We start from the raw sequence: 143169 nt of genomic DNA, 5'->3' as shown, positions 1-143169 counted from the left end.
TGGTGTTGGGGAAGTGGGGGGCCACTGAGAGGATTGTCAGGGAGGACTCATTGACAAAAAGACTAGGAGCCGCGTCCTAGATTGGGCGGAAGGAGCAAGTCCTGTGGTTATTTAGATAAAATGTTGCAGGCAGAGGCAGCAGCAAGTGCAAAGGCCCTGAGGTAGGAGCCAGCATGGCCATTTTGCTGTCCCACTGGCAATGTATATGAGTGCCAATTTCATAGCAGCCTGAGTCATGAGACGTGGACTCTTGCCAACCTACTAGGTGAAAATAGTATTGCTGTTAAAATTCACGTGTGTTTCTTTATGAAAGACGTTTCTGGGTGTTTGAGAGACTTTTATTTATCTTCCCAGATAACTTTTAATGCACATGCAGGCCACTACAGATAATCTTTCTTTTCTCCACATTTAGACACAGGACAGCTGGCTGTGGTTGATTCATACCGTAGGCTCCTTATTTCACGCTTCTTCATGCCTTACTGCCTGTAACTCAGCTCAACGCTCAATTTAAGCTCAATACGCCTGCTTTTAAAGAACATGGCTAACTTATAATTCCAGTTCCTGGACTTATAAATGCAAGTGTACGTATTTAACACCCACAAGAAGAGATCATCCTCTCAACGAGGTTTCCTTTTTTTTAAAAAAAATTTTTAATTAACATATAATGTATTATTAGCCCCAGGGGTATAGGTCTGAATACACACTTCACATCAACGAGGTTTCTGGCAGAGCAAAGTCTAATTTCATCTTTTAAAAAATGGGTTATTTTAAAGAGTTGTTTACCATGCCCAAGTTTAAAAATTTTACGTATTCGGGACTCCTGGGTGGCTCAGTGGGTTAAGGTTAAGCTTCTGCCTTCAGCTCCAGTCATGATCCCAGGGTCCTGGGATTGAGCCCCACGTCAGGCTCCTTGCTTGGTGGAGTCTGCTTCTCCCTCTGCCTGCTGCTCCCCCTCTAATTTTTGTATAAGGTATGAAGTTTAGGGGGATGCTTTCTTTTTTTTTTTCTTTACCTATAGATATTCAGTTGCTCCAGCACCATTTCTGAAGATAGTTCTTCCTCTACTGAATTGCTGTTGTATTATTTTCTTCTTTTTTTAAAGTAAGCTCTATACCCAACATGGGGCCCCAACTCAGGACCCCAGGATTAAGAGTTGCATTTTCTGCCAGCTGAGCTAGCCAGGCGCTCCTTCCTTTTGTATTCTGTAAAAATTCAGTGTGGAACTATTTCTGGGTTTTCTATTTTGTTCCATTGATCTATGTGTTTTATTATTTCCCCAATGTCAATATCCCCAATATTGATTCCTGTAGCTATATAAGTATTGTAATTCAGTAGGTAATTACTCTCATTTTACTTTTTTTTCATAATTGTTTTAGCTATTCTAGTTTATTTGCCCTTCCATACGAATTTTAGAATAATCTTATTTACAATATTGCTGGGTTTGGGGACACCTGGCTGGCTCAGGTGGTAGAGCAGATGTCTTTTTTTAATTGAGGTATAATTGACATATAACATCAGTTTTGAATGTACAACATAATGATTCAATATTTGTATATATTATGAAATTATCACCACAATAAGTCTAGTTAAACATCTGTCATCAAACACAAAATTTTTTTCTTATGATGACAACTTTTTTTAAGAAAGATTTTATTTACTTATTTGACACAGAGAGAGACAGCAAGAGAGGTAACACAAGCAGGAGGAATGGAGAAGGGGAGAAGCAGGCTTCCCACTGAGCAGGGAGCCTGATGCTGGACTCGATCCCAAAACCCTGGGATTGTGACCAGAGCTGAAGGCAGAAGCTTAACTGACTGAGCCACCCTGGTGTCCCAATAATAGCGTGTTTTGCTGTAACGAATACTGAAATGTACTTTAAAATCATGGTAAGTGGGCCAGAAGAGTGTGGTAGGCAGAATAAGTGCCCCGCACCGACGGTGTTCTCAATCCTAATCCCTGGAACCAGTGATTATGTTGTTACATGGGGAGGGAATGAAAGTTGCAGGTGGACTTAAGTTGCTATACCTTAAAATAGCTTCTCCTGGGTTATCTGGGTAGGTCCAATGTAATCACAACCCCTTGTAAGTGGAAAGGGGTATGAGAAAGAGATGTGAGAATGGGAGCAGGGTCAGAGAGATGTTATGTGTCTGCTTTGAGGGTGGAAGAAAGGGGACCCTAACCAAGGAATGTGGGCGGCTTCTAGAGACCAACAGGCGAGGAAATCATTTTCTCTTGAGCCTCCAGGAAGGAACACGACTTGCAAACACCTTGATTTTAATCCAGTGAGATGAGTTTTGGATTTCTGACCTACAGAACTGTAAGATAATGAATTTGTGGGTTTTAAAAAATTTTTGTAATTTATTGAAGTAACGTCTGTACTGAACGTGGGGCTTGAACTCATGACCCCAGGATCAAGAGTAATGTGTTCTTCCAACAGAGCCAGTCAGGTGCCCCCAAATCTGTGTTGTTTTAAGCCACCAAGAATGTGGTAATTTGTTATAAGAGTGATAGAAAACGAATACACCCAGAAACAGATTAGTGAAACAAAATAGAAGGATGAGAAACATACCTATCTATACACATTCGTTTCCAAGTGGGCAAAAGATGAATTATCTACCAAATGATGATTTGACAAGTGTCTATCCACTTGGAAAAAATAAAGATTAAATTCTTACCTTATACTATGTAAGATAATAAAGTCAAGAAAAATTAGAGGTTTAAACGTAAAAACGTAAATTCATAAAGCACTAGAAGAAATTTTAGGAAATATGATGAATCTTGAGGTGGCAGAGACATTTCTTTGCATTACACCAAGGTTGTGAGCAATAAATCTGCTATATTTAAAGATATAAAACTGAAAAACTCCTCTGAGTCAAAAACCATCATAAACAACAATCTGAAAGGGTAAATTTGAGGGAAAAAAATGTTGAAACACTGTAAGGGAGAAAAAAATATTTTCCTTCTACCCTTCTGGGGTTTTGGCTGGGGCTTTGTAACAAAAGACATATTAATAGGAGAAAAACAAATAGAAGGCTATTAACACAGTGTCTCTGAATCGATGGTAGAGACTCTGGGATGAGTAACTCAAAGAGATGGCTAGAGCTTTGGGTTTATATAGCAATTTGGACTCTAACCGGAGAAAGGGAGTTTGGGCTTCTGGGTTTGGGAGTCAAGTTATGGGAAAGTGACCTGGGAGGTGTGGTAAACAAGGATAAGGTTTGTTATGCAGATTTAAGTCATTGCTTTCTCTATTGATCAGTGTTTCTTGTGATTTAGACTCCTCCTCTGGGGGGGGCAGACACCCTTACAAATGGAAATTTCCTTTATAAATGTAAATTTCTCTTAGATATGGTAGATATGATAACATCTACTGTTTCTAGAGCTTCTGCCTGCTATTTCTCAAAACAATGAGCTCAAAGTCATGGTTATGCCAAAGAGGCATATTTTGGGGTGGCATATTCTGGTCCCCTACAATATGCAATAAATTAAAAGTAACTATCGCTAATATATAATGAAGCTTTTGTAGATCAATAAGAGAAACTGGAGTAACTCAATGAAAAAAGTCAGGCAATGGCATTACTTCGCATTATGGTACGAAGGATTAAGAAGTAGGTAGTATGAAAGAAATCAAGGAAATGAAGGATGGATCACAGAAGTTTCAACATTCATTTAGTAGGAGTTCCAAACAGAGAATAGAAAAGTGGAGAGGGGACGCCTGGGTGGCTCAGTCAGTTAAGCATCTGCCTTCTGCTCAGGTCATGCATTCCAGGGTCCTGGGATCAAGCCCCACGTCGATGGGCTCCTTGCTCAGTGGGAAGCCTGCTTCTCCCTCTCCCACTCCCCCTGCTTCTGTTCCCTCTCTCCCTATATCTCTCTCTGTTAAATAAATAAATGAAAGAATAAATAGTGGAGAGAAGACAATATTTGAAAAAAATAATGTTCTAGAATTTTCTGAGCTGGAAAAAAGACATGAATCTTCAAACTGAAAAGAGCCACTAAATTCTAAGCATGATTAACACACACACACAGACACACAGACACACACACACACACACACACAGTGCCCCCCACTCCGCCACAACTAAAAATAAAATTTCTAGGTTAAAGATAAAATCCTTAAGGATAAAAAGAAAATCCTGAACGGTCTTAGAAGAAAAGAGAGAAGAGAGAATATAGTAGAGAAGTTCTTCAAAAAGCTGATGAGAAACAACTTTGAACCTCTATTTGTATATTGAGCCAAGGTAATCCAGGTGAAAGGAAAAATATTTCAGAAAATTCATCACACACCTACCCCTTCTGAAAAGATTATTAGGATATATGATCCAGCAGAAGAAAAAAAATGGATTAAGGAGAAACAAGTGGGTTCTAGTAAGCAATGGCGAGGGGAAAAATAGTAACATTCATCGAAAAGTCTAAATAAGTTTTGATTGTAAATTTAAAAAATCACAATCTTTTTTAAAAAGATTATTTATTTATTTGACAGACAGAGATCACAAGTAGGCAGAGAGGCAGGCGGGGAGGGAGGGCGGGGTGGGGAAGCAGGCTCCCCGCTGAGCAGAGAGCGGGATGCGGGGCTCCATCCCAGGACCCTGAGATCATGACCTGAGCCAAGGCAGAGGCTTTAAGCCACTGAGCTACCCAGGTGCCCCTGAAAATCACAGTCTTGAACTAAAATTCCAGGTAATATAAACATGGGAGGTGAGGGGAGAGGCAAGAAGAAAAGAGAGGTTCTTGTTTAAGGGACGAATGTAGATGCTAATTAATGACCGAACTCTAGAACAGCTAAGAGTACTTGCTTTTCAGAGTGCAAACTCTGGAGCCATACTGCATGGGTTCAAATTCCGGCTCCTCAATTTACTAGTTGTGTGATCTTGTGTAAGTCACATGATCTTTCTGTGCCTCAGTCTACTTAAGAGTAAACTGAGGATAGTTATTGAACTCATTGGGTGGCTGTGATGATCAAATGAATTAATATATGTAAAGCACTTAGAAGAGCACCTGTCATGTGGTAAAGTGTAATTGTTGTTGCTGCTATAAGTAATGACTTAAATTGTCTGTTAAAATGTAAGGGCAGGGCCTCCCACTGCTTATGATCCCTCTCTCGCTGTGTTGCTCTCTGTCAAATAAATAAATAAAATCTTAAAAACAAAAATAAATAAAGAGTGCATACATATTTATGAAGGGGCTTGCCCAACGGGGAATACAGCACAGAACTGGGGCAAAAGTCATCTTAAGGTGACTGAGCCCAGGTCAAACCATGGGGACCCACAAGGGCTAGCATCATTGCTTCTCTGGCTCCAGATGGTCCAGTATCTGAGTGCTTAAAGGGGTTTAGATCCTGCAAAGATACCTCAGTGTGCATCGGGTTGATATAGAGAACAAAAGCAAAAGAAATCTAGAAAAAAGACTTCTTTACAACTTACAGCCCATTGACAAGTACTTGGACAGGCAGAGTGAACTTCCTCAAGGAGCTCAGCTGCTTCATTAATACATGGCTAGAGGCAAAAGGCACCCTTAGCTTGACTTTAGCCAGACTCCCAGGATCCTGTAAGTCTTCTTTAACATATAAACATACCTTTGGGGCACCTGGGTGGCTCAGTGGGTTAAAGTCTCTGCCTTTGGCTCAGGTCATGATCCTGGGGTCCTGGGATCCAGCCCCAGCCCCTCGTTGGGCTCTCTGCTCAGCGAGGAGCCTGCTTCCCATCCCCCCACCGCCTGCCTCTCGGCCTACTTGTGATCTCTGTCCGTCAGATAAATAAATAAAATCTTTTAAACATCCCTTTGGAAAGTTCCTTGATCTCTACCCTTCTTGGGCCCTTCCTGCCCAAGATACATGTAAGCAGTCATCCTCCAAGCATAGGCTTGCTGATATCCATCTGAAGGGTCTCATGACTAAGGTTGAACTAGACAGTAGTAAATGAATGACCTTATCTTCAACAGCAGCCCCTCAAGGTCCTGGAAACCTTGCTTCCAAATTCCTCAGCGACTTCCGCTGTGGCTAACTCCCTCCCAACTTGAAAGTATATAATTTGTCACTCCTCACAACCCCAGCACAACTCTTTTTGCCCATGGGTCCTTTCCCTGTGCTCTAATAAAACTACTTTTTTTTTTTTGCACCAAAGACATCTCAAGAATTCTTTCTTGACCATTCGCTCATTCGCTCCGGGATCCCAGCATTTCTCATCAAGGTCAGTCTTCACTTTTGAGTATGATTAAGTTATCTCCTAGCCTGATAGTGATTGTTTGTTCTTACATTCTTTTTTTTAAAAAGATTTTATTTATTTATTTGTCAGAGAGAGAGAGAGAGAGCTAGGACAGGCAGGCAGAGTGGCAGGCAGAGGCGGAGGGAGAAGCAGGCTCCCTGCTGTGCAAGGATCCAGATGTGGGACTTGATTCCAGGACGCCAGGATCGTGACTGAGCCAAAGGCGGATGCTTACCAACTGAGCCACCCAGGCATCCCTGTTATTACATTGTTTTACAAAATGGCTGGGGGCCTAAAATAGATTTTCTTACGTCAAGAAAGTTATGTCTGTCTTTCTTTTACTGGGGACCCCGGCTCTTTATGCTTACAGAACTGTTGGCAATACTGGATATTGATTGTTCAGATAAATAATTCTCTGGGATAGGTTGGATATTAAAACAGATGCATTCGAAAAGGCAAGAAAAGTGATCAGGAACGGATAAATGGATAGAGATGGAGTAAGTGAAAGACAAGCCAATGAATAGGGAGGATAGAAATATAAATGTCAAAGCCCATCTATTAGCAGCCCAGTAAAGAGGGAATGCTTAAAAAAAATGAGTGAGAAGATCTCAGATTTAGACAACTTCAGATTTTAAGGGATCACAGTGTGCTGAACAGAAGAGATAAGACACGCACATATATACACTCCCCTCGACACAGTGAAATGTCAGATTATGAAAGACGACAAGGGAGCCTGATGTGGGGCTTGATCCCAGAACCCTGGGATCATGACCTGAGTGGAAGGCTGATGCTTAACCGACTGAACCACCCAGGCGTCCCTATTTTATTTTGTTTTAAAGATTTTTCTTTGTAAGGAATCTCTACACCCAACGTGGGGTTTGAACTTACAGCCCCAAGATCCAGCGTTACACATTCCACCGACTGACCCAGCCAGGCACCCCTGAAAAATTATTTTTAAAACACCTAGAGAGAAATAGCAGTTTCCTTACAAAGGAAAATAATTTAACTGACACCAGATTTCTCAAACACCACACTGGAGGCAAGCCGACAAGGGTGTAATAATTCCAAAGTGTTGAAAGAAAGGAATCTTATATCAGGTGGAATAAGAACAGTTTCTGGCATACAGGGTCTCAGAAGGTCTAAGACAGAGAGAAAGCATGAGCAAGAAAGGCAACAAGACAGCAGGGAAATTAATGTGTGAGGAAGGAGAATTTTTGCACACTGCTCAGCAGGAAGTAAGACATAAAGGCTTTTCTTCCACCACCAAAGGTGAGTATTCTCTTGAACTTTTAGATTCATTCTATTGTAATTCTGATGACTGCTTTCCTTTGCATCTTACTGTGGATTTACAGAATATTTAGGCAGCGACAAACTCCCAGAGTAAGGCAGAAATGGCAGTGGAGAGAATGTTTTTAAATTATTTTTATTAACATATAATGTATTATTTGCTCCCGGGGTACAATTCCGTGAATCATCAGACTTACACATTTCACAGCATTCACCATAGCACATACCCTCCCCAATGGAGATAATTTTTTAAAAAAGATTTTTATTTATTTATTTGACAGAGAGATCACAAGTAGACAGAGACAGGCAGGGAGAGAGGGGGAAGCAGACTCCTTGCTGAGCACAGAGCCCGATGCAGGGCTGGATCCCAGGACCCTGGGATCATGACCTGAGCGGAAGGCAGAGGCTTTAACCCACTGAGCCACCCAGGCACCCCTGGAGATCATTTTTTAAAAAGATGTAGCTATTTTAGAGAGAGCACGCACGTGCCCACAAGTGGGTGGGGGGAGGGGCAGAGGGAGATAATCTTCAAGTGGACTCCCCTCCCCGCTGAACACAGAGCCTGACTTGGGGCTCCGTCCCACAACCCAGGAGACCTTGACCTGAGCCAACACCAAGAGCCGGTGGCTCAACTGACTGAGCCACTCAGGCGTCCCAGCAGTGGAGATCATTCAAAAAATGGTAGTTTCACTATAAAAGAGTAACCAAAGAAGAATGCTGTTAGGGTAAATAAACACAAAAGTGAATTTTCCCCCGTTGCCCAAAAGGAAATAGACTTCCCCTCCTGCAGTTTTCTTCAAGCATTTGAGAAACATTGAGAAACAAGCATTTGAGAAACCTAGGATTTGTACATATGATGTGGGGCTCGATCCCAGGACCCTGGGATCATGACCTGAGCCGAAGGCAGACACTCAAGGACTGAGCCACCCAGGCGTCCCTAGGTCCATCTTTTTAAGACCTAAAGAAGCCTGTTGCCAGCCTATAACCCAGGAATGCCTTTCTTCAGAGTGTTGTAGTCATCTCTTTGAAATGTGGATCTCAAGGAAGATAAGCACAGGGTTTCCCTGTCACCTGCGAGTTTAGCCTAGGCACCTGGCTCCAAGGTAAAAGCACCCGCTTATCATGGAGATAGGAGTTTAATCTTTCCTCCGGATAAAGGCAATTAGCCAGCACAGATGGCTGTTAACAACTGGTGAACTTAGGACTTGCCTGGGAGTGCTCAGCTCTGACCCTTGGATGCCACTGGAAAGCCGGGCAAATGAGCGGTGTCGTTCCTGGCCTTTTTGGCTCTTCCCATCACTTCTGGAAACTGCACCTGAGAGTGTGTACGTAATCTGGCTTCCCAAACAGCTGCCAAAGGGGTCAAGGGATGCAATCAAGAAATGTGGGGAGTTAATGCCTGTGGGGTACATTTTGACCAAGAAAAAAAACAAAACAAAACCAGCAAACCTGGGAGTGAGCCAGACAAGTCAATTCTCTCCTCCCTCCCTCTCCTCATGCACTGTTCTGAGCTGAATTTCTCTGTATAATCTGTCTGGAGACGTCCTATATGCCCCACAGTCTGTTTCTTTGGGGATCTGGTCTTGAACAGCGGTCATTCGAACTCGTGAAGCCAATGTTAAGTGTTGATTCTGGAGAACCCAAGTCAGAGTGGAGTAAAACTGTCCCAAGGGGGGGAAAAAGGGCAAATAATAGGACTGGGAGTAGATAGAAGTGATGCAGGTTGGCTGGGTTCACGGACCTAGAGGGGGGTCCCTCGGGAGCAGCCAGGAGGGTCCTTGACTTCCCACAGGAATAGAAATGAAGAACTGAAGAGGAAACGAGGGCAGAATTTATTGAACAGTGTAAGTGATGGAGTACGGCAGGCGAAGTGTCTGGGAAACTAGAAAGGAAAGGAGAGAGGGACTTCATCTTTGCTTGGGGTCTGAAGTTTTTCTTCTTCTTTTAAAGTAAATTCTACCCCCAGTGTGGGGCTCAAACTCACGATCTTGAGGGCAAGACTTGCAAGCCACACCAGCTGAGCCAGCCAGGCTCCCCTAGGGTCTGAGGTTTTTATTGAGGATGTGGTCTGGCATTCATGTCCTCACGGGCACCCAAGATCTGGTCAAAACAAGGACGAATGTTCCTGTGTCCGCTGTAAGTCACTTTGGCCCTGGAGCCAGGGGTCTTAGCATCAAGGGGTCTGAAGTCAGGGGTCTGGAAGACACACGTGATAACTTGCCCAGTCACTTCTGTGATGTTATCTACTGTGCGGGAAGACTCCAAAGAAATCATTAACTCCATGACCTTTACAAGGAGAACACACACTATCTGTTCTGTGAGGCGTGTGTAAGGTGGGGGTGTAGGTCCTAGCAAGAATAGAGGCCGCAGGGATGCCTGGGTGGCTCAGTCAGCTGGGCTCAGTCTCCCTTCTGCTCAGATCATGATCCCAGAGTCCTGGGATTGAGTCCCGCATCTGGGTCCCTGCTCCTTGGGGAGCCTGCTTCTCCCTCTGCCTGTTGCTCCCCCTGCTTGTGCTCACTCTCCCTCTGTCAAATAAATAAAATCTTAAAAAAAAAAAAAAGAACAGAGTCTGCAATAAAGCAGTCCTTCCTGGGGGTCCCTTCAGTTTCTCTGTCTTAGAAGGAACAGAAAAACTGAAAGAGGACTTCAGCTGCGTCTACTTTGACCTCAAACTTTCCAGTTTTCGTTCTTTCTTTCCAGTTTGTCTCTTGGCTCAGGTGGGAGACTTGAGGGCTAAGCATCCCCAGACACGCACCCTGTCAAGCAAGAAGGACTGCCCTGAGCCAGCAAGACCCTCACGCATGACTGACCTCAAGATGATCCGTTTGCCCCTAACTGCCTCCCTGTGCTTACCCACCCAACTTCACCCCACATTTTCCTTATATAAACCCGGAAGTGTTCTCGGGCACTTTGGAGGCAGTTGTTTGAGACACTAGTCCACGGTCTTCCTGGTGCAATAAATTCCTTTATTTCACCACCACTCAGTTGTCTGCCTTTGGATTGTCAGTGGATTGTCTCAGTTGTCAGTGGCGAGTAGCCAAACCCCGTCTGTTTGGGGAACCCCCCCCCCAGAGCCAGGTGCTCTTGCTCCCCTCCACCCTGGCTATAGAACCAGTAGTCAAACACCTTAAGGGTGATATTTTTGGGGGGAAGAGGTGATTTAGGTGATTTTTACAATGAATGGCTCAGCTCTCTAAGATACACACCTCCCTCCCTCCAACCAGTCTTCTCTCTGACATCTGCAATACACTGCCCGTTTAGAACACAGGGAAAGGAATTTTCTTTTCGGAGAATAAAGCAGATTGAGTCCTGCGGTAGTGTTGGTGCGAGAAGCCTACAGAGAGAGCCTGGGGCAGGAGTGGGTCTCAGATGGCCTCAGCCTGTCATGGGAAGAAGAAGCCCAGGCTGGCCTGTTTGAGGGTTAGACCACGGGAAGCAAAGACACACGCTAGCGAACGCCCCTCCCAGCCAGCTAGCCGACTGCGACTGATCACCGGCAAGACCAGCAAAAGATCTGCCTGGTCCAACCCCAAGAGCTGACCCGTAAAATCAGGAGCAAATAAAATGTTTGTTGTTATAAGCCGAACAAACCAAACCAAACCCCCAAAAACTGCACTCCCAAAGGGGCCTGCACGTAGCTGGGTTACAGAATACAATATACAATGATTTATTTCTCATATTTTTTTAGTAGGCTCCATGCCCAGCATGGGGCTTGAACTCAACAACCCTGAGATTGAGAGTTGCGCACTCTACCCACTGAGCCAGCCAGGTGCCCCTTATATACAACAGCTGATGGGTTTCCGTATACCAAGAAGAACCATTTAGAGAATAAAGTGGAGGAAAATCACATTCATGTAGTGATAAAAATACATAAAGTATCTAAAAACAGATGATTGGAGGAGGATGGCAGATAGAGCCTGAACTTCTATGTCCCATCCCACCCAACTTTCTAGTGATTTGGGAAGAAAAGTGTTTTTAAGGATAAATGCTTTAAAAATTTTTTAAAATTATTTTTTATTATATTTTAATCTTTAAAAAAATATTTTATTTACTTATTTGTCAGAGAGAGAGAGAGAGAGAGAGAGAGACAGCAGGAGCAGGGGGGAGCAGATTTGGGACTCGATCCCGACTCTGGGATCGTGACCTGAGCCAAAGGCAGACGTTTAACTGACTGAGCCACACAGATACCCCTGTTTTGTTTTTTAGATTCCATGTATGAGTGAAATCATATGCTATTTGTGTTTCTCTTACTTCAGTTAACATTATACCCTCAAGGCTATCCAAGTTGTCCTCTACTCTGAGACTTGGGACAGAACTTGAAGCATATTCAAGTTCACACTCCAGTACACACCTGTCCTCCTTAATGTCTCTGAAGTCGCAGTGAGTTCCAAACCCATTCCTTCCCACACACGCAAGGTGCAGGAACTCTGGCAGTAAGTCTGACATCTGTCTGTGTCTCTGTTTCATCTATAATCTCTCTCTCTCTCTCTCTCTATCTATATCTATCATCATCTATAACATCTATGAAACACAAGATGAATATTAATCGCACTTTCTGGGGTTATTACAGAAGGTGGACTGTGAACACCCCATAAACCAGACCTCCCTCATTCCTGTCGATGGTGTTGCTGGACTGGGGTGCAGAGTCTTAGATTTGGGACCTGTCCCATCCAGAGGCGGGACCTCAAGCGACAACATAATATTCTCAGAGAAGCAGGTAAATAAGGATCCTCTTGCTACACATTCCCCAGGAGCTGACTCTGCTGTAGAAGGCTGTGCCGTGGGGTACATGCTGGTCAGAGAGAGTTCATGTGTGTGTCCACATCTGTCTACAGCCCTGGCAGTGCCTTATTCCTCATCATGGCCCACACCAACTCCCAGATCTAGAGCTCCAAACAATGGTGATTCTTTGCAGTCTTTCTCAGTCTCCCAGGGCAAAGTTCTCTGGGTCCACCAACCCCCAGGGCTTTAGGAGACCCGGTCCCAGGGCTGATGTGAGGAGAGCAAGCCTGCAACCCTGCAGCTGTCACGGGGTGCCCATGGAAGAGAGCAGACTCAGTTCTGGCCCAGGAGATGTGGCCTCAACCTGGAGTCATGATGACCCATCAGAGCCCGAGGAGAGCCTCGATTCCTGTCCTTCTCCTCCAGGACCCAGTCATCTGTGGGTTTATGGTTTCTCCCTGCCTTTGATCCAAATCTACTGGGACAAGGGGGCGGGTCTGGAAGTGGAACAGAGGCAGAGGTAGGGGAGATGGAGGCTTCAACAGGAGAGCGGAGACCTGCCAAGACTGGGTGGTTGCTGGGAGGCTGAGGTGATGGGCAGCATCAACCGTTTCCAGCTGGGGCTGGTATTTGACAGTCCTGTACAAGCCACCTTGGTGACCTTTGTTGACAGCCTTAATGTCTCCCAGCACACACAATGGTTTGTTCCCAAACAGACCCCCCTCTTTCCTTTCCAAGAGTTGATGCTGTGGTCTGCAATGGTGTGAACAGAAGACTATTCCATTTGTGAGTCTTCATCCCCACCCCAGCCCCCAAACCTTTGGTCATGAGACCCTTGAGGGGAAATTTCATACCTCTGTCCCGTGCATTTTTCCATCTGCTGCTTTCCTTCCTCATGACTAGTGGACACTTCCATTCCTGCCCACGATATGGTCCCCAGTGGGCCACTCCTTCTGTATCCTTCCACATTCCCTAGCAGATGGTTTTAGCTCTGTCTCCTTTCACAGACTTATATATTTTTTTAAGATTTTATTTATTTATTTGACAAGGAGAGAGAGCAGGAGAGCACAAGCAGGGAGAGCAGCAGAGGGAGAGGGAGAAGTAGGTTCCCCACCGAGCGGGGAGCCTGATGCAAGACTCAATCCCAGGACCCTGGGCTCATGACCTGAGCTGAAGGCAGATACTTAACCCACTGAGACACCCAGGCGCCCCAGCTCACGGACTTCCAAATGGACCATCCCAGCCCCTGACCCTGGAGATTTCACAGACATCAAAGGCCATGGTGTCCAACCAGCACCCGCCCTGGATCTGGGGTGTATGATGTCCATCAAAATGAAAACTGAAAAATCCGTTAGAATACCAGCTCCACATGGGCTGGGACATTTGTCTGTCTTGTTCCCTGATGTTTTTCCAGCACCTAGAACAGTGCTCGGTACACAGGACGTGCTCAGTAGGTGTTTGTTGAATGAATGAACCCGCTGACACGACAGTTCCGCTTCTGAGGCCGTGTGCTAAAGAAACACTCACGCATACGTACAGGGCTCTGTGCCCAAGAACAAGATGAGCAAACAACCAAGAGAAACTTGTAAATTTTTATTAATTATCAACAACTGAGGCAACACAAATGAAGAAAGGGGGTTTTGCAGCATGGGGCACCTGCTGGACAGCAACAAAATGAGGGGTGCTTGTCCAGGACTTGTCCCAACACTGCCAGTGGGAAAAAGCAGGTGGGAGATACTTAGAGTGGTACCGCACGTGCGTGTAAATGCAGAGAAAAACACGTGGAACCAAACACCCAGAGCTGCCCTCCAGCAATCACATCAGGGGAGGAGGGTTGTGTTGTTCTGGGCAGACAATACCCCAATACTTTGTTTTCTAAAGTAAGTGCATGGATACACAGAAAGAAATATGCATTGAGTAGATGTCTTGCTTATTAACAGAGCTCTATTATCAAACAGAATATCTGGCACATAGTAAGAAAAATCGTGCTTAACTTTTCACTATTGTGAACTCTTTTACTTGCTATACACCTGATGGCTAGGAGTTCACAGCCGTGCCCATGTTCGTGAAAGGCCACCAGGTTCTGCTCCTTATCATGGGCACTTGTCACATCCCTGAGGTTGAGGCAAGGAAAGAGAAGGAACGTGAGTGGCAGTGAGCTCCGATCGCCTGATAGATCCATACCAAACTCTTCCTCCGGGCCTGCAGGACCCCGAGCACTCAGATTCTGTCCTGTCTCATGGTCTACAAGCACCTCCCACTGCTTCTCCAACAGAACCTTGTGCTCAGGCCACAGTGACTCCTTTACCTGTCCTCGGAGTTTCTAGGCTAGAGGAAGGCGTGGCTGATACATCATGGGTTTGGGAGCCCATAGCATTCTAGGTAGGGAGGATCCCTAGATACACAGAGCAGGGAGCACAGAGAGCCTGGGGGAACCTCATCACTTAGCCTCAAAGCAGCACCTCAAGGGACTAGGAGAAAGGAATGTTTTGGGGAAACAGGTGACGAGATGGGGTACCAATACTGTTAACAAGAAAGTACATTTTGCAGAGGGGTGCGAGTGTGGACTGAAGGGTCACTTACAGACTTAGTCATCTTCCTCGGGATCGCTGATTTCTTCATACACTATCAGGGTCTTTCTTTCCCGCAGTCTATAGGCCCAAACACTACTCATCAATTTCCTGGGTCCTATGGTGGAGAAGAGTTGGTAAATGGGGGGCCAGATGGGCTGGGGAGTGTTAGTCTCTGTTTTCCCAGATAAGGAGATGCCTGCTCCTTCCCGAGGGCACACAGGCATTCGACATAGCCTGTTTTCCCCATGTTCTGGCTTAGAGAGGCTGAGATCTTAGACCCGCGCTGATACACACCAAATGCCAGTTGGAATTTTTGCTTCTGGCTCCTCCCATTGTCTGGTTTGGATTGCCACCCTCTTTACTTACCAGAACATTCATTCAGACCTTCTTTCATTCAGCCTATGTTTGTTAAGGGCATATTGTGCGTCAGGCATTGAGCTGAGGGCTGGGGATACAACTGTGAGTGAGATATGTTCCTGGGTTATCACAGATGGAATGACCTGACAACCTTTCGTGTTGTAAGGCTTTCTAGGTTTAAGGCCTTGAACAATTTGTGAACCACGATTCTTTATTTCCATTTTATGGACAAGGAATCTGGAGTTCAGAGAATTTGGAAGACTTGCCTAGAATCACCCGCTGTTACATCAATGACAATTCAAACCTGTGACTCTGGAAGTCACTCACATTCTAACATCTCTGCTGGAACTGGGTGAGCTCCTCCATCAGGTCTGGCCCCAGGCCCGTCCAGGATCCATCCCCCATGCCTAGACCACATACTTGAACACAGGCAGGAAAGGCAGAGGGGTTGCTCCCACATGGCTACCTCTTACCTGGTATCTTCTTCTTCTTCTTTTTTAAATTGTATTTATTTGTCAGAGAGAAAGAAAGCGAGAGAGCACATGCACAAGTAGGGGGGATGGGCAGGCAGAGGGAGAAGCAGGCTCCCCGCTGAGCAAGAAGCCAGATGCCGGACTCAATCCCAGGACTCTGGGATCACGACCTGAGCAGAAGGCAGATGCTTAACTGACGGAGCCACCGAGGCATCCCTTACCTGGTATGTTCTCACTCTGTTGACCAGAGGTACTCGCTTTTTCTGGGGGGCACAGCTCTTTCTGAGCCTGCTCAGGGCCAGGTGTTATTGGTATTGGTTCCGAATCGCTTTCTTCCTTTATGGTTTTCTCGAGCATCACCTTTTTAACGTGAAGGTCACATACAAAGAGTATCAGTGGCATTTCTCTAGTGGTTTAGAGCTTACGAAGTGTCTTCACATCCATACCTTGATTAATGTCCTCAACAACTCTGGGAGATCATTATATAACCTGGACCTAAATTATGAGGAAGGTTAGAACAAAAAGGAATGGCCTAAATGAAGGGTGTTTCCAGGTCTAGAACGTTCGTCTTCACCTCCCTTTCAGATATTCTTGCAAACAGCAAAAATACTCCATGGAAGTGGTATGTGGTATACCGAAGATTCGGGGAAGAGTAGCATTCTAAGATTCCACGTGGTCTCTGGAAGAAAGGAGGGGCTTCTATAAAATATAAGGGAATCACGCATAAGCTGATAGAGAACTGCTGGGAGAGTAAAGGTAAAAATTCAGAGGGGACAGAACACTGCTGGAAAACAGTAGAAGGGAGAGGAGCACAGGGGAGAGGAAAGGAATGGTGCACAGCAATTAATATAGACAGCGAAGAAAGCCGCGCCAGATGTGACCTTCTGTCCTGCCCTGGCAAGAACGGTTAATGGGGACGTAGGCAAGATGGCTGCTGTACCAGTGCTGTTTGCATCAGCGTGTGCGTCACTGACCAACAATCTTAAACTACCTTTCCTTCAGCTCCCTCATTTCTCAAACAGGGAAGAAGAAAAGTAGAAGAAGCTAAGGGAAAGTCCTTTCCAAGCTTGCAAACACTTTTCAATGTGGTGATAATGAAAATGAATACTTTCTCTTCTGATCCTTCTTTGTGCTGTCTCCAAGGTCTCCACACTGGCAATCCAACTTCCAGGGGCCTTTTCCCTCTAAAGTAGAGCTTAATCTAAAACTGCGGAATCACTTACTCAAGGAACAATTTGGGGCACCTCAGAGGGTCCTCCCTCCCTGGCCCCAGGGCCCGGACGGAGGCTTCAGAGATGCCTCAGGTGCAGACAAGTACCCATAGGAGCTCACAGTAGGGAGAGGCTGACAGCCAAGGTCAGCCTCAAGCCAGGAGAGACTGGCCCTACCGCAGAGCAGAGGGGAGCTGGTATTTCCTCTTTCGAGAGTGGGTGTCTCAACCGAAGCCTTAGCAGCTTCTGTGGGGTAGAACCCTTGGTGTGTGTGTGTGTGGGGGGAAACCCCTGAACTTAGACACATGAAAGGGCTCATGAGCTGGGGTATCAGTTGGGGCTTAATTGTCCTGTGATTCGTTAACAGTGTTCAGCAAGAACAATAAGGGCTTTTAAAAAAAGAAATGTTTCAAATGTACAGATTACTATCATTGCCACGTGGTCTCAGAAAAATTACTTAGAATCTCTGTGCTACAATAGCCTCAACTTTATGATTCGTTATTATTATTAATATCTTCATTATTAACTGGGAATAATACTAAGAAAATGTCATCGAGGTTTTTCTGAAGGATTAAAGAAATGAAAGTTGGTGAATTATCTGACATCACTGTGAAAATAAAAGAAGTATCGACTATCACAATCCCTCATTATTAAGCAACTGATGCATCAGGAATTGTCAGGAGAGATCAGGAAAGGGAGGCAGTGACAGTCCGGCTATATTCAGTATCCTCCCACTCTTACTGATGTTCTCATCTGTCGGGGGAGAGAATCTTTGGTTCTTTAGATTTGGGAGATACTCACCTTCATTTTCTCTCTCTCTTGAGCATCAGAAGCTTCCTGAGAAGATTCACCTAAAAGAAAGTGATAAATAGGAATTTTTCTTTGGTGGCAAATATTCCCAAACTCCTGAGACCCTTGTGGCATCAGGGGGTTCTGCAGGAAAGGGTTATGAGTCCACTTATTGTCAAGGAGTTATTTTGAGACCGGTTTTTGAACTGTCTTTAAATCATGGTTTATACATTTATTTGTGGCACCAATTCATAATTTTCCTTCTGATGATCTCTTTTTTTTAAGATTTTATTTATTTGTCAGAGAGTGAGAGAGAGAGAGAGAGAGAGAGAGAGAGAGAGAGAGCATGCAAGCAGGCAGAGGCGGAGAGAAGCAGGCTCCCTGCTGAGCAAGGAGTCTGATGCGGGACTCAATCCCAGGACCCTGGGATCATGACCCGAGCCTAAGGCAGAGGCCTAACCGACTGAGCCATCCAGGTGTCCCCTTCTGATGATTTGTAAACCTTGAACCAAACTCCATCACTGCCTCATCCTGTGCTACTACATATTTCTTACCTTTCCCCTACCCAAAGAATTAAACTGATTGAATGAATTAAATTGATTGCATTGACTTAAAAGGATGTGGCAGTTAAAATCACTGTCCACTCAGACCAGGTGAATTTTATAGTATGCCAATTACATTTCAACAAAGCCATTAGGTGTATGAGGAATCGTGGGTGATTTGGCCCAGTGGTTCTGGAATATTACCAGTATAAAGATACTCCTTCAGGGACACCTGGGTGGCTCAGTCGGTCCCTGCTCAGCAGGGAACTTGCTTCTCCCTCTCCCACTCCCCGTTTGTGTTCCTTTTCTTGCTGTGTCTCTCTCTGTCAAATAAATAAAATCTTTTTTTTAATATTTTTTTTAAGATTTTATTTATTTATTTGTCAGAGAGAGAGAGCAAGAGAGCTAGCACAGGCAGACAGAGTGGCAGGCAGAGGCAGAGGGAGAAGCAGGGTCCCTGCCAAGCAAGGAGCCCGATGTGGGACTTGATCCCAGGACGCTGGGATCATGACCTGAGCCGAAGGCAGCCGCTTAACCAACTGAGCCACCCAGGCGTCCCAAATAAATAAAATCTTTAAAAAAAAGGTACTTCTGTAGTGTCAAAAACTGTAGACTCTCAAGCACTGGATTTTCAGCCCTCTCAGCAATTTTGGGTGCTTGCAGAATCTGGCCCGTTTTCCCAGAGAGTCATAGGTCTGTTGGAGACAGTTTGAAAATTCTGACTCTGTCTGCATACAGCTGTGCTGTCAGAGCAGAAAAGCAAGTGAATACATTTCATCCCCTTTATGGTGAGTACACACACTGATCAAATACACAAAGATTTCTAGAATCTGCTACCCTTTTCACCATATGTTACCTCTGCTCACTGATAAGGAGAAAAGCTAATGTGTGAAGGATCACTTTCTCAAACATCTCCCAAGCTCAACACATAGAATCAGGTTTGATGGGGAGCAAGAAGACTATTTGGTTTAGGTAAAACTTGGGGATATAGCCGTATGTCATTTCCTAATGCATTCACCACTCTCTCTTAAGATATTTATCTGATACTTATGCCCTATTATGACATTGACTCTGGAAGTTTTTTGTGGATTTACATTTTTTTTAATTTAAATTTTATTTTTAAAAAGATTTTATTTATTTGAGAGCGAGACAGCGCACACGTGTGCACAGGCAAGCCCAAGCTGGGGGAGGGAAAGAGATAAGCAGACTCTGAGCTGAGCGTGGAGCCCAATGTGGGGCTCTATCCCACCACCCGAGACTTGACCCGAACTGAAATCAAGAGCTGGATACCCAACTGACTGAGACACCCAGGCGTCCCTGCACTTTAAAAAAAAGTAATCTCTATGCCCAACATCGGACTTGAACTCATGACTCCTAGATCAAGGGTCTTATGCTCTACCAACAGCTGGCCAGATGCTCCACATGGATCTACACTATAATTAAATTTTTCTTTTTTTTTTAAAAGAGTTTATTTATTTATTTGACAGAAAGAGAGATCACAAGTAGGCAGAGAGGCAGACAGAGAGAGGGGGAAGCAGACTCCCTGCTGAGCAGAGAGCCAGATGCGGGGCTCGATCCCAGGACCCTGAGACCATGACCTGAGCCGAAGGCAGAGGCTTTAACCCACTGGGCCACCCAGGTGCCCCTATAATTAAATTTTTCTTAATTGTCTTGTGATTCATTAACAGTGTTTAGCAAGAACCATAACTCCTTTTTAAAAAATGAAATGTTTCAAATGTAGAAAAACTTAGGGAGAATAATTTTGGAAACATATGCACATCTACCACTGAGTCTTGTCAGAACTTCCCATTATCCCGCAACTGCTTCAGACTGTTCTGAGATCTTTATTCAAAATATAACAAAACACTATAAACAAGTCACAGCTGAAGCCATCTGTGCAGTTCTCCCTGATTCCCGACATCCCTCCCTTTGCACTCCTGAATTTGATGGGTTTTATTCTCATTCAGGTTTTATGCACTTACCATTTACTTATTATCCATAAAAATACACACTCTTGCTTTGCATGTTTTAAGATTTTATATGAATGGCCTCTGACTCTACTCAACCTTCTACATCCAACTTTTCTCACTCAGCCATGATGCTTTTGAGGAAACAAACTCCAGAGAACCCTTCCTAAGCAGCTGGACCCCAAAGCAATTAGGCTACAGGATGCTCTCTCGAAACCTCTCCTTTGACTCACCCTGATTCTTGTTCTGATCATCATCAGAATCATGCCCATTGGATTTCTTGGCTCGTTTTCTAGGACACATGAAAGCTGGGAGAGTGGCCCTGAGACCTAGAAAGAAGCAAAATATTTGTTTCTTAAGAGACAACCTGAGAGGAGGAATGTGGGGTAGAATCCTGGGAGGCAGCAGGGATGGTCAAGCTCATCAGCTGGGAATTCCAAACCAGGGTGAGCAGAAGAGAAATGGGCAAGACCCAGGTCTGAGCCTCTTTGTGGCCACTCCAGGTCCTCAGCCCTGCACAGAATATTAAAAAGAGGAGAGTGCCTCAAAGCTTCCCTGGGATTTCTCCCTGCAAAAAAGGAAGATCTGGGACACTTAAGCAGTCTAGGAAGAAGGCATGGCATGTAAAGGGACTGAAGGATGGTCATGTGTTCCCAGGTTTGTTTGCACCCAGAACTTTCTGTTACCTAGACCAGTCATGGTGTCATAGTTTCTCTTCATGTACACATAGGTGATTTTATCTGAGTATGCAAGCTTTGCCCACTCTTCCTTAGAGAAGTATTTGGAAATATCCTTGAAGGCCTAGGAAAGAAAAATAAGCACGTCAGAGCAGCAACTCAGCTAAACATGTCTGATCTTCAGTGGGAGTCTCTTCCTCTGCTACAGGACCTCCATGTTGGGATCTGTGAACTGGGGAGAATAATCCCTCCTGGTTAATGTCAAAGCTAACCGAGAGAACATGGGTAACATTCCCTACCCTCTTCCCCAGCTTTGGTAGATGCGTAATGCTGATGGCATGCTCTTTCACCTTCCAGAATGGACTGAGAGTCACCAAATGCAGTGCAAGGTCACAGACTGGTTGTCTCCAGAGAAGCTAGGTGAGAACAGAGTGAAGGTGGGAAGCTCCAGAAGCTATGGATCTCCCCCCGACACTCTGCTCCTTCTCCCTAGTGCCTCTGAACTCACCTCCTCAAAATCTAGTCCCCCTACGGTATCCCCTGGGTCATTCCTCGACCCCCTCCAGAACACTTCACCTTGCATTTCTTCTCTGATTTCTGGGTATCCTCCTTGGAGTTCTTTGCAAAGGAGCTGCCTTTATTCATGGCGCCAGGAATAATTTGATCTCTGAAGGATGTAGCCTAATCTCTCCAGCTACAAGGCCAAAGGTCCTGAGGAAGAGAGACAGCATTGAGGGTAGGTTATATTCAGTTAATCATCTGGAATCAAGGTTCTACTTTTCTCCATCCTGGGCTTATCTGTCCCTGAGAAAGGACAAGGAGGGGGTGTCAAACAAACACGGGGCAGGATGCCTGGGTGGCTCAGTTGGTTAAGCATCTGCCTTTGGCTTGGGTCATGATCCTAGGGTACTGGGATTGAGTCCCACATTGGGCTCCTTGTTCAGGAGGGAGTCTACTTCTCCCTCTGCCTGCCATTCCCCCTACTTGCGCACATGCGTGCTCTCTCTCTCTGACAAATAAATAAATAAAATCTTAAAAAAAAAAGAAACAGGGAAGCTGGGTGGCTCAGTCGGTTAAGCGTCTGCCTTCATCATGATCCTGGGGTCCTGGGCTCCCTGTTCAGTAGGGAACCTGCTTCTCCCTTTCCCTCTGCCCCTCCCCCCACTTGGACACTATCTCTCTTTCTGGCAAATAAAGAAATAAAATCTTTATTAAAAAAAGAAAATATTTAAATAAAACCTTTAAGAAAAAAAGGGGCGCCTGGGTGGCTCAGTGGGTTAAGCCTCTGCCTTCAGCTCAGGTCATGATATCAGGGTCCTGAGATCGAGCCCACATGGGGCTCTCTGCTCTGCAGGGAGCCTGCTTCCCCCTTCTCTCTGCCTGCCTCTCTGCCTACTTGTCATCTCTCTCTCTGTCAAATAAATAAATAAAATCTTAAAAAAAAGAGGAAAATGCTTAGTGTGAAGAGAACTGGAATCTCCAAGACTACAGGATCAACCTTCACTTAGGCTGAGAATATGGAGAGCTTTATTTTTCTATTTTTTAAAAGATTTTATTTATTTTTGTGAGAGAGACAGAAACAGAGACAGAGAATGAATGAGCACGAGCAGGGGAAGGGGCAGAGGGAGAAACAGACTCCTCACCGAGCAGGAAGCCCAATGCGGGGCTCCATCCCCGGACCCTGGAATCCCGACCGGAGCCAAAGGCTGATGCTTAATGGGCTGAGCCACCCAGGCGCCCCAGAATGTGGAGAGTTCTAATGTAGTGATCTGGTGTTCCCCAACTGATGGCCCTTGGAAACTCTTAAGGAGAGGAAATTTAGGGACCTCCGAGGCCAAGAAAGTTTCTGCTTAATCCTGGAGGAGGCAATAAAGGAGTCACTTAGGCAGTGGCTTTTATCTCCAGGTAAAGAAATCTAGCGGCATCTAGCTGATTTGGGGGTTTCTCGGGCTAAGGGGAGTTCTTTTTCCTTCAGGAAGAAAATTAGAAAGTCTCACAGACCAAAAATAGTTTTAGTTATATCTTTGCCTGACCGGGATTGCCCCAAAAAGCTTTAAGTCATTTTTCAGTCCTAAGGATCTTGAGGTACAGCAAGAACTAAACTATTTGAGTGATCTACAGAGGTTCCTCACTTTTTTATTAGCCTATCTTTAATCTGTCCAAGATGGTCCAAAGAGAGCGCTTACCTCAGGGTTGAAGCGGTGGCGGCTAAGAATCGCTCCACGAGATGAAGTCCCAGAATTCCACTGCCCAAGAGTAGTCAACCAATCAGAACAGTTAATGAACTTGAACTGGCCAATCAAGGCCTAGGAGAGTAGGCGGGGCAAATGAATCAGGAACGGGGTCTAAAAGTCCAGCTCCAGGGATAGGACCGTCTTTTCGAAGTGGGTTGATTTTCCCGCTTGAAGCAGGATTGCGCTCTGCCAGAATTGGCCACTCCAGATTCCATAAGCTCATTCCTTGCGCATGCTCAGATGTTCCCTTTCTCTTCAGCGTACAACTCGCTACTCTCTGCTCTGCCTTTATTGTTTCATTTTAATAAATAGTAAGTACGAGGCCACCACCTCAAATCCTTGCTATCAGTTTGCAACTTCTTCAGTTGCAAGTTCCTCAGGGGTTCTTTTCTAGGATCTCTCTAGTGACTTAAGAATTTTAAACTTCTTTTTTAGATTGAATTACATCAAAATACTAAGACAAAGACTTCATATAGTTGTCCCATTAAAGATAGCACTTACAGGTATAAAGTTACGGAGATGTCCACAGTCTTCGTATGTTCACTTGAAAAAATCCAATAGCAGTCTGATATTGGGTTTTCTGCTCTAGATGAAGATTAACAAATCATCTGTAATCAAACTGGTGTCTTTGATTAGATGACTAACAAAATTTCTAGTAATTTAGCTAGAAGCTCCCTAGCGAAGAGACACACAAATAGGGCACATTACAGGAATGATCTGAAATGGGAACTATCTGGTCATTGTTACAGCGATTTCATAAATGCTGTCAGGTAAAATTTGATCCTTGATGAAAGGGACACTTTAAAGTGGGATGCCCAGAAAAACCTGTATTTTCTTGACAAGTTTCTGTGTCCTCAGAGGTGAGTGTTTCACTCCTATTACTGTTTCCTACTGAATCTTGAGAGATCTGAGTTTGGAATGGGAGAGGAAACACCATGTTCATCTTGATACTTATTTTTTAAAAAATGTATTCATTCTTTTGACAAGGACAGAGAGATCACAAGCAAGAGGAACAAAAGGCAGAGGGAAAGGGAGAAGCAGGCTTCCTGCTGGGCAGGGAGCCCAAGGTGGGATTTGATTCCAGGACCTTGGGATCACAACATGATCTGAAGGGAGACCCTTAACTGACTGAGCCACCCAGGCATCCCTTTTTTAAAATTACAAAAAATTTAAAGATTTTATTCATTCATTTGACAGAGAGAGCGAGAGAGAGAGAGTGAGCGCGAGAGAGTGCACAAGCATGGGAAGCAGCAGGCAGAGGGAGAGGGTGCAGCAGCCTCCCTGCTGAGCAAGGACATCTTGATACTTCTTAACAAAATTTGTAATGATGTCTCAAGTAATAGAATTTGATTTGTTTTGCGCAGCATCTGCAGCTATCAGCAAACCTCATGATAGTTTCAAGGTCTTAGGCTTGTTTAGGACAGTCACTCTCTCTTCTAGTCACATTTCCGTAACAGAGGGGATAATGTATTCTGCTTTCTCTTGCTGTAGTCAGAAAACATTTTCTACAGAAGACGTGCTGATAAACCAGGGCCTCATGGCAGTTTTTAGCACCTGTAACAGATGGGACAGTAGAAATAATCTTTGGTGTAGGATGAGGCTGCAGAGAGCTCCTCGGCCATGGTGAGACAGATGGAGGATCAAAGCAATGGTGGTGACGGATGGAGGATCAAAGCGATGGTGGTGGCAGTAGCAGTTCAGCCGCCAAGGTGGCAGTGGCGGCCTGCCTGATTCCCCATGCAAACCAAGTTGGGGAGGGGAATCATCTTAAACTTCATTTTTTTCCTCCATTTTTGATATGTGCTTTAAAAAAAAGATTTATTTATTTATTTATTTGACAGAAACACGGTGAAGGGAACACATGCAGGGGGAGTGGGAGAGGGAGAAGCAGGCTTCCTGCCGAGCAGGGAGCCCAATGCAGGGCTTGATCCCAGGACCCTGGGACCATGACATGAGCTGAAGGCAGGTGCCCAAAGACGGAGTCACCCAGGTGCCCCTTGATAGGTGCTTTTTAAAAATGCACTTTTCTTAGAATACCCAATAGCTAGGAACAAAGTTTATTCCTTAAGAGTAATACTTACAATAGTATTAAAAAGTATCCATGTAATTACAGTTCGCTGTGTCCCTCAGGGGATTCAGAAGTTACTTTCTCTTGGCATTCTTTTCTCCCCCTCCCCACCACCAGTGTCCCCAATGGGTCCCCAATATTCCCTGTGCTTTCTAATATATATATATATATATATATACACATATATATGTATATATATTCTAATTATATATATATGTATATATAATATATATATATTAAGATTTTATTTCTTTATTTGAAGAAGTAGGCTGCAGAGAGGCAGGCGGGTGGGGGGAGCAGGCTCCCCACTGAGCAGTGAGCCTGATGCAGGGCTTGATCCCAGGACCCTGGGATCATGACCTGAGCTGAAGGCAGAGGCTTTAACCCACTGAGCCACCCAGGTGACCCTCCCCTGTGCTTTCTATTCACAGTCTTGATCTCTCTAAGTTGTTCCTCCCAGAATGACAGAGCTGAGAACAGGGACAGCAGTGACCCTTGCTGCCAGAACAAAGCCCTTCATGCACATCATCCTATGTAATTTTCAGAACCTCACCTTGAGTTAAGTACTGTTATTATCCTTATTGTGCAGATGTTGAGACTGAGGCTCAGAGAGTTAAGCACCATGATCAAGGTCACACAATCAGTGGGTAGCAGAGCTAGAATTCACTCCCAAGTTGAACGGAATCCATAGTCTGTGGTTTTAATTACTCTTTCATATTGCCTCAAATATTTGTTGGTTGCTGAATGAATGCATTTTAACACTACAAAGAACCTTCAACAAAATCTACATAATCTCTTGCAATCACTCAAATTTTCTTTGGCTGCTGTAACAAATTAATGTTTTGCAGCATAAAACTACAGAAATTTGGGGTGCCTGGGTGGCTCAGTCGTTAAGCATCTGCCTTCAGCTTAGTCATGATCCCAGGGTCCAGGGATGGAGCCCTGCATTGGGCTCCCTGCTCAGCAGGAAACCTGCTTCTCCTCTCCCACTCCCCTGCTTGTGTTCCCTCTCTTGCTGTGTCTCTCTCTGTCAAATAAATAAATAAATAAATAAATAAATAAATAAAAATCTTAAAAAAAAACAAAACAGCAATTTATTTTATCACAGTTCTGGAAACTAGCAGTCTAAAATTAGTTTCTCTGTGCTGGAATCAGGGTGTGCTCCTTTCAGAGGCTCTAGGAGAGAATATGCTCCTTGCTCTTCCAGCTTCTGGTAGCTGCCAGCATTTCTTGGCTGTGGCCGCATCATTCTAATCTCTGCTTCCATGGTCACACCCCCCTCTTTTCTTCTCTTGGTGTCAAATTTCCCTCTGCTTCCTTCTGATAAGGAGGCTTGTGATACATTTAGGATCCACCCAAATAATCCAGGATAAGATCTTTATCTCAAGATCTTTAACTTAATCCCATCAGCAAAGTCCTTTTTTTGTTATTATTGTAAGGTAACATACATAAATTCCAGGAAATAGAATATCTTTGGGAGGGATTATTCACCTGTAATCAGCCTCCTGGTCCCCAAAGATTCATGTCCATCCCACTGAAAAAAACACATGTAGTACGTCACCAAATCCCCAAATTTCTCAATACATTGCACATGAATTCAAGTCCCAAATCTCATTTAATATTATCAGCTCAAAAATACCAAATTTCGGGCGGCTGGGTGGCTCAGTGGGTTAAGCATCTGCTTTCAGCTCAGGTCATGATCCCAGGGTCCTGGGATCGAGACCTGCATTGGGCTCTCTGCTCTGCAGGGAGTCGGCTTCCCCTTCTCTCTCTGCCTTCATCTCTGCCTACTTGTGATCTCTCTCTCTCTGTCAAATAAAAAAAAAAAACCTCAACACCTAAAATAGGTATGGATTAAACTCTGGGTATGATCCATCCTGGTCAAAATTTCTCTTTGGACATGAACATTAGAAATCAGGTTATCACTCTTAGAGGGAAAGATGGCAGAGTAGAAATATCCTGAGCTCACCTCCTCCTCCCAGAGACACATCAAGGCTGTAACTATCTGGAGCAACTCTTTCTGAGCATAATTTAGAGACAAGCAGAAAGCCCGTCCACACCCAAAGATATGAAGAAAAAGTTATATCAAGACGGGTAGGAGGGCACCTGGGTGGCTCAGTCTTTAAGCATCTGCCTTTGGCTCAGGTCATGATCCTGGAGTCCTGGGATTGAGCCCCGTGTCAGCCTCCCTGTTCGGCAGGAAATGTTCTTCTCCCTCTCCCACTCCCCTTGCTTGTGCTCCCTCTCTTGCGGCATCTCTCTCTGTCAAATGAATAAATAAAATCTTTAAAAAAAGAGAAAAGTAGGGTAAGAAATAGGACACCCGGGTAGCTCGGTTGGTTAAGGGTCTGCCTTCCGTTCAGGGTCCTGGGATCAAGTCCCAAATCACTCCTTGCTCAGTCGGGAGCCTGCTTCTCCCTCTGCTTGTACTCTCTCTCTTTCTGACAAATAAATAAATAAAATCTTAAAAAAAAAGAAAGGTAGGAATGGCAGAGATGCACCATGGTTGAGAACCAAACCCTGGTGTAATAACTCATAAGTGTAAGGAATGTCGCAGGAATGGAGGTCCTCTGTGAGGATCAAGGAGTTCAAGCCTCATTAGGGACCACCAGCCCTGAGGATCTGCCCCAGGAAGATGAGCCTCCATAAAATTTGGTTTTAAAAATCAGTGGAGCTTAATTCTGGGAGAGCTGGTGGACTATAAGAAACCAAGGCTCTACACAATTTCACTTGCTCTGACACCCAGCACAGAGATAGCAGATTAAAAAATACCTGGGCCACATGTGAAAATTGTGACTAATTTTAGGATATGTTCTGGAGGGGTAGAGAGCTGTAGGAAATTTTACCTGGAACAGAAGTGCTAGCAGTTACCATTTTTCTTGCCTTCCTTCAGCCTCGCTTGGCCAGTGCTGGCAGGTACCAGTTCAGACACTCTCCATCTACCTTGCTAGCACCACTTGCCCCACCTGATTCCTTTGCAGCCCCACCCTGCACAATAGGCCTGTCTCAGCAGACACACTTCCAAAGTAACTTCTGCCCCACCACACCCTGTGGCAGCCTCAGTTGGGACCAGTGTCCCTCCAAAGTGATTCCTATGACAGGGAGAGGCAACCACATCCACCAGCATGCCTGCAAGAGTCATGGGCAGGCCTCACAGCCAGCAACACCAGGAGATAATTCCACCCACCAACACATCCACAGCAGCTTCAGCTGGGGCTCTCAGGCAGTAATGCTGGGGGCCAGCACCACCCACCAGCAGTCACAATAGGCTGCACATGCAGCCTACACAGGGAACACCTCTGGAGTGCCTGGTTCTGGTGCCCAGAGGGGATTTTGGGACCCATAAGATGCCTTCTACTAAGACCACTATCTGAAAGACCAGGAAATGTAGTGAACCTACCTAATACATAGAAAAAAACACAGAGAGTCAGACAAAATAAGGAGACAGAGGAATATGTTACAAATGAAAGAATAAGTCAAAACCTCAGGAAAAGAACTAAATGAAACGGACATAAGTCATCTACCTGATAAAGAGTTCAGAGTAATGATCCTAAAGATGCTCAGAGATACATTAAGGGACCTCTGGAACAACATCAAGCATATTAACATTCTTTATGTTAATACCCATATTATAGGGTCCCAGAAGGAGAAGAGAGAGAGAAAGGGGCAGAAAACATATTTGAAGAAATAATAGCCTAAAACATCCCTAGCCTGGGGGAACAATAGACATCTAGTTCCAGGAATCAGAGAGATTCCCAAATAAATGAACCCAAAGAGCACAAGACACATAATAATTAAAATGTCAAAAATTAAAGCTAAAGAGAGAATCTTAAAAGCAGCAGTTTTCAGCAGAAACTGTGCAGGCCAGAAGAAAGTGGTGTGATATATTTAAAGCTGATGGACAAAAACCCCACAAAATCCATACAGCCAAAAATACTTCATTCATTCAGCAAGATTATCACTCAGAATTTAAGGAGAGATAGAGTTTCCCAGACAAACAAAAGTTAAAGAAGTTTATCACCACTAAATCAGGCTTATAAGATATGTTAAAGTGACTTCTTTACATGGAAAAGAAGAGGTCATTACTAGGTGTAAGGAAACTATGAAAGAAAAAATTCCATCGGTAAAAGCAAGCATATAGTAAAGGTAGTTGATCAATAACCTATAAGGCTAGTATGAAGATTAAAAGACAGGGTGCCTGGGTGGCTCAGTGGGTTAAAGCCTCTGTCTTCAGCTCAGGTCATGATCCCAGGGTCCTCGGACCGAGCCCTGCATCGGATCGAGCCCCGCATCGGGCTCTCTGCTCAGCAGGGAGCCTGCTTCCTCCTCTCTCTCTGCCTGCCTCTCTGCCTACTTGTGATCTCTGTCAAATATTAAAAAAAGGCAAAGGTAGTACAATCAAATATATCTACAATAAATGGTTAAGGGGTACACAAAACAAAACATGCAAATTGTGACATCAAATACACAAAACATTCAGGAGGGAGGGAGTAAAAATGTAGTGCTTTTAGAATGTGTTTGAACCTAAGCAACCACCAAATTTAAATAAGACACCTATAGACATAGGGTGTTACAGTCGAACCTCATGGTAACCACAACCCAAAAATTTCTAATAGATACACATAAAGAAAAATAAAGAGAAGGGAATCTAAACACAACACCAAAGAAAATCATCAAGTTGCAATGGAAGAGAGCAAGAGAAGAAGAAAGGAACAGAAAAGAACTATAAATATATCTGGAAAACAATGAACAAAATGGCAGTAAGTACTTACCTATCAACAGTTACTTTAAATGTAAATGGAATGAATTCTCCATCAAAAGACATAGGGTCACCAAAGGGATGAAAAAACAAGACTCCTTTTTATGCTGCCTACAAGATACTCACTTCAGACCTAAAGACACAAACAGACTGAAAGAGAATAGATGGAAAAAGATGGTCCATGCAAATGAAAATAAGAAAAAAGCTGCGGTAGCAGTACTTATATCAGACAAAATAGATTTTAAAACAAAGACTGTAACAAGAGATAAAGATGATAAAGAGATAAAGATGGTGTAACATAATGATAAAGAGGAATGTAACAAGAAGATATAAAAGTTATAAATATTTATGTACCAAATAGGAGCACCTAAATACACAAAGCAAATATTAACAGACATAAAGGGAGAAATTGACAGTAATACAATAATAGTAGGAGACTTCAACACACTACTTACATCAGTGGTTAGATTATTCAGATAGAAAATCAGTAAGTAAACAGTGTCTTTGAAAGACACATTAGACCAGACAGACTTAACTGGTATATACAGAGCATTCCATCCCAAACCAGCAGAATACATATTCTCTTCAAGTGCACATGGAATATTCTGCAGGATAGATCACATGTTAGGCCACAAAACAAGTCTCAACAAATTGAAGATTATTAAAATCATATCAGGCGCCTTTTCTGAATGAAACTAGAAATCAGGCGTGTCTGGGTGGCTTGGTTAGGCATCTGCCTTTGGCTCAGGTCATGATCCCAGGGTCCTGGGATCAAGCTCTGCATTGGGCTCCCTGCTCGGCGGGAAGTCTGCTTCTCCCTCTCCACCCTGCTTGTGCTCTCTCGCTTGCTCTCTCTGTCTCACTCTCTCAAATAAATAAATAAAACCTTTAAAAAGTAGAAATCAATTACAAGAAAAAAAGTAACAAAAAAATGGAATCTAAACAACATGCTACCAAACAGCCAATGGATCAATACAAAATCAAATTTATTTTCTCATGGTTTTGTAGGTCATATGTCTGAAATCAGTATCACTTGTTAATATCAAGTTGTTAGAAGGGCTGTGCACCCTCACGGATTCTAGGGAGAATCATGCCTTACCTCTTGCAACCTCTGTTGTTGTCATTATTCCTCGGTTTCTGGTGGCATTGCTTCAATCATCAAAGTTAACATCCTCACATCTCTCTGTTTCGTCATTACATTGCCTTCACCTCTGTGTCTTTTCAAGTTTTCTTCTGCTTCTTTCTTTCTTTTTCTTTTCAAAGCACAGTCTTTATTTTCCCTAAAAATTGAGGTACAGGGAACTCTTTTGAAAAGGAAGCCATCTGCATGCTTGAAAATGGGTAGGTCCTAACTTATACAATGTTATATGTCAACTATATCTCAGTAGAGCTGAGATAAATTTTTAATACAAAAAAAATTGGAAAAAGAAAATGGGAAGGTCCAGTTTCATGCAGTAGCTCCAGTGTGCTCAGAGGAAGAAATCAAAGTTGGCCAAAGTTAACCAAAAATTTCCTGAGTATTTCCTGAATGACTAGTATTTCCTGAGTGACTAGTAATTCAAAGATGAAAGCGATCAGTCAAAAGTTCGAGTCTTATAGCCGTTGGAAATACCGATGCTCTTGTCATCTCAGCTGAGCTAGCATTTCTGGTATTGGTCAGAAAACTGCCACTGTTTCCTAGGACCTTCAGTTTTCCCCATGACCAGCCTGGGATCTGCTCAGTCCTCCTGCCCCACGAGAGTGACCAATTCTTATAAGTTTTGGAGAAGAATGCTCCGGCAGGTGTCAATACCTTGTACCATGAGCCAGCTTCACAAGAAAGTTGGGTATGCAAAGCCTTCTAGAAGAGTCTGGAGAATCAGAACAGGGCAGAATTTTCAACAGTAGCCAGCCCAAAGGACGATCTTTCAGGGTGGGCCTTCTCCTTTGTCCCCTTTCATTATGGTTGGACTGGTCCTAATAAAGCTGTGACTTTTCCATCAGCTCTACTCCCACTGTGTTTTTAGAAGTTCTCAGTGACATTCCATAGGCACTCAATGGTTTTGTTATTGCAGACCCTTGGGGACACCCAGGTCCTCTTGCAGTCACCAAAGTACTTGTCACACAGGGGCTCCAGGCTCTGAGCTAAGGGACAGTGCAGCCTGGTCTATGCCCCCTACCATATTAACTTGATGAAGGGGATAAAGAACGTCCAGAGCAGGCACAGAAGGAAGGAGTCCCAGACCATTTGGGAGTGGATGATGCCTGGGTCCACTGCATAGGTGGTGACCCCTGTGCCTTGGAATCTCTTGGCCAGTTCCCAATTAAAAATGCATTGGCCACTTTGTATGGCAATGCGAGAAACCCCCGGAGGTTGTGGAAGTGAATCTTGATCATATGGTAGGTTACTGATGACAGGTTCACCACCTGCGAGGGCACAGACTTTTTCAGTGGCACCAGGAGCAAGTGGGTACAAAGGAACTGGCTGAGGACATTGACTCCCAGGTGGGTTTCAAAGCCACCGGCTGACTTGGAATATGGATACATCATCACTCCTGCGTTGTTGATCAGAACACGGAGCTGCTTTTTCTCTGCCAGAAAGCCCTTAGCAAAGGCTCCGGTGGATTTGGTATGGGATGGGTCCAGTTTCTGAATTAGCATCTGAGAGTTGTTGGTATTGGCCTGGGTTTCACTGGCCAGCAGATTATCCCTTCAGTATATCTCAGAAGGCAACGCTTACTTGGGCTCCTCTGCTATCAAGCTCTCTGGCTGTCTCCTTGCTGATGCCAGTGTTGGCTCCGGTGATTACCACTATCTTCCTGGGAAAGGGCATGCTTATTCTCCAAACCCCAGGAGCAAAGAGCTTCCTAACAGATAGAGCGATCACATATAGGAAAGAAAGGAAGGAGGTGAACAGTCCCAAGATAACCACATCTTTTAAATAGTTTTAGTTGCTGCTGCTTTAGCAAAAGCAGCTTTTACTCCAACTCTGGCTCCGTCTCCTGGTCTGGCTCCAACCCTTGGCTGCCTTTCTCTCCCCCCCCTTTTAGCTTCTTTAGCTCCTGGGCTCTCACGAACACCCTGGCCTGCTTTTTCTTACAAGTATACATGTGGTTGCACTTAGGGCCTGCCCAGATAATCCAGGATAATCTCCTTATCTCAACAGTCTTAACTTAATCATATTTACAAAGAACCATTTTCCAAATAAGGTAACATTTACAGGGTCCAGGGATTATGACTTAATATCTTTGGATGGGGGGCGCCCATCATTCAGCCTACCACAAGGAGTAAGTCAGACACTTTGTTTTGAAGTTCTAGGATCACTGGGTTTTGAAAAGGGTGACTGGAGATTTCTTTTTTTTTTTCTTTTTAAGATTTTATTTATTTATGTGGCAGAGAGAGAGACACAGGGAGAGAGGGAACACAAGCAGGGCAAGTGGGAAAGGGAGAAGCAGGCTGCCCCCAGAGCAGGGAGCCTGATGTGGGCTTGATCCCAGGACCCCGAGATCACAACCTGAGCCAAAGGCAGATGCTCAATGACTGAGCCACTCATGCGCCCCTGACTGGAGCTTTCTGAGGCCACGTGGGTAGAAGTAGGTGCAGCCTGGTGGGAAGGATGTGGGCTTTGTGGTCAGATAGACAGGAATTCACTTCCCAGCCCCAATATCTGATGACCTTGGGCAAGTCACTCAACCTTTCTAACTCCATTTCTCCCTCTGTGAAATGAGGTGATAACTGCTTCTCTCTCACGGGGTTGTTATAACTTGCACTTAGCACAGGGCTAGGCGCATAGTGAGTGATCAAGAGACATTAGCTGTCTGTATTAAGTCAGGAGCATGGTGACAATAATAACATGCACTTACTCTGTGTTTACTTTCTTCTGGGTTCACAAGGGATCTTGACATACACTCCCAGGAATATGTCATACAGATGGCCTCATTGCCCCGTGTCACAGATGTAGATTCAAGAGGCCAGGATTCGCCCAGAGTTGGCCAGTCAACAAATAGCAGAGGAAGAGATGAAGACCAAGTATGGTTAATCTTTCAACACAATGTGAGTGTCCACCACGGGAAGGGATTGTAAATCCCAGCACATGCAGAGCACATATGTAAATGATAAACACGTCTGCAAGCAGGAAAGTCTGTGGCCAGTTGTATGGAGGGACTTGCCAACTCTTAGGGCTACAGACTCTGGTGTGGAAAACCAAGATGGAGGACATCTCTGTGCTCAGTATTTTCCCACCAAGACAATAAAAGACCCCACACTGGTAGTGGTGACAGACCCCTGTATGAGAGCAAGACCTGCACCGGGACCCAGGATGCTGTGGACCTTTTGACTCCGGAATGAATGGATGAGAAGGCCAGCATCACGGGACTCTGGGAGTTTCCCATGATTCCCCAAGAATACTGTTCATTGAGCCCAAGATTTTTTCATGCTATAGTATATTTCCACTTATTTTTTTAATTCAACTTTATATATATATATATTTTTTAAGATTTTATTTATTTATTTGACAGACAGAGATCACAAATAGGCAGAGAGGCAGGCAGAGAGAGAGAGAGGGAAGCAGGCTCCCCGCTGAGCAGAGTGCCCGATGCGGGACTCGATCCCAGGACCCTGGGATCACAACCCGAGCCAAAGGCAGCGGTTTAACCCACTGAGCCACCCAGGCGCCCCCTCAACTTTATATATTTTTAAAAAGATTTTATTTTATTTATTTGACAGAGAGAGAAATCACAAGTAGGCAGAGAGGCAGGCAGAGAGAGAGAAGCAGGCTCCCCGCTGAGCAGAGAGCCCGATGTGTGGCTCGATCCCAGGACCCTGAGATCATGACCTGAGCCGAAGGCAGAGGCTTAACCCACTGAGCCACCCAGGTGCCCCTTCAACTTTGTATTGAAATATAGCATAAAGATGGAATCTTGCACTTTGTAGCTTTATCATTTGACAGAGGCAGGGGAACTCAGGATTTGAGAGTTGGTGTTATTTTCCTCAAGATCGATCATTGCTGTTGAGTATGAGATCAGAAAAATATATCTGCCAGGTTCATGGTTCAACAACTTAGACTTTTTTTTTGAGAGAGAGAGAGAGCATGAGAAGAGGGGAGAGTCAAAGGGAGAAACAGACTCCCCACAGAGCAGGGAACCCGATGTGGAACCCGATTCTGGGACTCCAGGGTCATGACCTGAGCCAAAGGCAGTCGCCCAACCAACTGAGCCACCCAGGCACCCCCAACTTAGACTTCCTTGCGTGTATTTCTGATATGATTGGCCATGCAGACTGTTGTTATCTATGACATTAAAAAACGGCTTTATTAAAAAAAGGTCTTTATTGAGATATAACTGACATATAATGAATTATACATATTAGAAATATATCATTTGATAAGTTTATATATTGCATATATATTCACCATAATCAAGATAGTAAACATATTCATCATTCTCTCATCCACACTGATGCTGTCACTAAAGATGAGTTTGCAGTTTATAATATTTTATATAAATAGAAACATGCAGTATGTACCCTTTTTTGAATAGCTTCCTTCGCTCAGTATTATTTTGAGATTCTTCCATGTCATGCTGTATGGCTACACTCTAATTTGTTTATTCATTCACCTGTTGATGGACATTTGGGTTGTTTTCAGTTTTTGACTATTATAAATGCACTTGCCAAGCAAATACTGTACAAATCTTTGTATTGACATATCTTTTCTTTTCTCCCGGACTAAAAACCTAAAGAGTGCAAAAGATAGCTCATATGGTAGGTGCACGGTTAGATTTTAAAGAAATCATGAAACTGTTTCCCAAACTGGTTGTACCATTTTACATTTCCACCAGCTGTGTATGAGAGTTCCAGCTCCTCTACATATATGCCAATACTTGCTATGGTGATTTTAATTTCTTTTTTTTTTTTAAACTTTTTAAGTAGGCGTCACGCCCAGCTCAGAGCCAGAGCAGAGCTCGAACTCACAACTGTGAGATTGAGACCCAGAAGCTCAACCGACTGAGCCACCCAGGCGCCCCCCTATGGTCATTTTAATTTTGGCCATTCATCCTCCCTCTCTCTCTCTTTTAAAGATTTTATTTATTTATTTGACAGAGACACAGAGAGAGAGGGAACACATGCAGGAGGAGTGTGAGAGGGAGAAGCAGGCTTCCTGCCAAGCAAGGAGCCTGATGCTGGGCTGGATCCCAGGACTCTGAGATCATGACCTGAGGCCAAGGCAGGTGCTTAACTACTGAGCCACCCAGGTGCCCCTTGCCCATTTTTTATCGGGTTATTTTCTTTCTTTTTCTTTTAAAGATTTTATCCATTCGTTTGAAAGAGAGAGAGCGCGCGCGCACAAGCAGGACATGGGGTAGAGGAAGAAGCAGACTCCCTGCTGAACAAAGAGCCCGAAGCTCCATCCCAGGACCCTGGGTTCATGATCTGAGCCAAAGGGAGATGGTTAACCAACTGAGCTACCCAGGCGTGCCAAAACTGTGATTTTGATGAAGTTTTATCTGACATTTTTTCCCTTTATGGATCATGCTTTCGGTGTCATGTGAAAAAAACTGCCTAACTCCAGGTCAGGAAGCTATTTCTCCTATCAGGACCTGAGCCTAAGGCAGAAGCCCAAACATCTGAGCCACCCAGGCGCCTCAGGTTATTTTCTCATTGTTGAGTTTTGTGAGTCTTTTTTTACATTCAGATACATGTTTTTGCAAAGACTTCCCAGTCTGTGGCTTGTTTTTCTATAATCTTAACTGTGTCCTTTAAAGAATGGATTTTTTAGTTTTGATGAAATTGTAATTTATCATTTTTTTCTTTTGTAAATTGTGCTTTCATTGTCAAATATAAGAAATCCTTGCTTAACTTAATGTCATAAATTTTCCCCTGTGGTTTCTTCCAGAAGTTTTACACTTTTAGGTTTTATTTATTTATTTATAATTTTAAAATTATTTTTTTAAAGACTTTATTTATTTATTTGACAGACAGAGATCACAAGTAGGCAGAGAGGCAGACAAGGGGAGAGAGAGGAGGAAGCAGGCTCCCCGCTGAGCAGAGAGCCCCATGCGGGGCTCTATCCCAGGACCCTGGGATCATGACCTGAGCCAAAGGCAGAGGCTTTAACCCACTGAGCCACCCAGGTGCCCCAATTTTTAAATTATTTTTAAAAGATATTATTTGTTCATTTGACAGAGAGAGAGAGAGCACAAGCAGGGGGAGTGGGAGAGGGAGAAGCAGGTTCTCAGCTGAGCAGGGGGTCTGATGTGGGCCTCGATCCCAGGACCCTGGGATCAGGACCCAAGCTGAAGACAGATGCTTAACTGACCGAGTCACCCAGGCTTTTAGGTTTTAAATGTATGTCTATGATCCATTTTGAGTTAATGTTTGAATATTTATATATCCAATTGTTCCAGCACTGTTTGTTGAAAAGGCCATCCTTTCCTTACTGCATTGTTTTTGCATCTTAAAAAAATTAGTTATAACCCACATAGATGCGTGGGTTTATCTAGAGTATCTATTTTGCTCCATTTATCTACTATTTGATCTTTACACCAATACCACACAGTGTCAATTACTGCACATTTATAATAATTCTTGAGTCAGTGTTAAGTCCTCCAACTTTTTCTTTTTTAAGAGTATTTTAGTTGGGTATGTGCTATGGTGAGTGCTGTGAAATGTGTAAGCCTGATGATTCACAGACCTGTACGCCTGGGGCAAATAATGCATTCTATGTTAATAAAAATAATTAATAAAAAACTTTTAAAAAGAGCTGTTTTACTTATTCTTAGATACTTTGCATTTCTATATGATTTAAATTCCGTTAGCCAACACATACTACATCATTAGTTTCAGATAAAGTGTTCAACAGCTCAGCAGTTGTGTATAACACTCAGTGCTCATCCCATCACATGCCCTCCTTAATGCCCGTCACCCAGTTACCCCATCCCTCCACCCTCCTCCCCTCCAACAACCCTTAGTTTGTTTCCTAGAGTTAAAAGTCTCTCATGGTTTGTCTCCTTCTCTGATATCTTCCCATTCAGTTTTCCCTCCCTTCCCCTGTGGTCCTCCATGCTATTCCTTATGTTCCACATATGAGTGAAACCACATGATAATTATCTGGCCCTGCTTGACTTATTTCACTTAACATAATCCCCTCCAGTTCCATCCATGTCAGTGCAAATGGTGAGTATTCATCCTTTCTGATGGCTGAGTCATATTCCATGTGTATATATACCACATCTTCTTTATCCATTCATCTGTTGAAGGGCATCTTGGCTCCTTCCACAGCTTGGTTATTGTGGACATTGCTGCTATGAACATTGGGGTGCAGGTACCCCTTTGTTTCACTACATCTGTATCTTTGTGGTAAATAGCTAGTAGTGCAATTGCTATCTATTTTTTTAAAGATCTTATTTATTTATGGGGCACCTAGGTGGCTCAGTAGTTAAGTGTCTGCCTTCAGCTCAGGTCATGATCCCAGGGTCCTGGGGTTGAGCCCCGAGTCGGGCTCCCTGCTCAGCGGGAAGCCTGCTTCTCCCTCTCCCACTCCCCCTGCTTGTGTTCCCCTCTCTCACTGTGTCTCTCTCTCTGTCAAATAAATTAAATTTAAAAAAAAGATTTTATTTATGTATTTGAGAGAGAGTGAAAGAAAGAGAGATCATAAAGAGGGAGAAGCAGAAGACTTGCTTTTGATGTAAATATTATTGTTTTTTATTTTAAATATTTTTAATTTATATTTTATCTGTATTTTAAATGATACTGGTTTTTAAATTCAATTTCTGATTGTTCATTGCTGGTATATAGGCATATTATTTGTTTCTGTATATGGATCTTGTATCCTGCAAACGTGCTAAACTCACTTATTAGATCTAGTAGCTTTTCTTTCAAAGATTTTACTTTACTTTTTAAAAAACTTATTTATTTATTAAAGAGAGAGAGTGTGTGAGTGGGGAGAGGGAGGGGTAGAGGAGGAGGGAGAGAATCTCCACAGACTCCGTGCTGAATGCAAAGCCCAATGCGAGGCTCTGGGCTTAATGTCACAACCCTGAGATCATGACCTGAGCTGTAAACAAGAATCAGATGCTTGACAGACTGAGCCACATAGGCACCCCTTAAGATTTTATTTTTTAAATAATCTCTCCACCTAGTGTGGGGCTTGAACTTACAACTCCAAGATCGAGAGTCGCATGCCCTACCAACCAAGCCAGCCAAGTGCTCAAATCTAATAGCCTTTTTAATAAATGCTATTGGATTTTCTACAAAGATGGTCATGTCATCTCTGACATTGTCTTTTTTTAACAATGAACTTGCTTTTAACCACAGATTTGTCATTTTAATGTGTTCTTCATTTAATACTTCCCCCTAAAATATGTATAGAAAAGTGAAAACAGAAGCCATCCCACAAAACCTTTTACTGAGTTTTCACTATCATACTCACTATCAATAAACCATTCAAACAGTGGTTCTCAACCAGGTGTGATTTCACTCCCCAAAGGACAGTTGGCAATGTCTGCAAAACTTTTTTGTCACAACTCTGATGAGGGGGCTACTGACAACTAGTGGGTAGAGGCTAAACGTTCTACGATGCACAAAATCACAAAACGTGACAAAGAATTATGTAGCCCCAAATGTCAATAGTGTTGAGATTGAGAAATTCTGCACTAGAAATCAGTACATACACAGATGTGATCCTCATAATAAATATCTTTATGCAGATAGTACAATGTAGACAATGTAGACAATGTAGACAGATGTAGCAGGGCGCATCTAAATTTAGTATAAATTTTATCCTTTCCTTGAATCCTGTAAAAATTGAACCTTCTCTTTTACTTGATGAGATGTTCCGTGGTTCTTCTGACATGCAGTTTCCCTCACTGAAAAGGGTCAATGAACTTGACATTGTAGCACCATAAGATTTGTTTCTGGTTCTTTTAGGTTGATCAAGCTAGAACAAATTTGTGCTATGGAGTCAGATTCCCCGTGGTGAGACATGTTTTTTGGGAAACTGGACTGGTCCAGAACCTGGAGAAATGGGAGCAGATGTGATGAGTTTCTTTTTTTTTTTCCCATTATGATTAAAAATAAAACATTATATTTTCTACAAATGGTATTATATTAAACCAAAGAAATTACATCTCAAAAATAAGCGATCGTGTATATGAAAATCCAGTATACACATAATCTAGTAAATATTCTTTACTAAACACATAACCAAAAAAAACTACCTTGATGTTGATTATAGTATTTTTTTAACAGCTAACCATTTTTGCTTGTGTCTTTTTTAAAATTAATTTATTTATTTTCAGCGTAACAGTATTCATTGTTTTTGCACCACACCCAGTGCTCCATGCAAAACGTGCCCTCTCTATTACCCACCACCTGGTTCCCCAACCTTCCACCCCCCGCCCCTTCAAATTCCTCAGGTTGTTTTTCAGAGTCCATAGTCTCTCATGGTTCATCTCCCGTTCCAATTTACCACAACTCCCTTCTCTCCATCTCCCCATGTTCTCCATGTTCTTTGTTATGCTCCCCAAATAAGTGAAACCATATGATACTTGACTCTCTCTGCTTGACTTATTTTGCTCAGCATAATCTCTTCCAGTCCCGTCCATGCTGCTACAAAAGTTGGGTATTCATCCTTTCTGATGGAGGCATAATACTCCATCATGTAAGCCTCCGAAGGATGGGCAGGGTAAGCTGAGTCAATGCCTCAATTCACAGTCATCCATGGCTGAAACACTCTCTGCCGGCAGTGACCTTGCCCCTCCTTTCCTTGCAGCAATAGCTCTATCAGCTCCTGGGGGGCTCAATGTCCACATGATGGCTCAGCCCTGTGATCTGAATCACCCAGGAGAACTGATATGTTAATGGGGCTGGGACTGTGTAACCTGGGTTCCTTTGGCAGTGGCCAAAGCCAGCTGGATCACCAAGTACAGTACCATTGAAGGGTGGCACTAACTTTCAGGCTCAGCACCTCATTCCAGATGGTTCCCATGGCTTCACTGGATTCCTTTCAGCCTACAGAGCTGCAAAGCAAAGTAGCTTAGGCCGTCTCCCAGTAGAAACCTGGAGACAGGGTCCTCCCCTGAGGCCTTTGGATCCACTGGTGCAGCATATATATCCTGGTACCTGGCTACCTGGAGGCAGAGGTTTGGACAAAAAGACCTGCTGGGGCATATGTGGCACAGAGAGGGGACACTTCCTGCAGCTCCATTCCAAGGGTGTTAAATATAGGTCCTTTCCTCCCACCCTGAGGATACCCTGGCTGCTCCTGGACTCAGACATGGTTTCTCTGTTTCCTTTAGTCCCTCCCAAGCCCCTTTCAAGACCTCTTCAGTGGGAAGAAGGCATCAGTTCTCAGCTCCTGACCCTTTTCCTTGGGACTGTTTTCCCCAGATTTCATTAGGCATGTGAATTTATCCTGGAGTGGGGCACAGTAGGGACTCAGTGGGACAGATGACAGGGCAAGGGCTCCTCCAGAGGGAGGCCGGGGTAGCCAGATCCTTGATGTAGATTTCTTATTGATCCCCTTTACTTCTGCCTGTGAGTTGGGTGGGTGTTCCTGGCACAGGAGACCCTCCATCCCTGATTCACTGAGTTAGCTGTCCACTTTGTCCCTGGTTTTATCTGCTTATCTCTTTCTCTCTCTCCATTCTTTTCCTCTTATGGTCTCTCTCAGAGGCCTCTCTCCTTCCCCCACACTTTCCCTCCTTGGTTCTCCTCTCCTCTTTACCTCTTTTTTTAAAAGATTTTATTTATTTATTTGATAGAGATCACAAGTAGATAGAGAGGCAGGCAGAGAGAAAGAGGGAAGCAGGCTCTCTGCTGAGCAGAGAGCCCGATGCGGGACTCGATCCCAGGACCCTGAGATCATGACCTGAGCGGAAGGCAGCGGCTTAACCCACTGAGCCACCCAGGCGCCCCTCCTCTTTACCTCTTTACTTAAAGTGTTGGCTGCCACATCTCTAGCTGATGTTCAAACCCTAATACAACCACAAAAAGCACCAGTGACATTGCCCTTAATCACCTGTTGCTGTCACATCCTGGGGGACCCTGACAGTGCTGACACCCTGTTGAGGTCACCAGTGCATCACCCTCTCCCAGGCTTGAATGAAAAGATTCACTGCAAAACACCTCTGAAGGTGTGACATTAACCTCCAGGGATGCAGCTAGGGGAAGATGAGGAACTCTCAGCATCATCTTCCCACTTCAGTCCAAGACTCCTCAACTGGAAAGGGCCCATCTGCTAAGTCCTCCCTCTCCCCATGCTGTAGGTTTTCGTAATGATGTTTCTTTTTTTTTCTTTACTTATACCTACAAGCTTCTTGTTTTTGCAAAAACAAACCAACAAACAAACTTGAAAGTATATTTTGCATAATTAACTGGACTTTATTTCTAGGACAACTTTAATTCACATTGGTTAGGTAGAAAAACAATTTTCTGTAACGTTTTATTTCCCACCATTGTAGCAATTCCTCTAGAGACGAGAACTATATATTGGCCACCCTGGTGTACATGACAAACTTTATCTTTTTTTTTTTTGTAATCTTAAATTAAATAAAATAGTGAAACTTCTCAATTTCTGAGTCTTTAGACTGAACAATCTAACAACGGGGAGCTCAGGCGAATCCTACCTCCTTGCAACATGTCACACCCAGGGAGTCCAGAAGGCAGGGACATTTGCAATCAGGGCTCGGAGACATTTACTGCAGAAAGGAACTGGAGCATGGAATCATGGCGAACACATCTCCTGGGGGCTTTCACCGTGAGCCTGAACATGAAATAATAATAATTATGAATCAATATCCCTGAGATATGAACTCCTGGTCCTCTGTAGAGGACCTCATATAGGTCTCATAGACACTCAGGTCTGCCCTGGCACCTGGTTCTTTGCTCAGTTTTCTCTCTACACAGCCTTCTATTAATGCTTTGGCCACTAATGCTCCACTTGTTGGGGGCATTTAATTTAGGTATCTGTCAACTAGTTGTTCTATCATCAGTTTACTCTGTCATCTAAAGCAAACCTGAGTCTTTACTTCTTCAGTGCCTAATCTGATCTGTGAATGAAATCCAAGTCTCTTAACATTAGTTTTCCTTGTTGAGCTATATATTAAATCCAGATTGCACTTCTAGATGTTACCATCAATGCCCCTCTTTTCTGACCTTGACTCTGCCTGTCTATTAAATCTTTACTCATTAATGACCTTTAGCTTTAACCTTAAACCCAGGGCTCTGTTGAGTATTCTGCCATCAATGTGTCTATGTTCTAGATCTTAAACCTGGGCTTCTGTTAACTTTTCCACCATCAGTGTGCTCCTATGACCATTACCTCGGGTGTCTACTGAGATTTCCATCAGTTTCTTTTGTTCTGACCTTGAACCCAGGCCTTTGCAAAAATTCTGACATAAAAGCCTGGGCCCTTTATTGGTAACCATCTGGTCTGAATTCAAACCTGATCTACTGTCAGTAGTCTTTCCCTATTAATACTTTGTGCCTTGATCAAGTCTTCCACCACCATTAACCCTCTACTTTGTTGTCTTACATGGGAAAAAAGAGCAGATATGATTTGAGATGGGAAGATTATTATGGATGATCCAGATGAGTCCAATGTAATCACAAGGATCTTTTTGAGAAGGAAGAGGAGGGTTAGATTCAAAGAACATGTGATGGTGGAAGCAGACGCTCATAGAGACTTGAAGATGCTACACTTCCTGTTTAGGTCACTATTTTACCTTCAGTGTCCTTCTAGTGTGACCTAGAAGTAAGATTTTTTTAAAAAAATTATTTATTTATTTGAGAGAGTGAGAGGGAGAAGCCGACTACCTGCCAAGCAGAAAGCCCAGTGTGGGACTCGATCCCACAACCCTGAGATCGTGACCTGCGCCAAAGGCAGACTTTACTTGTTAGTTTTCTCCATCCATGAACCTTGGTAGAGGTCTTGACTATTTCACCATTGGTGTTCCTCTATTTTGTAGATCTAGAATGCGAACCTTTGTTAACTATCCAATCCCATTCTGGGCTGACCTCAACCCTAGTCTTTTGTTAAGTTTTCTAAAATCAGTGCCCCTTACGCTCTACATTAAACCTCTGCCCCTCTTAACTTCTTTCGGCTTTGACACGGGCTGCCAAAGGCCACATCTGCCCACTTGAAGAGACCGGGGCAGAGTCTGGCCTGTGAGTGACAAGAGGAGGCGGACCTTCTGTGTCCCAAGGAGCCAATAGAAGAGCAGGAGAGCTCTGAGGCGGGGCCTTGAGTGACCAACGGGTAGGGGGCTTAGCCCCATTGAAGGCTGGAGGGCTCTGACGCGAGGCTGCCAGAGGCGGGCCGGGAGTGTGAAGGAGAGATTACACTATGTCCAAAGACTCTTCACTTTCACCAGAGGTTTTAGAAACGAGGCTTCTGCAGAGGAATCTCTCAGGCTGTGCTTCTACCTTCCGGCCTTACCAGTCCTTCTCCGCCCCCCTCCCCAGATCCCGGTTCCAGCCCAACACTCCCGACCCACACGTCGCTCCGCCTTTGCTCAGGCCCGGCCTCTGCCGAGGACCGGGAACGCCCCTTAACCCTCCCGGAACAGTCGCTCCATATCTGAGCCTCACAGTGCTTTCGAAGCACTAATTCCGAATATCCAGCCTCGAAAATATCACAGGGACTCCCCGTACCCCCAAATGCCTATCTCTTCTGGTTGGAATGGGAGCCTTCGGAAGCAGTGTGAGGCCCTGGCCAGCGACAGAGTTCCTGGCGTAGCCCGCACGACGCCATTTTTGTTACTGGCAGAGCTCGGCTGGGAGGCTGTTGCTGAGCCTGCGAAAGATAAACTGATGCGTCATCTAGAGTTACCAAGGAGGGCGGTAGGGGAAAGGGAATTTCGGGCGATGCTGAGCCTGCTTGTGGAAGCAGGGAGCCAAGCTCGTCTTGAGAAGGAGCTTTGAGGTCCTGAGAGCAGAGCCAGGGTGAGGGACCCGGTTGAGTGATGCGGGTCTGTGTGGTCAGTGATGGGGACATGTAGATGGACCAATGAAGGGGTTGTTTGGGCTGAATGATGTGGAGAGCAGTGATAGGGAAGGGAGTCTGTAGGACTCTGTGTGTGGGATATGCGATGAATTTATGGAAGTGAGTGATGGGGGGGTCTGTAGGTGAGTGATGGGGTTTCCAGGAAGTGAGTGAAAGGGGTTTGTGGGGTGAGTGATGGAGAGTTTTTGGGGTGAATGATGGGGGATATGGGGTGAGCAATGGAGTGGTATTTATTAGGGTGAGTGATGAGGGTCCATGGGGACAGGAGTGGGCATATATAGGGTCAATGTTGGGATTCTGTGGGGTCCATGATGGGTGGCTCTTTGAGATCAATAATACATCCATGAATAAACAAAAATCCTTGCCCTGGCGGGGTCACCATTCCAATGGAGGAGTCAGACATTGAGGCTTTACTTTATTTCCCTGATGACTGCTTTTTCATATATGTATTGATCTCTTAGATCCTCTTTTGAGAGGCACCTGTTCAGATCTTTTGCTCATTTTCTTACTGGATGTCCGCCTTTTCCTAATTGATTTGTAGGACTTGTTTTCATGTATTCTGATAACTACTCCTTTAGCAGTGGTATGTGTTTTGCCAATATTTCCTTGATTTTTTGGCTTCTCTTTTCCTCATTGTGGCTTTGAATATTAAGGTTTTAAGTTAACTTTGAACTGTAAAGCACAGTGTAAGTTTAGAGTTTTGTTATTCTCAAGTTAAAAAGCAGACAATGTCCTCTGTAATTTAGGACGAGAATTAATTTTTTATGGCACTGGGAAATAGTGTGTTGCATCTCTGAAAACTTTGGTGCCATGACAGCCAGGGAGGAGTTCTCTGCTTTTTGTTTTCCCACCAGCTCACACTCTAGTCACTGGCTGTGTGATCATGGATAAGTTACTGAACCTTTTTAGGCCTCCGTTTCCTCACTGTGAAATGAGGATAATAGTAGGGTCTATCCTTTGAGGCTTGGATGATAATTAAGTGAGTTAATACCGGATTATTAGCTATTCACCATGGTTTTGTAGCATTTATCTTGTATGGATCGTCCATGAACTGAAGGTCAGTTCTATTCTTGTGATTCCCAAGAAAATACAATGAAAGAAATCAAATGCCAAGTAATAAGATTTTGTCAGGTAGCGTTGAGCTTTGGAGGGCCACAAGCCATTGCGATTATCTTAGGAATCAGATGTTTGTTGTTATTAAACAATTGGGAGTGTGATCTTGTGGTCTGCCTTGTCTTCATTCTGCAGCTGTATTTCCATGCTATTAACTTTATTTCCATATTACTACTAAGCTCATTTCTATGGAAATTTTTTTCCAAGATTTTATTTATTTATTTGTCAGAGAGAGAGAGAGAGCGAGAGAGAGCACAGGCAGACAGAGTGGCAGGCAGAGGCAGAGGGAGAAGCAGGCTCCCTGCCGAGCAAGGAGCCTAATGTGGGACTTGATCTCAGGACGCTGGGATCATGACCTCTGCTGAAGGCAGCCGCTTAGCCAACTGAGCCACCCAGGCGTCCCTCTGTGGGAATTTTTAAACATTCAGCAAAATAAGAGGGAATTCTATAATAACCCCCCATTATGCCCATTACCCAGTCACATCAATTGTCTCCTGATGGCTACTGTTGTTTCACCTAGACCAGGGTATGGAAAACCAGAGGCAGTGGGCCATATATGGCTCACTGCTCTTTTAGTGCAGCTGTAAACTAAGAATGGTTTTCACATTTTTTAATGTTTGGAAAAAAATCAGACTATTTTGTGACATATGAAAATGATACAATTCAAATTATAGTGCTCATAAGTGAAGTTTTTAAAGAGTATATTAAAAAAAATTTTTTAGAGCGAGACAGTGCCATGGGGGGAGGGGCAGAAGGAGAGGAAGAGAGAGAGAGAGACTCTCAAGCAGGCTTCAGGCTCAGTGTGAAGCCCGATGCAGGGCTTGATTTCACTACCCTGAGATCATGACCTGAGCTAAAAATCAGGAGTCAGACTGGTTTTAACTGACTGAGCCCCCCAGGTGCTCCATAAATGAGGTTTTACTGGAACACAGTCAATAAACAGAATTGGCTTATATATTGTCTCTGGCTGCTTTCAACCACTGAATAGTTAGTTGCAACAGAGACCATAGGCTTCACAAATCTGAAATATTTACTGTCTGTCTCTGTGCAGAGAAAGTTTGCCAACCTGTAATCTAGACCACCCATTTATTTCTCCCTCCTAGGCTGTTTTCTCTTTGTTATTGGTAACATAAAATGCACATTTTTGAAAAAGATTTGATGGAGAGAGAGCACGAGCAGGGGAAAGGGCAGGCAGAAGGAGAAGCAGACTCCCTGCTGAGCAGGGAACCCGATATGGGACTCCATCCCAGAACCATGGGATCATGACCTGAGCTGAAGGCAGATGCTTAACTGACTGAGCCACCCAGGTGCCCCTAAAATGCACAAATATTAAATGTATAGCCAAATGAATCTTTACATATGTAGTCCTTATTATTTTGAAACAAATCCCAGATATATCATTTCATAATAAAGACTTCATCATGTACCTGTAAAAGATAAGGTCTTAAAGGTCAATACTGTTATTCAAGGTAAAATAATTAACAATAATAACTTCAGATCATCATTGGTTAAATTTTGTAATATCATTAAATATCTAGTCAGGGCTCAAACTTTAATGATTATCTCAAAGATTTTTTGTGTATTCAAATTAAGATCCAGACAAGGTCCGTAATTTACATGTGGTTGCTGTGTCTTTTGAGCCTCTTAATTGTCTCTAGTGTTACTTTAAATGGTCACCTGGTTTTCCATTTCTTGGAGGTTCCACAAATTATTTTCTCAGTCCTCAGAGACTGGGCATTTGGTTATTTTCAAAACTGTGGTGTTCTTGACAAAGTTGTGATGAAAGTTCTTTCAGTTAAATCTCTGCACACATCCATGATATTACCTTAGAAAAAGTTCTAGAAATGGAAATGCTGGTCAGATGATAAACACAAATTATCAATGAATTAACAAGCAACACATGTTACATTCAGCCATTGAAGAGTGGTTAAACCCAGCTTGGTCTCTGAAGACTCTTCTGTACCCCACCGCACCCCCAACTGCTTTCCAAAGAGAAACAGAAAATGACTGAGTCCCAGGTAAGTTATTTGTTTCCTGCTTGTTTTTCCCACAGTAAAATGAGAAAGGACAATACTTTGAAAATAAGAATTAGAGAACTTTAGACAGAATAGAAGATCAAGATGCAGGTAAAGTTGCTGTTAAGATACATAGATTATCTGGCCTTACTTCATATAAACTGAGCTAAACATTTTACCTTCAAGCTTCCTGGCAGCCACAGTGAAAATGGCAAACAGGATATGTTAGATGGCTTGTATTCTCCATCAAGAGAAATCAGTTCACCAGTCCAGCTCTTCAGCAAGTCACAATTTCTGGGACTTTAGCCTAAAAATTTTATGGTTGACTTTTCCTAAAGGCCAGTGGTTTTCAGCTCAGTGTGGTATCATCAGTAGTTGTTTCAAAGAGGCGCTTTTTAGTTAAAAATTTCTGGCAGAGGCTTGGAGGGTAGATGGTTTCCTGGTTTTCCATGGCTCCTTTGCTGTCATCACATAGTTTGTGGGATCATGCCCCAACACAAGGCCAGTTCCTCCTCTGCTCTTCCATTTTATGTCTTTTTTAAAAATAGTTTTTTAAGTTTTATTTTTTAAAGATTTTATTTATTTATTTGACAGACAGAGATCACAAGTAGGCAGAGAGGCAAGCAGAGAAGGGGGAGGAGCAGGCTCCCTGCTGAGCAGAGAGCCCGATGCGGGGCTCAATCCCAGGACCCTGGGATCATGACCTGAGCCGAAGGCAGAGGCTTTAACCCACTGAGCCACCCAGGTGCCCCAAAATAGTTTTTTTTAAAAGAGATTTTTATCCATCCATTTGAGATAGAGAATACGAGTGGGGGAGAGGGGCAGAGGGAGAGGGAGAAGCAGACTGCCCATAGAGCAGGGAGTCAGATGCAGGGGTCAATCCCAGGACCCTGGAATCACCACTGGAGCTGAAGCCAGACACCTAACTGACTGAGCCACCTAGGTGTCCCCACTTTATGTCTTTTTATCCCTTCTTTGCAAGGGTAATGTATATATGGTGCAAAGAATGTAAATAATATTGCAAAGTAAAAATTAGAAAGAAAGGGAAAACCTCTTTAATATAACTTCTGCCCTCTTCCCTGGCATAACTAGTGTTGTGTAGTTCGGGGATGATCCTTCTGGATCCATATAACCTCTGTGTGTATAGATACATATGCATGAATGTGTGTGAGTGATTTTATTATTTTCGTGTATTTTTCTTTACCACACACACTATATCTTCTGTAACTTTAAAAAAATGTATTGAGGGGCGCCTGGGTGGCTCAGTGGGTTAAAGCCTCTGCCTTCGGCTCAGGTCATCATCCTGGAGTCCTGGGATCGAGCCCCACATCGGGCTCTCTGCTCCACGGGGAGCCTGCTTCCTCCTCTCTCTCTGCCTGCCTCTCTGCCTAGTTGTGATTTCTCTCTGTCAAATAAATAAAATATTAAAAAAAGTATTGATAAAACATTACCAATAAACAGAGTTTTTATACATTTTATTATGGAAAATTTCAATTTCGAACATACACAGAAGTAGATTTTTGTGAACCGCTTGTCCTTATCTCCCAGCTGCAAATATTATCAACTGGTGGCCAATCTTGTTTTATCTATGGCCAATCCTCATCCACTCCTGTCATCCTCCTTCTCATCATTATCATCAAGCCAGTCCTTTATTAATATTTTTGTTAAGGATTTTCACTACTCTGTTCATGAGACATATTGGCTTGTAATTTTTCTCGTATTTCTGTTTATGTTTTGCCATCACAGTTAGTTGGCTTTATTTAACAAGTTGGGAAGTATTCTCTGAAAGAGTTTGGGTAAGATTACTATTATTTCCTTCTTAAATATTTGGAAGAGTTCTCCAGTGAAGTCATCAGGGTGTGGAGTTTTCTTTGTGGATAGGTTTTTGATTGTGAATTTGGCTTATTGAAAAAATATGGTACCATTTATATTTTCTATTTCTTTGTACGTTGGGTTTGCTAAGCTGCGATTTTCAAATAATTTGTCCAGTTTGTCTAAGTCTAAGTCAGGGGTCAACAAAATTTTCCTGTAGAGGGCCAGATAGAAATATTTAGGCCTGTCGGCCATATGGTCTCTGTTGCAACGACTCAGCTCTCTTTTTGTAGGTTGAAAGCAGCTGTAGACAATATGCAAACCAATGAGTGTGGCTGCGATCCAGTGAAATTTTATTTATGGACACTGAAAGTTGAATTTCATATAATTTTTACATGCCACAAAATATTCTCCTTTGGCTTTTTTCTTTAACCATTTAAAAGTGTAAAAACCATTCTTAGCTCATGGGCCAGATTTAGCCTGCATGCCATAATCTGCTGTCCTATGATCTGCATTGTCAAATTTCTTGTCATAAAATTGTTAGGGCATCCTTTTGTTATTCTTTTAATGTTTGTAGGATACCAGCCCCTTGTTGATGGGCTCTTTTATTTTATTTATTTATTTTTAATTTATTTTAAAAAAGATTTTATTTATTGGAGAGAGAGACTTAACACACAGAGGGAGAGTGAGAGGGAGAAGCAGACTCCCAGCTAAGCAGAGAGCCTGATGTGGGATTCGATCCCAGGACCCTGGGATCATAACCTGAGCTGAAGGCAGATGCTTAACTGACTGAGCCACCCAGGTGCCCTGATTATTGCTTTCTAGAAGCTTTTTTATATGAGTGATAGGAATTTTGAAATACACATTACAAACTTCTTTTTTTTTTTTGCTATGTGTTGATTTGTCACTCAGCCTTATTGGCTGTCTCCTCTCACTAGATTACGAGATGCTTGAGGGAAGATATTTTTTCCAGGTTTCTTTTTGGCTCAATCCCCAGTTCCTAGAACAATCCCTGGTATTCGGTGGGGTCTCAGTAACAGCTTTCTGCATAGATGAAATTTTTTTCACTTAACGGTATATCTTAGAGATTGTTGCATATCAATCCTTGTTGCTTTTTATGGTTGTATGTGGAATTCCCTTATGAATTATTGAAGCATAATTTATCCAATCCTCATGAGGTTGTTCTCATCATTTTGCTGTTATAGATAGTACTGTAGTTTTTAAAAAAAGATTTTATTTATTTATGTGACAGAGAGGAAGAGAGATAGTGAGAGAGGGAACACAAGGAGGGGGAGTGGGAGAGGGAGAAGCAGGCTTCTCGCTGAGTGGGGAGCCTGATGCAGGACTCAATCCCAGAACCCTGGGATCATGACCTGAGCCAAAGGCAGATGCTTAACGACTGAGCAACCCAGGCACCCAACAGTACCATAGTGAAATAACTTCACACGTGCTGTTTTGTTCACATATCTGAGTATATATGTTAAGTAATTTCTAGAAATGGAATTGCTGGTCAGATAATGTGCACATTTGAAATTTTGATGGCTATTGTTAAATTAATTGCCCTCAAAATATTTTGTACCAGTGTATACACACAATTTGAATGTGCTCTTTTTTGGTATCTTTACCAACTTAGTGACTTATCAAACTCTAATCTTTGATAATATGTAAGAAAATCATGATGTTTTGTTTTGGTTTAATTTGCATTTCTCTTCATGTAAATGAATTTGAACATCATTTTACATGTTTAGAAGCCATTTGCATTTCCTTCTCTGTGAATTGATGGTCATGTCCTCTGATTATTTTTTTTTAAAAGTAAAGTTGTTGGTCTTTTTCTTTGTGCTTTGTAGGAACTCTATAAATTGAGGAAATTATCTCTGTCCATTTTATGTGTTAGGCATACATGCACTCTCCAGTTAGTTGCCTGAGTTTGTTTATGATATATTTTGCTGTGCAATACAGAAACTAGTCAAATTTATCACTGTTTTCCTATGTGGCATCTGAGTTTTGTAGCATGCCTAGTTAGAAGATTTTTCTCCACTTTAAACTTATTTTAAAAATCTCTCCTGTCTTTATTTTATGGCTTCTCTTTTTCTTTGTTTAAGTTTTTGTTGTATCTCAAATTTATTTTTGTGTATGGTGTGAAATAGGGAGTCCGTCTTTACATTTTTTTCTGATAGCTACCCAGTTTTGAATAATCTGTCTTTTTCGCAGTTATTTATTTATTTATTTTTAAAGATTTTATTTATTTATTTGACAGCGAGAGAGAGAGATCACAAGTAGGCAGAGAGGCAGGCAGAGAGAGAGAGTGAGAGGGAAGCAGGCTCCCGGCCGAGCAGAGAGCCCGATGTGGGACTCGATCCCAGGACCCTGAGATCATGACCTGGGCTGAAGGCAGCGGCTTAACCCACTGAGCCACCCAGGCGCCCCGCAGTTATTTATTTATTTATATATATTTTATTTTATTTTATTTTTAAGTAACCTCTCCTCCTCCCATGGGGCTCAAATTCACAAACCCGAGATTAGGAGTCATATGCTCCACTGACTGAGCCAGCCAGGCGCCCCTGCACTTACTTAAAACACACCTTTCTTATGTATTAAATGTCCCATTTTTATTTATATCTAGTTTTAGACTATTTGTTCTGTTCCACTAACTATTCTTGGCAATGGCAGAATTTTACAAAGTTTTTTCTCATTAAGTAGGCTACACAAAAATGCTAAGTATCCTACAGGTATTGCTGTGGTAAAAATGATCAGAATGAGCAGATTGTACAGGAATGTGCTGTCATAGGAACCAGTGACATATGAAGATGTGGCCGTGGACTTCACCCAGGAAGAGTGGCAGCACCTGGATGCTGCTCAGAAGACCCTACACAGAGATGTGATGCTGGAGATCTATGGCCACCTGGTCTCTGTGGGTAAGGGCACATTCTCCACGGAACAATGAATCGAATCATCTTCATCCTCCAGAGCTGTCAAGACCATGACCTTTATGATTTTCCATGAATAAAGTCTTTTCTTTTATAGCTTGTGCTTTCCATTCATATTTTGGTTACATCTGAAATTTATATTTGTGAGTTAAGGATCCATCTTTCCTTGGGAGGCCCCTGAGACTGCTTCTTCTCCTCATGGATTTCTGAGCTGCCAAGGCCAAGACAATTATACTTTTCCCTTAACAGGGTGTTCAAGTATAAAACCAGGTCTAATCTTAAAGTTGGAACATGAAGAGGACCCATGGATCAAAAAGAGCGAATTGTCAACATGGATCCACTCAGGTGAGTGAGAATTGGGTAGATGGCTGAGAGGACATGTTCTTCTTCTTTGACATCAGTGACCTCCTCTTTCTTAAAATTCATTAGGCCTTTTTTGCCGCATCTATCTTACATTAGCACCTTCCTAACACCTGTTTGTTGCTGTTTTCTTTTTGGTTCCTATTTGATTTTATATTTTTCTTCTTCTTTCAGACAGGGAGAAAAGCCTTGACTCTTCCCAGCAGATCATTTCAGAAGAACTTTCATTTCAAAAGGAGATATTGGAGAAAGCCTCAAAAGACAATTCATTGTACTCTCTCTTAAAAGCCTGGCATACTGATGGTCAGATAGATAGGTATCAAGGAAACCAAGACAAGATTTTGAAGCAGGTCACAGTCCTTAGCCATGAAACATTGGCCAAGGAGAAAACCCCCAAATATAATACATTTGGAAAAATATTTGGTGGGTGCATAGACCTTGGCCCTTCAAGTAAAAAACCACATGATTTTGATTCATGTGAAAAGATCTGGAAATCTAATTTAGACTCACTGACATGCAATTGGAGCTATGCAAGAAAGAACCCTATTGAGAGATTTGGATGTGGGACACCACTTAGCTATAGTGATTCCTGTACTGTGCCTGAGAAAATTTATACTGACATGAAACCCCATGGACATAGTCGATGTGAAAAAGGTCTTAATCATGAACAAGTCCATATTCGGTATAAGAAAGATCAAGCTGGTAGGAAACCCAATGTTTGTAGTGAGTGCGGGAAAGGGTTTTTTAAGAAGTCACAGCTTATTGTACATCAAAGAATTCATACTGGAGAGAAACCGTATGTATGTGGAGACTGTGGAAAGGCCTTCAGTGAGAAATCACACCTCATTGTGCATCAGAGGATTCATACTGGGGAGAAACCTTATAAATGTACTGAGTGTGGGAGGGCCTTCTCCCAGAAGTCACCCTTCATCGTTCATCAGAGAGTCCATACTGGAGAGAAACCCTATGAATGTTTTGAGTGTCAAAAAGCCTTCTCTCAGAAGTCACATCTCATTATACATCAGCGAGTTCATACTAGAGAAAAACCATTTGAATGCAGCGAATGTGGGAAAGCTTTCTGTGAGAAGTCTCACCTTTTTATACACCAGACAACTCATACTGGAGAGAGACCCTATAAATGTGCTGAATGTGGGAAAACTTTCCCTCGGAAAACACAACTCATCATCCATCAGAGAACACATACTGGAGAGAAACCCTATAAGTGCAGTGAATGTGGAAAAACCTTTTGCCAGCAGTCCCACCTCATAGGGCATCAAAGAATTCATACAGGAGAGAAACCTTATATATGTACTGACTGTGGAAAAGCCTTTTCCCAAAAGTCACACCTTACTGGACATCAAAGACTTCATACTGGCGAGAAACCTTATATATGTACAGAATGTGGAAAAGCCTTCTCTCAGAAGTCCCCTCTTATTATACACCAGAGAATTCATACGGGGGAGAAACCTTATGAGTGTAGTGACTGTGGTAAAACTTTCTCCCAGAAGTCACCCCTCATTATTCATCAGAGAATCCATACAGGGGAGAAACCCTATGAATGTCCTGAGTGTGGAAGGGCCTTTTCCCTGAAGTCACATCTCATTATACATCAGAGAGCTCATGCTGGAGCAAAACCATATGAATGTAGTGAATGTGGAAAGGTCTTCTGTGAGAAGTCTCCACTAGCTGTGCATCAGAAAACTCATACTAGGGAAAAACCCTCTGAATCTGCTGAATATGGGATGGCTTTTTCCCGGAAATCACAGATGATCACATATCAGAGAACACACGCGGGAGAAACCGTCAAAATGCAGTGACTGTGGGAAGGTGTTCTGCCAGCATATACAACTTGCTGGACATCAGAATCCACATAGGAGAGAAACGTTGTATATGTACTGATTGTGGGAAGGTCTTCCCGGAAGTCAGATCTCACTGTGCGTGAAAAAACTCACACTGAACAGAAATCTATGGATGTGATGGACAGGAAGAAATTGTGGCACCTCCTTTACTGTAGAATAGCCTCATATGCTCCTAAGTATTTCTCTTTTTCTGTAAAGATTTTATTTATTTATTTATTTATTTGAGGGGGTGGGGAGGAGGAGTGGGAGAAGGACAAGCAGACTCTGTGTTGAGCTCGGAGCCCATCGTGGGGCTTGATCTCAGGACCCTGAGATCGCTACCTGAGCTGAAATTGACTGAGCTACCCAACCACCCAATTCTGAAGTATTTCTGATTACCCCTCCGCAGAATGATCTTGTCAGGCTCTCAGAATATTTTCAATACCGTAAATTTGGAATGCATTTGTTCACCCTCACAGTATCTTATCCCCCCTCACAGAATAAATGTGTCTGGCACAATTAGCACTATTTTGGTGTTATTTGATCCTTGAAGGTATTGTAGAACTCCCCTTGAATTTATTTGGGGATGGTGCATTTTTTGAAAGTGATCTTTCTGTATTTCTTTCACCATATTTTCTCTCTTTAGATTACACATGTATTTATGCTGATATACCTATTGATATATAGATATAGATATATGAATCCCTGTAATTTTTATAAAAATCATCCATTTCCTGAAAGCTCTTAATATATTTGTGAAATTTTGAAAAAATATATTTGTGAATTTTTTTTAAAGATTTTATTTATTTATTTGACAGACAGAGATTTCAAGTAGGCAGAGAGGCAGGCAGAGAGAGAGAGAGGAGGAAGCAGGCTCCCTGCTGAGCAGAGAACCCGATGCGGGGCTCTATCCCAGGACCCTGGGATCATGACCCGAGCCGAAGGTAGAGGCTTTAACCCACTGAGCCACCCAGGCGCCCCTATTTGTGAAATTTTGCGCAAAGTGTTCTCAAATGATTAATTTAATTTTCCTCTAAATATGGAGTTATTTCTCCACTATCATTTCTTATAGATTGTATTTGTGATTTTTCCCCCTCAGTTAGGTAAAGTAATACTTATGTTTGTTTATCTTATGTCCCCCCAAAGACCAATTCTTGCATTTATATAATTTCTCTATTTTCCAGTTCATTCATTGGTACTTTTTATTTCATTAAAGTCCTTCCATTTTCTTTTCTATTTCTTCTAACCTCTTTAGTTGAATGTGTATGTCAATTAATCTCATTCTTTCTGGTCTGTTTATAGATGTGTTTTGGGCTGTGTATTAATCTGAGACCTACCTTAGCCATTTGTGGTTCAATCTGAGAGTATTCTGGTTTTTGGTAGGTAAGTCCTATTGTATAACCCAATATTGTTTGTGGATATAACAGATCTATTTAGTCTTAGGTATTTCAGCATATTTCCTGTTGTGCATCCTGTTTTCATTGCTTTTATGTCTTTACACCTTTCATCATGTGTTCTAATTTCCTTTGTACTGTTCTGGATGTGTTACTTGTGTTCCAGAGCATAGCAAAGGGAGGTACACTTCCAAAAGGTTTTCAGGAAGCTAGCAGAATTATGGTTTCCATAATCTTGATAACCCATAATAGCTGAGAGATGAGATTTGAGGCTGCAGGAAAGCATGATGGCAAACTTTTGATCATAAATGTTTAGGGGACTTTTTTTTAACCTTTCTGCTTAATGCCATGATTTAAGGTGTATCATTTCTCTTACAGTTCTTTGGGGCAGAGATGGTTTTATTTTTATCTCATTCTTTCACAAAGAGTAAAGCCTTTTTGTTTCCAAATTTATGTCAGCAGTCTTTGCCCACATTGAACAGGACATGTTCTTGAAAACTGTAGTGTGAGTGACTTTGGTTTGGGATCGTTCTTGAAGTGAAGGATAAGCAATAGTGAAATGTCTGTTTGCTGTGGTGTGACCCAGCTTCTGGGGTCTGGTTTCTTATGGAGTCAGTGACTTGCAGCACGCCACAGCAAGAATGGGGGATTTCCTAAAAATGTCCCAGAATGTGGATGGACATTATTACTTCATGTTCAACCAATCTTTACTGAGCATGGCAGGCACTATTCTAAGGATTCTGCAGTGAACAAAGCAGACAGAAATGTCCCTGTCCTCATGGAGAGATGGACAATAAAAAATTATATGTATTATATTCAAATACATTTATATGATGTGTATCATATATAAGTGTATTTTTAATATAGTAAAGAATAAAATAAAAAGCTTAATGTAACATAGATAATATTTAAGGGTTTCTTAAAAGATGTATTTTCAACAGCAACTGATCCCAAATAATGATCTGAGATACAAGAATGATGAGCAAAAAAAGGGATAAAGATGTGGGTAAATTAAAATGAACAGTAACGGGCGCCTGGGTGGCTCAGTGGGTTAAGCCGCTGCCTTCGGCTCAGGTCATGATCTCAGGGGTCCTGGGATCGAGTCCCACATCGGGCTCTCTGCTCGGCAGGGAGCCTGCTTCCCTCTCTCTCTCTCTCTCTCTGCCTGCCTCTCTGCCTACTTGTGATCTCTCTCTCCCGCTGTCAAATAAACATATAAATAAAATCTTTTTTAAAAAAATGAACAGTAACTACAAAACCCGGGAATGATAAATCATGGGTATAAGAACAAGACAGAAATAAAATGTGCATGTTACACTTAGTAGGAAATATATTGACTAAATTTAGACTTTAGTAAGTTCAAATGCATGCTAAAATTTCTAAGGTAACCAGTAAAATAATAGAAAGAGTGTACAACTTCCAAATTAAGACAGTCAAGAAATGGATGGTGTATTATTTTCCTATTGCTGTTATAACAAATTACCATAAACTTTGCAGCTTAAAATAACTTAGATTTATCTTAGAGTAGGTCATAAGTCTAACACAGATCTCACTGGGCTAAATCGAAGTGTTGACAAGGCTACATTTATTTCTAAGCTTTCAGAGAGAATTCATTTACTTGCCCTTTCTGGCTTCTGGAGACTGTCTGAATTCTTTGGCTCATGACCACTTTCCTTCATCTTCAAAGCCCTCAAGTTACAGCTCTATGACTCTTCCCACATTGCCACATTTCTCTTTGACTATAACTGGGGAAGGTTTTCCACTTCTAAGCACTTTTTGTGTTTGATTAGGCCCACCTTGCTAATCCAGATTAATTTCTGCTTCTCAAGGTCCCTAACCCTAATCATATCTGCAAAGACCCCTATTCTACGTAAGGTAACATATTTACATATTTACAGGTTCTGAGCATTAGGGCATGGGTATTTTTGGTGGTCATCATCCTGCTTATCAAAGGTGGATTAAAAAAATCAACCTAAAAGAAAACACGAAGGGAGACAAAAATATTGAAAAATAGTGTTACAAATATAAAGCGCAGAATAAGAGAGTTGAAATACGAAATTCTCTCTCTCTCTCTCTCTGTATATCTGTATCTATCTATCTATATATATATAGATATATCTATCTATCTATCTATCTATCTATATATATCTGTATATCTGTATCTATCTATATATATCTATATATATATAGATAGATAGATAGATAGATACAGATATACAGAGAGAGAGAGAGAGAGAGTCAGTCATAATAAATACAGATGAACTGCACCCGCCAGTTAAAAGAGAAAATTGTCAGATTGTATGACATAAAATCTAGCTGTATGCCATTTTAAGAGACATACTTAAAGTCTAAAAAACATTATCAGGTATTCTCAGGACAGCATTACACAATAACACTTACTCTTCCTGGGCTTCGCATATTGTTGAGTCAGCATATATATTGTTTCCCCACAGAATATGCAGTCTTTGAGTTGACAGAGAGATAGTATATGATGATAACTCTCCATCTGTCCCTATTTTATTGGAGTTATTTTTTTGAGTCAAGAATAGCTGTTGAGGGGTGCCTGGGTGGCCCAGTGGGTTAAAGCCTCTGCCTTCGGCTCAGGTCATGATCCCAGAGTCCTGGGATCAAGCCCCACATCGGGCTCTCTGCTCGGCGGGGAGCCTGCTTCCCACCCCCTCTCTCTGCCTGCCTCTCTGCCTACTTGTGATCTCTGTCTGATAAATAAATAAAATCTTAAAAAAAAAGAATAGCTGTTGAATTTTATCAAATTACCTTCTCAGTGTTTATGGAGATGATCATATGACTATTCATTTTGATCCATTATATAATAAATTATATTAACAAATGTCCTTATATTGAACCCTTCTTGCATTAGTAGAATAAACTTCATTTGCTCATGCTATGAGCCAGCATGAAGCAGACAAACTTTTGCTGGTATTTCAGTTAGTAGTTTTGCATTGATCGTTGCAAATAAAACTGATCTGTAGCTTGCTTTTTTGATCCATATTTTTCAGATTTGTTTGATTCAACTATGTTGGCTCCCCACAAACCCTTTAGAAGTGTCCCTCCCTTTGTTATAGAAGAAACATGCCCAAACTAATATGAAGGCAACCAGGACCACATGACAAAAGATTAAAAGACAAAAGCAATGGAAACAGCATGAACAATAGGAAATAGACTGGGAGACCTAAGACCAAATAGCTCTGTCATGTGTACAAACAAAATCAGGGTAAACGTGTCTACTGAAAGACCAAATATATTCGGTTTGAAATACAACGCAAAACCCAAAATACAGGACGCCTGGGTGGGTCAGTGGATTAAGCCTCTGCCTTCGGCTCAGGTCATGATCTCAGGGTCCTGGGATCAAGTCCTCCATTGAGCTCTCTGCTCCGCAGGGAGCCTTCCCCCCCACCCCCACCGCCTGCCCCCTCTCTGTCTACTTGTGATCTCTCTCTGTCAAATAAATAAATAAAATCTTTTAAAAAACCCCAAATACAAGAGATAATTTGGAAAGATTAGAAGAAGGACAAATATAAAATCATACCTGACAATTGCAAACAAAAGGAAGTGAGAAGAGAATCTTAACATCTGAAAATGTTGAGTTTAGGACAATTAGCAACAAGTGACAAAATATAGACTGATTTTATTTTATTTTATTTTTTTAAAAGATTTTATTTATTTATTTATTTGACAGAGATCACAAGTAGGCAGAGAGGCAGATCAAGTGTCACATGTCTATTGACAGAGCCAGCTAGGCACCCCAATAGTTTTTTTTAAAGATTTAATTTATTTACTTATTTTAATTTTTCAGTGCTCTAAGAGTCATTGTTTATTATTTATTTGACAGAAAGAGGAGAGAGAGAGAGAGAGCACAAGCAGGGGGAGCAGCAGGCAGAGGGAGAAGGAGAAGTAGGCTCCGTGCTGAGCAAGGAGCCTGATGTGGGACTTGATCCCAGGACCCTGGGATCATGACCTGAGCCAAATGCAGAAGCTTAACTGACTGAGCCTCCCAGGCACCCCTTGATATTTGTGAAAAAACAAAAACTACGGGGCACCTGTGTGGCTTAGTCGATTAAGTGTCCAACTCTTGATTTTAGCTCAGCTCATGATCTGAGGTCATGTTGTGAGATCGAGTCCCCCGTTGGGCTCTGTGCTAGGCTTGGAGCCTGCATAAGATTCTCTTTCTCCCTCCCCCTCTGTCCCTCTCCTTCTCTAAAAAAAATCCCCCAAAACAACAACAACAAAAATAAGAAATAAAATAATATTCAAAAATTTTAAAAATGGGAGATTTTATGTATTGATCTATAATAGATCAATTGGACAAATAAAAAATTAGAGAAGAATTAAATAATATAATAAGATAGTCCTTTTTTTTTAAAGAAATCCCTTAAATTGCAGCACCACCATTGTGTATGTGCCTTTAAAAAAAAAAGATTTTATTTATTTATTTGACAGACAGAGATCACAAGTAGGCAGAGAGAGAGAGAGGAGGAAGCAAGCTTCCCGGTGAGCAGAGAGCCCGATGCGGGCCTCGATCCCAGGACCCCGGGATCTTGACCTGAGCCAAAGGCAGAGGCTTTAACCCACTGAGCCACCCAGGTGCCCCTATAATAAGATATTTCTAACAAATAGGAGGATAAATAGATCTGTTAGATCTACAAATATAACAGGACTAAATTTAGTTATTAAAAAGCAGAATACCATCAAATTGGATCACAGTTAAAATAGTACTCAAAATGATTAGCCCAAAATGTTTCTACTAACAAACAAGAAATGCTGTTAAGGGAAAATCATAAAGGTCTTTGCCTTGACAGTTCAAAAATTCACGTAGAAAAGAAGCAATTTCAGGGAGATCATAAAGAAGCTGCACATTAGCCTCCCGTCAAAAGTGGATCCCTAACTCATACCATACACAAAAGTACATTCCAGGGGTGCCTGGCTGGTTCAGTTGGTTAAGCATCTGCCTTTGGTTTGGGTCGTGATCCCTGGGGTCCTGGGATTGAATCCCATGTCAGCCTCCTTGGTCAGTGAGAAGTCTGCTTCTTCCTCTCCCTCTAACCCTCCCCCTGCTCGTGTGCTCTTTCTCCCTCTCTCTCTCTCTCACACACACACAAATAAATAAAATCTTTAAAAAACAATAAATTCCATATATAACAGAAAGGTAAACACTAAAAAACTCCTGGAAACTATAAAGGTAATAAAAGAAGAAACATTCTGTTATAGGAAAAACAGAGCCCTTGGCACTGACAGCTCTGAAGGACAGAGAAAAGGATTAGTTCATTAAATTACAGAGGGTGGCCATTCTTACCCACAGAGATCAGGTGATTGTAAGTCTGCAGCTTCACTTTCATATTCAGGGTCCTCTGAACAAGGTCCATATTCTTTTTTTTTTTTAATAAGCAGAAAAGCATTTTATTTACAATGCAGTGGCTAAAATCACAGAATCAATGGAAGTCTGGAGAATCAGGGTCAGAAGAGAAAGAAGAGCTAAGAGAAATAAGGCATTCAGAAGATCACACCCTGAGAACATTCTTCTTTTTTTTTTGCTTTTTATTTATTAAATAACAATCTTATAATAGCATTAAATTCAAATTTAAAAAGAGAAAGAAAAAAATCCATAATTTCTGCACGAGAGAGTTGTCTTTCTTAGTTTTTGTGTGTTTCTCACTACTCTTTTATTATTGTTAGGTTGATGTGCTTTAGAAATGATAGCTCTTTTTTAAAGATTTTTTTCTTTTTAAATTTAAACTCAACAATTAACATATAATGTATTATTTGTTTCAGGGGAACAGGTCTGTGATTCATCAGTCTCATATAACACCCAGTACTCATTAGAACACATATCCTGCCCATTGTCCATCACCCAGTTACTCCATTCCTCCACTCCCTTCCCTCCAGCAATCCTTAGTTTGTTTCCTATGATTAAGAGTCTCCTATGGGGGGCGCCTGGGTGGCTCAGTGGGTTAAGCCGCTGCCTTCGGCTCAGGTCATGATCTCAGGGTCCTGGGATCGAGTCCTGCATCGGGCTCTCTGCTCAGCAGGGAGCCTGCTTCCCTCTCTCTCTCTCTCTGCCTGCCTCTCTGTCTACTTGTGATCTCTCTCTGTCAGATAAATAAATAAAATCTTTAAAAAAAAAAGAGTCTCATATGGTTTTTCTCCCTCTCTGGTTTCCTCCTGTTTCATTTTTTCCTCTCTTCCCCTAAGATCCTCTGCCTTGTTTCTTAAATTCCACACATCAGTGAGACCATATAATTGTCTTTCTCTGATTGACTTATTTTGCTTAGCCTCATACCCTCTAGTTTGATCCATGTTTTAACAAATGACAAGATTTCATTTTTGATGGCTGCATAATATTCCATTGTATATATATATATACCACATCTTCTTTATCCATTCATTTGTTGATGGACATCTGGGCTCTTTCCACAGTTTGGCTATTGTGGACATTGCTGCTATGAACACTGGGGTGCATGTGCCCCTTCAGATCACTACGTTTGTATCTTTAGGGTGAATACCCAGTAGTGCGATTGCTGGGTCATAGAATAGCTCTATTTTCAACTTTTTGAGGAACCTCCATACTGTTTTCCAGAGTGGCTGCACCAGCTTGCATTCCCAGCAACAGTGTAAGAAGGTTTCCCTTTCTCCAGACTCATATTCTGCCACTCCTCCTGGGAGAAGTCCAGAGCCATGTCCTTAAAGGTTACTGATCCGTGTTCAGCACATACCTGTTCAGCTTGAAGTGATCATCCTCATCATTTTTACCACATTAAAATGTGTAGAATGCTTCCTGTGGACCTAGATTTTGCTTGTACTTTATAAGAGAAATAATGTAAAATCCTGCCATCAGCAGAATAGTAATTGAAACAAAATGGAGTCCAAAAAGGGACCCAACTACAAATGGGAATTTAATAATATAATAGAAGTGGCATCCTACATCCATGGAGGAAAGATAGATTATTTAAAACCAAGTAGTCATGAGAAAAAAAATCTAGTCAGACTCCTACCTCACACCTTACAAAAGATAATTACATATGTGACAAAAATTTAAACCTAAAATATCGGAACCATAAAACATAGAGAGAAACAATAAGAGAAATACAAGAGAATAAAGAGAATTTTTGTTTATAACTTCTTAGTGGAAGAGTCCTTATAAAGCATTATATAAAACCTAGATAGTGGGGTGCCTGGGTGGGTCAGTCGTTAAGCGTCTCCCTTCTGCTCTGGTCATGATCCCAGCGTCCTGGGATCAAGCCCCGAGTGGGGCTCCCTGCTCTGCAGAAAGCCTGTTCTCCCTCTTCCACTCTCCCTGCTTGTGTTCCCTCTCTGTCTCTCTCCCTGTCAAATAAATAAATAAAATCTTTTTTTAAAAAACCTAGACAGTATAAAAGATTGGTAAGTTTTTCTCTATAAACATGTTTTTCTTCAAATTATGTCAAAAACTACCATAAACAAAGCAAATAGCAGGACAGAACAAAGAGTAGATTTTTTGTGTGTCAAAGACAATACAGAATATAATAAACAACACACTCATTTTACACAAAGCTCCACACAGCTAGATGGGCTTATATGTATATCAAACAAAATCTGGCCAGAATTTCTTCAGACCAGATAATCATGGTTCTGTTAGACCGAAGGTTTGGGAATATATTATGGAGGATTTTCCTTTTCCTTTTACAGAGATTTTTCTTTTCCTAATGTCTACCTATATTGTTTACATTTTTCTCCATATACAGGTTGTGTTTGTGGAGAAAAAAATGTTTTTCAAGTAGAAAAGCAAAGGAGAAGGAACTTGCCTTCAGTGTGGGGATAAACTCACAGAGATGACTGCAAAGAAGCCATAGAAAAACCAAGAAAGCCTGCCTGAAAGCATCTGCTCAGAAATTTTTTACTAAATATGGACTCACTGGGAAAATTCTGAGCTGAAAATCACTGACCTTTAGAAAGAACCAACAATAAAATTTCGTAGGCCTCAGTGCCTGGCAATCTTTATTTACTTCCTTAGGAACTGATTTGTTTTCTCTGTGTGAAAAATGTGAATCATGTAGCTGATCACATTTGCCTTTTTCTTTTTTTTCAATTGTGGTTGTCGGAAGCTAACAGACAAATGCATAGTTTGTGTAGAAGTCGGGAATATGGGCTATTCATCTTTTTATTCTAAATTTCTCTAGTCCTATTTTTCAATTATTTTCCCCTCTCCATTTTGTTGTATGGAAAAACAAGTGAGGAATACTGTGTTGAGGATCCCAAAGACCACTCTCAGTTATGATGATTTACTAGAGGAACTCACAGAATTCAGAAAAGCTGTTATATTTGTGGTTATGATTTATTACAGTGCAAGATATGGATTAAAATCAGCAAAAGGAAAAGGTCCATACGGAAGAGTCCAGCAAAACCCAGAAGCAAACCAGAGTCACACAGAGAGTCCTTATTCTCCCAGCAATGATGTGTTACAATACATAGGAAGTATAGTCAATCAGAGAAGCTCATCTGAGCCTTGCTGTCCAGGGTTTTTTTTTTTTTTTTAAAGATTTTATTTATTTATTTGACAGAGAGAGATACAAGTAGGCAGAGAGGCAGGCAGAGAGAGTGAGAGGGAAGCAGGCTCCCTGCCGAGCAGAGAGCCCGATGCGGGACTCGATCCCAGGACCCTGAGATCATGACCTGAGCCGAAGGCAGCGGCTTAAACCACTGAGCCACCCAGGCGCCCCTGTCCAGGGTTTTTATTGAGGGTCAGTCATGTAGGCATGGAGTGCCCACCTGTGGGAGTGGAGTGACTGACCTTAGCTACTCAGTCTCCAGCTTCCAAGAAGTCAAACTGCTACAGGGTAGCCCAAAGACTAAAGCATACAAAGACCAGGCTTTTGCATAAGTTGCTCTGTTAGCATACACTAGCAGCATGACCCAAGATTGCAGGTATGCAAAGACATTCTTTTTTTTTAAGGTTTTATTTATTTATTTGACAGAGCAAAAGCAGGGGGAGGAGTAGAGGGAGAAGGAGAAGCAGGCTTCCCGTCAAACAGGGAGCCTGATGTGGGGCTCGATCCCAGGACCCTGGGATGATGACCTGAGCTAAAGGCAGAGGCTTAACCCACTGAGCCACCCAGGCGCCCATCTACTAATGCTGTTTTAATCCCCTTCCATGTTGTTGCCGCTGGGTACTAATGGCCTGAGTGTAGTTAGGATACATGTTTTGTACTCCAAAATTTCGGGAACTCCGTTAGGGCTAGCTGAGTGGTAGGCATATATAGATGTAGTTTAGTCTGAGTATTCCAATGAGGCCTCCAAAAGGCATTTTCATCTCAGAGAGGGGCTGTCCTGCAGGGAATTTGGACCAGACATGTGATGCCTACTGCTTTGTCCCCTGTCTGAAACCCACTCCCCCCTGCATTCTGTTTAGTAGTTCTCTGTCCACGAAAACAAGCACAATATATACTCGTGCACAGCACACTGTGGTGTATCAGACATGTTGCTTCTGTATTTTGTCCATTTTAATCAGGGACTTTTAAAAAAAGATTATTTATTTGAGGAAGAGAGAGAGCAGCGTGAGTGGTGGGGAGGGGCAGAGGACGAGGGGGAAGGAGAGACGTAGACTCCCTGCTGGGGACAGAACCCTATGCTGGGCTTTTCTCCCTAGATATAAGCAATCTCCTTCAACCTCAATACTTTTCAAAAAGGGCAATGTATGCTTAGCCAGACTGCTTTCTTTTTCCATCTTAAGTACTCTGTTCCTTCTGATTTAAGTTTTCTAGACTCTCGGTGTGCTAAAGGTCTACAAAAGCATGTTATATCTCTAAGTTTAGGCATTCTTCAAGTCCCAGAAGGAGTCAGTAGCTTTCTTTTCTCATCATACTCTCAAGAAACCTTCGAACGAGAAGCTAGGCCGGGAGTAAATCTAAGAATTTTGCTGCAGCAGATCACGCATGGGCAACCGGTACGGTTAGAGCTGTTGCCGTGTGGGCCACTCTGGAGTTCACTAGGACTCCTGCATCGTCCATGCTCTGCTACCGGAAATAGCCATGACCGTGGACAATTTTACCAAAACCACCAAGATGATTGCCAAAGAACTCCAGGAACTCCAGCCAGTGGTCCTTCATAACTATCTAGTATTGGCCATGATCCTGGCTTCTCAAGGGGGCGATTGCTTATTTTACCTTTTAATTTTTTAAGATTTTGTTTGTTTACTTGTCAGAGAGACAGAGAAGAGAGAGCACAAGCAGGGGGAGCAGCAGGCAGAGGGAGAAGCAGGCTCTCCCCACTGAACAAGGAGCCCAATGTGGCGCTTGATCCCAGGATCCTGAGATCATGACCTGAGCCAAAGGCAGATCCTTAAATGACTGAGCCACCCAGGTGTCCCAAGGGGGCACTTGTTTAATGGCTAGAAGGTACCATAACGTGCATGTACTCCCCGAAACCTCGCTGAAGTTTATGACATCGCCAAAAACATTCAAACATTTCACGAAATTCTTCAGATCGCCACTCTACTGTCTGGATATGCTTCAGGCCCAATGTCTAGGAATCTTCTCGACTGGGTCTCTCTAAACCTTAACTCTTGCTTTTGTTCTTTTATTTAGCCATGAATAACTATGATTTTGTTTTCTTCCTGGGTATATCTTCTTGTTAAATGCCTAATCGCTAATACATCCCAACAGGTGGCAGCCCGACAGCTCAATCAACAGATGATACCAAAGGAACAAAAGAACATGAAGGTCAACCCCTCTTGAAACTATTTGGACTAAATTCAACTTCCCAATGAGTCTTATTCCATCCCCTAATAGTGTGTAAGGACAGACTTTGTTTTAAACAACAGGGGGGACTAAGTTTCAAAATTACCAACTGCTTACCCTCTGCTTTGTCTTGACCTAACTTTAGTCAGGCTTCTCTTTTCCTACAGGTACCTGAACTCTGCTTGTCTCCAAGCAAACACACAAAGAGTGGAATGTGCCCCCCTTCTCAGCTTCTCCTGAGAACTGACTGACAACAGCCAGACGCTTTGCTGTCAGAACCCACCAGTCATTTTCCCTTGCTTCTCCAACTTCCCCTCCAAAGATTCAGCTTATTTTTGTTTGCTTCCTCCTTATCCTATAAAAGCCTTTTTTTCTGCTTCATTTTGAGACCCTTGCAAACTTATGATCACAGCACTCTCCCCATTGCAACCACGCCCCTCCACGCTTGAAATGATCTTTTCCCTCCCTTGCAATAATCCTTTCAGAGAAAAAAAAGTTTCTTCTTACAGAGTCCTGATTTTTGACAACCAACATGAAGCAAGATGTATTAATAAGGGCCCAGACTTCTTTCCTTTTTTAAAAAATATTTTATTTATTTATTTGTTAGAGAGAAAGAGCACAAGCAGAGGGAACAGCAGGGAGAGGGAGAAGCAGGCTCTCCGCTGAGCAGGGAGCCCAATGTGGGACTCGATTCCAGAACCCCGGGATCATGACCCAAGCCAAAGGCAGACGCTTGACCAACTGAGCCAGCCTGGTGTCCCCAGACTTCTCTTTCATCAGCCAGTAGGTAATCTAGGGCTATGCTGTTGTCTAACATCATGTTTGCTAAAGTATGGTGACATTGGCCAAGAGTTTCAGTTCTTGGCTATTTATTTAATTTGTGTGGGTAACTCCTAGGACACAGCTGTCCGAGTTTCTTTTCATTGCTGTGTGGTGTCTTGTACATATGCTGCTTTTATTGCTTTCCCCTACTCCAATTAGTGATCCTCAAGTGGTTAGTATCAGGGAAATGTATTTTAAAAGATTTATTTGAAAGAAAGAGAATGAGCAGGAAGGGCAGAAGGAGAGAGACTCTCAAGCAGATGCCACACTGAGTGTAGAGCCTGTCATGGGGCTTGACCTCAGGACCCTGAGATCACAGCCTGAGCTGAGACCAAGAGTTGGCTGTTTAACCGACTAAGCCACCTGGGCGCCCCTATCTGGGGGATATTTGGAAAGTTCGTAGTGTTGGAGAGTTGTGGCTAGTGTGGTTGCTGAGGACAAGTCATTGGTGGGGGGTGGGGGTTGCTGTGAGGAAAACTCTACCGGAACTTTGACTAAATCCAGTGTCCGAGCTTGGACAAGGGGAAGCCTGTAATAGGAGAAGCGCCTTTACAAGGGATTCCCTTACAGGCCCATCAGGCTCCCTCCGTTGCCTGTATTTCATGTTCCTATGGAGGCAAGTCGTGTGGCTTAATGCAGTTCCAGGTGGTGTAAACAGACGCTTATAATGTGTTAGTGTAGCAAAATAAACCTGTGTGTTAGTCACCTTGTTTTCAGCACCTGGGTCAGATCCACCGGTTATGGGCTCAGACTCTGGCCACATATTTGAACTAGAAGTTGGCGCATAGGGTTAGGCGACACCTGTGAGCGACAAGCAGTATGTTGTTTTCAGGCAGACTTCGTCAGCAGTAAGGTATTTGGGGGTCCATCGGGTGCTGTGGAGATGATGCTGGAGAAGGTAGGAAGTTCTTGGGTAAGGAGAGGACACAGTCAAAGGGTCGAGGTGAAAGTCAGAGGTCATCTGTGTGCAGCAGTCGGGGCAGAGAGAAGCGAATCAGTCAAATGGTCTTACTGGGTTTGTTCTGTGGCGTTTTCAGTGGAGCTCGTGGGCAGCAGACGATGAGGATGCCTCTCTCTGTCTCCAGCCGGCGGGAGAGGTTTGCTCAGCTTCCCCTGGATGGAGGAGTGGAGGCAGGCTGAGAGGATGGGCCCAGAACCAGCCGTCTGGGGCTGGTGCCTGTCAGGCTGAAGGGAAAGGGGACCAGATTTTCTGTAAGGGAGAAAAGAAAGCGGCCGTGGCTTTGCTGTGGGAGGTGATGCGAGGGCTCCCGTGTCTGTGAAAACTAGTAATGAGGGGCGCCTGGATGGCTCAGTTGGTTTAATGTCTGACTCTTTTTTTAAAAAGGTTTTATTTATTTATTTATTCGAGAGAGAGAGAAAGAGAGGAGAAAAGTCAGCAGGAGAAGCAGACTCCCTGCCAAGCAGGGAGCCTTATGTGGGACTCGATCCTGGGACTTCAGGATCCTGACCTGAGCTGAAGGTGGTCCCTTAACCAGTTGAGCCACCCAGGCACCCCAGGTGTCTGACTCTTGATGTTGGTTCAGGTCTTGATCTCAGGGCTGTGAGTTCGAGCCCCACACTGGGCTCCATGCTCAGTGGAGAGTCTGCTTGTCCCTTTCTTTCTCCCCCTGCTTGGGCACGCTCTCTCCCTCTCAAATACGTAAAAAAAATCTTTAAAAAAATTGGTAATTGAGTTGTGTCCGGGTGTGGATATATACGCTAGCAGAGGTCATAGCATCTCTATTAATGGTTTCTTCACTTGTGAATTTTAATATGGCGCAGTTATGTCACGGGGGCACGAATTTGCTGTCATCAGGGTCGTGAGCAGTACTTGTGAACCAGAGGGACCACTGTCCTCCACGTTCTTTAAGGAGCCTTTGTTTTAAAATAGCATTATGTCGAACACCTGGGTGGCTCAGTCGTTAAGCATCAGCCTTGACCTCGGGCCATGATCCTGGGGTCCCGGGATCGAGCCCCACATTGGGCTCCCTGCTCCGCGGGAAACCTGTTTTCCCTCTCCCACTCCCCCTGCTTATGTTCCCTCTCTCTCTGTGTCTCTGTCTGTCAAGAAAATAAATAAAAATTAAAAAAACAATAAAAAATTATGTCTTCTTATGACACTTGCTGCTGTGGGACCACAGGGTAGGTAAAAAACCCGAGCAATGTTACTTTATAATGCTTGTTACTGCATTTTCTCTGCAGTGAAGTGGGAGCCTTGATCTGATTATATATCAGCACAGTTGGTGCCCTGCGTAGGGAAGCAGATAGAAGGCCCATGTCAATATCCACCATTGTTCAGTCATATACTGACTCCCCTGCAGGGAGGGGCCTAATGAAATAGATTTGCTATTTCATTTCTCTTTTCTTTTTTTTATTGTGTTATGTTAGTCACCATACAGTCCGTCAGTTTTTACAGTTTTTGATGTCGTGTTTCCTGAGTCATTGTTTGCATATAACAGCCAGTGCTCCATGCAATCCGTGCCCTCCTTAATACCCGTCACCCGGCTCACCCACCCCCCTCTCTTTTCCCCTCTGAAACCCTCAGTTTGTTTCTTGGAGCCCACAATCTCTTGTGGTTCATCTCCCAGATTTGCTATTTCAGAGGTAGCCCTCTTTCTTTGTAAATCTTTCTCCCATGAAGTAGGCCCAGTGTCTAGATTTCTGACATCTCGTGCAGTCCCTAATGGCTTTGTTTAAAATCTCTCTGTTGCATAGATTCCTCTATTAACAATCCATTTTGAAAAAAAAAAGCCATGCATTTTTACAACCACACGCAGCCCAAATGCTCTCACCTCTCATGTGGCCACTGATAAAAGGGGTAGGGTGTTTCCTCCCAAAGGTCTGGAGACTCCCTCTCTTTCTAGAGCCCTATCTCCTTTGGTGGTCTGGTCAATTTGTTAGATTCAGCATCGTAGCATGCCTCCTTTGTCCCTTGTTTGGCATGAACAGAGATATGGTGTACCCAGATGCGATAGTGGGAGCCAATGTGATGATTTCCTCCCATCTCTGTATCCCAAATGTCTCAGCTTGTATTTTTTAAAAAGATTTTATTTATTTATTTCACAGAGAGAGAGAGATCACAAGTAGGAAGAGACGCAGGCAGAGAGAGAAGGGGAAGCAGGCTCCCTGCGGAGCAGAGTCAGCTTGAATTTTTTTTTTTTTTTTTAGTCCTGATCTTGCCGAAGTCCTGACTGAGTATTTAGGTCATTAGCCACTGACCGGGAGTCAGTAAAAATGTAAACCTTTGGAGCATGTTTGTCAAAGTCATACTCTTTTACTAGGATATTACATCTAGTTTGGCCTCCTGGGCATATCATATGCCCCCCATGTGGACTTTGGAGTGTTTGAATGGGAGTGAGAGGCCGTAGTTATCCATTGCTGGTCCCTTATATCCCATGCTTTACGCCATTGGTGAAGGAAAACCACTGCTTTTCTTGTTTTGAGAGTGCTGACCATCCTCCCTATTGTCCCCGTTGAGCAGAAACACTTCTGGGCTTTGGGCAAGTTAGCCTCAGAGGCGGGGTACATATGTAGCTATCTCCTCATGGAGTTTCTAATATTCTAGTAGGGCTAGGTTTAGCTTTACCCTTAGATATAATTTCCATTTTAATAAGCAGGGCTCTGTTGCTGATCTGATTTTTATGGGGAGCTTTTTCCTTTATGCAGCACATATTAGAAATCTCTGTCTGAGGGTAACTGGCTCTGCCCCAGAAAGGGCCTCAGTTTCCATAAATGCCTTGTATGCGGCCACGAGTTGCCTCTCCAGTAGCAAATACATTTGGGCTGAGATGGGAGCCGCTTACAGCAAAAACCTGTGAGCAGAAGTTTGCCTATCCATTTAGCCCAGAGGCCCCAGCAAATTCTGTGGTGACAGAAACGTCTTTTTTAGGTAGGCTTCATGCCCAGTGCAGAGCTCAACACAGGGCTTGAACTCATGACCCTGAGATCAAAACCTGAGCTGAAACCAAGGGTTGGATGCCCAACCGGTTGGCTGAGCTCCCCAGGCACCCCAGTGGCAGAAACTCCTAATTGTATGTCCTGTCCTTGGGGCAATACTGGGAGAACTGAAGTGAAAACCCCCTTTTAATTTATGTAGTGCTTGTTGTTACAGAATACAGAAGAGTTATGGGCTACTACCCAGGAGACAGGGCCTAGCAAATAGCTAAGGTGAAGAATGTGTTGAAACTAAAATCCAAATTTTTCTAGCAAATGTGGAGCCTCCATTCTGATGTGGGCGTTGGGAACACTAGAGCTTATTTTTTTAAAGATTTTTATTTATTTATTTGCAGATAGAGATCACGGGTAAGCAGAGAAGCAGGCGGGGGTGGGGAAGCAGGCTCCCCACTGAGCAGAGAGCCACATATGGGGCTCAATCCCAGGACCCTGGGATCATGACCCGAGCTGAAGGCAGAGGATTAACCCACTGAGTCACCCAGGTACCCCAGAGCTTATTTTTTTTAATCAGACTGGGAATGGTTGCCCTTCTCAGTTCCAAATGTAACCTCTGAATTTAATAGACTAGGAGGACCCTTGTATCTTATGGGAGGGCAGGAGCCCATCTTTGCTCAGTGAGGTATTCATTCAGGGCTGTGACAACTCATGAGACAGAGTCTTGGCTAGGTCCAGTGAAAGGCGAGGTTTGGGGACAGGGGGCAGGCCTCTAGGTCCTGTCTGCAAAATCCACTTACAATGGCAAGACTATTGAAGTCCCGCACAGGCCACCAGGAAAAGGTTTATTGTTGATTCTCAACAGTAAAGACAGACTGTAGTCAACTCTCCTGTGAGATTTTCACTGAATGGAACATCTTAGCCAAGACTGTAACCCCAAACCATTTACCCATGTTATTTCTTTTTTAAATTTAAATTCCATGAACCAACATACACATTAGTTTCAGATGTAGTATTCAATAATTACTCAGTTGGAATAACACCCAGTGCTCATCCCCTTATGTGCCCCCCTTAATGCCCATCACCCAGTGACTCCAATTAGCCATACCCATGTTACTTTGAATGTTGTTCATTGAGGTGGTGATATCTGGTAGAGGAGTGTTAGTGAAGGGAAAAGACTTGTTTAATCCTCTCTAATCTATAATTAGCCTCCACTCCCTAGTAGGGTCTGTAAGCACAGGCCATCACGGGGAACTGAGAGGTGAGGTTGGTAGGCACCCCTTCTTTAACTACATCCGCCATGAAAGGATGATCTGATCCTTCAGTGCCTTGCTGTAGCCATCCCTGTGGTGTATTTACTGCGCACACCAATGGGGAAACTCATTCCCACTGGTTGGTATCCATCAATAGTGTAAAAGTTTAGATTGGTTCCATGAGTTTAACCGTGGACCGAGATGGTCCATTCCAATAATGGGAACTGGGAGAGTCTCCAAGGGACCAACCAGGAAAGAAACATCTTTTAGCAAATCTGGGCCGACTTTATTTTTTTATCTCTTTCACCCTCCCTGGGAGGGGGCACTCTTAATAGTTAAGTTGGTAATTTTGCCTTTAATTAATTCTCCTCCCAATCTAGTCCTCTCCTGTGGAGGATCCATTTGAAGCATATGTGCTCCCTGGCATTAGGGAGGTTTGAGCACCCATGTCCAACAGAGCCAGCCAGTGTTTACTCTTCAGCGCCCCAAATCATATGTTACAAGGGTGATTTTCTTGTAGAAGGGTCCTCACTTCTGTGGCTGCTGAATCCCTACATGGGGGCTGTCCTGGGTGCTGATGGAGATCGCAGGTAGGGATTGAAAGTGAGGCTGCCTCTGAAGGGGAAGCCTGCTGTAGCTTGTAATCTAACCCTAGCATTGTAATTCCTCCCCTTATTTATTAGAGAACATCCAATCTGGGACCCTCTTGTCTCTCAGGGTTCAATATCATTTCTGATGGTTAAGTTTATGTGTGACCTTGACTGGGCCATGTTGTGCTATGGTATTTGGTCAATCGTTATTCTGAGTGTTGTCTGTGAGGCTGTTTCTGGAGGAGATTCCATTTCAGTCAGTGGACTAAGGAAAGCAGATTGCCGGCCCCAGCGTGGGCAACTAGCAAGCCATCAGTTAAAGACTTGAATAGAATAAAAATGCTGACCCTCCCGTGAGTAGGAGGGTGTGACTTCCTGTCCAACTGCCTTGAGCAGGGACTTGGGGGTTTTTGTTTGTTTGTTTGTTTTGTTTTGTTTTCTGCTTTTGGACTCAAACTGAACCACTGGTTTTCCTAGGCCTTGAGCCAGCAAATGTTTGGACTGGAACTATGCCGTTGGCTCTCCCGGGGCTCCAGCCTGAGGACTGTAGATTTTAAGGCTTCTCAGTGTCTCTACCCACGTGAGTTCAATTCCTCCTAATAAACCTCTTTCTATATGTGTACATCCTATTAGTTCTGTTTCTCTGGAGAAACCTGACTAATGTATAACCTATCTTGTTTTCTTAAGGTTCACGCTTAAGCAGAGGCCTGGCTGTAGGTGGTTTGTTTGGTTGTGGGGGGCAGGGGTGGGAGGGAAAGGGGAGGGGGGCAGCTTCCCTGTTGATCCTGATTTTGATTTGGGTCAGATGGCCCAAACACTTGGCTCTGAGTTTGTTTTTCATGAATCCCTATTTAATTCAGGGCAGCTATGGTTTCTTGTATTGTTTTAACATTAGCCATCATTGTCAGGAAAGATGACTTATATTTGCCAGGAGCCTCCCCCCCTCCCCCGGAGAAACAACTGTGTGGACTCAGGATTCAATTCCGCCTCCTCTAACTTGCCAAGTCATGAAGCACACCATCTGTTACCTGATAAGCCCACTCCAGCACTCCCAGCTGATGGAGGAGATCTTTGGGCTCAGCTAGCATTTTCTGTTGACAGTCTGCTCAGGTGGATATAAAGCCTAATGTAGGGTGGGTGGTCCTTGAAGCCGTAAAAATCCACATCAACAAGATATGTGTGGACTGGGGTCTGCAGCCTCCTCTGGGTGTCATTCCCACCTTCCTGACCCATCGCTCAAGGTCCTGAAGTAGGCACTCCGTCCTCCCATCCTGTACTATAGCGGCCAACTGGTTGTGTTTCAACCCCTATTAGGTGGAACTCTGAACGAGCACGTCGGGTTGGGGATAGGGGTTGGTGTGGGGGGTTGGGGTGTGGGTAGGGAGAGAGAGAGAGAGAAGGAAGAGGAGGAGGAGGAGGAGGAGGAGGAAGAGTCCCTCCTTCAAATGAAAACCAGCCCCTCCTTCTTAACCCTCCCCTCTTGTCTTTTGGGTCTATATTACCTTGCAGGTGGTCTTGGGGAGAGGGTAGCTTCCCTTTTCCACAACCATGGTGGCATTGTGCTGCTTGTTCCTCTAAAAGGCACCAGTTCTCTTCCCCACGCCACCCCCCTCCCCCAGCCTCCTCTCCATCTTGTCTCCCGGTCCTGGTGAGGACCCATCAAGGGGAAGGCCTAGTGTGTCTCTCCTGGCGTGGAGCCTGTGTTCAGCCCCCTCTGGGGCTGGGACTAGAATGGCGTCTGCAACAGCCGATCTGGGCGCCAAGTTACAGAGTCAGGCCAGCTGTGTGCAAAGGTGCCTCCCCCAGGCGCACCCAGGTGACCAACCTTGGCCTGATGTCTCTGCCTCATAAGCTTGTTTAGCTGCCTTAGTGGTCCCGAGACAAAGATGACCTCTCCTCTCAGAGGACGGCTGAGGGACTGGCCTGTGACAGGGAGTTCTTCCCACCATAGATAGGATGGGGTAAGGGTAGCTCACCCTCAGTGCGGGGGCTGGCGGGGGGGGGGGGGAGGCACGTCCTCCTGCCCCTTCTCTGTTCAGGACCAGGGGTCTGACATTCGTCATCGCCATTTAATGGGGAGCCTAGGAAGGCGACCTCAGTGTCTCTGACCTCAAGAGTCAGTTTCAGTGGCTTGGATTCATTCAAAGACTGGTGTAACTGCCCTGCTGAGGTCAAGAGGCACGGGGAGACCATGATAAATGCGTAATATAGCCCAGAGCGATGCCATACCCAAATGAGGCAGTGGCATTCCAAATTCTGAATCCCAGCCATTTGAGGCCGTCTCAGATTTTTGCCAATTGGTCGTCCCCCCGACTGGGTCCCCCCACCCGCCCATCCATTTCCTAATCATCTCCAGAAATCCGCTCTTGCTCTTTGCCACTGTGTGCAGGAGTTGGAGGTATGTGGGGTACTGAGCAAGGAAAAATATATGACCACAAGGCGGCAGTAGCACACACAAGCTTTATCGGGCGACATTAGGGTTGGCCCGCAGGGTGAGTGCTTGGCGAGGAGAGTCTATACAGGGGTGCCTGGGTGGCTCAGACCGTTAAGCACCTGCCTTCTGGGGTCCTGGGTTGGAGCTCCACCTCGGGCTCCCGGCCCAGCGGGGTGTCCATTTCTTCTTCTCCCTCTGCCCCGCCCCCTGCTCCTGCTCTCTCTGTCTCAAATGAATAAATAAGATCTTTAAAAAAAAAATCTAGCATTCTGAATATTTGCAGCTACCACCAAGTATGCAAAGCCCAGTAGAGTATCTATTCCAGTCAAGACCCTTTTCTATTTCTTAGAAAAGAAATAATAATTATGTGGTATGATAGAGGTGTTAGCTAGTGAATGCTATGGTGGTAACCATATTGGAATATGGAAATGTACCAAATCAACACCATTGCACACTTGAAACTTAAGTAATGTTACATGTCAATTATAGCTCAGTGAAAAACCAAAGGGGGCATGTGGGTGGCTCAGCCGGTTAAGCATCTGCCTTCGGCTCAGGTCGTGATCTCAGAGTCCTGGGATCGAGCCCCACATGGGGCGGGGGGCTCCCTGCTCAGTGGAGAGTCCGCTCCTCCCTCTACCCTTCACCCAGCTCATGCTCTCTCTCTCAAATAAATAAATAAATAAAATCTTTAAAAAAAACCACCCCCCAAACCCAAAGACTTGTTTTCAGCTTCCCGAAATTACCAGCAGTGGTCTGACATAAGTGACTTGCCAGTTTTTGTGTGGGGCCTTCTCCAAAGGAGCCTGCCCATAGTCATCCAGAGGTCTCTTTCTTGTCATTCGACAGGACAGAGATCAAGATTTTATTTATTTATTTGTTAGAGAGAGAGAGAGAGATCACTAGCAGGGGAAGCAGGCTCCCTGCTGAGCAAGGAGCCGACTTCGGGGCTCCATCCCAAAACCCCTGTGATCATGACCTGAGCAAAGGCAGACACTTACCGACTGGGCCACCCAGGTGTCCCTCAACAGGACAGTTCTTTTTTTTCTTTTTAAAGATTTTATTTATTTATTTGTCAGAGAGAGAGAGAGCGAGAGAGCGAGAGTGCGCACAACCTTGGGGAGCAGCAGGCACAGGGAGAAGCAGACTCCCCACTGAGCAAGGAGCCCGATGCAGGGCTCTATTGCAGGACCCCCGGGATCATGACTGGAGCCAAAGGGAGACAGCTGATCGACTGACTCACTCAGGCGTCCCTCGACAGGACAGCTCTTGTTGACATTTTGTGTCTCAGTGGGTGCTGGAGGAAAATGTCTACATTGCTGCATCTCTCCCACGTCTACTCATTTCACAGACCGGCAGAGCTGCCTCAAGCCAGCACACTGGGATATCCACTTGCTGGTTCCTTTGCATCCTGGAAACGGGCTCTTCTGATGGGCATTGACATGCTCTACTTATTGTGCCATTTAAATTCCCCAGTGATTTTCATAGGACAGGTGACCCCCATGGGGACCCCTTTAACAGTCCAGTTTTCTATTCCCCATCTGCCTGACCATATGGCCAGTGCAGCGACTACTACCCATTAGTCAGTGAAAACTCAGGCATAGTGGTTCTTATCCTTGCTCTATTTTTCCATCAGTGCAAGGACAACAGCATGCAATTCAGCCCACCGAGCTGATTTGTTCTCACCTTCTTTAACCAGAGTTTTTACAGCAGTCAGCTGCTGTGTGGTGGCCTTCCAAACAGGATGTCGTCTGTCCACGTTGGAGCTACCATCTGTGGACTCAGCTGCTTTTTGTTGTTCTATGTATGCCTGTTCACAGAACACCACTCCGTGTAGCAATAGGATTTGGCAGCTCCTCGGGTGATTCCAAAGCCAGCCCTCAGGAAAGGGGTCTACCCATTTGGGAATAAGATTTCTAGCATTCTTCTGGCAGCATGTTCCTATGTAAACCATTTCCATTTAATTACGTAACACTTCCGGCTATTGCCTTTCTTCTTGGAGTATTTCTCTGACATTACCTAAGACATGAGGGGTATCTCATATTTCAAGGTTACTGTATGATCTTCAGTCCTGGGGACGGTTTCAAGGACCGCCTAATAGCAAGGTAATAATTGTTTCTCAACCAGTGTCTATTGTATTTGCTGTCTGGAAATTTTCTGGTCCATGCTCTTAGCGATCGTCACTGGGTGGCGCTCGTGGACTTTTGCCATAGGTTCCCGTCTATTGCCCACCGGGTCTTCTATGCTGTTTCTTTCTTATTTTTGAAGATTTAATTTATTTATTTGACAGAATGAGATAGAGAGAGAGAGAGAGCACAAGCAGGGGCAAGAGGGAGAGGGAGAAGCAGGCTCCCCAGGGAGCAGGGAGCCCAATACAGGGCTCTATCCCAGGATCTTGGGATCATGACCTGAGCTGAAACCAGATGCTTAAGCGACTGAGCCACCCAGGCACCCCTTCTATACTGTTTCAAATTAGGAAACTGTGTGGGGTCTGACAATTCTGTTCCCATTTAGCATGTTCAATTAATACTGGCCGAAGGGTAAACTTCCATGCCTTCTGTTCTCCAATACTAGGTTGGAGAGGAGATCTGCAGTCAGACTCATCCCAATAATACATTCAGATAAGGGAGATGCAAACACTTCACATAAAGTCCATTCACACATTTCGATTTTCATCCAACCTTTCATCTTAATCTCATCAACTATTACATCCCAATATTCTCTGAATCTAACTGTATTCTCTGTTAAGACCTCACCAACAGGTTTTGGAAAACTGCACTGGGATTTCATGTCAAGGCAGAGAGAGAGGTAGGGCCTGGGGCACAAGCCTTTATTAGAGTCCGTGGGTACACTGCTTTGGGGTTTCTGGGATAAGGCCAGATTGGCCAATTCAAGCCATAAAGAGTGAGGTTTTGGTAAGCTCCACAGGGTCTTAGACAAGGGGCACACAAGGGGAAGATCCTGGGATGGGGGAAGACCTGTTTATCACAAAGGCCACTGAGGCTTTTGTCCTTGTGATTCCCTGGGCTGTTGTCCACCACATGCTCTTGTAAGAAGTGACCAAGTGTCAGTGTAAGGCCTCTGTAGGCTGCTTGTCCCCAAAGAGTAGAAGCCAATGCAGCAATACCATGAAGAAGCTTAGCTAAATTCTTGACTCTCCTTTGTGCTGTACCCCCTGGTTTCAGTAGTTTCTTGCTGTCCCCCTGCCACCTGGGCTACCTTCTTGGTAGTCAGAAGTTGTAGAGGTACTATTTGCTATCCCAGCATGCTCCCCCCCACCCATTTGGTAGTGGCTCCGAGGCTAATAGCTGTAGTTCAGAACAGCCAAAATCTAAGGTTGGCACAATGTCAGGAACCACCTCAACACTCTCCTTTATTTTCATTTTAGTTACTACAGAAAACAATAACCAAGGGATTGTATCTTCAGCTTGTTTCTTGTTCTTTTGGTTTTCCTTGTATATCCAGTGTGATGGTTAACCAATGTGTCAATGTAACCGGATCATTGGGTGCCCAGATACTTGGCTAAACATTATTTCTCGTTGCATCTGTGAGGGTGTTTCCAAGGGAGATTAGAATTTAAATAGATTGAGTAAAGCAGATTGCCCTTCCCAGTGTGGGTGGGCATCACCCAATCCATCAAGGGCCCGATGGAACAAAAAGGCAGACGAAGGGCTTTGCCTGACCTTTTGAGCTGAGACATTGGCTCTCTCCTGGCCTTGGACTGGGACTTACACCATTGACACTCCTGGTTTTCAGGCCCTTAGACTTGGATGGGAACTTATACAACCACCTTTCCTGGATCTCTAGCTTATAGACAATATCTTGTGGGACTTCTCAGCCTCCATAATTGCATGAACCAATTCTATATAAGAAATCTCATTATATTATGTAGGTTGTATCTTTTTATACAAGTTCTACTCCTGTTTGGAAATATATAAAATAATATAGAACAGAACAAGTAATAAATAAAAATTTAAAAATATATCATTGGTTCTGTTTCTCTGGAGGACCCTGAGTAATATATCCAGAGACCCAATTGCTCAGGAATTAGGTCTGTCATTTCTGAATTCCATTGGTAACTTTCACCTCTAGTAACTGATCACAGCATAGCTGCTATTTATACCATGGGTGATTTGGTATCTATTCAGGTGTAAAAGGTTCATTAGCTCCCGCTGCCTCATCTTTCCTTTTCTCCAAAAATACCTTTGCCATGTTTTGGTGAACCAGGGTCATTCTAGTGAATGTCACTCCTGATGCCAAATGTAGAGTCTCCAGGATCACTCGTAGGTTTCATGACTCACTGGAAAGACTCAGAGAACTCAAAGAAGTGATCGTATACATGGTTGTGGTTTACTACAGCAGAAGAACACAGATTAAAATCAGCAAGTGAAAAAGGTGCCTAGGGCAGAGGGCAGGAGAAACCAGGTGCTTAGCTTCTAACTTCTTCTCCCAATGGAGTTACAAGGACAGCACTTAATTTTCCCAACAATAATATGTGACAATATGTATTAAGTATTGCCAATCAGGGAAGCTCACTGGAGCCTAGAGTCCAGGGTTTTTACTGGAGGCCAGTCTCAGGCATGGGTCACCTGTGTGCTTTAGCTCTTTAGTCTCTAAGCCCTCTAGAGACCAAACAAATACAGTGTGATCTAAAGACCTGGACATTAAAAAAATGTACATTCTCCATAAATTAGATTGTTAGCATAAACTAACTGGTGTGGCCCAAGGTCTTAGGCATACAAAGACACTCTTACCAGGCAAGATATTCCAAGGATTCAGAGGTTATCTCCCAGGAGCTGCTTAAGTGCCAATCCTGAAGACATTTGGAAGGTGTCAGATTTGGGAAGCCCAGGTCTTATGAATTAAGTCTCTACTGCACAGTGTAAACAAACATCTCAATAGGGACCGTATCACTTTCTACTCCTGTTTAGAAAGGACCTAAGGGAAAGAACAGAGTGTTCAGAGACCAGAGTGGCAGGTATTTTTATATTGGAAGGTGTAAAAATGTTAGCTCTTCATATGGACCACTTGTTGCCCTGCTGAAAGCAAATAACTCTGTCGACCAGAAGTTCTATACCCAATCTATACCAGTAGTCAAAAAAAAAAATCAGGTGAAATAAAGCCCTCTACATACAAAGCTATGAGAATTGATCAGCCGTAGACTTGTATTGCTAGAAATACTAAAGTGAATTGCTGAATCTGGTCCCAAATGGAATCAAGAATTAGAGAAAGGAATGAAGAAGTGTAGAAAGCTTGAACATAAAAGGATGGAAAAAGATATGCCATGAAAACACTGATAGAAAGCTGTTGGAGCTACACTAATACCAAAGTAGGCAGTCAAGTAGAAGATATATTGGTAGAGATAGAGAGGGAAATTTCATAATAATAAGAGGGTCAGTTCAAGGGAAAACATAATAATCCTAACTTTTTAATCTACCTGTGTTATTCATTTTTTGGGGAACAACACCATTTATCACTTTCCAATTTCTACAGGGCAGAATTCCAAGCAACATGCAGCTCAGCTGGGTTCTCTTCTTTGCGTCTCTTAAGGTTGAAATTATGGTGCTGTCTAGGCTGTGTTCCTTTCTGGAGGCCTTGGAACAGAATCTACTTTCGAAGTCAGTTTGTTGGCTGAATTCAGTTCTTTTTCTCATGGCCCCCTCCATCCTTAAGCTGACAACAGCCAGGTCAACTTCGTTATGTGCTCTAAATCTCTGACTTTCCCGGCTGCCTTACTTTTCCACTGCCCAACATCTGCTTTTAAATAAAGTTTTCGTTTAAATTCCCCTTAGTTAACATACAGTGTTGTATTAGTTTCAGGTGTATAATACAGTGATCCAACACTTCCATCCAATCCCCGGTGCTCGTCACAAGTGCAGGCCTTCATCCCTATCACCTATTTCACACATCCCCCCACCTGCCCTCTAGCAACCATCAGTGTGTTCTCTATAGTTAAGAGTTTGCTTCTTGGTTTGCTCTCTCTTTTTTCCATTTGCTCATTTGTTTCTTAAATTCCACATAAGAGTAAAATCATGTTGTATTTGTCTTTCTGTGACTGACTTCTTTCAGTTAGCATTATACTCTCTAGCCACATCCATGTTGTTGCCAATGGCAAGATTTCTTCCCTTTTTTGGCTGAGTAATATTCTAGCATGCGTGCGTGTGTGTGTGTGTGTGTGTGTGCGTGCATGCACGCGTGCATGTGCGCACATACCACTTCTTTATCTGTTCATCAATTGATGGACACTTGGGCTGCTTCCATAATTTGGCCATTGTATGCAATGCTGATCTAAACATTGGGGGTATCCCTTTGAATTCGAGTTCTTGTAATCTTTGGGTAAATACATAATAGTGTGATTGCTGGATCATAGGGTAGTTCTATTTTTAACTTTTGGAGGAACCTCCATACTGTTTTCCATGGTGGCTACACCAGTTTACATTCCCACCAACAGTGCAAGAGTGTTCCCTCTTCTTCACATCCTTGCTAATATCTGTTGTTTCTTGTATTGATGAGTTTAGCCATTCTGGCAGGTGTGAGTTGACAACTCATTGTAGTTTTTTTTTTTTAAAGAATTTATTTATTTATTTGACAGAGAGAGAGATCACAAGTAGGCAGAGAGGCAGGCAGAGAGAGAGGGGGAAGCAGGCTCCCTACTGAGCAGAGAGCCTGACGCGGGGCTGGATTCCAGGACCCTGAGATCATGACCTGAGCCAAAGGCAGAGGCTTTAACCCACTGAGCCACCCAGGTACCCCTTTCTGTCTATTTTTTAATTGGATTATTAATTTGTCGGGTGTTGAGTCTTACATGTTCTTTATATATTTTGGATACTAACCTTTTATCAGACATGTTATTTGCAAATATCTTCTCCCATTCTGTAGGTTGTCTTTTAGTTTTGTTGATGGTTTTCTTTTTTTTAAAATTTTTATTTATTTCTTATTTGTTTATAAACATATAATGTATTTTTATCCCCAGGGGTACAGGTCTGTGAATCGCCAGGTTTACACACTTCACAGCATTCACCATAGCACATACCCTGTTGATGGTTTTCTTTGTTGTGCAGAAGCTTTTTATATTGATATAGTCTCAGTAGTTTGTTTTTTGTTTCCCTTGCCTCAGGAAACAAGCTAGAAAGAAGTTACTATGGCTGATGTCAAAGAAGTTACTGCCTATGTTATCTTCTAGGATTTTTGTGGTTTCAGGTCTCACATTTAAGTCTTTAACCCATGTTGAATTTATTTTTGTGTATGGTGTAAGTAAGTGGTGCAGTTTCATTCTTTTGCTTGCTGCTCTCCACTTTTCCCAGCATCATTTGTTGCAGAGACATTTTTCCCCCATTGGACATTCTTTTCCTGCTTTGTCAAAGATTAATATACCATATAGCTGTAGATTCATTTCTGGGTTTTCTATTCTGTTCCATGGATCTTTGTGTCTTTATTTGTGCCAGTACCATACTGTTTTGATCACCACAGCTTTGAATTATAACTTGCAGTCTGGAATTGTGATGCCTCCAGCTTTGCTTTTCTTTTCCAGGGTTGCTTTGGCTATTTGGAGTCTTTTGTGGTTCCATACAAATTTTAGGATTGTTTATTCTAGCTCTGTGAAAGATGATCTTGGTATTTGGTATATTGGTAGGGATTGCATTAAACATGTGGACTGAGCTTTGAGTAGTATAGACATTTTAACAATATTTGTTTTTCTAATCCGTGAGCACAGAATGTCTTTCCATGTCTTTGTGTCGTCTCTAGTTTCCTTTTTGAAAAAAGATTTATTTATTTATTTGAGAGATAGAGAGAAAGAACAAGCAAGTCAGGAGAGGGGCAGAGGGAGAGGCAGTGGCAGAGAATCTCAAACAGACTCCCCGCTGAGGGCAGAGCCTGACACGGGGCTTGAACTCACTACCTTGAGATCATGACCTGAGCTGAAAGTAAGACTCAGATGCTCAACTGACAGAGCCACCCAGGTGCCCCATCTTCAATTTCTTTTATCAGTGTTTTATAGTTTTCAGAGTACAGGTCTTTCACCTCTTTGGCTAGATTTATGCCTAGGTGTCCTATTGTTTTTGGTTCAGTTTTAAGTAGGACTGATTCCTTAATTTTCTCTTTCTGTTGCTTCATTATTGGTCTATCAAAATATAACAGATTTCTGTATACTGATTTTGTATCCTATGACTTTACTGAATTTGTGTATCAGTTCTAGCAATTTTTTGGTGGAGTCTTTTGGGTTCTCTATATATAATATCCAAGTCATCTGTAAATAGTAAAAATTTTACTTCTTCCTTGCCAATTTGGATGACTTTTCTTTTTGTTGTCTGATTGCAATGACTAGGACTTCCAGTTACTCAGGTAAATAAAAGTGGTGAGAGTGGATATCCCTGCCTTGCTCCTGACTGTAGAGGAGAAGCTCTCAGTTTTTCCTCATTGAGCATGATGTTAGCTGTGGGTTTTTCATATATGGCCTTTATTACTTCGAGGTATATTCCCTCTAAACCTACTTTGTTGAGGGTTTCTATCATGAATTGACGTTGTACATTGTCAAAAGGTTTTTCTGCATCTATTGAAATGATCATATGGTTCTTATCTTTTATTAATGTGATGTATCACATTGATTGATACATGAATTTTGAACCACTCTTGCAATTCAGGGATAAATCCCACTTGATCTGGATGAATGATTTTTTTAATGTATTGCTGGATTTGGTTTGCTATACTTTATTGAGAATTTTTGCAATTATGTTCATCAGGGACATTGGTCTATTCTCTTTTTTAGTGGGGTCTTTATCTGGTTTTGGTATCAGGGTAATATAGAATGAAATGTGGAAGTTTTCCTTCCTTTTCTATTTTTTGGAATAGTTTGAGAAGAATAGATATTAATCCTTTTTAAAATATTTGGTAGAATTTGCCTGTGAAGCCATCTGGTCCTGGATTTTATTTGTTGGTCGTTTTTGATTACTCATTCAATTTCTTTGCTGGTTATTGCTCTGCTCAAATTTTCTATTTTCTCCCGTTTCAGTTTTGATAACTGGTTGCAAGAACTCATGAAATTCAGCCCCTCTTGTTTCCCGAGCCAGTGGCTTTGGGGAACCTCCTTTTGTGTTCTTCTCTCTCTTGGCTTTCTCTGTGACCATTGTTCCTTTCCCGCTGCAGCACTCATGATCCCTGTGTCCCCAAAACACATTCTTCAAGGTGGCCTCTTCTCTTCCTTTAGTTGTGGAGTTCATTCTGTCAGTCTTCAGGTCGACTTCTGAGGTATTTAGGATGATTTGGTAGTCGTCTAGTTTGGTATGTGGGAAGAGGCAAGCCTAGGGTCCTCTTACTCTGCTGCCATCTTCCTGCCTCCACCCCCCAGCATCTGCTTTTAAGGGCTCATGTAATGACACCAGGCCCATTTGGGTAATCCAGGATAATCTCTCTACATTTAGATAAACTGATTAATAATCTTAATTATATCTGTAAAATCCATTTTTTCACGTGACAAAACATATTCATGTATATGGCAACTCATCACTCAGTTGCTGGGAATTAGGGCAGGGTATCTTTGGGTGTCCATTATTCTGCCTATTATACCACCTAATCACATAGGCTCAAAATATATAAAGTTAAAGTTGGTAGAATTAAAAGGAGAAATAGACAAATCCCCAACAAAGTTAGGGACTTTAACCCACCTCTCTCAGTGATGGCAGAAAGAAATCAGAAATGATATAAAAGATTTGAATAACACAATTAAAGAATTTCATATAATTGGTACATGGACAACACCATGCCCTGCAACTGAAGAATTCACATTCTTTTCAGGTGCACAAAGAACATTTACCCAAATAGATCTCATGCTGGTATACAAAGAAAGTCTCAACAAATTTCAAGGGATGAAGTTTAACTATGTATATTCTCTGACCACAAAGAAATTAAATTATATATCTATAACAGATAACTAGAAAGCCCTCAAATATGTGAAGATAAGTCACACACTTGTAAATAACTCATGGATCAGGAAGAAATCACAGTAGAAATTAGAAAGTGTCTTGGACCACATGTTAATGAGAATATGTCATCTCACTGATGCAGGAAAAGAGACTTGACAAAAATCCAACATCCTTTCGTGAAAAAACATTCAACGAATTAGGAATAGAAGGGAACTTCTTCAATCTGATAAAAGGCATTTATGGGAAACCCATAGGTAACATCATACTTAATAGTGAAAGAACAAAAGCATTTCCTTAAGATCAGGAACAAGACAAGGAAGCTCACTTTTGCCACTTCTATTAAACATTGTACTCAGAGTCCTAGCCAGAGCAATTTTCAGTCAAGAAAAAGAAATTAAAGGCACTCAAATTGGAACAGAAGTAAAACGATTTCTGTTCCCAGATAATATCATCTTATATATATAAAATCCTAGAGAATCCACAAAAAACTATTACAGTTCATAACTGAATTCAGCAAAGTGGCAGAATAGAAGATTGACACACGAAAGCACTTGTATTTCTATACACTGGCAATGAAAAATCTGAAAAGGAAATTAAGAAACCAATTCTATTTATAATAGGACCCAAAAGAATAAAATACTTAGAAATAAATTTAACTAAGCAGGTGCAAGACTTGTGCACTGAAAAGTTTAAAACATCAGTAAAAGAAATGAAAGAGACTTAAATAATGGAAAGACATCCAGCGTTCATGGTTTGGAAGACTTAACATTGTGAAGATGGCAATACTTCTCAAAGCAATGTACACATTTAATGTAATCCTTATCAAAATTCCAATGGCCTTTTTTGCAGAAATGGAGAAGCAGATCCTAAAATTTATATGGAATTGCAAGGAGTCCCAACTAGCCAAGACATTTTTGAAAAAGAACAAAAGTGGAGAACTCCCACTTCCTGATTTCAAATCTTATCACGAAGATACAGTAATTGAAACAGTGTGGTACTGGCATAAGGAGATATATATATATATATAATCAGTGGAATAAAACTGAAAGTCCAGAAACAAACCCACCCACGTACAGTCAGTCAGTTGATTTCAACAAGTGTGTCAAGACGATTAGATAGGGAAAAGAACAGTCTCTTCAACAATGTGCAAGGACAACTGGATATCCACATACACAAGAAGGCAGTTGGATCCTGACCACACATCACATATAAAGATTAGCTTAAAGTGTATCAAAGACCTAACTATAAGAACTAAAAGTATAAAATTCTTTAACAAAAATATAGTGGTAAATCTTCATGACCTTGGATTTGGCAGTAGCTTCTGAGATATGACAACAAAAGTATCAGCAACAAAGAAATGATAGGTAAGTTGGACATCATCAAGATTGAAAACTTCTTATATCAAAGGACATTATCAGGAGAGTAAAAAGACAACTTAGAGAATGGGAGGAAGTATTACTAATCAGATATCTGATAAGGGTTTAGTATCCAAAATATATAAAGAACTCTTACAAGTGAACAACAAAAAGACAAAAATCCATTTTAAAAAATGAGCAAAAGTGCCTGGCTGGTTTAATCAGTGGAGCATATGACTCTTGATTTCAGGGTCATGAGTTCAAGCCCCATGTTGGGCATGGAGGCTACTTAAAAAAAAAGATTTAAAAACTGGGCAAAGGATTTGAAAGGACATTTCCCCAAAGATGATATACACACAGCCCATAAACACATGAAATATTCTTACCATCATTAGTCATCAGGGAAATTCAGATCAAAACCACAATGAGATAGTACTTCATACCTCCTGGAATGGCTGTAATAAAAACAAATAGAAAATGACAAGTATTGGGCAGGATGTGGAGGAATTGGAACCCTCCTACATTGCTGGTAGGAACGTAAAATAGTGTAGCCATAGTGAAAAACAGTTTTGTAGTTCCTTAAGCAGTTAAACATAGAAATACCATATGGTCCAGCAAGCCTACTCCTAGGTATATACACAATAAAATTGAAAACAGGTGTCCAAACAAAAATTTTTACACAAATGTTCATAGTAGCAGTATTCACGATAGCCAGAAGGTAGACACAACCCAAATGTCTACTAACTGATGAATGGACAAACCAAATGTGGTCTATCCCTACAATAGAGTATTTAGCCATAAAGGAGAATGATTACTGATATATGACACCACATGGATATATCTTGAGGCCATTATGCTCAGTGAAGGAAGCGAGACACAAAAAGCCACGTAGCATATGATTCTATTTATATGAAAATCCCAAACTGGCAAATCCATAGAGACAGAAAACAGATTAGTGGGAAACAGGAGCTGAAGGCATAGGGGAGAATGGGGAATGACTGCTTTATGGGTAGAGTTTCATTTCAGAGTGATGAAGTTAGTCTGTAGCTAGATAGCGGTCATGGTTGCAGACCATTGGGAATGTACTAAATGACAATGAGTTGTACACTTTAAAATGGTAAAAATAATAAATTCCATGTTATATCTGTGATTAAAAAAAAGGTTCATTCTCTCTCCCTTTCTCTGCTACTGTGTGTGTGATTGATTTTGTTCTTCATCATGTCTTCTCACAAGACCTTTAGGATCAAGTGATTCCTGGCCAAGAAACATAATCAGAATTATCTTATCCCTTGATGGGTTTGAATGAAAACTGGTGATAAAATCAGATATAACTCCGAGAGGAGACAATAGGGAAGAACGAAGCTAGGTGTGTAAGGAATTGCACATGAGAGCACACATGTATTTATGCTGTATCAAAGTCACTAGCATCTTAAACCATATCAAGCTGAAAACATCACCACTACCTGGACAGCTGGGCATGCTTAATTGGGAAAATGATTTTTCTGTTTGTTTCTGTGCTTCTGCACTAGAATGTTGTTTGTGGGACTTTTTTTTTAAAGATGTTAATATGGGGTACAGTATGGGTGACTGGTGGCCATGAAGCAGAGTGAATGCGAAGTGAGTAAACAGTGGGACCGGAAGGGGAAATCTGGGGCACAGTGGGAGGGAATAGATTTGAATGATTGGTAGAGTAGGAAGGAATGGGAGCCAGGAGGGACAAAGATGAGCTGGAATGGAGGGGCCTGGCAGTTTCAGACTTTGTAGCTGAATGAGTCCTGTTCTTCTGGAAAGCACTGATGGAGAAGAAATACCCCCCAACTCACTAGTGTTCCAGGAAATGGAGAATCGCGAAGTTCCCAGCATTAGCTCGAGCTGCCATAACAAAATACCACAGACTGAGGAGCTTAAAAACAGAATTTAGTTTCTCAAAGTTCTGGAAGCTGGCAAGTCCAAGACCTAGGCACCAGCTGATTTCCTGGAGAGAACTCTCTTTCAGGCTTTCTGAGAGCCACCTTCTCAGTGTGTCCCCACATGACCTCTTTGTTGTGTGGCAGAGGTGTCTCTTCTAAGGATGCTAATCCCATCCAATCTGGGTCCCCCTGTATGATCTCACTGAACTTTAATTAACCTCCCAAAGGGTCCATCTCCAAATATCATCATTTTGGGGGCCAAGTCTTCAACATATGCATTTTGAAGGGTACACAATTCAGTCCATAGCAATTCCCAATGCCTTTGCATATTCCAAGATAAGACCTGTCTCTGTCCTTCCTGACTCAAGGATGGCTTTTTTATTTTTTTAAATCTGCCTCATTTAAAAAAAAAAACCCATAAACCATAGGTTCAAAATGGTGTCACTTAGACTGAATTCCCAAATATATTCCCAAAGATATAATCTTTTTAAAATTATTTACATTTTGTTAACATATAGTGCGATATTGGTTTCTGGAGTAGAATTCAGTGATTCATCACTTACAACACCCAGGGCTTGTCACAAGTACCCTCTTTAATCCCCATCACCCATCTAGCCCATCCCCCACCCATCTCCCTCCATCAGCCCTCAGTTTGTTCTCTATCATTAGGAGTCACAGCGGTTTCCCTCCCTCCTTATTTTTTTTTCTTCCTTCCCCTTTGTTCATGTTTCCTTTCTTAAATTCCACATATGAGTGAGATCATATGGTATTTGTCTTTTTCTGACTGACTTGTTTCACTTAGCATAATATACTCTAGCTCCATCCATGCTGTTGCAAATGGCAAGATTTCATTCTTTTTGAGGATTGAGTAATAGTCCACCATATATATACATCTATCTATCTATATCTATGTGTGTGTGATATACACACACACACATATATATCTATTACACACACACATACATATACCACATCTTCTTTACCATTCATCAGTCGATGGATGTTTGGTCTCTTTCCGTAGTTTGGCTTTTGTTGATAATGTTGCTATAAACAATGGGGTGCATTTATCCCTTTCAATCTGCATTTTTGCATCCCCCAAAGACATAATCTAATTGCAGTTCCAACCTCCTGAAGAAGTATAGTCTTAACCAGACAGCCAAGAATTTTTCAATCCACATCAATGAATCTGCCACTTGAGCCCTTTCCATACTACTCCCAAAAAAGACGAGGTAATCTGTAGGATAAGACATCTTGCTTTTATTGCACTACTGGGTATTTACCCTAAAGATACGAATGTAGTGATCCAAAGGGGCACGTGCACCTGAATGTTCATAGCAGCAATGTCCACAATAGCCAAACTATGGAAAGAACCTAGATGTCCATCAACAGATGAATAGATAAAGAAGATGTGGTATATGGAATATTATGCAGCCATCAAAAAACCGAAATCGCTCCATTTGCAACGACGTGGATGGCAGAGAAAGGCAATTATCATATGATCTCACTGATATGAGGAATTTGAGAAACAGGACAGAGGATCATAGGGGAAGGGAGGGAAAAATGAAACAAGATGAAACTAGAGAGGGAGGCAAACCATAAGGGGCTCTTAATCTCAGGAAACAAACTGAGGGTTGCTGAAGGGGAGAGGGTGGGAGGGATAGGTGGCTGGGTGATGGACACTGGGGAGGGTATGTGCTATGGTGAGTGCTGTGAATTGTGTAAGACTGCTGAGTCACAGACCTGTACCCCTGAAATAAATAATACATTATATGTTAAAAAAAAAAAAAAGGCACCTTGCTTTTCCCACTAGAGTGAGGCCCGGCCTGAAACGACCCTTTTCTTTTGTTAATAACTTTCTTGCCCTCATCCTTCTGTACAAATGTGCCATTTTTTACAACTCCTTAGAGCACCTCTCTACTTGGTGGGGGAGGGGGTGGCTTCTGCCCAATTCATGAACCATTTAATAAAACCAATTAGATTTTCAAATTTACTTGGTTAAGTTTTGTTACTTAACACTCTATAAAACCCCAGGTCCCTTTCCTTGCCTTTGAGATGTTCCTCGTTAACGAGTTTTCCCCATTGCAATTGCCTGAAAAAAAAATCATCTCCTTAATTATCATGTACATTTTGCCTTTCACATGACTGAGTGGTAGAGTGTGATTAATAGGGTAGAGTGTTTTAGGTCCAGAATCTGAGCACACTGTCCTGGTTGTTCCTCCATAGGTTACTAAGGCCCAGAGGCCAGGGACCTGGGACTACAGGACTCGAACCCTGGCATCTCGACTCTCCCACAACTTTCTGGGGGCAGATGCCTAGAAGGGGGATGGAATGTGGGCTTGGCAGATCACTGTCAGGTTCGGATTCTTATTTAGTCTCTAACTAAGACCTCCCTGTCTCCCAATCCTCCCAGGCTTCTGTCTCTGGCTCTCCTTTCACTTCTGTTTACTTGTCACTTTCTTCACCTGTCTCTGCGAGGATAGAATTTCCCCCATCTGCGCTAGTGGTATCTCCCAAAGAGGATGGCTAGCTGAATCCGATCTATCAGGACTGTATTCCCCCGGTTCTCCACGCCCTCATCTCCTCAGTGTAACGTTCTTGCACCCCTACACTTTCTCTCTATTGCCCCAGTGGTAGAGGAAGGGATCATTCCCAGTTTGCTTCCCTTCTTCCCACTAATAGTTCCCGGGTATATCTGTAATACTCCCGGTCTCCTTACCCCCACCTCGCCGTGGTATCTTCCCACGCAGGCGGTGGTCTCGTCCTCAGCCCTACGTTGGTACAGATCAGTTCCCATTACACCCGCAACCACGCGCAAAACTCGCCCATCACTAGCCTTTGCGTCTAGGGCCTCAGTCATGGCAAGTTTTCAAAGTCCTCCCGAAATCCCATCTCTTCTGAACTTTCAGAGGCATCTATCTCCGCTGTACGGAATTGGCACGTTCGAAAGATGTCTGCTCCCTGACAAACCGGTTTATTGGCGCGGCCATTTCTTTGCGCCCCGCCCCCCCGCCTTCATTCCCGGCCGCCGCAGAAACACGCACGCCCGGCGCGGGCACTGGCTGCTGGCCCCGAAGGCTTCAGCGACGGCCACTGCGCAGGCGAGGGACAGAGCCGGACCCTGCCGACGGCTGGGGAAAGGACCGAGAGAGTGGTTGTCGGAGGAACTGGTGACTGATTTGGGGGAAACTCCAGGCGGATCTAGCCAGAATCCAGGGGGAAACAGGAAGAGTAGGGGATGGAGGGTGGACGGTTAGCTCGGAGCGGTGGGGAGACAGCGCGGGTCTGCGGGCGGAGCGGCACGTGCGAGTGCAGGCTGTGTAAAGACGCGACGTCGCCGGGTGAGTACTTGGAGGGGGCCTCTGAGATGGGTTGTGAGAGTCGTTGGGGGTCTGCGATGGGGGAGGCCTCTAAGTTGAGTGATGGGGCCTGTGGCGTGGGGGTGTGAAGTGAGGGATGGGGTGTCAAGGGGGTGGGGTGTGTGATGGAAGATCTCTGGCGTCAGGGATGGGGGAATCTGTGGGGTGCGTCCTGGGGTCCGTGGGGTGAATAATGAGGGTATTTGGGGGTGATGGGGGTGTCTGGAGTCAGTGATGGGTGAGGGTGAGTACTGGGAAGTCTGTGGGTTCCGTGACAGAGCGGTGTTGTGGAACGATGGGGCTCTGTGGGGCAAACAGATCTTCTTTTCTGTTTTGTCTGTTTTGACAGCAGGGTCATTTAACGAGCGGGCGTTTATGGATTGCTAGCCTGATGATTTGGTGACCTTTCCAGTTTTCCATGCTGTTACAAACTCTTCTCTTTTCTTCTCTCCACTCTCAAAAGCTTTGCTTTTCTAGGCCACTGTCCACTCTCCATAAGGCAGACATGACTAATTTCCAGGTAAGTTCTTATGTGCTCTCCTCTCTCTGACCCATGTTAAAACGCTTAGAAGCAAAGAAGCAGTAATGTGTAGTGGTTAAGAGCCCAGACTCTGGGGCGCCTGGGTGGCTCAGTGGGTTAAGCCGCTGCCTTCGGCTCAGGTCATGATCTCAGGGTCCTGGGATCGAGTCCCGCATCGGGCTCTCTGCTCAGCAGGGAGCCTGCTTCCCTCTCTCTCTCTGTCTCTGCCTGCCTCTCTATCTACTTGTGATCTCTCTCTGTCAAATAAATAAAAAAAAAATTAAAAAAAAAAAAGAGCCCAGACTCTGGGGCCAAAATGTTCATAATAGCTTTGTGAGCTTAAGCAGGTCTCTAACTTCTCTGTAGCTTAGTTTCCCCATTTGTAAAATGATGATGATGATACCTAAGCTTTATGATTGCTAGTGAAAATTAGTTGAGTTAATATTAAGTGTTTAGGGGGTGTGTGGGTGCCTCAGTTGGTTAAGTGTCTGCCTTCAGCTCAGGTCATGATCTCAAGATCCTAGGATCCTGCCCTGCCTTGAGCTTCCTGCTCAGTGGGGAGTCTGCTTCTGCCTCTTCTCTCCCTCTGTTCTCTCTCTCTCTCTCTCTCAATTAAATAAATAAAATCTTTTTAAAAAGTTAAGTGTTGGGTGGGGGATTGGGTGAGCCTGGTGGTGGGTATTATGGAGGGCATGTATTGCATGGAGCACTGGGTGTGGTGCATAAACAAAGAATGCTGGAACACTGAAAAGAAATAAAATAAAATAAAATGGAAAATAAATAAAAATAAAAATTAAGTGTTTAGAACAATGCCTGGCACACACTAATAAGGTTTATATATGGGGTTGGCATTATTATTTATACCATAAAACGAGCATGTATAAACACATGAAAAGTTAGGATTAGGGAAATAGAGCAATACCAAAGCAAAGTTGATATGTATATATGTAGATCATAGGATCTTACATAATTACATTGAGCTACAGTTCTTTTTCAGAGCTTCTTGGAAGCTGTGACATATAGGGGAGAAGCCCTCACTTGTTTTATTTATCTTACCTATAGAGAGAAAGTAAGCCACTCCCTCAGAAGCAAAGATTTCCTGATGTTGAGGTTTCAAAATAATTCTCTAGTGGGTTAGCCATATCCTCATCACTAATCTTATGATGATCACAGGGAGACGACTGCTCTGCGTGTGACTTAAAATATGTCTTCATACCAGCCAAAGGTGTCCTGCTGGGACAGAACTAAAGGGATGTGACACTTCAGGAAACCAGAACCATGTCAGTACAAGCAGCTGTCATGTTCAGGGTCAGTACAGGGATAAAACCTTAAGGGTCAAGAAATAACCAGCAAATGGGGCATCCAAGTGGCTCAGTCGGTTAAGCATCTGCCCTCAGCTCGGGTTGTGATCGCGGGGTCCCAGGATTGAGCCTGCATCGGGATCCCTGCTCAGTGGGGAACCTGCTTCTCCCTCTCCCACTCCCACTCCCCCTGCTTGTGTTCCCTCTCTCACTCTCTCTCCCTGCCAAATAAATAAATAAAATCTTAAAAAAAAGAAGAAAGAAGCAGTAAACCCCATACCCTCCAAATTATTTTCCAGTATTTCTTTAAATTGAAGTATAATTTAACATACAATGTTATATTAGTTTCAGGCGTACAACGTATTGATTTGACAATTCTTTACCTTACGCAGTGCTCACCGGATAAGTGTAGTCATCATGTGTCCCCTGACGACGACGACATTATCACGGTATTATGGACGATATTCCCTATGCTGTACTTTTCTCTCCTGGACTTATTTATAACAGGCTGTTTATACATCTCAATCTCCTTTCTCTATTTCACCCATCCTCTCACCCACCTCCCCCCAGTACTTTGTGTTTTTTCTCATCTAGGATTTCGGCAAAGCTGGAGCAATCCAAAGGTCTGCCTTTTTCCTTTTCAGGCTGAGAATTCGTGATGTCCCTGACTGTATTCAGTTCTTTCCCTTTTGCCCTTTGCATGTATGTATGTATTATTTATTATTTATTTAATTCATTGGAGAGAGCAGGAGAGCACAAGTCGGGGGAAGGGCAGAGGGAGAGGGAGAAGCCGATTCCCACTGAGCAGGGATCCTGATGCGGAGCTCAGTCTGGAACCCCGGGATCACGACCCGAGCCGAAGGCAGGTGCTTAACCGACTGAGCCACCAAGGCACCCCTCCCTATTGCCCTTTATAAAAATGTCTATTTCCTTTTGTCATTTTTCCCCCTCTCAGTACAAAAGAAGTGGCACCAAAAAACTTGAACTCTTAGGAGTGTACAATCTAAAAAGAGAAAATATCTTTAGGTGTCATATCATCCCCCATTCTGGATAACCAATTCTATGGTAAATTTAATTTCCATAGACACCCCTCTCTGTCCCTTCTTCTTTATATTTACATACACATAGTAGCAGATTGTTGCTGTTGACCTTCCTTTGCTAAAATTTGCTCATAGTATACAAACTGTTTTGCAACTCCCTGTTTTCTCTTTACATGGTAATATTGATGAAGGTAGTAGGAGTAATGATAATGATAATACAGAGGATAAGGAGGAGGATGGTATTAGTGGCAGAAACAGGAGCTAACATGGAAAGAGCCTGCACTGCACCAGGCACTCTACAGAGTATTTTATTTTATAAAAATATTTTATTTATTTATCGAGAGAGAGAGTGCGAGAGCGTGAGCACACGCGCACACAAGCAGGTGGACGGGCAGAGGGAGAGGGAGAAGAGAAGCAGGCTTCCTGCTGAGCAGGGAGCCCAGCCCAGGGTCTTGATCCCAGGACCCTGAGATCTGACACTTAACTGGCTGAGTCACCCAGGCACCATTGTTTTCTTTTTTCATCATGAGAAGCATACTCCATAATCCCCATCCCCTACTTCCCCCATTCTCCTGCTTCTCTCCCCTCTGGTGACCATTAGTTTGTTCTCTATTCTGAAGACTCTGTTTCTTGGTTTGGCTCTCTCTCTTTTTATCCTTTGTTTGTTTGTTTTGTTTCTTAAATTCCACCTATGAATGAGATCACATAGTATTTGTTTTTCTCTGACTGTCTTACTTCATTTAGCCTAATACTCCAGCTCTATGAATGAAAATACCCTTTCTAATCCTTTTGTCATGTTTTTAGTCCTTGCCATTTGATAGTTAAAATATTTCTTTTGTTTGTGTTTATTTAGTTGGCAATGAGGTTGAGTGTCTTTCCATATTCTTTCCTTTGTTGGTGAATTGTTCTTTTACATACATGGCTCTTTTTCATGTGGGTTCTTTTTTTTTTAAAGAGTTTTTTTAAGTAATCTCTGCACCGAAGGTGGGACTTGAACTCACAACCCTGAGATCAAGCGTCATGCTCTACCGACTGAGCCAGCCAGGTGTCCCTTTCCTACAGGTTCTTAAATCTTTTGTTGTTGTTCTTATTATCTTTGTCTTATTTTTTATGGAAATATTTTATTTATTTATTTATATGACACAGAGAGAGAAAGAGAGAGAGAGCAAGAGAGGGAACACAAGCAGGGGGGAGAGGCAGAGGGAGAAGCAGGCTTCCCACTGAGCAAGGAGCCTGATGTGGGACTTGATCCCAGGACCTTGGGATCATGATCTGAGCCGAAGGCAGACGTTTAACAACTGAGTCACCCAGGCCCACCTTTTTCTGGAAATATTATGGGAATATTACTTAGATAAGAATTTTGGGGGTTGACATTTTGTTGAAGCATAGCATACAGAGAAAAGTTTATAATTTGTGCACTTTCATGAACTACAAATTGGAAACACCTGGGTAACCAGTACCTAATCAAGAAACAGAAAGTGAGAAGTCACCCAGAAGCCTCCTTCACACCCCTTCCAATCACCATCCCCTGACTCCTGGGTAACAGCTGATTTCTCTAAGCATAGATTATTTTTGCCTGTTCTTGAATGTCACATGGGTGGAATCATACGTTATTCTTTTATGTCTGGCTTCTTTTTTTTAAGATTTTATTTATTTATTTGACAGACAGAGATCACAAGTAGGCAGAGAGGCAGGCAGAGAGAGAGGGAGAAGCAGGCTCCCCGCTGAGCAGAGAGCCCGATGTGGGGCTCGATCCCAGGACCCTGGGATCATGACCTGAGCCAAAGGCAGAGGCTTTAACCCACTGAGCCAACCAGGCACCCTTATGTCTGGCTTCTTTCAGTTATAATGTTTTTGAGCTTCATCCTTGTCGTTTTGTGTATCATTAGTTTCTCCCCTTACTGTGTACTTTTCTATTGTATAAATACATTACAGTTGTTTATCCATTCTACGGCTGGTGGATGTCCCCATTTTGGCTATTTCAAATAATGCTTCCATGGATATTCTTGTACATGTCTTGATGTGTGTGCATTTCCATTGGATATATACATAGGAGTGGGATTGCTGGGTCCTCAGCATTAATAGATCCAGCTAAAATGTTTTCCAAGGTGGTTGTACTCTTTTACAGTTTACTCTCACCAACAATATGTGAGAGTTCCAGTTGCTCCATACCCTTGCCAACTTTTGGGTCTTTGGTCTTAATTTTAGCCACTCTGTTGGTATATAGTTACATCTCATTGTGGTTTAAATTTGTATTTCCCTGGTGACTAAAGATGTCGAGCACCCTTTTTTTTTTATTTAATTAATTAATTTATTTTTATTTGCTTATTTACAGCATAACAGTGTTCATTGTTTTGGCATCACACCCAGTGCTCCATGCAGTACGTGCCCTCCCTATTACCCACCACCTGGTTCCTCAACCTCCCACCCCACCCCACCCCCTCCCGCCGCCCCTTCATAACCCTCTGGTTGTTTTTCAGAGTCCATAGTCTCTCATGGTTCATCTCCCCTTCCAGTTTCCCTCAACTCCCTCTCCTCTCCATCTCCCCATGTCCTCCATGTTATTTGTTATGCTCCACAAATAAGTGAGACCATATGATACTTGACTCTCTCTGCTTGACTTATTTCGCTCAGCATAATTTCTTCCAGTCCTGTCCATGTTGCTACAAAAGTTGGGTATTCGTCCTTTCTGATGGAGGCATAATACTCCATTGTGTACATGGACCACATCTTCCTTATCCATTCATCCGTTGAAGGGCATCTTGGTTCTTTCCACAGTTTGGCGACCGTAGCCATTGCTGCAATAAACATTGGGGTACAAATGGCCCTTCTTTTCACTACATCTGTATCTTTGGGGTAAATACCCAGCAGTCGAGCACCCTTTTTTAATACAATTATTTATTTACGAGAGAGAGAGAGAGAGAGAGAGAGAGAGAGAACACAAGCAGGGAGAGTGGCAGGGAGAGGAAGAGGCAGGCTCCCTGCTGAGCAAGGAGCCCAATGTGGGGCTTGATCCCCCAGGACCCTGAGATCATGACCTGAACCGAAGGCAGACACTTAATTGACTGAGCCACCCAGGTGCCCCTTGAGCACCCTTTCATATGTTTACCAGTCAGTTGGATATCATCTTTTGTGAAGTATCTATTCATCTTTTTCTAGCCAGGACGAAGTTCTTCTATCAAGGAAAGTAGGTTCATTTCCTAAGACAGCTGCGCAATTCCAGAGGAGGAGAAAGCAAAGCACGGAACTTTTTCTAGTTTTTCTATGAGATTGCCTATAGTTATCATGATTTGTAGGAGTTCTTTATGGTTTCCATAGTATAAAAGTCCTTCGCTAGAGATAGCTATTGCAAATATCTCAGAGAAAACTTTTTTGGAATTTTAAACAGTAGCCTCTCTCTGAAGAATATTCCATTTATCTTAAAATATATCATCATTTACATTTTTATTGAACTGATGGAGTAGAAGGATGAGATGACAGGGATCAGTGTCATTTGAGGATGTAGCTGTGGACCTCACCCAGGAGGAATGGAATCATCTGGAATCTTCTCAGAGGACACTTTACAGAGCTGTGATGCTAGAGAGCTATAGCCATTTGGTCTCTGTGGGTGAGCATGGCTTCCCTGAGTAATTCACAGTGTACCAAATAGGATAACTTTCGACCTCTGAAGTATTTCAATACTTTGACTTCAAGTTCTACGGATTCAAGTTTCCTGATCCCTTTTAGGGATACAAACACCCTTTAGGTGTTTGTATTTTCATCTCTTGTATGAAATTTATACTTATTAAGATGTACCTTCCTAATTGCCTTGAGGCCATGAAACCCACACAGATGTGCCTAAGTCATCTGTCATTTCCATTACAGGGTGTCCTGTTACCAAACCAGATGTGATCACCTGTTTAGAGAAGAGAGGACTTCAGATCATAGAGAAATTCCAAGTTTGAGTTAAACAGGTAAATAAGAAACAGACAGATGGAGATGATGAGTAAGACCCCAGTGGGTGAGTGAGGGCTAGATGTCCTTAGAAACCGAGAAATGTCTTCCTCAAGGATATACCTTTCTTTTTTCTTTTTTCGCTTACTCCAAATTGTTACCCTTGTGAGTTGCTTTCTCATGGTAATCTTGGAATGGAGTGGTGAGGAACTAGACTGTGATCTGCCTTGTCCTTCTGCTTATTCTCTTGGTCATGTCAGTTGTTTTTAGCCTTCCTTTTTTTTTTGAGAGAGAGAGCGAGCGCACATGCACAGGTGCGCACATGCGCAGGTATGCACATGAGCAGGTCAGAACAGACGGAGAGGGAGGGAATCCCAAGAAGGCTCCATGCTCAGTGTGGAGCCGGACATGGGGCTTGATCTCATGAGCCTGAGATCATGACCTGAGTTGAAACCAAGAGTCGATCACCTAACCGACTGAGCCACCCAGGTGCCCCATTTTCAGCCTTCCTGAAAGGCTCTTCTCTTTGAGTCCCCTTCCTCCAAACCTGGATCTACTACCTTTTAACAATCCCTTTTCCCTACTCATGGCTCTCTAAACCTATTTTCACCTTCTCTCTTCCATTTTAAGGTATTTTCCTTAATCAGAATCACTTGTATTTATCATTACTTTCTTGTTCCAATTTCTGTTAGAGCAATTTGTGCTTTCTTTCCCTCAAGCTCAGAATATAGGAGACATATAATTTGAATTTCTTTCTGACTGGTATCTAGACCTAAAAGAAAATAAGTCAACCTTTCAGAGGTCTGCTTCTAACAAAAGGTAGATTCACAGGGAATGGTTTCTTCTTCTTCTTTCTAGAGGTCTGGCAAGTTGACCAGCTGGAGAGGCACCAGAAAAACCAAAATAGACACCGGAGGCAAACTACATCCATTAGAGAGAAAGATGTGACTAAGGAGTGAGGTCGTGAAAGAATAGATTTGTAAATCCACTTCCTCAAAGCACATGGGTGGTTTCTGCATTACACATACCCTATATACAGGACTCCTATGGAATAAGATTTTTTTAAACATTTTTTTATTTAGGGACGTCTGGGTGGCTCAGTCAATTAAGTGTCTGCCTAGGGTTCGGGTCATGATCCCTGGGATCGAGTCCTACATCAGGCTCTTTGCTCAGCAGGGAGCCTGCTTCTCTCTTTGCCTGCCACGCCCCTGCTTGTGCTCTCTCTCTCTCTCTCTCTCTGTCGAATAAATAAATAATCTTTTTTCAAGGATTTTTTTAAGGCTTTTAAGCTGACTGATAAGATTTTAAGAGATCTACTTTTTACTTAAATTCAGCAGAGTTCATTTTTGGTGCTTTTGATGAATACAGAAATCAGTACCCAGAGTGATGGCACCCTTTATGGATCTCCAGGGAAATGTGAAATTGGGCCCTCCAGGCTGGCTGGGGCTGAAGGCAGGAGAAATCAAATTGGCATTAAGGAGGGGGGCTCGGTCATTCTCCCACTGGTGGATATCTGCTTTAATGATCATCTGTGCTTACCTTGGATGAAAACAAGACTCTGGGTAGGTGAATATCCACCCATAATCAAAAAGTACAAAAGGCATGAGGGACTGCTTCCTCACCGGTGTGGTTGCTTCTGATGGGGCCAGTACAGAGAGTGGCAAGTTTAAATTCATTAATTCTCTGCCCAAGACACAGACCTAAATCCAGTCATTCTGTAAAAAAAAGAAATTACTACCCTGCGCATCCATTGAATTCCTGGCCTAGGTTCCCACCCTGTCATTAGAAATTTACCATTACTTTATGAAAGAGGGAGTGCGGGGCCAACTGTTAGAATAAGGAGATATGGGAGGATGTGGAAGAATGTGAGCACTTTCCCACTGAGTTTCCTGTGTAAGCTGAAACCAATCTTTTCCATGGAGAGACTGTATCTACCATAATTAAAGACTCTGTAGTGACTGCTTTTTAAGGAAAGCAAATTTTTATAGCTCCTTATCCCACCCTTCCATCTCCAGACCGATAACTGCCTTGTGACACTGTAGGTGCTTTCCAAACATTTCATTCATTTAATTCTCCCAACAATCCCATGAAGTAGGTGCTACCATTATCACCCTCATCTTGTAATGAGGAAGCAGAGGCGCAGAGAAGTTAAATGCCTTGCCCGATGCAACGTAGCTCCTAAGTGGTAGAGATGGTATTTGAACCCAGGAGAAGCTATGCTTTTACCTTCACCCCAAGCAATATGGTGTCCCTGATGAGAGCTTTGAATATATGTGGGCAGTGATTAAATGGGGGGTACCTCCAAGCTTTGGGAAAATGAAGAGAGTTAGGCATCAGAGGACGCTTGTCTAGTTTATAGATACCATTCTTTATTAAAACCACAGAAGAAAGAAAAGAAAGCAAAAAAAAAATCTCTTCTTCTGGGAAACCGAGTCACGAATTATTAATCTTCTTTGCGTCAGGTTTCACATGCATATTGCATCCCTTGAGCCATTCAGATAAATCATGGCCAGAACAGTGCCGGATCCATGAATCCCTGGGAAATGAAGGGAGAGGAGGAGGGTAAAGCGGACAGGCTGATAGGGTGGCAGTAGCATTATCCCAGCTGCCCCGGATCCAAGCCACCCCTATGAACTTACCAAGCAGCCATACCATTCTGTGAGGACACCACCTGCCTGGCACACAAGATATCATCTAGAATATGGCGGTTGAGCAGGTCTAGGTGGGAAGGGGAGAGAGGGACATAGTGATCTGGTGCACTGGGGACAGGGTGACAGTGTATGGTGGGCCCAGGGGTTCTGGATTCCTTGGAGCCTGAATAACTTCAACCACTACATCGACTGATTCTAGACGACCTTGATTCACTTGTTAGCTGGTTATGAGTGACCTCAACTTCCGTGTTGGCTGGTTCTATAGAACCTTAACTCACATTGAGAGATCCTGGATGATCTTGACTGTCATCCTGCCTGGTTATTTGAATATCCTCAGCCATCATACTGCCTGGTCCTCAAACTCTGTGTTGGCCAGTTCTGGATGACCTCAACTCTAATTTTGTGTGATTATGGATGATCTCAACTGCAACGGCAGCTGGTCTGACATCATCTTAACCCCCATATTAGCTGGTAGGGAAGCTACTCAGCTGCAAGGCTGGTCAGTCTTGGTGACTTCAAACACTATGTTGTCAGGTCTTGGATAACCTCAGCTGCCATTTTGGTTACAAATGGCCTCAGTCTCCATTTTGGCTAGTTCCATTCAACCTCAGTCATCATGGTGCTTGGTTCCAGGTGATCCCAGCTGCTCAACCAGGGTGACCTTCACTGCCATTCTGACTGGTTAATGATCTCCACTACCATGCTGACGAGTCCTGGACCACCTCAGTTGACATTTTGACTTGTTATAAATAATTCCACCCTCCATGTTGACCATTCCAGGACTGCAACTTCCAACATTCCACTACCTCAGCTTCCAGGTTAGCTCAAAGTGAACAACCTTAGCCTTTATTTTAGTTAATCTTGAGAAACCTTACTATTCATGTTACCCTGTCTTCAACAGCTTCAACCTCTGTGGTGGCTAGTTCTGGACAACCTCAACCTTCAAGCTGGCTAATCCTGGGTAACCTCTTCTGTTTCTGTAGCAGGACTTGGACAACCTCAACCTCTATTTGGCCTGGCCCCTAATGACCTCAGTCCCCATTTTGGTCTGTCTTGGACAACCCAAGTACCATTTTGGCCAGCCCCGAACAACGACCACTATCACATTTTGTCCTCAATGCCACCATACTCTTGTCTGGAAAGCGCTTTTCTTTGTGCACAGATATTCCTTATTTCTGTTTACAGCCAGATGTGCATTTCTTCCCTCAGGGCCTGAACAACCTCAACCCCAAATCAGGACAACCTCCCCCTTCCATTCCACATGGAGCTAAGTTTCCTGTTTTCTGAGTCCCTGAAACCTTCGGCCGCCATTCTCGGGGAGGTATAGGACTTCTGAGTGCTCCTGACCTCGACAAAATCTCCACGTAGTTGGTAAGGATACAGGAGGTGGTGTCTCTGACAGCCCAGGCAACTGTATTCCTTTCCCTATAATTTTTCTGCTTTTGTTACTAGAGAGTGTGGCTCAGGCAACCTTGCCCTCTGTGTGTTGGGCAGTGGGGCCGGGCAAGGCTTCAGAGTGTCCCCAGTGCTGCCTCACCTCGACACTCTATGTGACAGAGGTTCTGTGTGCGCGTAAGGCCGTTGTCACACCACCAGGCAGAGTTTAGCTGGAAAATGCCGTATTCGCTGCTGCCATCAGGATTGTGGTCCACGAAGGAGGTGTCAAAGCCACTCTCATAGTGTGCCATGCACAGCCCTGGGGCAGGGAGGGGGTCGATAGGAGGTAAGCATGAGTCCTAGGACTGGCTGGTGGTAGGAGAAGGGGAGGGTACGGGGATGGTTGTCATCTCGGTTGTGGGGGGGGGTGATCTTGGTTTGCTGGTGGTGTAGACGTTGATGATTCTGGTGAGATACGAGGGATGGCAAGGGGTGTTGCCCCGTGATGACTCAGGGTAGTGACGGTGTTGACGGCAGAGGTGAGGGTGGTGGTTGTGAAGGCAGTGTTGGTAAGGACATTAGAGCAAGTCAGGGGGTGGCCGAGAGGATCATACCCTGGCCTAGGGAGGTGATAAATGAGAAGGGGGCCTGGGTCTGAGTGTGGTGGGTAGCTCGGGGTGTGGGTGGGACTTGGGGCACTGGAGTCTCACAGTCTCCAACGCTGTAGCCCCTGAAGCCATTGAGGCCCGCCTTCTCCAGCTTCACTGCCAGTTCACAGCGTTCATAGATCTTCGCATCCACAGTGGCGACCATCAGTGTGGCCAGAGTCACCACCCCAGTGACCCAGGTCTGCATGGTAACACCCGTAGGCCCTCCTAGCCAACTCTTTGCTCCAGACTCAGACGCTGCCCTGTTCAGAACTAGGGGCATTCTGGAACTCCGGAGCCTGTGAGCAAACACCATGTAGTAGATTCTGGAACACAGAAGCCAGAGGGCTGGACACCCTCACTGTCTTTCCCAGTGCCATCTCTGTTAGACACAAGGGAAAAAAAGATACTGATGTGTACATAAAGGTGGGAGGGGGCAAAACCAGGGAGAAACCCTGAGATGTCAGAAAGAGATGCAGGAAGAAAGGAGCTGGAGACACAGAGACAGGACTCAGGCCCTGGGCCTCATGCTCAGCCCACATTCCCGCACTTTCCTTAACATGGTGCCACTCCACTGTTGTTAATCTTGCTTTACCACTTGGTTCCCTCCATTTCCACTCACTCTGCTCCTCATCGCTTCCATTCCCCTCCCCTCACTCTGCTCAGCAGTCAGGTCGGTTCACCACACTGCCTCCTACCACCTCGGTTTCTCATGCTCTGCACAATATGGCCACCATGCCCTCGCCTTCTGCCCCTTGTTACTTCCATTTACCCATTCTTGGCATCTCATTCACTTCACTTACTACGCCCTAATTTCCTGGGATCTGGCCACGTTTGCCCCATTCGATCACACTGTGCCCTCCACTACATATTATACACGACACGTGACAGAGATGTGCCCTCTACTGCTGTTCTGCCTCCATTCTTGTTCCAGCTTTCATTCCAACCCCCCTCCCCCGCACCGTTCACTTACACTGCCTCTTGTCCACTACCCTTCCTTCACGCCGGGCCTCCTAGGGCCACAGTTCCTTAACCCTCTCCTCACATGGCCCCAGTTCTCTCACGTCCTATTCCTTCCCCTCTGCTCACTCTCAGACTCTCATTTTCCACGTTTCCCTCTGCTCCTTGACACCACACGAAGCTACTCCCATTCACGCTCATGTATGCCACCTTCAGCTTGGTTCCCGGACTCTGGGCCTCACTCTCTCCTTCATTCACTCTCTTGCTGCCCCTTCTTCCCTTTTGTTCTCTCCAACACCGCTCCCACATTTACCCCCATTCCCTGACACTAGCTCAGGTTACCCGCAGATTCTCCTTCTATTCTCGCTCAGCCCCATTCCTCACTTCCTCTTCATTGACTCCATTAACTCTGCCTCTTGTTCTTTGAAATGATCTCACTCATAGAAATTTCCAGTGTAACCCCTGTTCCTGCTGGAACCACTCCTCTGGAACCATTCTGCACCTGATCGCGTGTCTCGTTTTCATTCTGCCCCGTAGTACCTTCATCCAATCACACTCTGCCCTGAATTCACCACTTTTTGCTAACACTGGTCCCCATGTTTCCCCAATTTATTCACTTGGGGCCATGTGACCTGTGACCTTTGTCTTGCCCTTTGGCTCACAGTCCCCACAGTGACTTGCCTTCTTCTCTTTGCTTCTATTCCCTCTCACTCTGCCCAGCATTAGCTCCATTCATGCACATGCGGCATCTCCTTCACCTGGCTGATGGATGCTGGGATCCCTGGACATTCCTGGAGCCCCGCAACACCTTGTCTAGTCCCAATCTGCTCCTCATTCACTCTAGCCACTCCCCTTCTCCCTCAGAGTGTCGCCGCTGGAACTCAACCTGATTCACACATTCACGTTCTGCCATGTATACGGCTTCAGTCCCTCTTCTTCTGTCCCTTGTGCTCCCCATTCTTCCTTCTATGCCCCACATTCCCTCCATTCCCTCCCACGTTCCCCCTAAATTCACCTCTCTCACCCTTAACATACCCCATAAACCATCATTTATTCACACTCTGGTCCTCAGTGCTCAAAACAGTTTGTACTCTTCTGCTTTATCAACTCCATACACATTCACCGTGTGAATTGCTCCATTCACTCAGTCTGCTCCTACTTTCACTTTTGGTCACTTTAGCCCATGCCTCAATTTCCCATCACTTACTCAGTCTCATCCATAATCTCGATTAATTCAAAATCGAATGCACAGGCATTCCCTCATGTGGCTCCACACTACCCACTTTCATTCCACTCTACTCTTGCACCTCCCTCCCCTCACCCTCTGTCTCTCCTTGCCACCATTCACTCCCAATCTGCCCTTCATTTGCTATTATTCACCCCTGCCCCCAGCCAGTCCCATATGTCTCCCATTGAGTGACACTCACATTGGCCAAGACAGAACAGTCTGACAGGATTCATATACCAGTGATGGCATGTACTACCAATACCAGTGGCTTCAAAAGAATGGAAGGGGGTTCCTCCCCTGGAAGCAGGTAGTTCAGGGCTAGCATGCCAGCTTCAAGGTCACCAGAGAACTGGCTCGTGAGCTTTTGCTCTGACAAACTCACCCACTACCTTATGGTCCCAAGTCACTGTTTGTAATTGGCGACGCTTCTATAGTTTTGATGCAATGTATCTTATATTGTAAAGTAAGCTCTACACCCAATGTGGGGCTTGAACTCATGACCCTAAGATCAAGAGTCACATGCTCTACCAACTGAGCCAGCCACATACCCCTTGATGAAATGTATCTTAAGAGCAATCGTGGTGACGACTCACTGGTGAGGTGGGGGAACTGTGGGTGGGAGTGTCACACAGTACAAACTCTGTGGTGGGACCAGCTGCTGTCAGCTTCCCACACCCCTTCAGCTAGCTACCTGCTGCTTAGACCACTGTGTGAGGAGGTTGCTCCTGCAGGGACTGATGGCAGAGGATGCCCAGCACAGAGTGAGAGTCCAGCTCCTTAGCACAGAAAATTGGCCTCACATAGGTTGTCAATGTGCCTTGTAAACCCTGGGACAGTTCTTGAGGGGTGTATCACTGGCTCAGGGACATTTCTAGAGCTGGCAATCTCTGTACCCCAATACCCACCAATCCTAAAGGATTCTTTCTATACATAGGTGTGTGTGTGTGTGTGTACAAGGTGGTGGGGGGATGATGTTTGTAAGATGGAAGAGGCCAGGCTGGGATGGGCCCTACAGTCTGGCCCTTCCTATTTCCCACCTTCTAAGGCATTCAGAGAGAACTGACATATTTTGTACCCAAGAAGTGCTGATCCTTCGGGGAGCAAGAGATAGGAACTAGTCTTCTGTTTTCTCTCTTTGCTTTGGTTGCCAAGAAGCTCCAACTAGATTTCTGGTAAAAAAAAAAATTCCTTGTCTAGTTTTAATGGTTCTAGGATGAGGACCTGCAGATACTTTCTGGAAGTTCTGTGGGATAATGAAGAAACAAAAGAATATCATTGGGTAGAAGTTAAGGATCCAACCTTGCAAAACTGTGTGACCGTGCGCACGTTGCTTAGTTTCTCTGGGACTCAGTTTCCTCCTCTGACAAGTAGAGACCATGGGACTGTTCACAGATAGTGGGGACTGAGTGAGGCAGGTCATACCATGTGCTTCACATGGTGTGTGGCACACAGGAGATACTGAGCTAGGTCTGAGGCCCCATTATCACTTGCTGGGCCTGTTGGCAGAAGCCACAGTTTTTCCTGCTTTCGCCCTTGCCCTCTGTTGTCTGTTCTTCAAAGCAGCCTGCAGGTTATCTTTGAATTTTTTCCTTTTGATTAACAAAAGCTTAATACATATAAATGCCTAATTTTATTTAAATAAAAATACTAAAACATGTAGCACTTGCTGTGTGCCAAGCATTGTTCTAAATCTTTACAATTATCAGTTCATTTGTCATTGTCCCCATTTTACAGATGAGGAAACAGCACGGAGAAGAGTTCTGCCCTAGTTACAAAGCTGGTGAATGGGGGTTTGAAACCAGGCTGTCTCCATCATGTTTGTTTGGTTCTGTCTTCTTCCTTGCTATGTTCCCAATGTCTGGAATACTGTCTGTCATACAGGAGAAGCTCATGTTCTAGTGGTGCACGACTCGCAATAAACAAGAAATTGAGCTTGCTTCTGATGGGTCTTTAAAAAAATCTTACCCCTCTCACGGCTCCCCATTCTGTCTAGAATGAAGCATGAGCTCTGTTCCTGGCAGATGAGGCCCTACGGCATCTGCGCCCCCCCCCACACCTCCTACGCTCCCAATACACTGCCAGTTTCCATTTCTCTCAACATGCCAAATTGGGTCCCACTTCCCAGCCAGGAGGCTCTTTTCTTTGGCTATTTGTGTGGCCGGCTCCTTTTGGTCAGCAAAATTGTCACCTCCGACGAAGGGATTTCGTTCCTGCCCATCCAGAGAAAAGAACCCGTCAGCTGCTGCTTAACACACTGCCTTCACCGCGGGGTGTGTGCGTCCTAGGTCGCAATTTATGTATCCTTCAGCTTGTTTGTATGCCGTCCTTCAAAACTCCTGGCTTTAGCCACTGGATGGAGCCAGTGTGACCTTTCCCAACCTCCCGGCCTTTGTGTACGCTGGGCGATTCTGCCACGCGTCCCGTCTTCCTATTCAATTACACCTGTAAACCCGACGCTGCCCTTCGGGTTCAAGACACCAAATTCCCGCCTGCCAGAATTTTCCTCAGTTGGGCAGTTCCCCTCCCCATCATAAGGAAAATGTTTTTCGAAGCCTCGAGCGTGACGGTCCCTGTAGAACCAAGTAGACACCTGCTCCACACCATAGCCCTCGAGGTGTAGAGCCCCGGTGGGCGCGGCCATCTCAAAGCAGGGACCGCGCGGGCGCGGCCATCTTCCCTCCGCGCAGGCGCTGCGGACCCGCCGCGTTCGCGTGGGGCTGGCGGGAGGGGGCCCGGTGTTGACTATTGGCGGACGCGGGCTGAAAGCCCCCACTGAGCGTGCGCACGCCCAACCGCTGCAACCCTGTAGGTTGCGGAGCCTGAGTTGGTCCCGAAGCGGAAGTGCTTCTTGGGGCCAGTTCTTGCACTGGTCTCCTCTGCAGTGAGCAGAAAATCTATTGTCGAGAGGGTGAGAGAGAGAAAGAGAAAGAGAGGGATTGAGAGGGCGAGTGCTAGAGGTGATGGGCGGAGTGATGGGGAGTTCGGGGGGGAACGAAAGAAGGGGGATTTGGGGGGGTCATTGATGGTGGGACTTGTGGGGTGAGTGATGGGAGACCGAATGACGATCTCTGGGCACGATGGTGGACAAAGTTATGAGACTAGTCAGGGTTGAGTGGGGCTTGTTAAACGTTGACTTTTACACATTTTCCAGCACAGTGCCCTGCGTTAAGGGTTCATACGCACTCCTCAGGCCCCTCCTTAGGCGCCCCCCGCCTCTCCCCGTGCCTCTCTCCCCTTGCCCGCGCCCCAGGTAGGGGCCTGATGTGAATGCTTCAGCCGAAGTGAATCTGCACCTGAAGGCTTCCTTCTGGCTCCTGGGCAAGCCGGCCCCAGTGAGGTGAGGAGAAGGAAGAGGCACCTGAGAAGACTCATCTCCCAAGCTGAGAGCTTGGGGCTTGGGAAGGGGGTGGGCGAGGCTTGGTGCTGCGGGGTCTAGGGGGAGATCATCAGGCTTAAAACGTCAGGAGGCTGATAGTTTTCCAAAAGTTCAGTTTTCTTGGCATTTAACAAATACTAGCACATTTGAATTAAAGATTAATTAAAAATAGTGGGAAAGAAAATCAAAAGGAACTCATTTTATCCCCCTACGTCTATACGTCCATTCTTAGACAGTTTTAGTGTTTTAACGCTCTGGGTTTTTAAACGTTTCGCATATAGTTTGAGGTGGGTTCCTGCGGTTTTATAACCTACCTTTTTTTTTTTTCATTTAGAAGTTGACTGTGATTCAGCTTAATTTATTCTGTGACATGTTAAAAACTTTCATTTAGGTATGTGTACAAAAAAGTACACAGATGCTAAAGCATACAGTTCCATACAGCTTTTTTAAATAGCTATGTAGCATTTCACCCCTTGTATCTCCTTATTAATCTTCTTATTTTGAGTCATACAGGATTAACTTTGGCATTCATAAAGTCGACGCTGAGATGAAGGTACTTACAGAGGAATTGTGATGCATTAGAGTACATTATTTCATTAAGGAAAATGCCTGGAAATACTGTTTCTGGGTCAGTACACAAGTGTATACAGAAAAAAAACCTTTTGTGTTAGATGCTCCCGTTTGGAAAAGAATCAAGAATACACAGGTGGTTGTTAAAAACCACACGGTTGTCCAGACTTCCACAGAGTGGCCTCATGCCCAGCTTACGGGAGGGAATTCTTGGGCAGATAATTCTAGGCAGATAGTCCTGATGGGTTCTCTCATACTCTGTATACTTCTCCATTCTTCCAGCTCAGCCCTCGCACATCTCTGCCTTTTCCCAAGAAGAACAGGAAATGGCCAAACCCCAGGTAAGTATGTGGTCTGTTCCTTTTTTTTTTTTTTTACCATGGATGTAATGAGCTTGGAGGAATTCCTGATATAAAATAGGAAATTATTTGTAAATAAGCATTAGGATCAGGAAAAACGAGAGACAGCAGCAAGGCCAAGTTAAGAGTGTAGACACGTGGAGGACTTAGGGTGTGACTGGTACTAACATTGACTTACAGATGTCTCTTTGAGCCTCTGGCTGCCAGAGGGAAACTTAATTAGGAAACTGGCTCACCTTGCTCATCAGGAGAGAGCACACCAAGTCCTCAGGGAAGTGGAGGTTTCCTGTAATTGCCTTCCATGGCATTTCTTTTCAGAGTCTTCCTGTGGATGGCGGAATTGTCTTTAAGCACAGCCTGGTGATAAATGCAGTCCCTGGTTTCCTGCCAATATTTCTTACAGCACTCCTCAGTGAGCTGGCGACATAACGTCAAGGTGTAATTTGGGAACGAATTGTCTTAGGGGACTGGCTTTTCTTGAAATCATTTTCCTGAAGTAAGTTTATCAGTCAGACTTTGGATTCTCATTTGGCCAAGAGACAGAGTCTTGCAGATGTGCTTATAACCAACCATCTTTTTTCTTTCAGTAAAAAAAAAAAAATTAAATTAGTGCACAGGAATATTGAATTTGTTGTCACTGTCTAGTACAATAAATATGAACCCATTTGGCGTTGTTAATGTCAGTGCTGAGGCGAAGGTATGTCATGAATACAGATAGGTGTAACTAATCTATGGGACAGAGAATAGTTTCATCAGGCAAAAAAATGCCTTATGCTACTCCTTTATGGTTCTCTCCTTCTCCACTTGTAACCTCAGACAACCACAGATCTGTTCTGCATCACTACAGTTTTTATCTTTTCCAGGATGTCATATAAAAGGAATCATATGTATGTAACCTTTTTTTAAAAAAAATTAAATGTTCATTGGAGATATCGATTGATGTGCAATTATAAAAATACAGAGACATCCCATGTATCCTTTACCTGTTTCCCCCAATAGTACATCTTACAAAGCTATAGTAGAATGTCATGACCAGGATGTTGACTTTGCTGTGGTTAAGACAAGCCCGGGCACCGCAGGGACCTCTTATATTGCCCTTTTATAACCAAATCCATCCCTTTTCTCTAATCCTCCCATTCTTAGCCTCCTAGGAACTACCACTCTCCATTTCTCGAATTTTGTTGTTTCAAGAATGAGATAAAAATCAAATCCTGGGGCGCCTGGGTGGCTCAGTGGGTTAAAGCCTCTGCCTTCAGCTCGGGTCATGCTCCCAGGGTCCTGGGAGCCCCATGTCGGGCTCTCTGCTCAGCAGGGAGCCTGCTTCCTCCTCTCTCTGTGCCTGCCTCTCTGCCTACTTGTGATCTCTGTCAAATAAATAAATAAAATCTTAAAAAAAAATCAAATCCTACAGTATGTGACCTTTTGGCACTGAGGATATTTTTACTCAGCATAATTCCCTGGAGATTCAGACAAGCTGTGTGTGTCAGGTCTTTTTATTGCTGGGTGGTATTCCATGATATTGATGTACCACAGCTTGTCTGTCCCTTCTTCTGTTGAAAGACATTGGAATTATTTCCAGTTTTTGACAGTTACGAGTAACACTACTTTAAACCTTCATACACGGGTTTTTGTGTGAACATCGGTTTTCATTTCTCTAGACTAAATATTGGATTGCTGGGTCACATGATAGGTGTATGTTTAACTTTTTAAGACTCTGCCAGATTGTTTTCCAGAATGGTTTAATCATTTTTCATTTCCACCAGCAATGTATAAGAATTCCAGTTGCTACGTTTTTGTCGGCACTTGGTATTGTCAGTATTTTTAATTTTAGTCATTCTGGCGTTATAGTTGGTATCTCATCATGGCTTTAATTTTGGTTTCACTAATGGCCAATTATGTTCAAGGTCTTTAGATACGGTTATTTACTTTTTGTATATCCTCTTTGATGAAGTGTTCAATCTGCTCTTCGGCCCATTTAAAATTAGATTGTTTTCTCACTACTGAGCTTTAAGAATTCTTTATGTATTCTGTGTGCAAGTCCTTTGCTGGATACATAGTTTGTGTGGTTTGTCTTTTTATTCTCTAAACCAGTGTGTTCACAGAGCAAGAATTTTTAATTTTGAAAATGTCCAGTGTATGAATTATTTCCTTTATGGATGGTGATTTTGGCGTCATGGTTAAGAACTCTTTGCTGGATCCTTATGTCATGAAGATTTTTTTCGATTCTGTAAGTTTCATAGTTTTAGCTTTGACATTTAGACCTGTGATCTCTTTTGCATTGATTTTTATATAAGGGGTGAGAAGTAGGTTGAGGGTTATTATTTTGCATATGGAATTCCATTTGTTCCAACCCCATTTGTCCAAAGGATCATTTTTCTCTTTTGAATTGCTTTTGCAGGTTCACCATAAATCAGCCATATTTGTGGATCTATTTCTGGACTCTACTCTGTTCTATTGATCTATGTATCTAACCCTCTGCCAGCCCCACACTTTTTTTTACACTTTTATTTAAATTCCAGTTAGTTAGCATATAGCTGTTTCCATAATTTGGCTATCATAGATAATGCTGCTATAAACACTTTGAATTAGTATTTTTGTATTCTTTGGGTAAGTACCTAGCAGTGTGATTGCTGGGTTGTAGGATAGCTCTATTTTTAACTTTTTGAGGAACCTCCATACTGTTTCCAGTGTGGCTGCACCAGTTTGCATCCCCACCAACAGTATAAGAGGGTTCCCCTTTCTCCACATCTTCCACAACATCTGTTGTTTCTTATGTTGTTGATTTTACCCATTCAGACAGGTGTGATGTGATAACTCATTGTAGTTTGGATTTGCATTTCGCTGATGATCAGTGATGTAGAGCATCTTCTCATGTGTCTGTTAGCCATCTGGATGTCTTCTTTGGAGAAATGTCTATTCATGTCTTCTGCCCATCTTTAACTTTTTTTAAAGATTTATTTTCATGCTTTACAGGTGTTTTATTTCCTAACACTGATGTCACTGCAAACTTCTTTTCCATTTTAAGTAAAACATTCAAATTGTTGATAGGTTTTGCTGGTGGCACGGGGTTTGTAGTGACCCCTGCACATTGTTTAAAAATTGGATTGTACTGCACTGGGACACTCAGGTCCATTTCAGGAATCTTTTCTTAAATTACTTACTTCAGTTAGTCACTGGTATTCTGAGGAAAAAATTTGGAAAGTTTTGTTTGTATTTTATTGTAGTTTATAATAAATCAAATTATTCTTTATTAGTTTCTGAGGTAGAATTTAGTGATTCATGGGTTGCATACAACACCCAGTGCTCATTCCATCAAGTGCCCTCCTTCATGCCCATCACCCAGTTGCCCCGTCCCCTACCCGCCTCCCCTCCAGCAACCCTCAAGTTTGTTTCCTAGAGTTTAGTGCCTCTTATGGTTTGCCTCCCTCTCAATTTTCATCTCGTTTTATTTTTCCTTCCCTTCCCCTATGTTCATCTGTTTCATTTCTTAAATTCCAAATATGAGTGAAGTCATATGGTATCTGTCTTTCTCTGACTGACTTATTTTGCTTAGAATAATATGTTCCATCCACGTCTTTGCAAATGGCAAGATTTTATTCTTTTTGATGGCTGAGTAATATTTCACTATATATGTGTGTGTGTGTGTGTGTGTGTGTGTGTGTGTGTGTGTGTGTGTGTATGTGGATATATATAATATCTGTTCATGTCTTCTGCCCATTTTTTTTTATTTGAGAGAGAGAGAGAGCATGCACAGTGGGGAGGGGGAGAGGGAGAGAATCCCACTCAGTCTCTGTGCTGAGCTTGGAGTCCGACGTGGGGCTTGATCTCACGACCCTGGAATCACAACCTGAGCCAAAACCAAGAGTCAGACTATTGACAAACTGTGCCATTCAGGCATCCCTTCCATCCATTTTTAAATTGCATTATTTGTTTTTGGGGTGTTGAGTTTTATAAGTTCCTTAGATGTTTTGGATACTAACCCTTTTTGAGATATGTCATTTGCAAATATCGTCTCCTGTTCTGTAGGTTGCTTTTTTAGTTTTGTTGGTTGTTTCCTTCACTGTGTAGAAGACTTTTGATTTAGTCCCAATAGTTTACTTTTGCTTTTGTCTTCCTTGTTTCAGAAGACAGATCTAGAAAGAAGATGCTTCTACCCATGGCAAGAAGTTAGTGCTGGTGTTCTCTTCCACAGTTTTTATGGTTTCATATCTCACATTTAGGTCTTTCATCCACTTTTAATTTCTTTTTCTGTGTGGTGTAAGTAAGTGATCCAGTTTCTTTTTTTTTTTTGAATGTTGCTGTCCTGTTTTCCCAATACCATTTGTTGAAGAGACATTCTTTTTCCCACTGGGTATTCTTCCTGCTTTGTCCAGGATTAACTGACCGATAGTTGTGGATCCATTTTGGGGGTTTCTTGTCTGTTCTGTTGACCTATGTGTCTATTTTTGTGCCAGTATCGTGCTGTTTTGATTAATACAGCTTTGTAATATAACTTGCAGTCTGGAATTGTGATGCCTCCAGCTTTGCTTTTCTTTTTCAGGATTGCTTTGGCTATATGGGGTCTTTTGTGGCTCCACAGACATTTTTGGGTTGTTTGTTCTAGCTCTGTCAAACATGCTGGTGGTATTTTGATAGAGATTGCTTTAAATGTCCAGATTGAGCTTCGAGTAGTATAGACATTTTAATAATATTTGCTTTTCCAATCCATGAGCACAGAATGTCTTTGCATTTCTTTTTTTTTAATATTTTATTTAAATTATTTTGAGAGACAGAGAGAGGTGGGGAGAGAATAGGGGGGAGAGGGAGAGAGAGAATCTCGAGCAGACTCCATGCTGAGCGTGAAGGCCGATGGGGGGCTTGATCTTACCACCATTGATATCATGACCTGAGCTGAAATCAAGAGTCCAATGTCTAGCTGACTGAGCCACCCAGGTACCCATCTTTCCATTTCTTTGTGTCATCCTCAATTTCTTTTTTTTTTTTTAAGATTTTATTTATTTATTTGACAGAGAGAGATCACAAGTAGACAGAGAGGCAGACAGAGAGAGTGAGAGGGAAGCAGGCTCCCCGCCAAGCAGAGAGCCCGATGTGGAACTCGATCCCAGGACCCCGAGATCATGACCTGAGCCGAAGGCAGCGGCCTAAACCACTGAGCCACCCAGGCGCCCCCTCAATTTCTTTTATCAGTGTTTTAGTTTTCAGAGTACAGGTCTTTTATCTCCTTAGCTAGGTTTGTTCCTAGGTATTTTACTGATTTGGGTGCCATTGTAAATGGGATTGGTTTTCTTTTTAAAAAAAAATTGTTTGAGAGAGAGAGAGAATGCAGGAGAGCAGAAGCATGCTGCCCATGGAGCAGCAAGCCCGATGCGGGGCTCAATCCCAGCACCCTGGCATCGTGAGCTGAGCCGAAGGCAGATGCTTAACTGACTGAGCCACCCAGGTGCCCCTGGGATTGATTCCTTAATTTTTCTTTCTGCTGCTTCATTATCGGTAAATAGAGACGCAGCAGATTTCTGTACATTGCTTTTGTATCCTGTGACTTTACTGAATTTGTGTATCAGTTCTAGCAGTTTTTTGGTGGAATTTTAGGTTTTCTATGTATGGTGCCATGTCATCTGCAAGTAGTGAGATTTTTAGTTTTTCCTTGCCTATTTGGATACTTTTTATATCCTTTTGTTCTCTGATTGCAATGACTAGGACTTCCAGTACTCAGGTAAATAAAAGTGGTGAGACTGGATATCCCTTCTTGTTCCTGACTGTAGAAGAGAAGCTCTCAGTTTTTCCTCATTGAGTATGATGCTAGCTGTGGGTTTTTCCTATATGGCCTTTATTATGTTGAAGTATGTTTCCTCTAAATCTACCTTGTTGAGAGTTTTTATCATGAGTGGATGTTGTACTTTGTTAGATGCTTTTTCTGCATCTATTGCAATGATCATATGGTTCTTATCCTTTCTTTTATTAATGTGATGTATCACATTGATTGATTTGTGAATTTCGAACCACCCTTGCATCCCAGGAATAAATCGCACTTGATTGTGGTGAATGATTTTGTTAATGTATTGTTGGATTTGGTTTGCCAATATTTTATTGAGAATTTTTGCATCCATGTTCATGAGGGATATTGGCCTATGGTTCTCTTTTTTAGTAGTTTTTTTTTTTTATCTGGTTTTGCTATCAGGGTAATGCTGCCTTTATAGAATGAATGTGGAGGTTTTCCTTCTTTTTCTATTTTTGGCAATAGTTTGAGAAGAATAGGTATTAACTCTTTAAATATTTGGTAGAATTTGCCTGTGAAGCCATCTTGCCCTGGACTTCTTAGTATATGTGCTACTGAAGTGAGCACTCTGGACTTTTGTTCTTTGGGAGTTTTTGGATTACTGGTTCAATTTCCTTGCTGGTTATGGGTCTGTTCAGGTTTTCTATTTCTTTGTGTTTCAGTTTTGGTAGCTTTTATATGTTTGTAGGAATTTATCCATTTCTTCTAGGTTGTCCCAATTTGTTGGCATATAGTTTTTCATAATATTCTCTTATATTTCTGTGGTGTTGGTTGTGATCTCTCCTCTTTGATTTGTGATTTTATCTATTTGGGTCCTTTCTCTTTTATTTTTGATAAGTCTGGCTAGAGGTTTATCAATTTTATTAATTTTTAAAAAGATTTTATTTAAGAGAGAGAGAGCAAGCAAGCATGAGCAGGGGGAGGGGCAGTCGGAGAGGGAGAAGCAGAAGGCAGACGTTTACCCCACTAAGCCCCCGCCAGGCGCCCATCCCTAAATTTTATTAATTTTTTCGAAAAACCAGCTCATGGTTTCATTGATTTGTTCTGTTTTTTAAAATTTCAGTATCATTTATTTCTCCTCTAATCTTTATTCTTTCCTTCTTTCTGCTGGCTTTGGGCTTCATTTGTTGTTTTTTACCTAGTTCCTTTAGTTGTAATGTTAGATTGTTAGTTGAGATTTTTTTCTTGCTTCTTGAGGTAGGCCTGTATTGGTATATACTTCCTTCTTAGGTCTGCTTTTGCTGTGTCCCAAGGTTTTGGACCATCATGTTTTAATTTTCACTTGTTTCCATGTATTTTTTAATTTCTTCTTTGATTTCCTGGTTCACCCATTCACTGTTTGGTAGCATATTGTTTAACCTCCACGTGTTTGAGGTCCTTCCAGATTTTTTCTTGTAGTTGACTTCAAGTTTCATAACGCTGTGGTCAGAGAAGGTGCATGGTGTGACTTTAGTCTTTTTGTATTTGTTAAGACCTGTTTTTGTGACCTAATCTGTGATTTATTCTGGAGAATGTCCTGTGTTTACTTGAAAAGAATGTATTTCACTGTTTTAGGATAGAATGTTCTGAATCTATCTGTAAGTCCATCTGGTCCACTGTGTCATTCAAAGCTGTTGTTTCCTTGTTTATTTTCTGTCCCTTGATGTAAGTGGTGGGGTGTTACTATCTTCTACCATTTTGTATTGTTATCAGTTAGTTTTTTTATGTTTTTTATTAATTGTTTTATATATTTGGGGACTCCCAGGTTGGGTGCATAAATACTTTCAATTTTTATATCTTCTTGTTGGATTGTCCCTTTTATTTTAATACAGCGCACTTCTTTGTCTCTTGTTGCAGTCTGTTTGAAAGTCTGGTTTGTCCAATATATGTAGTTACTCTGGCTTTCTTTTGACATCCATTTGCATGATAATTGTTTCTCTGTCCCTTCACTTTCAATCTGTGGATGTCTTGAAGTGTAATATGATTCTCTTGGGTGGAGTGCCTGGTTAGCTCAGACAGCGGCCATGTGACTTTTGATGTCAGGGTTGTGAGTTTGAGCCCCACGCTGGGTGTAGAGATTACTTAAAAAAATAAAAAATAAAATAAAATGAATCTCTTATAGGCGACATATAGAAGGGTCTTGTTTGTTTGTTTTTTTTTTAATCCATTCTGACACCCTGTGTCTTTGGATTGGCACATTTAGTCCATTTACAGTCAGAGCAATTATTGATAGATATGCATTTATTGCCATTTTATTTCTTGTCTTGTTATTTCTGGAGATTTTCTCTGTTCCTTTCTTGCCTTTGTCACTTTTGGTCTTTCCTTTCCAGAGTCCCCTTTAATACTTCTTGTAGGGCTGGTTTGGTGGTCATGGACTCCCTGAGATTTTGTTTGTCTGGGACACTTGTTATCTCTCATTCTATTCCAAATGCTAGCCTTGCTTCATAGAGTACTCTTGGCTGCAGAGTTTTCCAGTCAGCACTTGGAGTAGATCGTGCCACTCCCTGCTGACTTGCCAAGTTTGTTTTGATAAATCTGCAGCTAGCCTTATGGACCTTAACCTTGTACATTAAGGACTAACTTTTTTAAAGATTTTATTTTATTAATTTGACCGGGAGAGACAGTGGGAGAGGGAACACAAGCAGGGAGAGTGGGAGAGGGAGAAGCAGGCTTCCCGCAGAGCAGGGAGCCTGACACGGGGCTTGATCCCAGGACCCTGGGATCAGGACCCGAGCCAAAGGCAGACATTTAATGACTGAGCCACCCAAGTGCTCCAAGGACTAATTTTTTTTTAAGATTTTATTTTTTAAGTCATCTCTATACCCAGCGTGGGGCTCAAACCCACAATCCTGAGATAAGGACTCACATGCTCTACTGAATGAGCCAGTTGGGTGCCATTAAGGACTTCTTTTATTTTACTGCTTTTTAGATTTTTTCTTTATCAGCATATTTCACAGACTTAATTACAATATGTCTTTGTGTTGGCCTGCTTTTGTTGATTTTGATGGGAGTTCTCTGTGCTTTGTGGCTCTAGATGTATGTTTCCATCCCCAGATTAGGGAAGTTTTTAGCTATTATTTTCTGCCCCCCCCCTTTCTCTCCTTCTTCTGGGACTCCTATAATACAAATGTAATGTTTGATGGAGTCATTGAGTTTCCTAAGTTTATTCTCGTGTTGCATAATTTCTCTCTCTCTTCATCTTCATTACATACTTTCCATTACTTTGTGTTTTAGGTCACTAATTCATTCCTTTTCTTCTTTTAGCCTGCTGTTTGTTACATCAGTCATGTTTCTAATCTTTATTGTCCTTTTCATCTTTGGTCAATTCTTTTTTTTTTTTTTTTTTAAGTTGACGCCCCAATGTGGGGCTTGAATTAATGACTCTGAGATCAAGACATGAGCTGAGAGTCAAACCAAAGGCAGACGCTTAACCTTCGGAGCCACCCAGGCACCCCTGATTGATTCTATTTTAATTTTTTTTCTCTTTGGCAAGCGTCTCACTGATGTCTTCTATTCTTCTATCAAGCCCAGTGTGTATCCTTATGATGACTGCTTTAAATTCTCCATGAGGCATGTGACTTACATCTGTTTCGGTTAGATCTCTGACTGTGGCCTTGTTCTTTCATTTAGGATAGTTTCCTCTGTCTTCACATTTTATCTAAGTCTCTGCCCTTTTCTCTGTGTTAGAGAAGCCGTTTGTGTCTCCTGCTTCTGAAAGTAATGAAGGGGCCATGTAATGCCCACAGACACAGAGTGTCTCCTGTGTTTGCTCAGCTGTCGTGTGCTGGCCGCTCTTAAAAAATAAAATCACCTGCAGAGGCTCGTCTTGCCTGCTGTGGGCAGTGCTTGGTCCCCGGCCTGAATGTGACAAATTTGAACTAGATGTGCTGTGGTCTGCTTGTTAAATGAGACCTGTCACCAACCTCACTGGAACTGAGGCCCTGAAGAGAGGACTCCCTGGTCAGGTGATGTGGTGTGAACAGGGGTTTCTGCTGGTCTACGGGGGGAAGGGCCCGCCATGCTGGGACTGAGCAGGGCTGTTCCACTTGCGTGCAGGGGCGTGAGGCTTTGTGTGAGCAAGTTAGGTAGCCAGTGTCATGTGTGCTGCTTCCCACAGATGGCTCCGTGTATGCTGAGGTTTGAGGAATGGAAGTGGCGCTGGCCAACTTCTTTGTTCCTGGGGGAGATGTCTCCATGAGGGCTGTCTCTCAGGCGTGCACTCCAAGAAGAGTGAATAATCTCCCCACTACGTTCCCCGGGCCCCGAGCTTGTTCTTAGATATGTGTATGAAAGTGGTCCGGTTTCATTCTTCTGCACGCAGCTGCCCACTTTTCCTAGCACCCATGTCTTTAAGACACTGGCTTTTCTCCATTGTTATATTGTTGCCTCCTTTGTTTTAGATAAATTGACCACAGAAGCATGGGTTTATTTCTGGGTTCTCTGTTTTGTTCCATTGAGCTATGTGTTTGTTTTTGTCCGAGTACCATACTGTTTTGATTACTGTAGCTTTGGAGTATAGTTGAAAATCAAGGAGCATGATATCTAGCTTTGTTCTTTCTCAAGATTGCTTTGTCTATTGGAGATGTTTTGTCGTTCCATATAAATTTTGGTATTATTTGTTACAGTTCTGTGAAAAAATTCCTGTGGTATTTTGATAGGGATTGTGTTAAATCTGTAGATTGCTTTAACCACAGCATTTACACAATATTATCCATTGGTGTCATCTTCGGTTTCTTACATCAGTGGTTCATGGTTTTCAGAATAAATGTCTTTCATGTCCTTGGTTAAATTTATTCCCAGGTATTTTAGATTTTTTTTGATGTACTTGTAAATCTGATTTTTAAAAAAATCTCTTTCTGATAGTTTTGGTGTTAGTGTATAGATACACAACAGATTTCTGTGTATTAATTTTGTGTCCTGCAACTTTACTGAATTTATTCCAATAGTTTTTTGGTGGAGTCTTTAAGGTTTTTTTTAATATAATATTATGTCATCTGCAAATAGTGACAGTTTTCCTTCTTCCCATTTAGATGCCTTTTTTCTTTCTTTTTTTTCTGCATAATTACTATGGGTAGGACTTCAAGTACTGTGTTGAATAAAAGTGGTGAGTGTACATCCTTATGTTGTTTCTGATCTTAGAGGAAAGGCTTTCTTTCACCTTTTCACTCTTGAGTATGATACTAGGTGTGAGTTTGTCATATATGGCCTTTATTGTATTGACATACCTTCTCTGTATACCCACTTTGTTGAGAGTTTTTATCATCAATGAATGTTAAATTTTGTCAGTGCTTTTGGTGTATCTCATTGATTGATTTGTGGATGTTAAACCATTAATTCCAAGTGGAATTAATTACTTGGTCATGGGATGTGAACCTTTTAATGTTTTATTGAATTCGGTTTGCTAATATTTAGTTGAGGACTTTTGCATCTAGGTTTATCAGGGATATTGGCCTGTAATTTTCTTTGTAGTGTCTTGGTTTTGGGATCAGGGTATGCTGGCTTTGTATAATGAGTTTGGAAGTGTTCCTTCTTCTTTAAGAATTGGAGTAATTTGAGGAAGCCAACTTGACCTGGACTTTTGTTCTTTGGGAGTTTTTTGGTTACGATTCAGTTTCATTCTTAGTAATTGGTCTTCAGATTTTCTGGTTCTTCATGATTCAGTCTTGGAAGATTATATGTTTCTAGGAGTTTATCCATTTTTTTCTAGGTTGTCTAATTTGTTGATGTATAGTTGTTGATAGTATTCTCTTACAATTTTTGTATTTCTTTTTTTTTAAATATTTATTTATTTGACAGACAAAGATCACAAATAGGCAGAGAGGCAGACAGAGGGTGGCGGGGGGGAAGCAGGCTCCCTGCCAAACAGGGAGCCCGATGCGGGGCTCGATCCCAGGATCCTGGGATCATGACCTGAGCTGAAGGTAGAGGTTTTAACCACTGAGCCACCCAGGTGCCCCCAATCCTTTGTATTTCTATGGTATTGGTTGTAATTTCTCCCTTATTTGTTTCTGATTTTATTTATTTGGGCTCTTTTTTTTCTTGAGTCTGGCTAAAAGTTTGTTGATTTTGTTTATCTTTTCAAAGAACCAGCTCTTTTTCATTGATGTTTTTTATTGTGCTTTTAGTCTCTATTTCATTTATTTCCATTCTAATCTTTATTCTTTCCCTTTTTCTACTAACTTTGGGCTTTGTTCTTCTTTCTTTATTTCCTTGAGTGTTAAGACAGATTGTTTATTTGATGTTTTTCTTGTTTCCTGGAGGTAGGCCTTTATTGCTATGAACGTCTCTCTCAGAATTGCTTTTGCTCTGTCCCGAAGATTTTGGAACATTGTGTTTCCATTTCATTTGTGTCATGTTGTCTCTCTTTTTTAAAAGATTTTTATTTACTTGTTTTAGAGAGAGAGAGCGCGCGTGTGAGCACATGAGCAAGTGGGGGGAGAGGCAGGGAGAGAGGGAGAGAATCCCAAACATTCCCCACTGAGCTCAGAGCCTGACTTGAGGCCTAGTCACGAGACCCTGAAATCATGACCTGAGCTGAAACCAAGAGTTGGACACTTAACTGAATGAGCCACCCAGGCACTCCCATGTTACTTTTTGATTTCTTTTCAATTTCTTGATTGGTTGTTTAATAGCATATTGTCAGACTGGTTTTGTGATCTAACATGTGGTCCATCCTGGAGAATGTTCTCTGTGCATTCAAGAATGTGTATTCTCCTGTTTTTAGATGGGGTGTTCTGTATATATCTATTAGATTCATCTAGTCTAATATATTGTGTAAGGCCAGTGTTTTCTCACTGATTTTCTGTGTGGATAATCTATCCATTCATGTAAGTGAGGTGTTGTAGCCCTTAACTATTACCGTATTGCTGTCTATTTCTGTTTATTTTTGTTAATATTTGTTACATGTATTTAGACACTCCTATGTTCAGTGCATAGATGTTTACAAATTCCATATCCTCTTGTTGGATCAACCCCTTTATCATTGAGTAGTACTCCTCTTTGTCTTTCGTTATGTTCTTTGTTTTAAAGTCCAATTTGTCTGATACAAGTATTGCTACCCCCAGGTCTCTTTTCATTTCCATTAAATGAAATATCCTTTTTCATCCCTTTACTTTCAGTCTGTGCATGTCTTTAGGTTTGAAGTGAGTCTTTTGTAGGCAGCATATAAAAGGGTTTTTTTCCCTTTACTTTCAGTCTGTGCATGTCTTTAGGTTTGAAGTGAGTCTTTTGTAGGCAGCATATAAAAGGGTTTTTTTCCCCAATCACCTACCCTATGTCTTTTGATTGGAACATTTAGTCCATTTACATTTAATTATTGATAGGTATGTACTTACTGTCATTTTGTTAATTGTTTTCTGGCTGTTTTGTAGTTCTTCTTTGTTTCTTCTTCTCTTTCTTCATTTGTGGTTTATTTTCTTCAGTGTTATGTTTAGATTCCTATCTATGTATTTACTGAAATTTTTTTCTTCATGGGTACTGTTAGGTTCACATATAACATGTATGTAACAGTCATTTTTAAGTAGACGGTTGTTTAATTTTGAACACATTCAAAAGCAAAGCTTTATATTTTTACTCTTTCCCCCAAATTTTTGATTTTTGATGATACATTTTGTATCTTTTTATTTCATGTATCCCTTAATTATTTTTTAATTTTATTTTTAAGTAATCTCTGCACACACCGTGGGGCTTGAATTCACAACCCCAAGATGAAGAATCAAATATTCTACTGACTGAGCCAGCCAGGTGCCCCTAATTATTTTACTGTCAGTTAATTTTACTATTTCTGTTTTTTGCCCTTCATACTTGGCTTTATAAGTGGTTGATCCGCTGTCTTTAATTTTTACTTACCTTTTCAAGTGGGAGTTTTACTTTTGTATGTTTATTTTGTCATTATTATTTTTAAAGATTTATTTATTGGTGGGGGGAGAGAACAAGAGAGGAGGGGCAGAGAGAGAGCGCCATCACACACACTCCCTGCTCAGAGTAGAGCCAGACATGGGGCTTGATCCCAGGACCCCAAGATCACGACCTGAGCTGAAATCAAGAGTTGGATGCCTAACCAAATGAGCCACCCAGGTGCCCCCCTTTAAATATTAATTAGTGCCTTTTCTTCATAGCTTAGAGAAATCCCTGTAACATTTCTTATAAGGCCAGTTTAGTGGTGATGAGCTCTGTTTTTAAGATTTTGCTTATCTGAAAAACTCTTAATTTGTCCTTCAATTCTGAATGATAACCTTGCTGGGTAGAGAATTCCTGGCTGGCATTTTTTTCCCTTTCCACACTTTGAATATGTCATCCCACTCCCTTCTGGTCTAAATGTTTCTGCTGAAAAATCTGACAGACTTCTGGCATTTCCTTTGTAATACTTGGCTTTTCTCTTTCTGCTTTTAAGATTTTCTCTGTATCCTTATCTTTAACTATTTTTTAAAAAGATTTTATTTATTTGACAGAGATCACAAGTAGGCAGAGAGGAAGGCAGAGACGGGGGGGAAGCAGGCTCCCCACCGAGCAGAGAGCCCGATGCAGGGTTCCATCCCAGGACCCTGAGATCATGACCTGAGCCGAAGGCAGAGGCTTAACCCACTGAACCACCCAGGCGCCCCAACTTTAACCATTATAATTATAATGTGTCTTGGAGTGTTTTCCCTTTGGGTTCATCTGATTTTGAACTCCTGAAACAGATGTCTGTATCCTTCCCCAGGTTAGGGAGGTTTTCAGCCATTTCATCAAATAATTTTCTTTTTTTTTTTTTTAAGATTTTATTTATTTATTTGACAGAGATCACAAGTAAGCAGAGAGGCAGGCAGAGAGAGAGGAGGAAGCAGTCTCCCTGCTGAGCAGAGAGCCCGATGCGGGGCTCGATCCCAGAACCCTGGGATCATGACCCAAGCTGAAGGCAGAGGCTTTAACCCACTGAGCCACTCAGGCGCCCCATCAAATAATTTTCTGATCCTTTCTCTCCTATCTTCTGGAACTCCTATAATGCTATTATTCTGTTTAATGTTGTGCCAGTGGTCTCTTAAGGTATCCTTACTCTTTTAGTTCTTTTTTATCTCTTTGATGCTCTTTCTGTATGTTTTCCATTGCTTCTCTGATTTGTGCTTCTATATAATCTCTTCTGCTTTTGAACCCTTCTTGTGCGTTTTTCAGTTTAGTTATAACTTCTGTTTGGTACTTACGTATTTTTCTTTTTTTTCCCAAAATACATTTATTAGAGAGAGACAGTATGCATGAGTGGGGGGAAGAGGCCAAGGGAGAGAGAGAAGCAGACTCCCTGCCCATCAGGGACCCCGACACAGGGCTCAATCCCAGGACCCTGAGATCATGGCCTGAGCTGAACACAGACACTTAACCTACTGTTCCACCTAGGTACCCACATATTTTTTTCTTTTTGTTGAAGTTCTTTTTTAAAAAAAAGATTTTATTTGTGACAGAGAACACGAGCAGAGGGAGAAGGCAGAGGGAGAGAGAGAAGCAGACTTCCCACTTAGCAGGGAGCCTGATGCTCGATCCAGGGACCCTGAGATCATGACCTGAGCTGAAGGCAGATGCTTAACTGACTGAGCCACCCAGGTGTCCCTCTTTTTTGAAGTTCTTTTTTTTTTTTAAAGATTTTATTTATTTATTTGACAGAAATCACAACTAGGCAGAGAGAGAGAGAGAGGGAAGCAGGCTCCCTGCCGAGCTGAGAGCCCGATGCGGGATTCGATCCCAGGACCCCGAGATCATGACTAGAGCCGAAGGCAGCGGCTTAACCCACTGAGCCACCCAGGCGCCCTTTTTTGAAGTTCTTATTGTGTTTGTCCTTTCTTCTCCTGAGATCAGTGAGCATCTTTATGACCATTACTTTGGATTCTGTATCAGGGAGTCTCCCTGTCTCTATTTCATTAAGGTCTTTTTCTGAGGGTTTGCTGCCGCCTTTGGTTTGGAGAATATTCCTCTGTCTCCTCATTTTGCTTGTTTCTCTGTGTTTGTCTATACGTATTAGGTGAAACAGCTACCTCCCTCGGTCTTGAAGGAGCAGTCTTGTGTAGGAAATGTTCTGTGTGGCCCAAAAGTCTCCCTTGGCCACCAGAGCCTGGCACTCTGTGGGTGTCCCTTGTGTGGGCTGCACATGCATGCCGGCTGTGAAGGGGCCACGGCTGCTGTGTGGGGAGGGCAGGGCTCAGGGCCCTTGAGCCCAGCTCTGTTGTGGTTGGGCTGCTGCAAGGGGAGAGTGGGATGCAAGCTGCTTTCCCTTTCCTTGTGGCCTGGTCTCTGCATGGGGAGGGCAGGGCTTAGGGCATTCACCCTGTCCATGTGCAGCTTAGCCACTGTGTGGGAAGGTGCGGCTCAGGGCACTGACCGGGCCTGCTGGCATCTTGGCCACTGAGCAAGGACAGTGGGGCTTGGGGTGCTCACCTGTCCTCCCCATGACTTGGTCTCTGTGAGGGTCGCATGGTGCTGGGTTTGCTCACCCAGCTCTGTTGTGGCTCAGATGCCTTGCAGGGTGTGTGGGGGGCTAACCGAGCCCCGTTACAGTGTGGGATGGGCAGAACATGCCCTCTGGTTGGTAGGCGCCCAGAATGGTGCCTGTCGGCTTTGTCACCAGCAAATTAGGATGAGATTGCAAAAATGTTGTTGGTCAGCATGTCCTTTCTCAGACAAAATCCTTGTAAGTTCTGTCTCTGTGGCAGCTGCTTGAAAATTAGTCAGTGTGTCTCTCTCCTTTATGGTCTAGGCGCTTTTCAGTCTGTTGCTTCTGCACTGGATATCAGGGTGGGTAGGTTTTGCACGAGAGCCCTTGAAGAATCTCTTCAAGGGATCTCTTTGTTCCCTACATTCCCTGATTCTCCTGGCCTTAATCCCCATTGACTTTCAAAACCAAACATTTTGGGGGGCTTTCTGGTGCAGGCCCCAGGGTCGGGGGTGCTGATGTGGGCCACAGTCCCTTTACTCTTTGAGTAGAGTACCATATTTTTGTGATCTCTTCCAATTGTGGGGTCACCACTCCTGGTGTAGGGTCCCACGTGAGGTTCTGTCACTGCCTCTCCTGGCCTTCTCATTGTGTCTCTTTGTCTTTTGTTGTGGAGGTGCTGCTGTTCATCTAGTTCTCAGGTCCTTTTTAGAGGAAAATTACTCTATATAGAGCTATAAGTTTGTCGTGTCTGCGGAAGGAGGTGATTTCATGGTCTTCTCACAGGGCTGTCTGGAACTCCCATTGTGGTTTTCATTTGCACTTTCTTCAGGACTAATGATGTGTTAAATATCTTTCTGTGTGCTTATTTGTGACTTGTATATTTTCTTTGGTTTAATATCTTTCTTTTGCCTTTTTTTTTTTTTAGTTTTGAGAGCTCTTTATATATTCTCAATACAGTTTTGTTTTTTTTTTTACCAGAATGTGATTTGTAAATATTTTCTTTCATTCTGTGGCTTTTTCTTCTTTTAACAGTGTCTCTTGAATTTCACTCTCCCATCTAAGAAATATTTGACTAACCTAAGGTTAAAAAGATTTTCTCCTTGTGTGAGTGTATTTTTTTTAAAGCCCCAACACAGGGCTTGGACGCATGACCCTGAAATCAAGACCTGAGCAGAGATCAAGAATTGGATGCTCAACTGACTGAGCCACCCAGGTGCCTCTCCTGTATCTTCTAGAAATTTTATAGGTTTAGATTTCACATTTAGGTCTGTGATCTGTTTTGTGTTTTGAGTTTTTTATATGTTGGAGATATTTATTGGAATATTTTGTTTTTGCATACGTATATCCAATTGTTCCAGCACCATTTGTTGAAATGCGAACTCCCATTTTTTGTTTAAACCTTTGCACTTCTGTTGAAAATAATTTTGGGGGCGCCGGGGTGGCTCAGTGGGTTAAAGCCTCTGCCTTCAGCTAAGGTCATGATCCCAGGGTCCTGGGATTGAGCCCTCTCTACCCAGCAGGGAGTCTGCCTCCCTTCCTCTCTCTCTGCCTACCTCTCTGCCTACTTGTGATCTCTGTTTGTCAAATAAATAAATAAAATATTTAAAAAATAATTTCTAAGTATAAAGTATAAAGTACATTTAATTATACATGAAATGCAGTTTATAAGTGTACAGCTTGGTGCATTATCACAGAGTGAATATACTTGTCTAGTCACCGCCCAGGTCAAGATTAGAAGAGGACGAGGACCCCCACTCATGCCCTCTCCCAACCAGAACCACCCACAAAGGTAATCACTCGCCTGACTTTTATTTTTTTTTAGGATTTATTTATTTATTTATTTGACAGAGGGAGACACTGAGAGAGGGAACACAAGTAGGGAGAGTGAGAGAGGGAGAAACAGGCTTCCCGCCGAGCAGGGAGCCTGATGTGGACTCAGTCCCAGGACACTGAGATCATGACCTGAGCCAAAGGCAGACGCTTAACAACTGAGCCACCCAGGTGCCCTTGCCTGACTTTTAACATCATGGATTAGCCTTGCCTGTGCTCTTACTCTCTATATAAATAGAATTGTGTAGTATATACTCTTGTGTCTAGATTCTTCTGCTCTTCGGTACATCTGTTTTGTGATTCATCTGTGTTACACAGTTTGTAGTTCATTTATTTTCATCACCACACAAGATCCCGTTGAATGACTGCCACAGTTTCCCTTTGTGGTGTTGAGGGACATCTGATTTTTTCCCCTGATTCAGTTTTAGAAGTAGGGCTTCTGTGAACATCCCTGCACTCGTTTTCTAGAGCACGTGTGCATGATTTTCTTGAAGCTGTGTACCTAGAGGAATTGCTGCGTCATACCGCATGCAAATCACTAACTTCAGTAAACACCGTTCAACAACTTCCCCAAGCAGCTCTGCCGGTATTTATTCCTGCTAACTGTGGGAGTTCTCATTTCACCACAGTCTTATGCTATTTTAGGCTGCTTCATTATAACCTTTCTAGTCGGGGCACAGGAATGTCTCAGCATGGCTTAAATTTTCATTTACCTGAGTGCTAATTGGGTGGAGTACATTTTCTTATGTTCATCGGCCATTTGGATCCTGTTTTTAGTGAAGTACACATTCACATCTCTTCTCGGCTTTTTGGTGTTGTTTTTCTTCTTGATGTGCAGGGGTTTTATGTGCACCAGAGAAGATCCCTTTATCAAAGTTGAATGTTGCAGATAATCTCCCCATTTCAGGCTTGCCTTTTTACTGTTCTGTCTTTATTTAAATTGCAGCTAGTTAAGATACAGTGTATTATTAGTTTCAGGCATACAGTATAGTGACTCAACACTTCCATACAACACCCAGTGCTCATCATGACAAGCGTCCTCCTTAATCCCCTTCACCTGTTTCACCCATCCCCCATCCCCTCCCTTCTGGCAACCATCACTTTGTTCTCTACAGACAAGAGTGTTTCTTGGCTTGACTCTTTTTCTCTTTTGTTTTCCCCTTTCCTCATTCATTCTGTTTCTTAAATTCCACATATGAGTGAAGTCATACGGTATTTATTTTTCTTTGACGAACTTATTTCACTTAGCATAATACTCTCTATCTCCATCCACATTGCAAATGGCAAGATTTTGCTCTTTTTTATGGCTGAGTACTAGTCCATTGTAGATATATAACACATCTTCTTTATCCATTCATCAGTCGATGGACACTGGGCTCTTTTTTCATAATTTGGCTGTTGTTGATAAATGGTGCTGTAAACATTGGGTGCACGTGTCCCTTCAAGTCAGTATCTTTTTTTTTTTTAAGATTTTATTTATTTGACAGAGAGAGACAGCAAGAAAGGGAACACAAGCAGGGGTAGTGGGGGAGGAAGAAGCAGACTTCCTGCAGAGCAGGGAGCCGATGCGGGGCTCCATCCCAGGACTCTGGGATCACAACCTGAGCCAAAGGCAAACGCTTAACCGACTGAGCCCCCCAGGTGCCCCTCAAGTCAGTATCTTTGAATCCTTTGGGTAAATAGCTAGTAGCAGAGTTGCTGGATTATAGGGTAGCTCTATTTTAAAGTTTTTGAGGAACCTCCATACTGTTTTCCAGAGTGGTTGCCCCAGCTTGCATCCCCACTACCCTTTCTCCACATCCTCGCCAACACCTGTTGTTTTGTGTGTTCTTAATTTTAGCCATTCTGACAGGTGTGAGGTGGTGTCTATCTCATTGTGGTTTTGATTTGTATTTCCCTGACTGTTGTACTTTTAATCTTGTAACATGTACAAATCTTTTCCTTCATGAGTAGCACTTTCCACATCTTGTTTCGGAATTCTTTCCCTCCACCAAGACCATGAAAACATTTTCCTGTCCTGTTTCCTAGGTACCTCCTTGTGTTATCATTCACATTAGATTTACAATTCCTCTGTAGCGGATTCTTGAGTATGGTGAGTTAGTGGCTAAAGGTGATTTCCCCCCATAGATACCCAGTAATCCGTCCACATTTATTTGAAAAGTTCATCCCCCCCATGCCTTGCCATGTCAACTTTGTCATAACTCAGGTGTCCAGAGGGCATTTGGATTCTCTTTTTAGTCCTACTGGACTGTCTTTCCTTGTGCAAATACCACATCGTTTAACATGCATTCTGTATACTTGTGGAACAGTCCATATACTCGATGGATCAGTCTTTCTGCTGGGGCTTGTGATTTCCCAACAAAGCAGGCGTCCGGTATTAAGTCATCATCACGAACTGGGAACCCAGTCAGCAGTTCCCTGCATTTCATCCTCCTCACCCAGTGGTCAGTATTTTGGAGTACAAGGAATGTGCAATTACAGGGACTCGTGACATTCGAGGATGTGGCTGTGGATTTCACCCCGGAGGAGTGGCAGTACTTGAACCCTCCACAGAAGACTCTGTACCGAGAAGTGATGCTGGAGACGTACAGCAACCTGGTCTCTGTGGGTAAGAATGGCCTCCTCAGGTCATTTTGCTGCTCATGACTATTGCGTCTGATAGAGGGCCTTTCCTTGCTAGTTCTGGAAAACTTGTCAGGTCTCTGAACTGCTTGAAACCTCAGATGTTGAGTTCCAGGGATCGAAGTTTCCTCACAGGGTGTTTGTGAACTCAAAACCCAGGTGGAATGGTTCGACTTGACCACTGGACCATTGTGTCAAGTGAGCGGGTCTCCCACGCCCCAGACCCCACCGCCATCTTTCTCAGAGGCTCTCTGAAGACCCCAGGAGGTATCACTGTCATTTCTCATTAGCAGGACCGCAGGGGACCAAACCAGACCTCATCCTCAAGTTGGAGGTCAAAGAGCCATGCCTGGGAGAAACAAAAATCTCCTTCTGGAGCTTTCCAGGTGAGTGGGATCGACTCAAGATGACGGGGACAGGGGGTGCCAGCTTGTCAGCCAGGGGCGATTGTCAGCCAGGGGCAAAGACATCTGAAAGAGCTTTCAGGAATGTCTGGAGAAGCGCTGTGACCCTTTGATCTTGTTGGACAGGGACATGAATACCTCAGACATAGGACTGACACCACTTGCCCCTGTCCCACACCTACTAGACCACTCCCCTTAAGTTGGTGCTCACCCCAGAGTTTCTGCACAGCTTTTTCTCCCAGTGGCTAAGTGTCTTGTAAGTGCCGGTCCTGCCCCACGCCCTCTCCCAGTCTCGCTTCTCACTGCCTTATCTGAAGCCAGGGCCCCCTGAGTCTCAGGCCTCGGCACTACTGTCCTGACGCCTGCCTGAGCTACCTGTTTCCATCCAGTCTAGATAATCCTATCAGGTTTGCTCTCCTAAAACATCTTGATTATCTTTGTTTAAAAATAGCTTTATTGAGAGAGAATTCCCAGACCACAAACTTCACTCTCTCTGATGGATACAAATGCAGCGGTTTTTAGTATATTCGCCAAGGTAGGAAACCATCACCATTATCTAATTCTAGAACATTATCATCACCCCAGAAAGAAGCCCTTACCCCTCATCAGTCAGTCTCTATTTCCTTCTTCCCCCATCCCCTGGCAACCAATTTCTGCCTCTATGCTTTTTCCTGTCCTGGAGATTTCACGTAAATGGAACCATACAAAATGTGGCCTTTCGTGTCTGGTTTCTTTCACTCGGCATGGTTTCCAGGTCCCTCCACGGGGTAGCGTGTGTTAGGACTTTATTCCGTTTTATGGTAGGATGATACTCTGTTGTCTGGATCACACCACTTCTGTTCATTTATCTGCTGATGGATATTTAGACTGTTCCCACTTTTTGGCCATTAGAAAGCTGCTGTGAACATTCGTGTAGAATTTTTTGTGGAGATGAATGTTCTCATTCCTTTTGAATATGGACATAGGAGTGGGATTGTTAAACCATATGTTTAACATTTTGTGGAGCTGCCAAATGATTAATATCCTGTTTTCAAAAATTTTTACTGAGTGGTTTTATCACCCACAGAAGATTCTTGCCTGAATCAATTTATAAGATGTTTGGAAGAAGGGGGAATTTTCTATCATTCCTTCTCCGTTTATAAGTTGGCACTCTTCTCTTACCCTGTCCCTTTAATGAGTGCATTTTAGTATTGGTATGGACTCAAAGTTTTATTTTTCAGGATGTTATAATGCACTAATGTCTTCTGTCGTTACTCATTTTGATGTTCAAATTGTCCTCAGTTTGTCCAGTAGGAGTCCCTTCGGGCTGGCTCCTCCGTCTCTTAACATGACCCCATCCTTCTCTGAGCACTTTCTAGCACAGAAATATGTTCCAGGTTCACACTGTATTTGCCCTGTTTCAGACCTAGAATCAGCAGATTCTCCAAGGATTTCTGATCCCTTTTAGTGGAGGATGGTATTGAGAAATGAGGATCTGCAGGCGGAGGGTTCTCACAACTCCTTGCGTACTCGTTTCTCATAACATACAAACGATTCCCAGCTATCTCCTTCCCCCTTTTAAGTAACTGGTTAATTTGTCTTTTAGTTTCCCACGTTCTGGACTTTGCTAAGTACCCTACTTAACATATTCCTCTGTGCCTTATTTTTTTCTTGTAAATTGATGGTTAGATTTTGAAGTTTGACCAGATTCAGGGTTTTATTTCTTTTTTCTTTAAGCAAGTTCACTTCCTAGCTGGCGTGACATCCTCTCATCAGGAGGCGTGTAATGCGTGGTTGTCTGTTGTAGTTATGAGTTCTCGGTGGTCATTGCTTGCATCTGTTCATTAATATTGCAAAATGGTGATATTCTGTCGTGCCTTCTTTGTTGATTAGCTGGAATAGTTCCATAAAGAAGACTGATTTTCTTTCATCTGTTACTTATATTGTGCATTCCAGGAGTTCCATTTCAGTTACATACGTTTTTTTTCCTGTTTGTTTACCAGTTTTAAAAATAATGAGTTGGTTTTGGGGCGCCTGGGTGGCTCAGTGGGTTAAAGTCTCTGCCTTCAGCTCAGGTCGTGATCTCGGGGTCCTGGGATCGAGCCCCACATTGGGCTCTCTCCTCGGTGGGGAGCCTGCTTCCCCCTCTCTCTGCCTGCCTCTCTGCCTACTTGTGATCTCTCACACTGTCAGATAAAGAAAATCTTTAAAAAAAAATAATGAGTTGGTTTTATGGCATCATTCAAAAGGTGACTAATAGGTCTTTTTAAAAATTCTTTAAAAAGATTTATTTATTTATTTATTTGACAGAGAGGGAGAGAGAGAGAGAGATCACAAGTAGGCGGGGGGGGGGGTGGTGGTGGAAGCAGGCTCCCCACTGAGTAGGGAGCCCGATGCGGGGCTCAATCCCAGGACCCTGAGATCATGACCTGAGCCAAAGGCTGAGGCTTAACCCATTGAGCCACCCAGGCGCCCCTAATAGGTCTTTTTAAAAAAAATATCAATATTTTGTGTTTTAATCCATTGCCGTATCCTCATTATGAATCAGACTGCCTTATCTCTGGCCAGCAGAAACTTTCTGGTATTACAAGATGTTCCAGGCTTATTTTATATAGTTCTCATCTCTAGCCTGGAATGAGCCATTTCTCCAAGGAACCCTGTTTTTTGTTTGTTTTGGATTTTTTTGGTTGGTTGGTTGGGTTTTTGGGGTGGTAAATAGTGTTTTGAGACCACAGTTTGGATGCTAGTGAATTGCTTCTAGGCATTTTAAAAATTGACAGAGATGCCCGGGTGGCTCAGTCATTAAGCGTCTGCCTTCGCCTCAGGTCATGGTCCTGGAGTCCTGGGATGGAGCCCCCCATTGGGCTCCCTGCTCAGTGGGGAGCCTGCTTCTCCCTCTGCCTGTGCTCTCTCTCAATCTATCTCAATTAAATAAAGTCTCTAAAAAAAGTAAAAATAAAAATTGACAGAGCTAGGAACCATGTAAAAACGATTTTTTAAAAGATTTTATTTGAGAGAGAGAGTGAGTGAGAGAGAGAGCAGGAGCTTGGTGGGGGCCAAGTAGACTCCCTGCTGAGCAGGGAAGCCCAATGCAGGGCTTTATCCATGACCTGAGCCATCCAGGTGCCCAGTAAAAAAGTTTTTTAAGAGAAAATACATCATGTATTCAAATTGATACTTCTCCTTCATTTAAAAAGATTGGTATTTCCAAATCAAATTCTGGGGTTAAACGTTTCTGTTAATCTTACATCTGATGGTAATGTAGTTAGTATTCTTCTGAGACTGCTGTCGATAGTGGTATGAATCAACTGAGGTAATCACGTTGGTGCCATTGAGAACCAAGACTTTGCAGTGATGGTGGTTTGGAAATACAGATGAGGGTACATTATTATTACGGGATCCTTTTAAATCCAGTTTTGCGTTAGCCTGCTTCCTCCTCTCTCTCTCTGCCTGCCTCTCTGCCTACTTGTGATCTCCGTCAAATAAATAAATAAAATCTTAAAAAAAAAACCCACAAAATTTTATGTATAAAATACTGACTTGGTTCCAAAGTCAAATCTAGAATAGAAGGTATATTTAAAGAAGTTCAGCTTCTTTCCTTGCATTTCATTCTCTCCCTTCCTTCTGTAGGTAACCATTTATTAAAATGTAAAGGTGTATTCTTCCCTTGTTTACCTGTTGAGCCTGTATAAGTATGTGTTTATAGATTTCTTTCCTTAGAAATACGGTAGCCTACTACACAGTTTTCTTCACCTTTTTTCACTTAATGGTCAAGAGCATGTGAAATGTGTTATTTCTTTTCAGAGTAGTGCCGTGGCTCTGAGTCAGCGTAGCTGCTATTGTAGTAGCAGCATTGGTTGTGACACTTGGTGGAGCTTGGGTGGCCCCATCAGATGTATTTTGCAAAAACAACTTCTGTGAGTCTGATATTCATGCCTAAGAATGAGTTTTTTGCTAATGATACTAAGGATGTCATAGGAACATGGTCCATTTTCAAATTCAGTATTACTATCGTAAATGTTTTCACTGTTAAGTCTGAGTGGTAGTCTGAGTAGTTTTTTATACTCTTTCATCTTTTCTGTCCATTTTTCATACAAAATTTCAGGAAAAGGTGAAAAGTCAACTACAGAAATGATTAAGATTTCGGTAGATGCAGAAAGTATTTACCATATTTTATTGACTTCAAGATCCAATTGATTTTAAAACATAGCCACTAAGAAAAGTTTCCACCACTTAATTGGTGACATGCCATTGATAATAAGGTACATCTGGGTTCAGAAATGTGTTAAAATGTGTGGGGCGCCTGGGTGGCTCAGTGGATTAAGCCGCTGCCTTCGGCTCAGGTCATGATCTCAGGGTCCTGGGATCGAGCCCCACATCAGGCTCTCTGCTCCGTGGGGAGCCTGCTTCCTCCTCTCTCTCTGCCTGCCTCTCTGCCTACTTGTGATCTCTCTCTGTCAAATAAATAAATAAAAATCTTTAAAAAAAAAAAAAGAAATGTGTTAAAATGTGAAATAATGTGCATCTTGCAGGTGATGAAATATGGTATATTTAAGGCGAAGCTTTGCAACTTTAACTTTCTAAATGAGTGGGACAGATAGCTACTTTAGAAAAAAACAGAAATTAGTTATATAGGAAGATCAGAATAAGCTTCTTTGAAAAGACAGAATTGCTTCTTGAAAGTTATCTAGATTTTGTGGGTTGTTTTTTTTTAAGATTTTATTTATTTATTTGACAGAGATCACAAGTAGGCAGAGAGGCAGGCAGAGAGAGAGGAAGAAGCAGGCTCCCTGTGGAGCAGAGAGCCTGATGCGGGGCTCGATCCCAAGACCCTGAGATCATGACCTGAGCTGAAGGCAGAGGCTTTAACCCACTGAGCCACCCAGGCAACCCGAAAGTTATCTAGATTTTGAATATAGCAAAATATGGGAAACTAGGCTATGTGAGTGATAGAAAATGAGGAAGGGTTTGGCATTGATAGAGTCATAGTTTTTAGTGAAAATAGTGTGGACGGGAGAAGGTGGGGTTGAACTGTGAATGCAAGCTTGGATGAATCCAAATTGGGGAAAGATCTTTGAGTTTTTCTTCGTTTTTGTAAGGTTAATTATTCTGCATCTTTCTCTGATTGACTAAGAATGTGGATTCAGGATTGTCTAAGATTTGAGTCCACTAACCACACTGTTGCATTTCTACTTAGAAATTGTATAAGTCCTGGACACTTAAGAGTTCATATGATAAATGAAGATATAGGTTGATAAGGTCCCCAGAGTTGACAGGAATCAGAGATGATGTAAAAGTAGAAGTAAGACAGACTGAGATGTCAGGGCAAGATTGTTCTTGGTAGCAAAAAGCCTAGCAGGTGGGAGTTTAGTAAAAGAACAGGATTTGATGGTCAGGATCTTCTCTAGAACTCAGATAAAATGAGATAATAGTATCAGCTTTCATATGGTAGGGCACTTTAAAGAAGGTTCATTATATAATGTTAAGTTACAAAAATGGTTTATTGTACTTCCTTCTAGAAGCAGTCTGTCAAATTGGTGAACAGATTGAGAGACAGCACCAGGATGACCAAGATAGCTATCTGTTGATGCAAGTTGGATTCCCTGACAAGAAAACGATTATCACCAAGACTGGCCATGACTATAATGAATTTGGAAATGCATTTCATCTGAATACAAACCTTGTTGCTTCAATCCAAAGGTCCCATAAATATGAGCCATTTGGAAATAATATGGTGGATAGTTTAGACTTATTTAGCAGAAGCTCTGTAGGAAAGAAACATGATAGTGGATGTGCAAAGTTATTCTTCCATACAGAGTATGAGAAAACAACTCCTGGAGTAGAGCCCCATGGATATAAAGAGTGTGGGAAGGCCCTCAGGCGGAAGAAAGGGCTCAGTCTACAAGAGAGAATTAAAAATGGAGAGAAACCCTTCGAATGCACCGCGTGTAGGAAAACCTTCAGCAAGAAGTCACACCTCATTGTACATTGGAGAACTCATACCGGAGAGAAACCCTTTGGATGTACTGAATGTGGAAAAGCCTTTAGCCAAAAATCTCAGCTCATTATACACTTGAGAAGTCATACAGGAGAGCGACCTTTTGAGTGCCCAGAATGTGGAAAAGCTTTCAGAGAAAAGTCAACCGTCATCATACATTACAGGACTCACACAGGAGAGAAACCTTATGAGTGTAATGAATGTGGAAAAGCCTTCACTCAGAAGTCAAACCTCATTGTCCATCAGAAAACGCACACGGGCGAGAAAACTTATGAATGCACTAAATGTGGGGAATCTTTCATACAGAAGCTTGATCTAATTATACATCACAGTACTCATACAGGAAAGAAACCCCATGAATGTAACGAGTGTAAGAAAACTTTCAGTGATAAGTCAACTCTTGTTATACATCAAAGAACTCATACAGGGGAGAAACCTCATAAATGTGCCGAATGCGGGAAGTCTTTCAACGAGAAGTCAACCCTCATCGTGCATCAGCGAACTCATACAGGAGAGAAACCCTATGAATGTGATGTGTGCGGGAAAACCTTCACCCAGAAATCCAACCTTGGTGTACATCAGCGAACTCATTCAGGAGAGAAGCCTTTTGAATGTAATGAATGTGAGAAAGCATTCTCTCAGAAATCTTATCTCATGCTCCACCAGAGGGGTCACACAGGAGAGAAGCCCTATGAATGCAGTGAATGTGAAAAGGCATTTTCCCAGAAATCATACCTCATTATACATCAAAGAACCCATACAGAAGAAAAACCCTATAAATGTAATGAATGTGGCAAAGCCTTCAGAGAAAAATCCAAGCTCATTATACATCAGAGAATTCACACAGGAGAGAAACCCTATGAATGTCCCGTATGTTGGAAAGCTTTCAGCCAAAAGTCCCAGCTCATAATACATCAGCGAACACACACAGGAGAGAAACCCTACGCATGTTCTGAGTGTGGCAAAGCCTTCAGAGAAAAATCCACATTCACTGTACACCAGAGAACTCATACGGGAGAGAAACCCTATAAGTGTGCAGAATGTGGGAAGGCTTTTACCCAAAAATCAAACCTGATCGTACATCAGAGAACACACACGGGAAAGAAAGCCCACACGAAGGGCCACAGCCGGAAGTCAAAGCTCATCACACATTAACGAGTAGATCCAAGGTGCCTGTTAAGGTTCACTGAGGGAAAGTTTTGTCTAATTAACGTTTTAAAGGTACGTTCTGATTTCTGGTTTAAGTATGGGGAGTAAAAGTCAGGCTCTTTTCATCTTAGTCTTCATCCAGACACTACAAGGAGCAAAAGCGGAAGTGTAATCTCTGTATCTGCCACGAGGAGGAGATAGCGGAAACCCTGCCAAGAGCGCAGCCGGAGGCAGAGGGGACCACGCGCCAGGGCAGGAGATCTCGAAGCAAACACTCAGGGCTGCACACGTGGGGCTGCACTGGTGAGGACTCACCAGTTGAGGTTCAGGATATCCCCCAAGTGCAAGGCCAACTACATCCACCACGGTAACAGAGGGCATTGACAGATGGGAGTTAGGATGTCTCTGAGACCCATTTGGGGTCTGAGGAGAGGCTGGCAGAGGCCTTGACAAGGAATCACTCAGACAAGCCATATTTGTAGAAAGTCGTCTGCAGTCATGAGAGGAGCACTTGACAGGGGCTGGGGCAGAAGAAGGGTGTGTTCCTTGTGAAGAGCCCTACAGCTTCCCCGGTTTACGGACTCTGGAGAAGTCAAACCTAAAAGAAATACCAAATTGGGGTGGGGGTGACAGTTTTAAGAAAAACTCTTACCTGCCTAGAATGTGGCTCCCATTTCTTACCCCACATGAACGTCTGGGGAATAGCAAGTCCAGGAAAAACTCTTATTCAAATAATGATTCCAAAGTAATGAAAACCACAAAGGCAATGGCTTTTGAGCCCACAGTTCCACTTCTAGGAGTGTATATACTCACGTACGTACAAAATGATGACCACGCAGAGATCTTCACGGGCGCACTGCGAAAACAAAAGGTTGGAAGCTGTCTAGATGACAGGGGTCTAGATCCCGAAATCCTGGTATGTTCATACAGCAAACCTCCTAGGTAGACAAAATGAAAAAAAAAAAAAAATACGCGCGCGTGTGTGTGTATGTGTGTGTATGTGTGTGTATGTGTGTGTGTATATATATATGTAGAAATATATAAAAATTTATATATATACATATATATAAAGAGAACTTGGACATCATCTGTGTAGCGATGTGGGACGATCTCCAACACAATTAGGTACAAAAAGCAAGGCGCAGGATCATGAATATAATATGCTACCGTTCGCATATAAAAACAAATTGCAAGTACGTAATTGAGCATATATGAATCAACTCTCTCTGGGAAGATCCATGAGAAGCTGCGAACCCTGATTACCTCTGGGAAAGGGCAGGGGAAGTGGGTGGCTGGGGGAATGGAATTGGGAGGGAGACACCTCTGTGTCCTTTCATAACTTTTGAAAATTGTGCTCTGTGGCTGTACTACCTTTTCAATAAATAAAACTTTTTAAAATGAATATTTTGTTCCATTGCTGTGATAATGAAGTTATTAGATTCTAGATACAGGATTTCCTAACATTTGAGACACGGATGTTCAATATGGAATTTAATGTTTTGAGTGAATAGTGAACAGAATAATCTATCAGACCAACAGATAGTCAGCTGGTTCGAAAGGCACACGGGCCTCACTTTCTTGAGTGTGCCAAGTGTGGTGGTTCTTAGGTCGGCTGGGACCACATTACATAAACCTGAAATCGTGGAGACTGGAAAACATTTACTAATTTAGTGTGCTCCAGGACCTCTGAAAATACCCTGTATTAAAGCCCATCACTGTCCTTACATATTTCAACAAAATGATGTGCATTGCTTCATTTTGTGTTTGTGCGTGTGTATTTTTATCGTGAGAGAGAAAAGCGTGAGTATCCAGGCAAGTTGGGCAGCTCGCACCCTGAGTCACACGACTGCTGGTGACCTGTCGAGAGCCGTGGTCCGAACAGACATAGCCAAAGACCAGGTTGCAGCGTGTCTGCACCAGAGGGAGAGGTCCCACTCTGTGACTGTGTTTGTGGCCTCAGGATGCTAGGGTTTTTCACTGGGGCTAGATCTCTGGTGGGACGGGGGAACCCAAGCTGTGTAAATCCAGGGGAGGGGAAGGGTTTTGATTTAACCAGACAGGTGAGTGAGTCAGACCTCTGAGACCCTGCCTGTCTCCTGCCGGGCCTTGTTTTTTCCCTAAAGTATCCTGCAAGAAAACGAGGTATGGGTTCGCTTTTTTGGAGCTACATAAGTCAGACGTGTCCCATTTAGTGTCTTCCCAGGGAGGAGGAAGCTTGGGGAAGAAACGGGGGGCTGACAGCCTTACTTCTGGGGCTGTCTGCTGAGAGGATGCCCAGAGGCACCAGAAAGGAAGCATTTCCTCTTCCCGCTACTAGGGAATATCCCTGGGGTTTCAGGCCCGTCAAAGGTCTGAAGGGCAGTGTGAACAGGGGTCAGGTTTTGCCGTTTCAGGTTGATCGTGGACACCAGCTTCCTGGGACACAGATGGCTGGCTGATGCACCCTGTGTGTGAGTGGAAGTGAGTGAGGCATGGACCGTGGGGGAGAAAGGGGGAGGTGAACAGCAGGATACAGACAGATGGACCAGAATCGGGAAAACAGATGAAGGTAATGAAGGGCCAAGTTGGGGGGGGGGTGCGTGGGGGAATGAGGGGACAGAAAGAGGGCGAGCAGGGAAGAGTAGGCAAAAATGTGGCAAACAGCCAGTGGGGAAGGTGCTGGAGAAATAAGAGTAGAGTAGGAGGGAATGTGAGTAATGGCTCGGAAAGTGAGAGTGAGTAGTCAGAGGAATGGGCCGAGAGCCGATGTTGGCAGTGTGGGCAGAGCGGTGTAAGCGGCATGTGAAGCATGGCGGGAATGCTAGCAGTGAGTGGGCCGAGTAGAGAAGGTTCAGACAGGTGGCAGAGTGTGGAGGAGTACTAGCAAGTGTGAAGAGGAAGGATACGGGTTGATGTGGGACAGACCGCTGGATCTGGGGAGTGAACGGTGCTCTGTGAGGTGGGCTGTAGGGTCTTAGGGTTTCCAGGATGCAGGATCTCACGGTATTGGTGATGAGCGCTTGGTGAGGACTGAGTGGAGGCAGGAGGTGGTCTGCACGGGTTTCTGTATGAGGAGGTGCTGCCCCGAGGACCGCAAGGTGACTTCAGGTACACGGGATGGGAAGAGCCCATGCTCTGGACACAGTGTTCAACAAATGTGCCTCCCATGTCCCACGTTCTTGTTCTGATTTGTATGACCTGGGAGAGGGAGAGCCCCCACCCCTGCAAGGATAATCCCGATGCTGCAAATCCGCTCTGCTGTGGCCATAGGCCAGCCCTGAGTCCTCTCCCCCTGTCATCTTGTTTTAGCTAAAACCTCTAAAATGGTCTAAGTAATGATGGCTCTTCAACCTGTTTCCCAGGATCCTCGAGACTACCCTCAGATCCCTAAGATCAGCCCTGTGACCCTTAATTGGCCCTGTGACCACCCAGATCAGCACTGGGACCCCAGTATTTTAACCAGTTACTTTCTATTGTCTTATTTCTTTAGGAAAGGTCTCCAAACTGAACTATGATCCCTTCTCCCCTCCTCCTCTGGAAATGGTTACTATGAGAAATTCCCTTGATAGAATGACGGCCTCCAATACACTACCAGCCAAGCCGTCCCAGAGGTCTCAGAATAGGAAGGCTCACAGACCAAAAGAAAAATGCTCCAGTGGTGCGGCTTATTGTCACTTAAAAAACGCAAGATCCATATATTTAAAAACCCACCAAGAAGCAAATAGAAAGGGACGGGTAAGTTAACATTTAGAATAGGGGGCAGACTGGGTGAAGAACCACGTTTCCTGACTCCTGTGTTACGTAGTGTTCATACACCCTTACCTCCGTTCTCGCTCGGTCTCTCCCTGTCTCTTGCATCAGCCTCACTGATGACCAGAGTCGAAGTTTAAACAAGGGGGCTAATCAGACTGAGGTTGCCCAGGGTCAAGGACATCTCCTGCTGGCCCCAGCTGTAGCTCACCAGTTAGCTTCCCGCACAGTCCTGGGTTTTATCTGTGATCAATGGAACAATCCCGAGTGTCAGCAACTGGTGGTGAGTTTAGGTAAAATGCAGCTGTTGGTTTGGGTGGTAGGACACCTATGTCCTAGTTTTTGCATTCCTTTCTGTCTTTAAGTGACACTTGTGTTTGTTCCACCGCATATTCCATTTATTCTATTTCTCTTTAGCGTATCATATCACTTACCCGCTAACTATATTTAACACATCATACAAATTCTGCCTGTGCCTCTGAAGCAGCCTGCCCACTCACTATTTTTTTTTAATTTTATTTATTTATTTGACAGAGAGAGATCACAAGTACGCAGAGAGGCAGGCAGAGAGAGAGAGAGGAGGAAGCAGGCTCCCTGACGAGCAGAGAGCCCAATGTGGGACTCGATCCCAGGACCCTGAGATCATGACCTGAGCCGAAGGCAGAGGCTTAACCCACTGAGCCACCCAGGTGCCCCATGCCCACTCACTATTTATACCTGATGCCTAATGAGTTCTGGTAGATCCCAAGCTCTTTTCTGTGCTTTACTCTTAGGAATTTCCTCCCT

General features: G+C 43.1%; 4 protein-coding genes and 2 pseudogenes across 23 annotated transcripts; 2 read left to right on the top strand and 4 right to left on the bottom strand.

Annotated features, from left to right (window-relative positions):
- Window positions 1–14802: 14802 nt before the first annotated feature.
- LOC123934357 (protein SSXA1-like) lies at window positions 14803–21449 on the bottom strand. The gene is made up of 6 exons (XM_045994385.1): window positions 21381–21449; window positions 20814–20928; window positions 20361–20456; window positions 17631–17680; window positions 15840–15978; window positions 14803–14903 (listed from the first exon to the last, which is right to left on the bottom strand). The coding sequence occupies exons 1-6, from the start codon at window positions 21447–21449 to the stop codon at window positions 14803–14805; spliced, it is 570 nt and encodes a 189-aa protein (XP_045850341.1).
- Window positions 21450–23549: 2100 nt separating this feature from the next.
- Window positions 23550–24660, bottom strand: LOC123934618 (annotated as a pseudogene).
- A 7190-nt stretch (window positions 24661–31850) lies between these two features.
- On the bottom strand, window positions 31851–32954 carry LOC123934617 (annotated as a pseudogene).
- Window positions 32955–44634: 11680 nt separating this feature from the next.
- Window positions 44635–55151, top strand: ZNF630 (zinc finger protein 630). Its single transcript, XM_045994682.1, has 5 exons — window positions 44635–44784; window positions 47872–47976; window positions 52574–52700; window positions 52962–53057; window positions 53247–55151. Exons 2-5 carry the CDS (start codon window positions 47962–47964, stop codon window positions 54887–54889), a joined length of 1881 nt encoding a protein of 626 aa, XP_045850638.1. The 5' UTR covers window positions 44635–44784; window positions 47872–47961; the 3' UTR covers window positions 54890–55151.
- Window positions 55152–92296: 37145 nt separating this feature from the next.
- On the top strand, window positions 92297–140010 carry ZNF182 (zinc finger protein 182). 20 transcript variants are annotated; one of them, XM_045995689.1, is made up of 11 exons: window positions 92297–92538; window positions 93020–93076; window positions 99282–99370; window positions 102635–102819; window positions 103211–103372; window positions 109464–109550; window positions 110103–110217; window positions 110442–110500; window positions 130984–131110; window positions 131415–131510; window positions 137027–140010. In XM_045995689.1, the coding sequence occupies exons 8-11, from the start codon at window positions 110486–110488 to the stop codon at window positions 138658–138660; spliced, it is 1872 nt and encodes a 623-aa protein (XP_045851645.1). In that variant the 5' UTR covers window positions 92297–92538; window positions 93020–93076; window positions 99282–99370; window positions 102635–102819; window positions 103211–103372; window positions 109464–109550; window positions 110103–110217; window positions 110442–110485; the 3' UTR covers window positions 138661–140010. The 20 variants fall into 20 exon arrangements, with proteins under 20 accessions (XP_045851645.1, XP_045851642.1, XP_045851643.1 ...); XM_045995686.1 differs by having other exon boundaries at window positions 109365–109550; window positions 110103–110142; XM_045995687.1 differs by having other exon boundaries at window positions 109365–109550.
- LOC123935172 (sperm acrosome-associated protein 5-like) lies at window positions 101722–107917 on the bottom strand. Its single transcript, XM_045995704.1, has 4 exons — window positions 104089–107917; window positions 103539–103697; window positions 101990–102068; window positions 101722–101886 (listed from the first exon to the last, which is right to left on the bottom strand). Exons 1-4 carry the CDS (start codon window positions 104339–104341, stop codon window positions 101784–101786), a joined length of 594 nt encoding a protein of 197 aa, XP_045851660.1. The 5' UTR covers window positions 104342–107917; the 3' UTR covers window positions 101722–101783.
- Window positions 140011–143169: the final 3159 nt, after the last annotated feature.

The sequence above is a fragment of the Meles meles genome, chromosome X, assembly GCF_922984935.1.
Source record: "Meles meles chromosome X, mMelMel3.1 paternal haplotype, whole genome shotgun sequence".
Classification (NCBI taxonomy): domain Eukaryota; kingdom Metazoa; phylum Chordata; class Mammalia; order Carnivora; family Mustelidae; genus Meles; species Meles meles.
This window is presented reverse-complemented; position numbering and strand designations above follow the sequence as displayed.

Bases quoted from the DNA above. Each gene is read 5' to 3' on its own strand.
- ZNF630 (XM_045994682.1), top strand. The intron at 52,701-52,961 runs GTAAGGGCACAT...TTCCCTTAACAG, and splicing joins TGGCCACCTGGTCTCTGTGG to GGTGTTCAAGTATAAAACCA. The intron at 53,058-53,246 runs GTGAGTGAGAAT...TTCTTCTTTCAG, and splicing joins GTCAACATGGATCCACTCAG to ACAGGGAGAAAAGCCTTGAC.
- ZNF182 (XM_045995695.1), top strand. The intron at 131,111-131,414 runs GTAAGAATGGCC...ATTTCTCATTAG, and splicing joins CAGCAACCTGGTCTCTGTGG to CAGGACCGCAGGGGACCAAA. The intron at 131,511-137,026 runs GTGAGTGGGATC...ACTTCCTTCTAG, and splicing joins CTCCTTCTGGAGCTTTCCAG to AAGCAGTCTGTCAAATTGGT.
- LOC123935172 (XM_045995704.1), bottom strand. From the start codon at position 104,341: ATGGTGTTTGCTCACAGGCTCCGGAGTTCCAGAATGCCCCTAGTTCTG. The intron at 102,069-103,538 runs GTGAGGCAGCAC...CTTCCCACCTAG, and splicing joins CTGTCACATAGAGTGTCGAG to ACCTGCTCAACCGCCATATT. The intron at 101,887-101,989 runs GTAAGTTCATAG...TTCATTTCCCAG, and splicing joins CAGAATGGTATGGCTGCTTG to GGATTCATGGATCCGGCACT.
- LOC123934357 (XM_045994385.1), bottom strand. From the start codon at position 21,449: ATGAATAAAGGCAGCTCCTTTGCAAAGAACTCCAAGGAGGATACCCAG. The intron at 17,681-20,360 runs GTGAGTCAAAGG...ACTTTCTTTTAG, and splicing joins TGATCAGAACAAGAATCAGG to GTGAATCTTCTCAGGAAGCT. The intron at 14,904-15,839 runs GTAAGGGATGCC...TCTCCACCATAG, and splicing joins ACAGAGTGAGAACATACCAG to GACCCAGGAAATTGATGAGT.